Raw genomic sequence first — 144,179 nt, 5'->3', positions numbered from 1 at the left:
AGCGTTGGAGAGGAAAATAAAAATGTAATACTGTAGTTGTATATCTTGAAGACAAGGGTAAATATTCACTCTTAACCGATACATTCTTACCTCGCTAACTGGCCTTGCAGGCCCGGCAAGTTTTCATACAAGTCACTGAAAATAGAACATGATCAGGTTACATTTCTCATGATGAGTCTGCAGTAGTCAACAATGAGCAGCAAATATGCAGTATAACAATCTAATGTACTCTAATCACCACACAAGCACACTTATGCAAACGTACAGACCAATGGTGACTTTGACTTACCCATCATCCGTGAAGGAGAGGGATGGAGGAGCAGCCAGTACTGGGGGAGCAGGGGTAGAGGTTGAGGGCATGGAGGTGGGTCTTTGAGCTGCGGAAGGTGTGTGCTGAGGGATGGCGAAAGGCTGTTGTCCTGGGGCGGAGAGAGCCCTGGTGCGGGGTGTGGGGGTGGGTTTAGATCTGATGGTAGGTGTCAGTGTGATGGCTGGTATGGTAGTTGGGGTTGTAGGTGCGGGTAGAGTAGTGGCACCTGTTGGAGTGACTGTGGGGCCAGGTGTTTGAGTCATAGACATATATAGGTCTACATCATTGGTTGGGGCAGGAGGAGTGATGGTAGGTAGGGTGGCAGGTGGGGTGGCAGGTGGGCTGGTAGGTGCAGTAGTGCCAGCTGTTGGAATGACTGTGGGGGCAGGTCTACGAGTCATAGACATATATAGGTCTACATCATTGGTTGGAGCAGGAGGAGTGATGGAGGAAGAGAGTGGTCTGTGGAGGGGTCTTGGGGCGGGAGGGGGAGGGGCTGTGGTGACAGCTGGGGTCTGATTGGCCAGGCTCCTTCCTTCTGTCATTGAGGCTATTTGCAGCAGTCTGATATAGCTAAAAAAGAAACATTAAGTATTCAATTGGTCAACCTTTAGGTCATTATTGAGACTGTCAATGCATGAATTGTAAACCTCTGAATTTAATGCTAAAATACGTCATGCACACCCAGGGTCTCGATGTGGTTCTGTTGTACTTGGCTGTGTTTGGCTGTGTGTGTTTGGCTGTATCTGGACCAGTAAGTCATTCACCTCTGGACGTCACCTGCCACAGATCTTGTTGCTGGGGTGGAAAGCCCTGACAAGCCTGGTAGAGGTTGACCCAACCTGATGACCATGACCCTCGTCTTGACTCTGACAGGCCTGATGTCATCAACCCGCGCCTCAGCTCTGCACACAGGGCAGTGGGGTAACCACATTAGAGAACGGGTCAGACATTGGCGGCAGAACCTGGAACACACACAACAGAAGATTGAGTTTTACAGTGCATCATTCAATGAAATGCATAAGCAACATGCACAACTATGGTTATTGACCATTGATAAAGTGGCACATTCTTCAGTCATGAAGTAAACACTTACAGGAAGAATTAAACCTGTTCTGTGAGAAGCTGCGATTGACTAACACTGCAGCTATGTCATAAATCCAGACTACACTGATCGTAAGTGTGGAAGGGAAAGGTTAAAGAACTCTCATCCACATTCTAATAGGCTACTTCTGATTGCTATTAAGACAAGAGTTTAACATAGGGGTGAGTGTGGTAAGTTGAGCCACCTTTGTTTCTAGGAAACTATACTCAACATTTATAATTTGACCAAATATTTAGGAAGAGTTCATCATTTCATAAGTCTTAATATGAGGTCCTAAACCTAGCATGATAGTGCATCCTTGTAGCTGTGTGGGCTAATATAGTCTAAATGTTTGTCTTTGGTCAAGTTAAGCCAATGGTCTAGCCACAGGCAAGTTAGGCAAATTGAAGTGTAACATGTTGTTATGTTAAAAGTGTTTGTTAGGTGTTAAGCCTGTGCCAAAAGATGCTTAATATTATTAAAAGACAAAAAAATGATTGTGATTGTGTTGAATTCTGTTTGGGAAATAAAGATAGACATGGATTTAAAAAGGTAGTGGTAATATTTCATTCAGTACAGACATTTGTAGACGGCTTAACTTACCCTGTCCCGTGGCTCAACATACCTGGGGTAAGTTGTGCCTAGAGACCAGAAGCTATGTTTTCAAAACTGGAATGTTTACAGTTGAAGTCGGAAGTTTACATACACCTTAGCCAAATACATTTAAACTCTGTTTTTCACAATTCCTGACATTTAATCCTAGTAAAAATTCCCCGTCTTAGGTCAGTTTGGATCACCACTTTATTTTAAGAATGTGAAATGTCAGAATAATAGTAGAGAATTATTTATTTCAGCTTTTGTTTCTTTCATCACATTCTCAGTGGGTCAGAAGTTTACATACACTCAATTAGTATTTGGTAGCATTGCCTTTAAATTGTTTAACTTGGGTCAAACATTTCGGGTAGTCTTCCACAAGCTTCCCACAATAAGATGGGTGAATTTTGGCCCATTCCTCCTGACAGAGCTGGTGTAACTGAGTCAGGTTAGTAGGCCTCCTTGCTCGCACACGCTTTTTCAGTTCTGCCCACAAATGTTCTATAGGATTGAGGTCAGGGCTTTGTGGTGGCCACTCCAATACCTTGACTTTGTTGTCCTTAAGCCATTTTGCCACAACTTTGGAAGTATGCTTGGGGTCATTGTCCATTTGGAAGACCCATTTGCAACCAAGCTTTAACTTCCTGACTGATGTCTTGAGATGTTGCTTCAATATATCCACATAATTTTCCTTCCTCATGATGCCATCTATTTTGTAATGCAATAAAATGCAAATTAATTACTTAAAAATCATACAATGTGATTTTCTGGATTTTTGTTTTAGATTCCGTCTCTCACAGTTGAAGTGTACCTATGATAAGAATTACAGACCTCTACATGCTTTGTAAGTAGGAAAACCTGCAAAATCGGCAGTGTATCAAATACTTGTCTCCCCACTGTAGATACTTTTGTACCTGTTTCCTCCAGCATCTTCACAAGGTCCTTTGCTGTTGTTCTGGGATTGATTTGCACTTTTCGCACCAAAGTACGTTCATCTCTAGGAGACAGAACGCGTCTCCTTCCTGAGCGGTATGACGGCTGCGTGGTCCCATGGTGTTTATACTTGTGTACTATTGTTTGTACAGATGAACGTGGTACCTTCAGCCGTTTGGAAATTGCTCCCAAGGATGAACCAGACTTGGCTGATTTATTTTGATTTTCCCATGATATCAAGCAAAAAGGCACTGAGTTTGAAGGTAGGCCTTGAAATACATCCACAGGTACACCTCCAATTGACTCAAATGAAGTCAATTAGCCTATCAGAAGCTTCTAAAGCCATGATATCATTTTCTGGAATTTTCTAAGCTGTTTAAAGGCACAGTCAACTTAGTGTATGTAAACTTCTGACCCACTGGAATTGTGATACAGTGAATTATAAGTGAAATAATCTGTCTGTAAACAATTGTTGGAAAAATTACTTGTGTCATAAAGTAGATGTCCTAACCGACTTGCCAAAACTATAGTTTGTTAACAAGAAATTTGTGGAGTGGTTGAAAAATGAGTTTTAATGACTCCAACCTAAGTGTATGTAAACTTCCGACTTCAACTGTACATTCATTCTGATTATTCCCAGGTATACACAACATCCTGAAATATATGTAGATATCTTTGGTAGAAAGAATAGTACATTTCCCTTTACGGAGTGATGTAAATTGTTTTTAAAAAATCAAGTTATCCCACTCTCCCCTATAAGTATAGTATTTGGTATAGTCAGGTATTTTTTGTGAGGTGAGGAAAAATTCCCCTCAGTGTTATTTAACTGCAAGTGTGGAGGAAGTAAATAATCTGTTTATTACTTAGAGTATGAAGGCATTGGTCAAATCATAGCATATCATCTTTGACAATCTGACATGCCTAAACTATACTTTAGTCTACAATCTGAGCTCATCTCACTAGTTTATAATTTTACGCAAGTGATATTGAAAAGCGCTGTGAATGAGAAACATAAATGTTGAGTTTGTACAAAGAGGCTATTCTTTGCACTGTGCTGATGGTCTTTATTCATAGAAATAAAGAGAACTAATAGAAAATGTATTTGAGGGAGTTCCTTACACTGAAATAATTTCATTAGAGAGAATGACCTATTTGGAACTATTTGGGGTTAGAGACTGATATAACCCAACCATCAGCTCTGGGAGTTCACAGCTACAGAGTAGCTTCTGTGTAAACTTGAATCTACTTTACATTCACTCAATTTGAACAGAAAGACCTGGCTACAAATTAAGTTACAGATTAGGCTACAAACTGCAATATAACACCAGAGAATATGATAATAAAAAGAGGTTACTCACACATGAGAACAGGCATCAGGGTGATGTGGGTCCGTCAGGGTACTCCTACAGATGGGACACTCATCCTCAGATGGGGTCTGTAGGCTTACTGCAGAGTGGGCCATACTTGGGCTGGGACAGTTGTCTCTGTCAGACAACCCGGGACAGAATTCACTAGTGTTTCTTCTCCACTATGAATAATGATGTATGGAGCAATCGATAGAGCAGCGAGGGAAACTCCAAACACAGCTGACTGTGTTCTTTACGCTCAGCCCAGATACTTTTGGACTGGATTTACTTCCTTTACTGAATGCACTCACTTTCCGGGAGTGGGTGTGTGTGTTTGTGTGTCACACTCACAACCAGGTTCTAGGCTAGGGCATGGGAAGGGAGTCACACCACACAGTAATAAAAAAATATAACACATTTTATTAAACAATGAGTATAGAAATGTTACACAAGCTGACAAAACACAATAGTTATCTTGCTGGCTGTCTCCAAGTCCACACAGCCAAACATAAATTGTATTCAGGTTACGTACAGCTAACACATTAACACATACCCACAGAAACTGAATAGAAGAATTGTCAACTGTGAATAGGTGTACAGTGGGGATAAAAAAAGTATTTAGTCAGCCACCAATTGTGCAAGTTCTCCCACTTAAAAAGATGAGAGAGGCCTGTAATTTTCATCATAGGTACACGTCAACTATGACAGACAAAATGAGAAATTTTTTTCCAGAAAATCACATTGTAGGATTTTTTATGAATTTATTTGCAAATTATGGTGGAAAATAAGTATTTGGTCAATAACAAAAGTTTCTCAATACTTTGTTATATACCCTTTGTTGGCAATGACACAGGTCAAACGTTTTCTGTAAGTCTTCACAAGGTTTTCACACACTGTTGCTGGTATTTTGGCCCATTCCTCCATGCAGATCTCCTCTAGAGCAGTGATGTTTTGGGGCTGTCGCTGGGCAACACGGACTTTCAACTCCCTCCAAAGATTTTCTATGGGGTTGAGATCTGGAGACTGGCTAGGCCACTCCAGGACCTTGAAATGCTTCTTACGAAGCCACTCCGTTGCCCGGGCGGTGTGTTTGGGATCATTGTCATGCTGAAAGACCCAGCCACGTTTCATCTTCAATGCCCTTGCTGATGGAAGGAGGTTTTCACTCAAAATCTCACGATACATGGCCCCATTCATTCTTTCCTTTACACGGATCAGTCGTCCTGGTCCCTTTGCAGAAAAACAGCCCCAAAGCATGATGTTTCCACCCCCATGCTTCACAGTAGGTATGGTGTTCTTTGGATGCAACTCAGCATTCTTTGTCCTCCAAACACGACGAGTTGAGTTTTTACCAAAAAGTTCTATTTTGGTTTCATCTGACCATATGACATTCTCCCAATCCTCTTCTGGATCATCCAAATGCACTCTAGCAAACTTCAGACGGGCCTGGACACGTACTGGCTTAAGCAGGGGGACACGTCTGGCACTGCAGGATTTGAGTCCCTGGCGGCGTAGTGTGTTACTGATGGTAGGCTTTGTTACTTTGGTCCCAGCTCTCTGCAGGTCATTCACTAGGTCCCCCCGTGTGGTTCTGCGATTTTTGGGATGGGGATAGGGGAACGAGAAACAAGGGTTAGGGGAAAGACTGGGGAGCAGAGGCAAGTAGGCCAAACCCTTTATACAAAGAGGCGTGGCAAAATAATGTATGGGAAGTTGTGATACCTTGAGGAAGCTTCTGTCGTCCTTTTACACTCAACAATGTGTTTATGCATATACATGAAAGGCTTGTTGTGGTATTCATTTAATTACCTGATACTCGTCTGTCCACCAAGATACCACACCTGGAACTTCAGGTTCTTGTAAGTCACAGTCTCCATGTTGAAGCCGATTACTGTACAACACAATGACAGAGATAAAACACCTTGAGCTATGAGCACACGTCAAAGAAAGGAATGACCTTTAACCATCCACTCTATTTATGACATGTGGAAAGACCATTTATTTTTGTGGAGCACACAACAATCAATTCTCCCTGAATGTACCTGGAACTAGGCAACATAACGTGCGTGAAACACCTTTCCAAGTAGAAAGAAACGAAAAACAAAAGCGTTATGTATTGGGAATGGTGGTGGCCACCTCTCCAACCTGCAGGTGGTACAGGAGGATGGTAGTTATACCAGCTCCAGTATGCAGCGATAGAAGTTCAAGTAACGCTACTGTAGTGTAATGCTACTGTAGTGATTGAGGGAGAGAAGTTGGACCAGCGTAGGGTAAAAGCACACTGGCCAATAACTATATCACTAGTATCTTTGTGTAGACCTATCCTGTTCTTTCTGTGCCATAAAGGCCCAGACCTCTTGGTAGATGTCAAGCAAGCATACAGGGATGCTACAAAGGGTTACTACTGTGTGTGCCTCTGACATGCAGTGCCTTCGGAAAGTATTCAGACCCGTTGACTTTTTCCACATTTTGTTAGGTTACAGCCTTATTCTAAAATTGGGTAAAATGTTTTTTTTCCTCATCAATCTACACACAATACCCCATAATGACAAAGCAAAAACAGATTTCTATAAATGTTTGCTAATTTATTAAAAATTAAACCCTGAAATATCACATTTACATAAGTATTCAGACCATTTACTCTGTACATTGTTGAAGCATCTTTGGCAGCGATTACAGCCTCGAGTCTTCTTGGGTATGATGCTACAAGCTTGGTACACCTGTATTTGGGGAGTTTTTCCCATTAATCTTTGCAGATCCTCTCAAGCTCTGTCAGGTTTGATGGGGAGCGTTGCTGCACAGATACTTTCAGGTCTCTCCAGAGATGTTTCTGCGTTGTCTTGGCTGTGTGCTTAGGGTCGTTGTCCCGTTGTCCCCAGTCTGAGGTCCTGAGCGCTCTAGAGACGGTTTTCATCAAGGATCTCTCTGTACATTGCTCCGCTCATTTTTGCCTCAATCCTGACTGGTCTCCCTGCCACTGAAAAACATCCCCCACAGCATGATGCTGCCACCACCATGCTTCACCGTAGAGATGGTGCCAGGTTTCCTCCAGACGTGACGCTTGGCATTCAGGCCAAAGAGTTCAATCATGGTTTCATCAGACCAGAGAATCTTATTTCTCATGGTCTGAGAGTCTTAAATGTGGAGAATGATACATTTGCATCTGTTGGCCATCAATTAGCCTATTAATTGATATGCCTATGTATAGCGGGATCACAGGCAATTCAATACCTTCACGTTTGCAAATTAGGATAAAGAAGAGTTCGCGGAGGTACTAGATCAGTTTGATAAGAAGATCGAGACATATGAACGTTATGTTTCACTGTCGTATACAACAGCAAGGTGACAAGTTTGACGTCTTTCTTACAGATTTGAAATTAAAAGCACAGACGTAATTTTGTAGACCTAACCTCATCTATGCTTCGAGATCAGATTGTGTTTGGTATAAATTACTCCAGAGTTAGAGAGAGATTGCTGCGGGAAAGTGAGTTACATTTGGACACTGCAGTAAAAATATGTCAGGCGAATGAGCTGGCACAATTTCATATTAAAACCTTTAGCTCCACACCAGCAAACACTGCTATGGACATGGAAAGCGCAGCAGTGGATTTTGTAGACAAGGACACAAGGGGGCCTATGAACAAAGGAGCCACAAGCAATATGACTTTGACCAAAAATGTGTTTTGCAAATGACAGGTATGGGAGACAAAATGTTCACACCATTGAAATGGAGGAGAATGAACAAAGTGATTTGTTTGTGGGCACTGTGGATTGCATGGAGGACGGGCAAGAACCATCACAGGTCCATAATGTAGCTAGTGACCACTGCGTTGTACCGCTCGTGGTCAATGGTACAATTTTGACCTTAAAGCTGGCTAAAGCCAACCTGATCAATATGAGGGATTTTCATGAGCTAAAGCACAAACCAGCCATCATGCAAAAGGCTGTGGTTCTCAAAGCATACAATGGCCAAGCAATTTAGACTAAAGGTTTGTGTCGGCTAACTATAAAGGGGAAACCAAGAAGCCACACACTTATATTTGTGATTGTACCAGAGGGGCATGATTCTCTTTTGGGGGATACTGTTACGGAGTGGAACCCAAGAGCAGACTCAGACGAGGAAACTGGGATGAAGTAACCAAGGTATTTATTGAGACACAGAGGGGAGATGGTCAGGGGAAACTGCTGGAAACCAGGTGCGGAGGCTGCGGCTCCCTCTCTCTCTCTGTGTGTGTGTGTGTGAGATTGGAGCGAGGGGGGTTGAGACAGGGTGAGCAGGTCCGGAGGGGAATCCCAGGGAGTACTAGAGTGGGGAACCCAGGACACAGTAGCAGGATGACGAGACGTGGGACTGGAGACAGGGACCAGAGTGAGAGCGGGCAGAACTGTAGCGGAGAGAGAAAACAGCGTCAGGCAAGGAAAACAGGCACAACAGGATCTGAATCGTAACAAACGGCTAGAACCGTAGACTGACTGAGCAGAGATTACGATCTGGCAGTGTGGAAGTGGCAGGACTGAGTATTTGTAGAGGTCTTGATTATGGAACAGGTTGCAGCTGGTGGGGATCTGCTCTCACTCCAGCACACCTGTCTCCGCCCACACAATCACACACACACACACAGAGAGAGAGAGGGAGAGGGAGAGAGTACTGGGGAGTGGCGGCAGGTCAAGGAGACACAGGATGAGCAGTAGAGGGCGTTGCAGGAGCAGATGTGACAAATACAGCATGTGAGTCATTGGGACTGGTTGAGCGAGTGTACACCATTAATGACTTTGACTGGCTGCACAGTTTTCAACGGGTGACAAGTAATCAAAATGGTGTGGAGATTGCTCAAAGATATTCTGATGTGTTAACAGGATTTGGAGCATTGCCTCTCATTCATTCTATTACTCTCACAGAGAATGCCAAGCCAGTGAGTCATGCACCACGCAGAGTTCCGGTGGCACTACGGAAGGATCTAAAGAAGGAGTTGGGAAGAATGGTGAAACTCAATGTGCTTGTGAAAACAGAGGAGCCAACAGACTGGGTCAATTCCATGGTGCGTGTTCGGAAAAGGAATGGAGATCTGAGAGTCTGTATGGACCCCAAGGACCTTAATAAATGTATCAAAAGGGAGCATTTTCAGATTCCTAAGAGGGAGGAGATAGTGTGTGAAATGGCTGGCGCACACTATTTCTCCAAATTGGATGCTTCAAATGGATTCTGGCAGGTGAGGTTGGATGCAGCCAGCACCAAACTGTGTACAGTCAATACTCCCTTTGGAAGATATTCCTTTAAGAGGTTACCTTTTGGCATAAGTTCTGCCCCTGAGCTCTTTCACAAGGCCATTGAAAGTGTCATTGAGGGGTTAGAGGGAGTTCGAATGTATGTGTGTGATCTTGTGGTCTGGGGGTCCACTATTCAGGAACACATTGAGCGGCTAGAAAATCCTCTGCAGAGGGTTCAGAAGCATGGTTTGAAGCTAAATCGGGCTAAATGTCAGTTCTGTGTGAAGGAAATCACATTTCTTGGGGATAAGCTGTCCTCGGAGGGTGTGCAGCCTGATTATGCCAAGGTCAAAGCGGTGAGGGAGATGGTAAATCCCACAGATAGTAAAGGCATTCAGCTTGTTTTGAGTATGGTCAATTATTTGGGGAAGTTTGTACCAAACCTGTCATCTAAAACAGTGAACATAAGGACACTCCTTCAGGATAAGACAGAGTTCTCATGGAACAGAGAACATGAAAGAGAGTGGAACGATGTAAAGAACATTTTGGCTGAAGAGCCAGTGCTAACTTTTTTAGAACCTGACAGTCCTACTAAGGTGTCCATGGATGCCTCCAAAGATGGCATTGGAGCAGTGCTGCTTCAGCTCCGTCAGGTATATGATAGCCTTTGGCTTATGCTGCCCGTTCTTTGACTGATGCTGAGAAGCATTATGCTCAAATAGAAAAGGAGTGCCTACAGTCGTGATAAAAAGTTTTGAGAATGACACAAATATTAATTTTCACAAAGTCTGCTGCCTCAGTTTTTATGATGGCAATTTGCATATACTCCAGAATGTTATGAAGAGTGATCAGATGAATTGCAATTAATTGCAAAGTCCCTCTTTGCGATGAAAATGAACTTAATCCGCCAAAAACATTTCCACTGCATTTCAGCCCTGCCACAAAAGGACCAGCTGACATCATGTCAGTGATTCTCTCGTTAACACAGGTGAGAGTGTTGACGAGTACAAGGCTGGAGATCACTGTGTCATGCTGATTGAGTTAGAATAACAGACTGGAAGCTTTAAAAAGGAGGGGGGTGCTTGAAATCATTGTTCTTCCTCTGTTAACCATGGTTACCTGCAAGGAAACACGTGCCGTCATCATTGCTTTGCACAAAAAGGGCTTCACAGGCAAGGATATTGCTGCTAGTAAGATTGCACCTAAATCAACCATTTATCGGATCATCGAGAACTTCAAGGAGAGAGGTTCAATTGTTGTGAAGAAGGCTTCAGGGCACCCAAGAAAGTCCAGCAAGCGCTAGGACCGTCTCCTAAAGTTGATTCAGCTACGGGATCGGGGCACCACCACTGCAGAGCTTGCTCAGGAATGGCAGCAGGCAGGTGTGAGTGCATCTGCACGCACAGTGAGGTGAAGACTTTTGGAGGATAGCCTGGTGTCAAGAAGGGCAGCGAGGAAGCCACTACTCTCCAGGAAATACATCAGGGACAGGTTGGGGCATCCGGAAAAAAAGCTTGTCCGGAGAAGACAAGGTGAGCGCTACCATCAGTCCTGTGTCATGCCAACAGTAAAGCATCCTGAGACCATTCATGTGTGGGGTTGCTTCTCAGCCAAGGGAGTGGGCTCACTCACAATTTTGCCTAAGAACACAGCCATGAATAAAGAATGGTACCCACACATCCTCCGAGAGCAACTTCTCCCAACCATCCAAGAACAGTTTGGTGACGAACAATGCCTTTTCCAGCATGATGGAGCACCTTGCCATAAGGCAAAAGTGATAACTAACTAAGTGGCTCGGGGAACAAAACATCAAAATGTTGGGTCCATGGCCAGGAAACTCCCCAGACCTTAATCCCATTGAGAACTTGTGGTCGATCATCAAGAGGCGGGTGGACAAACAAAACCCCACAAATTCGGACAAACGCCAAGCATTGATTATGCAAGAATGGGCTGCCATCAGTCAGGATGTGGCCCAGAAGTTAATTGACAGCATGCCAGGGCGGATTGCAGAGGTATTGAAAAAGAAGGGTCAACACTGCAAATATTGACTCTTTGCATAAACCTAATGTAATTGTCAATAAAAGCCTTTGACACTTATGGAATGTGATGTGGAAAATAATCACTATACTTTATTAAGTATTAAGACTCCCGAGTGGCGCAGTGGTCTAAGGCACTGCATCGCAGTGCTAGCTGTGCCACTAGAGATCCTGGTTCGAATCCAGGCTCTGTCGTAGCCGGCCGTGACCGGGAGACCCATGGGGCGGCGCACAATTGGCCCAGCGTTGTCCAGGGTAGGGGAGGGAATGGCCGGCAGGGTTGTGGGTTTGTTTCCCACGGGGGGCCAGTATGAAAAAAATAAAAAAATGTATGCACTCACTAACTGTAAGTCGCTCTGGATAAGAGTGTCTGCTAAATGACGTAAATGTAATTAAAAATGAAAGTTCTTCCAGAGTTTTTGTAGAATCAAGATTGACTTTATTACAATTCAACAAAGCTGGGCTGGTCTGCAGAGTAGCCTCCCCTCTATCCCCCAGCTCCCCGTTTATATAGTCACATTCACACACATCCTAGTTTAGAGCCCCTCCTTCTGGGTTCCCCACCATTATCTTCAGTTTCCCGCTCTCTACCGCTCCGCCCACTCCCTTCGTCTATGATAGCGGCTCAATTGGACTTTTATTCAGTTCAGAATCAATAATAATACAATCAATCACGCCCTTGTCATGCAAAAACACTCATGTTCAGTTTAAACTCTGTTCAACCCCGGCTCTCCCGGGCTTGACCTGAAGATTGATTGTTGGACATGACAGGTCCATACTTAATCTTTCAAACATACACAAACCCACTCCTCTTCTTCCCTCCCGTCATGCCGTAATTACTCATGACTAGTCTAAACTCTGTTCAACTATGGCACCGCTCTTTCCACTTTGTTTGAGGAGAGAGGCAAAAGGCCACAGTCTGGTTTCAGTGTCTGATAAGGTAGGATAGCCATGGATTAGGTAAGAGCGAGCAATTTGACCCTAGGTCAGATCCCCACTTCACACACACAGTGAAATGAACCAATTAAGTTCTTGGCTAGCAACAGAGAATTCTAACTATATGTTCGTGATTAACTCCGTTTTATCTCATAGTCCACTAAAAAATCCACCTCAAATGCTTGTAATTATACTTCATTATACCATAGTAACATCTGACAAAAATATCTAAAAACACTGAAGCAGCAAACTTTGTGAAGACCAATACTTGTGTCATTCTCAAAACTTTTGACCACGACTGTAGGGTTGGTCGTTGGTTATGAGAAGTTTCACTGTTACATTTATGGCTTACCAAAGGTGATTCTAGAAACAGACCATAAACCCCTTATTCCAATCTCTCTAAAAAATCTGAATGACATGCCTCCTCGTCTTCAAAGGATGATGATGAGGTTGCAACGCTATGATTTTGTTCTAACCTATGTGCCTGGGTCAACTTTAGTGGTAGCAGATGCCCTCTCAAGGGCTCCACCAGTGGTGGCCCAAATCAGCCTCAGTCAGGAGTCTATGGAGGAGGAGGTTGCCTTGCATGTGGATATGGTCATGGATTCACTTCCTGTTTCTGAGCAGCAACTAAGGAGAATAGCTGAAGAGACCACAATAGATCCCATTCTTTGCAAGGTGATCCAGAATCTGGAAAATGGCTGGCAAAAAGGCTCTTGTAAGCAGTACTTCCCACTAAGCACAGAGCTGTCAGTGGTCAATTGTGTGCTAACTAACAGAATGGTGATACCTACTTCAATGCGTCAGGAGATGCTACAGAGAGTGCATGAAGGACATCTGGGAGCTGAGATATGTAAGAGAAGGGCCAGAGGGTCCCTTTATTGGCCAAATATAAATTCTGACATTGAGCAAATGGTGAGAAATTGTGACACGTCTCAAATTTCATTATAGACAGCCCAAGGGGCCCATGGTTATAGGAGAGGTACCCACCACAGCCTGGGAGAAGGTTGGAGTCGACTTGTTTCACTGCAATGGTAAGGACTATTTGTTGACTATCGACTACTTGTCAAATTACCCTGAAATTGCAATCTTGTCCAGCACAACAGCAAAGACTGTCATTTTGCATTTTAAATCATTTTTTGCTAGGCATTAGCATTTCTGATCATGCACCTCAGTTTGCTTGCAGTGAGTTTAAGATGTTTGCAGAGCATTATGAGTTCAGACATGTAACCTCTAGTCCACTATATCCTACAAGTAACGGAAAGGCTGAAAATGGTGTGCAAATCGTGAAGAGACTCTTAAAAAAGGCAGCACACAGTGGGACTGATCCACACTTGGCTTTATTGTCTTAGACAAAATATCTACTATGACAAAACTGCTAGAGTGTTGTCACCGTTGGCAGCTCAGGATGTGGTTTGAATTCGGGGTCCGGATTCATGGAATAGAAAGGCTACTGTATTGGAGGAGGTTGTGCCTCGGTCATATACAGTCAGGACAGAAGATGGGGCTGTGTATCGGCGCAATAGACAAAGCCTTCTGAGAACACAGGAGACGTTTGACGACACTCAGGACACAGGCATACTGCCACTGGACACACAGGAAAAAGAAAGGAGAACAAGTGGGGATGTTTCTGTGACACCAGGTACTGGGAGTGTGACAGTAGTGGGGATGTTTCTGTGACACCAGGTACTGGGAGTGTGACAGTAGTGGCGATGTTTCTGTGACACCAGGTACTGGGAGTGAGACAGTAGTGGGGATGTTTCTGTGAGACCAGGTCTGAGAGGGCCAGCAGGCCTCCAGAAAGACTGACTATTCAGTGGTGATGTTTAATGGACCAAAGACTGAGAGGCTGACTCATTGAGTTGTTGGGGTTTGTTTTGATATTTTCACTATTTACTATTTTGAAACACAGATTAATTGGTATTTGTGAATTGACATTGCTTGTTGATGAAATGTGTATGTTTGTAAAAAAAAAAGAAAGAAAGAAAGAAAGGATTCAAAAAAAGGAAGATGTATTGATGTGGTTCTGAGTGATTGTTTACTAAACTCTTTCACGACACCTGTGGTATATGTGTGGCAATGGCGGAATAACATTAAAAACGTGTTAACTATTATTGATGGTGATGGTCGTCTTTGGTCGCTGTAACCAACAAAGTAATACAGCTATGACATTCGGTTTGTATTGCTAGTACTCTATGGGTTGGGATTATGGTTCATTGTTTAGTTAGCTACATGTCTAAACAAAAGACTCTACTTTGCCAGATGATTACATGACCCATCAAGGTAGCCAGGTGTCTGGCGGCGATTACGGCCATATATTGTATAATAATGCTCAAATATTTGTATCTGGAATTTGTCTTTCAGCATCAGTAGAACACGCCTGACTCTCCTCCACCAGCCATACAAGGAGAATGGTCTAATGCCTCCCATCAAAAAGAGAGCCGGGCCAAGCAAGCACAGGTTACACCTGAAGCATGAAGACTTGTAGCGAGTTGTGAACTTCTGGTTGGACTGGAGAATGGTACGGTGCTGATGGAAAGCTATGGCTGGCAACAACACTTGACTCCGTATTTCAGGCCGCTGCCACAGATCAAGCAGTACCAGCACTTCAGGTGAGTATCATTTTCATTGCATTGTATGAGGTTATTCTTATCTAAACTTGGGAGGTGAATTGATGTTATGCAAGGTTGTAATGTCTTCTCTATTGTTTTGTCTATTTTCCTGTTTTACAGCTTCGATGCTCTGGAGCCTGGTGTTGTTGTGGCCAAAGAGCGTTCGTATTGCCGGGCAAGGTTTCAGCTGCTGCGCAACGCTGACGTCCTTCCTCCCATAGATGGTCTGCCTGTACAAGCATCACCTAGACTGGACACAACTAGACAAACGTATCTTATAGTTTTGCGACGAAGAGGCCATGGACATCACATGCCCTGCACCAAAGTCAAGGGCAGGACAAAAACAGGCACTCTGAATATACAGTGGGGAAAAAAAGTATTTAGTCAAATCAAATCAAATCAAATTTTATTGGCCACATGCGCCGAATACAACAGGTGCAGACATTACAGTGAAATGCTTACTTACAGCCCTTAACCAACAGTGCATTTATTTTTAACAAAAAAGTAAAAATAAAACAACAACAAAAAAAGTGTTGAGAAAAAAAGAGCAGAAGTAAAATAAAATAACAGTAGGGAGGCTATATATACATGGGGGTACCGGTGCAGAGTCAATGTGCGGGGGCACCGGCTAGTTGAGGTAGTTGAAGTAATATGTACATGTGGGTAGAGTTAAAGTGACTATGCATAAATAATTAACAGGGTAGCAGCAGCCTAAAATGATGGGATGGGGGGGGCAGTGCAAATAGTCCGGATAGCCATGATTAGCTGTTCAGGAGTCTTATGGCTTGGGGGTAGAAGCTGTTGAGAAGTCTTTTGGACCTAGACTTGGCACTCCGGTACCGCTTGCCGTGCGGTAGCAGAGAGAACAGTCTATGACTAGGGTGGCTGGAGTCTTTGACAATTTTGAGGGCCTTCCTCTGACACCGCCTGGTATAGAGGTCCTGGATGGCAGGAAGCTTGGCCCCAGTGATGTACTGGGCCGTACGCACTACCCTCTGTAGTGCCTTGCGGTCGGAGGCCAAGCAGTTGCCATACCAGGCGGTGATGCAACCAGTCAAGATGCTCTCGATGTGCAGCTGTAGAATTTTTTGAGGATCTGAGGACCCATGCCAAATCTTTTGAGTCTCCTGAGGGGGAATAGGCTTTGTCGTGCCCTCTTCACGACTGTCTTGGTGTGTTTGGACCATGATAGTTCGTTGGTGATGTGGACACCAAGGAACTTGAAGCTCTCAACCTGTTCCACTACAGCCCCGTCGATGAGAATGGGGGCGTGCTCAGTCCTCTTTTTTTTCCTGTAGTCCACAATCATCTCCTTTGTCTTGGTCACGTTGAGGGAGAGGTTGTTGTCCTGGCACCACACGGCCAGGTCTCTGACCTCCTCCCTATAGGCTGTCTCATCGTTGTCGGTGATCAGGCCTACCACTGTTGTGTCGTCGGCAAACTTAATGATGGTGTTGGAGTCGTGCCTGGCCATGCAGTCATGGGTGAACAGGGAGTACAGGAGGGGACTGAGCACGCACCCCTGAGGGGCCCCCGTGTTGAGGATCAGTGTGGCAGATGTGTTGTTACCTACCCTTACCACCTGGGGGCGGCCCGTCAGGAAGTCCAGGATCGAGTTGCAGAGGGAGGTGTTTAGTCCCAGGATCCTTAGCTTAGTGATGAGCTTTGAGGGCACTATGGTCAGCCACCAATTGTGCAAGTTCTCCCACTTAAAAAGATGAGAAGGGCCTGTAATTTTCATCATAGGTACACGTCAACTATGACAGACAAAATGAGAAAATGTTTTCCAGAAAATCACATTGTAGGATTTTTAATGAATTTATTTGCAAATTATGGTGGAAAATAAGTATTTGGTCAATAACAAAAGTTTCTCAATACTTTGTTATATACCCTTTGTTGGCAATGACACAGGTCAAACGTTTTCTGTAAGTCTTCACAAGGTTTTCACACACTGTTGCTGGTATTTTTGCCCATTCCTCCATGCAGATCTCCTCTAGATCAGTGATGTTTTGGGGCTGTCGCTGGGCAACACGGACTTTCAACTCCCTCCAAAGATTTTCTATGGGGTTGAGATCTGGAGACTGGCTAGGCCACTCCAGGACCTTGAAATGCTTCTTACGAAGCCACTCCTTCGTTGCCCGGGCGGTGTGTTTGGGATCATTGTCATGCTGAAAGACCCAGCCACGTTTCATCTTCAATGCCCTTGCTGATAGGAGGAGGTTTTCACTCAAAATCTCACGATACATGGCCCCATTCATTCTTTCCTTTACACGGATCAGTCGTCCTGGTCCCTTTGCAGAAAAACAGCCCCAAAGCATGATGTTTCCACCCCCATGCTTCACGGTAGGTATGGTGTTCTTTGGATGCAACTCAGCATTCTTTGTCCTCCAAAGACGACGAGTTGAGTTTTTACCAAAAAGTTATATTTTGGTTTCATCTGACCATATGACATTCTCCCAATCCTCTTCTGGATCATCCAAATGCACTCTAGCAAACTTCAGACGGGCCTGGACATGTACTGGCTTAAGCAGGGGGACACGTCTGGCACTGCAGGATTTGAGTCCCTGGCGGCGTAGTGTGTTACTGATGGTAGGCTTTGTTACTTTGGTCCCAGCTCTCTGCAGGTCATTCACTAGGTCCCCCCGTGTGGTTCTGGGATTTTTGCTCACCGTTCTTGTGATCATTTTGACCCCACGGGGTGAGATCTTGCGTGGAGCCCCAGATCGAGGGAGATTATCAGTGGTCTTGTATGTCTTCCATTTCCTAATAATTGCTCCCACAGTTGATTTCTTCAAACCAAGCTGCTTACCTATTGCAGATTCAGTCTTCCCAGCCTGGTGCAGGTCTACAATTTTGTTTCTGGTGTCCTTTGACAGCTCTTTGGTCTTGGCCATAGTGGAGTTTGGAGTGTGACTGTTTGAGGTTGTGGACAGGTGTCTTTTATACTGATAACAAGTTCAAACAGGTGCCATTAATATAGGTAACGAGTGGAGGACAGAGGAGCCTCTTAAAGAAGAAGTTACAGGTCTGTGAGAGCCAGAAATCTTGCTTGTTTGTAGGTGACCAAATACTTATTTTCCACCATAATTTGCAAATAAATTCATTAAAAATCCTACAATGTGATTTTCTGGATTTCTTTTTCTCAATTTGTCTGTCATAGTTGACGTGTTCTCTCATCTTTTTAAGTGGGAGAACTTGCACAATTGGTGGCTGACTAAATACTGTTTTTCCCCACTGTAGATTCCCTTGTTCATGCGTGGTGCGGATGGACCAGTTCATCACTGGGCGCGAGTTCCCAGTCATCCGGAGAATCTGCAGCGCATTCACATGACTCTCTCCTAACACACACTCACACACACACGCCATATGTTGCTGCTACTATTTTTTAAATCCTGCTGCTCAGCCACTTTACCCCTGATTGTATGCATATAACTACTTCATCTATCACCAGTATCACTGATATCGTTATTGATATTGTTTTTGTACATACTGTATATTATTTTGTTCTTTCTCTACTGGCATTGATACTTTTTGTTATTTTTTTAAATTTTATTGACACTTTCTATTTTGAATATTGCAAATATGCAAGTAACCATTTCACTGTACCGTTTACACCTTCTGTATCCTGTGCATGTGACAAGTAAACTTTGATTTTATTTGATATAGTGTGTGTTTACCAGAGACGGTAATGTTAAGAACAACATGACCTGCACAAAAGTCAGATTAGGATATAGGCCAAGGACTACATTAAGTGTATTTTTACCTGGAATTTTTCTATTACTTTTACCACTTTTAGTCTTGAAATCTTTACTAAACTAGTCACTCTGTTTAGCACATGGCCTCACATGTGAATCCTTAAAGAGATGGGTGGGGCTAAGGCTTAAGAGGGTGTGAACCATGCTGAATGGGTGTAGACAAAGAAGACCAAAACATTCAAGGAGTATTTTCTCAAAAGTGGGGTTACAAGTTTATCAACTTTCAAAGCAGAATTACTTCCCCATTGTTCCTCAAATGCAGTGTATGATATACCATTTGCTAGCTCTGAGTCTCTACTTTTATCCAATGTAAAAAACACAATTTAAAATGTTGCTACCTAAGACCTAATCAAGGCGTTAAGTCACAATTTTGGGCTAGTTTTCAGGGCTTGTGGGCAGGTTTTGTGTAGTCATTGGCCTAGAAATGTAAGCTAGACCTGGCAACCATGCTGGAGGATGTGCACATGTGAAGAACTGAGTGAAATATTCATTTTTAGAAACGCTGTGCACAGGCATAAAAGTTGGTCTAATTTACTTTAAACTAAAGTCTTTGAAGTGAGACTTTGTCCTTGTGTTTCTTTGCTATTTACATTGTTTTGTTCACAAGCTAGGTTGTTTTTCTATGTTTGAGTTCCAACTGCTAGGGAAGAGAAGACAACCCTTCTACTAGTCAGACTCAATCTCACAGGCACAAACAAGACTCTAGTCACGCTACCGTGGTAACCTCCCACCCTTAAAGGGGCAGGTAAAATTTTTTGTCTGTGATATTTTGGCTAAAAGTAATTTAACAATATACCACATTAGTTACTTCTTACTAGTAGTACATTTATTGTTTAAGAAACATTACAAAGCATGTTCATCTGTTTTTTTGTGTTTTGTTGGTGTAATTTTAGCTGCAAAATAATACTTTGGCTGGTAAAAAATCTGAGTGGTTGGTAGATTTTCAAACATACCTGCCACAGAGGCTGGTGGACCAAAAAGTTAATTTTATGCCCTGGTGAGCACTAACACGCATAATAAACCATGCTGCTGCTAAAAACTCTGGCTCTAACATTTTAGCCTAATAATATATTGGATTTGATAAATAATTGTAGCCTAGTAACACTAGAATGCTCATTGACCCTCCTCTTTTAACAGTGGCCACCAAAACTGCTTTCAAAAGTGTGTTTTCCCGCAACTGCATTATGAATGTTGTACAATGATTGGGCATGCATAGGCCTATTTCTCTCCCTGTGCAGCACTCACAATTTGAATGCGCCTCTGTAGCTCAGCTGGTAGAGCACGGCACTTGTAATACCAGGGTAGTGGGTTCGATCCCCGGGACCACCCATACACAAAAATGTATGCACGCATGACTGTAAGTTGTTTTGAATAAAAGCGTCTGCTAAATGGCATATTATTATTATTTTCTCGCACAGGCTGAACAATTGAATAGGTAAACTATTCTACTAGGACTGACCCCAATTATTAGACTGGTCGATTGTTTGGTCTATAGGCTGTTGGTCGACCAAGATTTATTTTAGTCGAGCAGTAGCACATTTTTTTATGGCACATAAGACACCTGTCTTATTCGCGCCACTCTCAGTGAACTAATCCATTGCGGAGGCCGCGGGGATAGCCCAGTCCAAGAAGAAGGGGAGTGTGGCTGCACAATGCACATCTCTCTCTAGAATGCGCTCTCTCCCGCCAATTTGTGCACATTCATTGTTTCATTACTTTATTGTGTGAATTGTTTGCGTTAGTGTCTATCAATTCCCCATTACATATTTCACCAGTAGTACATTTACGATTAATTCCTATAATTTCTCATCTATAATGTTAGTTTGGTTATGGTCATGTCTGTTAATGCATTCAATATATTATTGTTCCAGTCTTTCACCGTTCTCATTGTCAGAGTGGACACATTGTTTGGAGAGCGCAAAACCTATGCTGCACTTGTGAGAAACAGGTTTTGGTTTATTTCATTCCATTTATGAGTTTTGTCTATTTAGTCATTGTTTTTTGTTTGGAGTGCTCCTGTCAATGTTGAGTAAGGACGTGCACCTGATTACACATAGAAGTAGGCCTATAGGCTACCTGGCCTGCATGCAAATATATGCATATAAATGTTATATATGATAGCATTTCTGTTTGGCTTAATGCATCACTACTAATGAGCTGTGGAGCTTCTCAAAGTAATGTTTTCTTCACAGCAAGCAAACTAAGTCTGTTTTTACATCCATTGAGAATGGAAATGTATTTGAAAAATCTTTCCAGCTCTCTCCCTTTCGATAACCACTCTGTGTGAAAAGGGAAAAATGTCATGCTCTGATCCAGTGCAAACGTCATAAAATAGGCCTACCTGATTACTTCTTATCCCTTGCGCAAATAGCCTACAGCTGTGTCTGTCCTGAGCTCACTGGCTCGGGAAACTCTGAGGGCTCAGAATATTTTATACAATGTTGCAAGGCGCTTCAGGTCTGACCCAAGTTAATAGTTGATACAATGTTTCAAGTTCGTTGCAGACAAGCCATGCGTAGCCAATGAGATTTATAGCATATTTATTTTTATCAGTATATTTTTCTACCTGCAGGCTGCAATGTTTTTATTTGTTGGCTTTATAGGCTATTTTTACATAGTTGGCAATGGCAATATAAGTTACTTTTTTGTTTTGTTTTATTTAGATTTGGATAGAATTTTGATTAACCACATGACAATAATTTTGAGATAGGAAGACATTATTATACATTAAATGAAATTGTCACGGATCCCCCGGGTACTGCTGCTCATTCTGTTCACCAGTTCCGGAGGTCTACTTCACTGGCTTTCTTGGCGTCACTGACATGAATCATTACCACCAACCCCGGACTGTCTTGTCTCATTACGCACACCTGGTTCCCATTCCCCCTGATTAGTATGTGTATATACAGTGGGGAAAAAAAGTATTTAGTCAGCCACCAATTGTGCAAGTTCTCCCACTTAAAAAGATGAGAGAGGCCTGTAATTTTCATCATAGGTACACGTCAACTATGACAGACAAATTGAGGAAAGAAAATCCAGAAAATCACATTGTAGGATTTTTTATGAATTTATTTGCAAATTATGGTGGAAAATAAGTATTTGGTCACCTACAAACAAGCAAGATTTCTGGCTCTCACAGACCTGTAACTTCTTCTTTAAGAGGCTCCTCTGTCCTCCACTCGTTACCTGTATTAATGGCACCTGTTTGAACTTGTTATCAGTATAAAAGACACCTGTCCACAACCTCAAACAGTCACACTCCAAACTCCACTATGGCCAAGACCAAAGAGCTGTCAAAGGACACCAGAAACAAAATTGTAGACCTGCACCAGGCTGGGAAGACTGAATCTGCAATAGGTAAGCAGCTTGGTTTGAAGAAATCAACTGTGGGAGCAATTATTAGGAAATGGAAGACATACAAGACCACTGATAATCTCCCTCGATCTCACCCTGTGGGGTCAAAATGATCACAAGAACGGTGAGCAAAAATCCCAGAACCACACGGGGGGACCTAGTGAATGACCTGCAGAGAGCTGGGACCAAAGTAATAAAGCCTACCATCAGTAACACATTACGCCGCCAGGGACTCAAATCCTGCAGTGCTAGACGTGTCCCCCTGCTTAAGCCAGTACATGTCCAGGCCCGTCTGAAGTTTGCTAGAGTGCATCCAGAAGAGGATTGGGAAAATGTCATATGGTCAGATGAAACCAAAATAGAACTTTTTGGTAAAAACTCAACTCGTCGTGTTTGGAGGACAAAGAATGCTGAGTTGCATCCAAAGAACACCATACCTACTGTGAAGCATGGGGGTGAAAACATCATGCTTTGGGGCTGTTTTTCTGCAAAGGGACCAGGACGACTGATCCGTGTAAAGGAAAGAATGAATGGGGCCATGTATCGTGAGATTTTGAGTGAAAACCTCCTTCCATCAGCAAGGGCATTGAAGATGAAACGTGGCTGGGTCTTTCAGCATGACAATGATCCCAAACACACCGCCCGGGCAACGAAGGAGTGGCTTCGTAAGAAGCATTTCAAGGTCCTGGAGTGGCCTAGCCAGTCTCCAGATCTCAACCCCATAGAAAATCTTTGGAGGGAGTTGAAAGTCTGTGTTGCCCAGCGACAGCCCCAAAACATCACTGCTCTAGAGGAGATCAGCATGGAGGAATGGGCCAAAATACCAGCAACAGTGTGTTAAAACCTTGTGAAGACTTACAGAAAACGTTTGAACTGTGTCATTGCCAACAAAGGGTATATAACAAAGTATTGAGAAACTTTTGTTATTGACCAAATACTTATTTTCCACCATAATTTGCAAATAAATTCATTAAAAATCCTACAATGTGATTTTCTGGATTTTTTTCTCTCATTTTGTCTGTCATAGTTGACGTGTACCTATGATGAAAATTACAGGCCTCTCTCATCTTTTTAAGTGGGAGAACTTGCACAATTGGTGGCTGACTAAATACTTTTTTTCCCCACTGTATGTGCCCTCTGTTCCCCATTGTCTTTGTCCCATGTCTGTTGGTCTCGTGAGTACCATGTATTGTGCTCTTGTTGTTTAGGGGTCTTGTCCTGTGTATTGTGTAGAGCTTACACCTCACTCTTTGTTTGGGTTACATCCCTTTTGTGTATATATACGTGTTTGTGTTGGGTGGAGTAATAAAACCCCTAATACGTATTCCTGCGATTGTCTTCTAATCATTATAAAACGTGACAAAAATGTGCATATGAAAACCATAACTGGCACACAGATCGGTAGAAATGGTAAGATAAATTGGCATTCCACATGAGAAAGTTTTCTGTCTCCTGGTGTAGCCTATTACCGGCAACTTCAGGAGTGGTTATCTTGATCTCTGGTTCCCTCTTGAGTCATTTGTATCTTATTTCATCAAACAGTGAGCTTAAAGCATCAGACAAGATCAATGCTTATATAGTTGATTGTATTAAAACTCAAAGGGTGTGTCTATATAGCCTATGTAAAATACACGTTTTAAAATTTCGACCAATCAATTTGTCTTTGGTACCTCATACATTCAGGGTCTGGCAAACGTGTACACTTTTCTACAAATGAATCCCAGGGTAGCAGAGCTGAGCGCCAGAATGTTGCATTAAACAGATATCTTTGAGACACAAATGTTTTGTTTTGTTTGCAAATGCTGCCAGGCAAATGCCAATTGCCTTGTAAAACAGTTAATCCACTGTTTTTTTCTAGGGAAATCTCTGCATTTAAAGTGTGGTCAGGTTGGTTGTTCACATGTATTTGGCACTTTTTCTGGATTTAGAAAGCATCTTAACAAAGCATATGAAGAGCGTACCGAAGCAGTTTCTGATAATGATGGTGGAGGTCCCTCTACTGCTGCTAACAGTTTTGCAGCAAACGATTTTGGTGATGTGCCAGCACCAAACTCACATTGTGATTGAGCTCTGTATAATAAGAGTATTGTGGATAATTGTGCCGCAACAATAACACAACTCAAAGCAGCAGGAGTTGGTGAAACAACAGTGAACACTTTAGTCAGTTCCATGGAAGCGCTAGTTGATGATATCCAAAGTTAAGCTAAACAGTCAGTAAAGAAGTGTCTGTCTTTACGGCGCTTTGGGCAAATTGAAAATCCTTTCAGTGTATTGAATTCTGAAACCAAAAGGTTGAAATATTTCTCAGAGAAGTGGGGAACTGTACAGTCGTGGTCAAACGTTTTGAGAATGACACAAATACTAATTTTCACAAAGTCTGCTGCCTCAGTTTTGATGATGGCAATTTGCATATACTCCAGAATGTCATGAAGAGTGATCAGATGAATTGCAATTAATTGCAAAATCCCTCTTTGCCATGAAAATGAACTTAATCCCAAAAAAAACATTTCCACTGCATTTCAGTCCTGCCACAAAACGACCAGCTGCCATCATGTCAGTGATTCTCTCGTTAACACAGGTGAGAGTGTTGTTCCAGTCTTTCACCGTTCTCATTGTCAGAGTGGACACATAGCTTGAAAACTATTACAGACTACAAAGGGAAGCACAGCCGCGAGCTGCCCAGTGACACAAGACTTCCAGACGAGCTAAACAACTTCTATGCTCGCTTCGAGGCAAGCAACACTGAAGCATGCATGAGAGCACCAGCTGTTCCGGATGACTATGTGATCACGCTCTCCGTAGCCGATGTGAGTAAGACTTTTAAGCAGGTCAACATTCACAAGGCTGCAGGGCCAGACGGATTACCAGGACGTGTACTCCGAGCATGTGCTGACCAACTGGCAAGTGTCTTCACTGACATTTTCAACATGTCCCTGACTGAGTCTGTAATACCAACATGTTTCAAGCAGACCACCATAGTCCCCGTGCCCAAGGACTCTAAGATAACCTGCCTAAATGACTACCGACCTGTAGCACTGACGTCTGTAGCCATGAAGTGCTTTGAAAGGCTGGTCATGGCTCACATCAACACCATTATCCCAGAAACCCTAGACCCATTCCAATTTGCATACCGCCCCAACAGATCCACAGATTATGCAATCTCTATTGCACTCCACACTGCCCTTTCCCACCTGGACAAGAGGAACACCTACGTGAGAATGCTATTCATTGACTACAACTCAGTATTCAACATCATAGTGCCCTCAAAGCTCATCACTAAGCTAAGGATCCTGGGACTAAACACCTCCCTCTGCAACTGGATCCTGGACTTCCTGACGGGCCGCCCCCAGGTAGTAAGGGTAGGTAACAACACATCTGCCACACTGATCCTCAACACGGGGGCCCCTCAGGGGTGCGTGCTCAGTCCCCTCCTGTACTCCCTGTTCACCCATGACTGCATGGCCAGGCACGACTCCAACACCATCATTAAGATTGCCGACGACACAACAGTGGTAGGCCTGATCACCGACAACGATGAGACAGCCTATAGGGAGGAGGTCAGAGAACTGGCCGTGTGGTGCCAGGATAACAACCTCTCCCTCAACGTGACCAAGACAAAGGAGATGATTGTGGACTACAGGAAAAAAAAGAGGACTGAGCACGCCCCCATTCTCATCGACGGGGCTGTAGTGGAACAGGTTGAGAGCTTCAAATTCCTTGGTGTCCACATCACCAACGAACTATCATGGTCCAAACACACCAAGACAGTCGTGAAGAGGGCACGACAAAGCCTATTCCCCCTCAGGAGACTGAAAAGATTTGGCATGGGTCCTCAGATCCTCAAGAAATTCTACAGCTGCACCATCGAGAGCATCCTGACTGGTTGCATCACCACCTGGTATGGCAACTACTTGGCCTCCGACCGCAAGGCACTACAGAGGGTAGTGCGTACGGCCCAGTACATCACTGGGGCCAAGCTTCCTGCCATCCAGGACCTCTATACCAGGCGGTGTCAGAGGAAGGCCCTCAAAATTGTCAAAGACTCCAGCCACCCTAGTCATAGACTGTTGTCTCTGCTACCGCACGGCAAGCGGTACTGGAGTGCCAAGTCTAGGTCCAAAAGACTTCTCAACAGCTTCTATCCCCAAGCCATAAGACTCCTGAATAGCTAATCATGGCTACCCGGACTATTTGCACTGCCCCCCCACCCCATCTTTTTACGCTGCTGCTACTCTGTTAATTGTTTATGCATAGTCACTTTAACTCTACCCACATGTACATATTACTTCAACTACCTCAACTAGCCGGTGCCCCCGCACATTGACTCTGCACCGGTACCCCCCTGTATATATAGCCTCCCTACTGTTATTTTATTTTACTTCTGCTCTTTTTTTCTCAACACTTTTTTGTTATTGTTATATTCTACTTTTTTATTAAAAATAAATGCACTGTTGGTTAAGGGCTGTAAGTAAGCATTTCACTGTAATGTCTGCACCTGTTGTATTCAGCGCATGTGGCCAATAAGATTTGATTTGATTTGATTTGAGTGTTGACGAGGACAAGACTGGAGATCACTCTGTCATGCTGATTGAGTTAGACTAACAGACTGGAAGCTTTAAAAGGAGGGTGGTGCTTGAAATCATTGTTCTTCCTCTGTTAACCATGGTTACCTGCAAGAAAACACGTGCCATCATCATTGCTTTGCACAAAAAGGGCTTCACAGGCAAGGATATTGCTGCTAGTAAGATTGTAACTAAATCAACCATTTATCGGATCATCAAGCACTTCAAGGAGAGAGGTTCAATTGTTGTGAAGAAGGCGTCAGGGAGCCCAAGAAAGTCCAGCAAGCGCCAGGACCGTCTCCTAAAGTTGATTCAGCTGCGGGATCGGGGCACCACCAGTGCAGAGCTTGCTCAGGAATGGCAGCAGGCAGGTGTGAGTGCATCTGCACGCACAGTGAGGCAAAGACTTTTGGAGGATGGCCTGGTGTAAAGAAGGGCAGCAAAGAAGCCACTTCTTTCCAGGAAAAACATCAGGGACAGACTGATATTCTGCAAAAGGTACAGGGATTGGACTGCTGAGGACTGGGGTAAAGTCATTTTCAGGAGTGTAACGACAGAATCCCCTTTCCGATTGTTTGGGGCATCCGGAAAACACCTTGTCCGGAGAAGACAAGGTGAGCGCTACCATCAGTCCTGTGTCATGCCAACAGTAAAGCATCCTGAGACCATTCATGTGTGGGGTTGCTTCTCAGCCAAGGGAGTGGGCTCACTCACAATTTTGCCTAAGAACACTGCCATGAATAAAGAATGGTACCAACACATCCTCCGAGAGCAACTTCTCCCAACCAACCAAGAACAGTTTGGTGACGACCAATGCCTTTTCCAGCATGATGGAGCACCTTGCCATAAGGCAAAAGTGATAACTAAGTGGCTTGGGGAACAAAACATCGAAATGTTGGGTCCATGGCCAGGAAACTCCCCAGACCTTAATCCCATTGAGAACTTGTGGTCGATCCTCAAGAGGCGGGTGGACAAACAAAACCCCACAAATTCTGACAAACTCCAAGCATTGATTATGCAAGAATGGGCTGCCATCAGTCATAATGTGGCCCAGAAGTTAATTGACAGCATGCCAGGGCGGATTGCAGATGTCTTGAAAAAGAAGGGTCAGCACTGCAAATATTGACTGTAATTGTCAATAAAAGCCTTTGACACTTATGGAATGCTTGTAACTATACTTCAGTATACCATAGTAACATCTGACCAAAATATCTCATAACACTGAAGCAGCAAACTTTGTGAAGACCAATAGTTGTGTCATTCTCAAAACGTTTTACCTTGACTGTAGATCCAGTTGAATATGTTCTTGGCACAATATTTGACACACAATGCAATAGAACCACTGGAACACATGACCAGGTTATTGTTACAGATACATTTATTTACATTACCATTTTGCAGTCTATTTCCAAAAATGCACACACAAATGAAATGTTGCAGCCTGTTGATGGTCCCAAAGAAAGTCTACTACATTACTTGCGTGATGGATCTTTCTTTAAGAATCATGCTCTATTCTCAAAAGAGAAACATGCGATACAAATTCAGATCTTCTATGACGACTTTGAAACCGCTAATCCTCTTGAATAGAAGCGTGGCATACATAAATTGGGTGCCATTTACTTTACTTTAAGAAATGTCTCTCCAGTGGAATTCCTCCCTGCTCAATTTTCGCCTGGTTTCTCTATTTCATGCTCAAGATATAAAAACCTATGGGTTTCTACTTGACACTACTTGACCCAATTGTATGAGATGTAAACATTTTGTAAAGTGATGGAATTAAGGTTCCCTTGTACGATCACCAAATTAATGGAACTATTGTCCAAGTAACAGGTGACAATCTTGGTATTCATGGTTTATTTGGTTTTGTGGAATCTTTTAGTGTAAGATATTGCTACTGTTTGTCTTGCTGAGAAAAATGACTTTCAGACAGAGTTTATTTGAAGACAGTCCCAAGATAGTATTGCAAACTAAAGAGGTGCATGTGGAACACTGCCAAACAATGGAGAGAAATCCCACTCTGCCCTATGTGATGGGTGTAAAAAAATGTTGCCTGTTAAATTGTTACGCTTCGAACATCGACTGTGTCGTTGCGTTTTGGTACACCAGAAGTAGATTAATTTCCAATGGAACGCTGTGTTTGCCTTGCAGCATTGCGTTGCAGAGGCAGTTGCAGTGCGTTCTGTGTGGTGCATACGTTGGATTTATCGAACGTATGCGTCAAACTGTATGCATAAACGGGTTGACAGAAATGTAGCTCAGCTGGTAGAGCACGGTGCTTGTAACGCCAGGGTAGTGGGTTCGATCCCCGGGACCACCCATACACAAAAATGTATGCACGCATGACTGTAAGTCGCTTTGGATAAAAGCATCTGCTAAATGGCTTCTTATTATTATTATAAATGGTAGCAGAAGGTGAATGTTGAACTTTTGTTGCAAACATATCTAGATGATGCTGCATACTAAACTCAGCAAAAAAAGAAACGTCCCTTTTTCAGGACCCTGTCTTTCAATGATAATTCGTAAAAATCAAAACAGATCTTCATTGTAAAGGGTTTAAACACTGTTTCCCATGCTTGTTCAATGAACCATAAACAATTAATGAACATGCACCTGTGGAACGGTCGTTAAGACAGTAACAGCTTACAGACGGTAGGTAATTAAGGTCACAGTTATGAAAACTTAGGACACTAAAGAGGCCTTTCTACTGACTCGGAAAAACACCAAAAGAAAGATGCCCAGGGTCCCTGCTCATCTGCCTGAACGTGCCTTAGGCATGCTGCAAGGAGGCATGAGGACTGCAGATATGGCCAGGGCAATAAACTGCAATGCCCGTACTGTGAGACGCCTAAGACAGCGCTACAGGGAGACAGGACGGACAGCTGATCGTCCTCGCAGTGGCAGACCACGTGTAACAACACCTGCACAGGATCGGTACATCCAAACATCACACCTGCGGGACAGGTACAGGATGGCAACAACAACTGCCCAAGTTACACCAGGAATGCACAATCCCTCCATCAGTGCTCAGACTGTCCGCAATAGGCTGAGAGAGGCTGGACTGAGGGCTTGTAGGCCTGTTGTAAGGCAGGTCCTCACCAGACATCACCGGCAACAAAGTTGCCTATGGGCACAAACCCACCGTCGCTGGACCAGACAGGACTGGCAAAAAGTGCTCTTCACTGACGAATCGCGGTTTTGTCTCACCAGGGGTGATGGTCGGATTCGCGTTTATCGTCGAAGGAATGAGCGTTACACCGAGGCCTGTACTCTGGAGCGGGATCGAGGTGGAGGGTCCGTCATGGTCTGGGGCGGTGTGTCACAGCATCATCGGACTGAACTTGTTGTCATTGCAGGCAATCTCAACGCTGTGCGTTACAGGGAAGACATCCTCCTCACTCATGTGGTACCCTTCCTGCAGGCTCATCCTGACATGACCCTCCAGCATGACAATGCCACCAGCCATACTGCTCGTTCTGTGCGTGATTTCCTACAAGACAGGAATGTCAGTGTTCTGCCATGGCCAGCAAAGAGCCCGGATCTCAATCCCATTGAGCACGTCTGGGACCTGTTGGATCGGAGGGTGAGGGCTAGGGCCATTCCCCCCGAAATGTCCGGGAACTTGCAGGTTCCTTGGTGGAAGAGTTGGGTAACATCTCACAGCAAGAACTGGCAAATCTGGTGCAGTCCATGAGGAGGAGATGCACTGCAGTACTTAATGCAGCTGGTGGCCACACCAGATACTGACTGTTACTTTTGATTTTGACCCCCCTTTGTTCAGGGACACATTATTCCACTTCTGTTAGTCACCTGTCTGTGGAACTTGTTCAGTTTATGTCTCAGTAGTTGAATCTTGTTATGTTCATACAAATATTTACACATGTTAAGTTTTCTGAAAATAAACGCAGTTGACAGTGAGAGGACGTTTCTTTTTTGCTTAGTTTATTTTGCGCAATGACGCAAAAGTGATGCTGCATACTATTTTGCGCAATGACGCAAAAGTTCAACATTTCTTCTGCTACCATTTCTGTCAACCCGTTTATGCATACAGTTTGACGCATACGTTCGATAAATCCAACGTATGCACCACACAGAACACACTGCAACTGCCCCTGCAATGCAATTCTGCAAGACAAATGCTGCATTCCATTGGAAATGAATGTACTTCTGGTGTACCAAAACGCAATGACGCTGTCGGTGTGTTCGAAGCGTTCACTAAGGTTACGCATAAGAACGCAACTGCACTGAAATTAACGCTTTGAACACACAGACTGCATTGTTGCGCAAAATAGAACGCAGCATCATCTAGATATGTGTGCAACAAAAGTTCAACATTCACCTTCTGCTACCATTTCTGTCAACCCGTTTACGCTTTGAACACAACAACTGCGTCATTGCGCAAAATAGTATGCAGCATCATCTAGATATGTGTGCAACAAAAGTTCAACATTCACCTTCTGCTACCATTTCTGTCAACCCGTTTACGCTTTGAACACACCAACTGCGTCATTGCGCAAAATAGCATGCAGCATCATCTAGATATGTGTGCAACAAAAGTTCAACATTCACCTTCTGCTACCATTGCTGTCAACCCATTTACGCATACGTTCGATAAATCCAAAGTATGCACCACACAGAACGCACTGCAACTGCCTCTGCAACGCAATGCTGCAAGGCAAACGCAGCGTTCAATTGGAAATGAATGTACATACCATTTCTATCAATATGGTATTTTGCTATAGGCATAGCCTTCCTCTAATATTCTAAATTGCAGAGCATTTAAAACAACCATATTTTCCGTGGGATAATGACACTTGCTATACATTTAAAAGTGAATGTTTTCATAAGCCTATAGGCCTACCAGGAACCCATGTTGAGGCTGAGCAAGACCTTTCGATAGACTATGCAAAAATAATCACGGAGATAATCATTCTTATAGCCTAGATCGCTTTATATAGGCTAATCTGGACCGTTGTTTTTTCTAAGGCTAAGCAAACAAGGGGTAGCCTATGCTTTTTGTCAGTCTCTATAACAAGGGTTAGGCCTATATCCTCACATGCCCTCTCAATTCAAGCCCTGCTTTTAACCATAAGACATCTCCATAGAAATTGATAGCCTAAGGATTGCATGGTGACAGTGATTGTGTTGGTTAAACAGGTAAATGTGTGGTAAACCTGGAACTCTGGGGGAAAAACATTTACATTACATTTACATTTACGTCATTTAGCAGACGCTCTTATCCAGAGCGACTTACAAATTGGTGCATTCACCTTATAGCCAGTGGGATAACCACTTTACAATGTTTTTTTTTCTTTCTTTGGGGTGGGGTAAGGGGGGGTAGAAGGATTACTTTATCCTATCCCAGGTATTCCTTAAAGAGGTGGGGTTTCAAGTGTCTCCGGAAGGTGGCGAGTGACTCCGCTGTCCTGGCGTCGTGAGGGAGCTTGTTCCACCATTGGGGTGCCAGAGCAGTGAACAGTTTTGACTGGGCTGAGCGGGAACTGTGCTTCTGCAGAGGTAGGGGGGCCAGCAGGCCAGAGGTGGATGAACGCAATGCCCTCGTTTGGGTGTAGGGACTGATCAGAGCCTGAAGGTACGGAGGTGCCGTTCCCCTCACAGCTCCGTAGGCAAGCACCATGGTCTTGTAGCAGATGCGAGCTTCAACTGGAAGCCAGTGGAGTGTGCGGAGGAGCGGGGTGACCCGAGAGAACTTGGGAAGGTTGAACACCAGACGGGCTGCGGCATTCTGGATGAGTTGTAGGGGTTTAATGGCACAGGCAGGGAGCCCAGCCAACAGCGAGTTGCAGTAATCCAGACGGGAGATGACAAGTGCCTGGATTAGGACCTGTGCCGCTTCCTGTGTAAGGCAGGGTCGTACTCTCCGAATGTTGTAGAGCATGAACCTACAGGATTGGGTCACCACCTTGATGTTAGCGGAGAACGACAGGGTGTTGTCCAGGGTCACGCCAAGGCTCTTAACACTCTGGGAGGAGGACACAACGGAGTTGTCAACCTTGATGGCGAGATCATGGAACGGGCAGTCCTTCCCCGGGAGGAAGAGCAGCTCCGTCTTGCCGAGGTTCAGCTTGAGGTGGTGATCCGTCATCCACACTGATATGTCTGCCAGACATGCAGAGATGCGATTCGCCACCTGGTTATCAGAATGGGGAAAGGAGAAGATTAGTTGTGTGTCGTCTGCGTAGCAATGATAGGAGAGGCCATGTGAGGATATGACAGAGCCAAGTGACTTGGTGTATAGCGAGAATAGGAGAGGGCCTAGACCTGAGCCCTGGGTGACACCAGTGGTGAGAGCACGTGGTGCGGAGACAGATTCTCGCCACGCCACTTGGTAGGAGCGACCGGTCAGGTAGGACGCAATCCAAGAGTGAGCCGCGCCGGAGATGCCCAACTCGGAGAGGGTGGAGAGGAGGATCTAATGGTTCACAGTATCAAAGGCAGCAGACAGGTCTAGAAGGACAAGAGCAGAGGAGAGAGAGTTAGCTTTAGCAGTGCGGAGAGCCTCCGTGACACAGAGAACAGCAGTCTCAGTTGAATGACCAGTCTTGAAACCTGACTGGTTTGGATCAAGAAGGTCATTCTGAGAGAGATAGCAAGAGAGTTGGCTAAAGACGGCACACTCAAGAGTTTTGAAGAGAAAAGAAAGAAGGGATACTGGTCTGTAGTTGTTGACATCGGAGGGATCGAGTGTTGGTTTTTTGAGAAGGGGTGCAACTCTCGCTCTCTTGAAGACGGAAGGGACATAGCCAGCGGTCAAGGATGAGTTGATGAGCGAGGTGAGGTAAGGGAGAAGGTCACCGGAGATGGTCTGGAGAAGAGAGGAGGGGATAGGGTCAAGCGGGCAGGTTGTTGGGCGGCCGGCCGTCACAAGTCGCAAGATTTCATCTGGAGAGAGAGGGGAGAAAGAAGTCAAAGCATAGGGTAGGGCAGTGTGAGCAGGACCAGCAGTGTCATTTGACTTAACAAACAAGGATCGGATGTCATCAACCTTCTTTTCAAAATGGTTGATGAAGTCATCCACAGAGAGGGAGGAGGGGGGGAGGGGGAGGAGGATTCAGCAGGGAGGAGAAGGTGGCAAAGAGCTTCCTAGGGTTAGAGTGGTAGAAAGTGGCTTTAGCAGCAGAAACAGATTAAGAAAATGTAGAGAGGAGGGAGTGAAAAGATGCCAGGTCCGCAGGGAGTCTAGTTTTCCTTCATTTCCGCTTGGCTGCCCGGAGCCCTGTTCTGTGAGCTCGCAATGAGTCGTCAAGCCACGGAGCAGGAGGGGAGGACCGAGCCGGCCGGGAGGATAGGGGACATAGAGAGTCAAAGGATGCAGAAAGGGAGGAGAGGAGGATTGAGGAGGCAGAATCAGGAGATTGGAGGGAGAAGGATTGAGCAGAGGGAAGAGATGATAGGATGGAAGAGGAGAGAGTAGCGGGAGAGAGAGAGCGAAGGTTGCGACGGCGCATTACCATCTGAGTAGGGGTAGAGTGAGTAGTGTTGGAGGAGAGCGAGAGAGAAAAGGATACAAAGTAGTGGTCGGAGACATGGAGGGGAGTTGCAGTGAGATTAGTAGAAGAACAGCATCTAGTAAAGATGAGGTCAAGCGTATTGCCTGCCTTGTGAGTAGGGGGGGACGGTGAGAGGGTGAGGTCAAAAGAGGAGAGGAGTGGAAAGAAGGCGGCAGAGAGAAATGAGTCAAAGTTAGACGTAGGGAGGTTGAAGTCACCCAGAACTGTGAGGGGTCAAATCATGACTACAGTGCTTTTCAGGTCGGAAATTCTGAGAAAGATGCCCGAGTTTTTCGAATTGTAATTCCGAGTTGGATGACCCTTAAACTATTTTTCCCAGTCGGAATTCGTTTTTTCCGAGTTCCCAGTTGTCTTGAATTTACTGAAGGCAGAAGTCAGAGATTGCCGAGTTCCGAGTTGTTTTGAACGCGGCACTAGAGACCTAGACTACCTCTTATTTCTGAATAGGGTTCCAACAAAGAAGCCCTTGTGTCCATATTGATTTGTGAAATAGGAATGCCTAAACAGTAGTGATGGCTGACTTCAAATCAACTAGCCTAATATACATGTTTCAATCGACAAATTAAATTGATTAGATTACTCTGCCAAAGAAAAAAATATATAAAAAAACATAATGTAGGCCTACATGTAGGCTAGACATGTAGACGTTTGTAAAGCGTTCATGGTAAGATATTTAATATTAAACTAAATTTACACTTAAACTAACACGTGACGAGTAAGTGTGGCGTGTACACGACGTGAAAGCATGACGTAGGCTACGACAATGATGTAGTATGTCTCGAGTCCGGTCTCGAGACCAAATTTTGAGTGTCTCAGTCTTGTCTCGGTGTCGGATACATTTGTACTCGGTCTTGGACAGTGAGGACTCGTAATCTCTGCCCGAGACCAGTGTAGTAAAAAACTCACAATTATCACACTCATGTAGGAGTGCACTTTTTGTAAAACACGAAGGGCCAGTTGTGTAGTGGAGGCTATAAGCAGGTATATGCCAAATATCCACTTTTTTTCACTCACTCACTTCTTAATCCCCACTGATGCATATTAAAGTAGTATAGTGGCGGTATACGATTTCACAATTATGTAGTACAATAGAGAAATCATGCACAAAGTAGCTTACAATTACTTAATTTTAAGACGTTTTTAAATCAATCCACGATTGTGCACCCCAATACATGTCAGACATGCTTTTAAATGTTGTACCCAGTCGGTCCCTCAGGTCCTCTGGCACTGGCCTTTTAACTATCCCAAAGCCTAGGACCAAGAGGCATTAGAGGCAGCCTTTAGTTATTATGCCCCCAGCCTCTGGAATAGCCTGTCAGAGAATATGACGGGGGCCGAAACTGTGGACATATTTAAAAGAGATCTTAAACCATATTTTTAGCTTTGCTTTTCCTTAGGGTGCTTTTTAGATTGTTTGTCATTCTATAGTTTTTTATTTTATGTTGTGTAATAAATATTTTAGCTTTTATTTTCATTGTTTTTTATTCGTTTTTCCCGCTGTAAAGCACATTGCGTTGCATGTATTGTCTTAATGTGCTGTATAAATAAAGCTTGATTTGATTTGATTTCCACAATCGCAAAGCAGGTAAAATATATTCACATGCGCGCCGCACACACAGCCTAGTTTCCGCGGAATGTCAACTGCAGGCAGCAAGAGCGCGCAGCTCTCAACAGGTTTTGGCATGGAGCAGCACACAGAAGAATGTCATCCGTAGCCGGTAGGGTAGGTAGGAAAGACGTTTCAATTCATGATATCTACCAGTAAACGCTAACTAAGGCAACAATGGGTATGCAAACCAGGTATTGAAAAAGTTTGGTCCAAAGTCTTGGTTAGTATAGATGATTTTCAAGTACATATGTTGTAGAATTAAACACCTATATGCCTTAAATGTTTATGGATTGAGAACCAGTTGAAGGGTTAATACAGAGCAGAGACATTTATGTGTTTTTCATAACTCCCTGCAGCTGGTCTGGGTATGTCAATGACATGTGATGGAGATACAACTCCTCGTGATGGCTGTGTGGAGATTGGAGTAACAATGGAACTAGTGTTATCATTTGTTTGTGCATATGACCTGACACATAGCCACATGCACATAATCTCAAGGGCCAGGGAGGATGGTAAATGATAAATGCTTAAATGTATGTGGTTGAGAATGGGTTATGGATGACATGTTTAAACCATGTTTAAGTATTAATTGATATGTTTTATAATGTGTTATGAAATGATAAAGGTAAAACAGAATGAACATGATTGATACTTTGTACTCCAGATGCATGCCTGGATAGTGAATATAGTCAATACAGAGTGTGATGGTTCTTTAACGTACGTATGTACATCATTTTTTGAGTCATGCCACTAATAAGATACAGAGGCCCCATTTAGAGAAGCGCAAGTAGCCCCTGTGAGTAGCCAACATGTGATACTGAAAGATGTTATTCATTCATATAGGGAGGAGTAACTATGTATGTTGTATCAGTATGACTATGCATTTGTGTCTGTATAAAAGGAGCGCTCCGGTTCAGGGCAAGCAGTTGTTCCATGGAGCAAGCTCGGCTTTGTTATGCAAATAATACAAGTCTAATTTTTGGATTCACAAGTTCCAGTCTCTTGAGAAATATTTTTGAGTTGACTACTTTTGAGTCAAATATTTCTACGACATTAGTAGGCTGTTTGTGATGGCCAATTCAGTCATCATGTGCTGTTCGCATCAGGGGCATAGGTATGAGTGGGCCTAGGTGGACACATGCCCAACCACTGGGGAGCCGGGCCCTGCCAGGCCCACCCAATCAGATTGAGCAAAACCAAAAAAATATACATTCTTATTTAAAAAATGCTCCTCAGACCTCCAAAATGGTCTCCTGGTGTGGTTTAAGCATAATTGTGAACTTAGAACATCACATTTTTTTCGTTTTTTTATTTTAAAAAGTGTGATTTTGAGAGTGAAAATCTGAAAAAGATATAGGAAAACTAATTTAAAAAACATAGGAAAACATAGGATTTTTCACACAGCGTGCCTTTCTTTCACTGGGCAGGTCGTTTGGGACATCTTTGGCAAAATTAGAGTATACCCACTTCTCCAGGCACCACTTGTCATGCCCTGGCTCTGGGGACTCTTAAATGTTGAGCCAGGGTGTTTAGTTTCTATGTTTAGTTTTCTATGTTTGAGTTTCTAGATCATGTAGATCTATGTTGGCCAGGGTGGTTCCCAATCAGAGGCAGCTGTAGTTCGTTGTCTCTGATTGGGAACCATACTTAGGCAGCCGTTTGGCACCAGTCTGGGTGGGATCTTGATCCGTTAAGGTTTGTGTGTTATAACCTCAGGACTTCACGTATCGTTTTGTTGTTTTGTTCGGGTGTTAAGTACTAAATAAAGTATGTACGCTTATCACGCTGCGCCTTGGTCTGCTTCATCAATTAACGATCGTGACAGAAGATCCCACCACAAGAGGACCAAGCAGCGTGCCCAGGAGGAGAAGAGGGCGATGTCTCAGGTGGGTGAATGGTGGTCATGGGAGGAGATATTCGCGGGCAGAGGGCCATGGGCAAAGGTAAATGCCCAGGCAGGAGAGGAGAAACGGCGCCAACCGTGCCGACGACGGACACGCGAGAGGCAACCCCAATAAAAAAAAATTGGGGGGCACACGGCGTGGACGACGGGGCTGCTGGAGGCAGCTACAGGGCGAATCTGCGGACTAGGAGAGGAGGCCACCAGGTTACGGGGGCCATTGGTCATGAGGGAGAAGGAGAGTGTAGAGGCACGGCGAGAGGTACTGGTTAGGCAGCAGAGGGAGCGGAGTTTTATAAGGAAACCCAGTCCCGCTCCTCGCACCAAGCAAGTGGTGTGTGTCACCAGTCCGGTCCGGCCCGTTCCTGATCCCCGCACAAGGCCAGTGGTGTGTGTTCCCAGTACGGTCCGGCCTGTTCCTGTCTCTCGCACCAAGCCTGTGGTGCGCGTCGCCAGCCCGGTCCGGCCTGTTCCTGCTCCCCACACCAAGCCTGTGGTGCGCGTCGCCAGCCCGGTCCGGCCTGTTCCTGCTCCCCGCACCAAGCCAGTGGTGCGCGTCGCCAGCCCGGTCCGGCCTGTTCCTGCTCCCCGCACCAAGCCAGTGGTGCGCGTCGTCAGCCCGGTCCGGCCCGTTTCTGTTCCCCGCACCAAGCCAGTGGTGCGCGTCGTCAGTCCGGCACGGCCCGTACCTGTTCCACCGGTGCCTGGTCCGGCACCGGTCAGCTGCTCCACTCCGGAGCAAGAGCAATCCGTTCCACCGGTGTCCAGTCCAGCTCCGGCCAGCGGGGCCAGACCAGACCAAGGGCGCAACGGGGGGGTGGAGAGAGAGTGGTGGTCACGCCCGGAGCCGGATCCGCCTCCGAGGCGGAATGCCCACCCGGCCCCTACACTCTTGTGTTTGTGTGGCGCGGTCGCAGTCCGCGCCTTTGGGGGGGGGTACTGTCACGCCCTGTCTCTGGGGACTCTTAAATGTTGAGCCAGGGTGTTTAGTTTCTATGTTTAGTTTTCTATGTTTGAGTTTCTAGATCATGTAGATCTATGTTGGCCAGGGTGGTTCCCAATCAGAGGCAGCTGTAGTTCGTTGTCTCTGATTGGGAACCATACTTAGGCAGCAGTTTGGCACCAGTCTGGGTGGGATCTTGATCCGTTAAGGTTTGTGTGTTATAACCTCAGGACTTCACGTATCGTTTTGTTGTTTTGTTCGGGTGTTAAGTACTAAATAAAGTATGTACGCTTATCACGCTGCGCCTTGGTCCGCTTCATCAATTAACGATCGTGACACCACTACACCACTGCATAGGGCCGATGGAAAGACAGTAGCCACACACAGCATGATGTTAAAGGATAAGCAGTCCATTCACTCAGACATAATAATCAATCATAAGCGTAGAAAAACACAATAATTAGTCTAAGCATTTCCCAATCAAAATGATTACTTCCCATTGCAAAAAACATTTCACGTTAAGCACACAAAGTAACTGGTGACCTGAAGTTCAAACACAACAATATTTCACATACAAGTGATTTTCGAAGCGAGCTCCAATAAAAAACACAGTTCCACTCACCAGATGATGATAATTTGAAACTTAACTTCATGTTGAAAGTTATTCTTGAAAAGGGAGAAGCTAACAAATTAGCAACAACATCCTCTTCCATAACACCTGCTGCAGCCGCTGCAAACTAGCCTTCAACAAAAGACAGCTTGCTAAACTGTGGGAAAACTACTGCTCTGCTATTGTACCTGTTGGCCTTTGAGAAGGCAGAAGTTTCCATATGTTTTTTTTGTCAAAATGTGATTGGTTCCACAAATTCCACTAATACAGTTGAATGGCAGATGCCTTCTATCTAGCTTCTGACGGCCTAGCCAATGTCTGATTTAGCTAGCTAGATTTAACTCCTCAGAGACCACCAAAGGAAAATCCTTATTGGATCTGTATTTTCTCTCTTCAGTGTTAACCCTTTCCTTTCCAACAAAAACTGAAGAGATTAAATCAGAACATAATTGAAAAGAATATCATTAGAATTATTATTATTATTATTATTATTAATATTTTATAAATCCTTAGCCCTTCTCTGAAGGTGTAGAAGGTCCTCATTGTTACCCACTGTGTTTGGGTTAGTGATTATTTGTAGAGTGGCTCTATTTGCCCTCAGCATAAATTTTTTCACCATTCTGAATGTCTAAAGGATCCAGATGTTCTTCTGAAATGTTTAACTCTTATTACGGTGGCGATTTGACAAAATTATAATCATGGTCTTGAATTGGACTCGCATTTTTCTGGTCTAGGTCTTGACTCGGTATCGCACAGCTTGTCCCCCTCCCGGTCTTGGTCTTGACTTTGACTCGATTTGCTCCGGTCTTTTGCTTGAATCTGTCTCGCTTTAGGTGGTCTCATACAAAACACTGATGTACGCATAGATGTCTTATAGAAGTTTTTAAGGCATTCATGGTGAGATCTTTCATAATAAACGTACACGCAAACTGATATGTCAGTGTCACGTGTACACTACATCTACATGATGTGTACGTCACAGGAGGTTGGTGGCACCTTAATTGGGGAGGACGGGCTCACGGTAATGGCTGGAGCGGAATGGTATCAAATACGTGGTTTCCATTTCCTTGATGCCATTCCATTTGCTCCGTTCCAGCCATTATTATTAGCCTTCCTCCCCTCAGCAGCCTCCACTGGTGTACGTGTCATGTGACATGAACGTGAAGTTAACACGTTGGCAGTTTGATTTACAGTTTACATTAAATTTTAGTCATTTAGCAGACACTCTTATCCAGAGTGACTTTACAGTTAGTGAGTGCATACATTTTCATACTGGCCCCCCGTGGGAAACGAACCCACAACCCTGGCGTTGCAAGCGCCATGCTCTACCAAATGAGCTACAGGGGACTTGATGTGTTTGAAATAACTTGTCTGCATTGACAGTCCGTTAATTTATGGCGGTATCTTATGGGCTATGGAGACGTTAGTGGACTTGGTGAGAGGTATCAGTAGCTTCACTAGGCTTAATTCTGGCATGAATTAGTCCCCATAGGCATGAATCAGAATCACTCCCATTAAAATAGTGCCGGACAGGCTGGGTAAAGGACACTGTCTACTGTTGTAGCCCTAGCCTCTTCTTCTTCTGTGGGGTTTATCGGCGGTTGGCATCCAACGGGTACTACAGTACTGGAGCGCCCCTACCTTCCGCCTATTTTAGTTTAAACATATACCAATAATTTTAAAGAGCGGTTCCTGAGAACGCCCCGAATTGCGGGCTGCAATTGCACCCTTCTCGGAAGCGAATGGTTTCCACTAAATAGCATAGCCACAAAGTCAGATTTGGCTATATCGTAAACATGCATGAAAACCAAAATGTGCTTTTTTGTCTTAATTTAAGGTTAGAGTTAGCCATAATGTTAGCAGTGTGGTTAAGGTTAGGTTTTAAATAACATTTTAAGAATATACATTTTAGAAATAGGCGGGGTTTATGACTTTGTGGCTGTTGTAACTAGTGACGACCGAAGAGAATCGATCAGTAGGCAACTGTAGAATTCAACATGGCTGCCTTGCACTGTCAGTAAGGGAGTTGTTTTCAACTCAGAAGCGGATAGCTTTTCGCTATCTAAATCCAGAGAGAAATACATTTTCGTAGCCTGGACCTCTCAAGCAGACCGCAATGGCTCAGTGCGTACAGTCTGTGCAGGAGTTCATCCAGGACTCGTTTGTCCCGATGGTGGCCGTCCTGTGCAGCGAAGATGCGGAAAAAGTGACTCGTAAAAACAACCTGAATTTCTCGGAGCTGTTAAGGCCCTTCTGCCGGTTAACCTCCGAAGGTAAGGGCTTTGACACACAACAACTGTTCGTTTTCATGCTAGAGACTTCCACATTACACAAGGGACATCTAAAATCAAGCTATTGCGACATTTTTGTGTGTGCATGTTATCCTAGCCAGCTAACTAACGTTAGCTAAGCTAACTAACGTTAGCTAGCTACACTTCACCACTGCCGTCACTGGCAGTGAAGTGAAGTGACAGGAATGGTTAACCAGTAGCAGATGTGGTGCTGAAACAGGGGCCTTGTCTTGTTTCTTCAATGTGTCACCTGATAGGACCCGAGATGTCTGCCATTGTCTTACGTCTGCAACCGTCTTGGGTGTCTTTGCAGCTAATGACGTTAGCAAAGAAGGCTTTTTGGTGTCAACGCGCGGGGAAGAGGCCCAACTAGATTAGGTGGGGGTGGTGCTGGCAGCGACGTGGGAGCTAAGCTTCGCCTGTCATACTATCACTAAATTGTTTAGCTGCAACTTCAAGGTAGACTGCCTGCTTGTTATAATAGCCAATTTCAGAGGTGCTTAGCCAACTAACAGCCAGTCATCTTGTGTGACACTGTTATTGACTGAACAACGGCCGACCATATTTGACAGACCATAAGCTAAAAAGCTGGCTAACTGGAGTAAGGAAGATGGATTCTGAGATAGGGATGGCCATTCAGTTGAACCTGGATTAAGCAGCCACTTGTATTAGTAATTCGGCTTAATGCTAGTTTACCACTGGCATTTAAAATGCAAGGTTACTCATGGTCAGACAGTCTGACAATGCGATGTCCTGGCTACCTCACTCATTATGTAATCTAGCTTGCTAGTTAGCTACATACTTACCAACCCATATCCATAGCTAACGTATAGTCGTACTACAAAGGCCTAGCAACCACATCCATAGCTACCATGTTTCTTTTTGCTATGGCTCATGTGAAATTGGAAAACTGTCATGTTTTGGAATAAACAAGACTGGGTTTTAATCATCAGGCTATGATAAAATCACATTCATAATAGTCACTGCCCTGTAATAACCCTGGTTGTCTTATAATTGCCCCCCGAGTGGCGCAGCGGTCTAAGGCACTGCCCATAGGGCGGCGCAGCGTCGTCCGGGTTAGGGGAGGGTTTGGCTCACTACTTGGCTCACCGCACTCTAGCGATTCCTTGTGGCGGGCAGGGCGCCTGCAGGCTGACCTCGGTTGTCAGTTGAACAGTGTTTCCTCCGACACATTGGTGCGGCTGGCGTCCGGGTTAAGCGGGCGGGTGTTAAGAAGCGTGGTTTAGCGGGTCATGTTTCAGAGGACGCATGACTCGACCTTCGCCTCCCAAGCCCATTGGAGAGTTGCAGCGATGAGACAAGATTGAAATTGGGGAGAAAAAGGGGGTTAAATCAAAAAAGCAAAAATCAAAACCTCTCATAGACACATAAGAAGACTTACATTTTCTACCCAAGAGAAGAAGAGGAGTTGGACTAGGGGTTTCCTATTGTCCTCCTGCACCTGTCTCCCCAGAGGGTCAGTCAGCGCTACATTACACCACGGTTGTCACAGCTACCTGTAGAACAACAATAGACTAACTAACAATTTAGTAGCTGCTGAGCTGGTGTTGATATACTGTGCCAGAAGCATAGTGTGCATTCTGGGGGAAATTCCTTGAATTAGAGATGTTACTCCTGCAAACAAGTTGTGGCATTCTCACAAAAATTGCTTACAGAGAATTTGCTCTTCAGTGGTGTGTATGTGTGTGCATGCTTTTCAGTCACATTTAATCTAATTTCTATAGGAATGTCTCCAAATTGTTGACAGGCCAGACAGACTTAGAGGAGGAGACACAACACTTTTCTTCACTATGGAGAAGTGCCATAAAAGTTAGGGTACATGGCCATTTGAATGTGATTGAATGCTTAGGTGTCCGGCTGTCCACACATGCTGCCTCATGATAATGTTCTTACTGCATGAAGTTGTATGGACGCTGTTTCTGTGGATCCTTCATACAGGAGTCAAAAGTAGTTGGGTGTAGCATACCACCTTAGTCTCAGATCCACATGTCTTTTCACACGTTAAGCATAATCTTCCCCCTCTTTTGTTAAAATCTCTAATTATTTTCTTCCTTTGACTGACTGTCTGTGTATCTGATAGAGAAAAGGAGATGCACATTGCAATCAATGCTCTCATGTGTTTTTTTGGAGACAACTGAATAGCCTATATTTTCTGATGTCCAGCTCAGACATTGGATGTGTGATTGTGCGTATGTAGCCTAATCTTTTCCCATACGGGTCTCTCATAGGTCACACGAGGGACCCTAACAACCAGGTGCAGGTGGTGAAGAACCTTCGCATCAGTGTCAACAACGTGGTGGCACGCCCCTCTGTCCCCACCTCCGGCGTCCCTGGCCCCGCCCAGCGACGGCTGCTCAGCGAGGTGGTGTCGGCATGCCAACCAGCCGAGGGGGGTGTGGCCAATGTCATCACCGCTGGAGACTATGACCTTAATATTAGTGGTGAGTAAATTGGACAGAGAAAGAAGGGGATGAGCGTGAAATGGGTAAGGGATGGAGTGAGGAAGAAAGAAGTCAAGAGTAGAAGAAATAGTGGGAGAGATGCGGGGAAAGGGTGAGAAGATATGTGGAGAAAAGGCAGGCTCTGAAGGACAAGAGCTTTGTTTCTGTCAAATAGCAGGATGACAGTCAAGACAACTTTTATAGTGCAGTAAAAGTAAAATTGAGAAGTTGGGCTATGGCAGCCACAAGCCACAGCTGACTCCATTTAATAGTACATCATCCTTCACGTGTACATTTCCGGACAAAGACTGATATGAGAAAAGTGAACTCTGGCAACAAGCTTAGTAATAGTGAAACTAAGACGGAACAGAGTCCTGGAATGTAGTGTTTATTGATGAGGAATGTGACACTTGTCCTGTAGTTTCATAGATTGTCCTGCAGATGGCAGCAGACACTCGGGAGAGGCATGACGGGAGGGATTTCTTAAAAAATATATTGTTTTGCAGACAGACAATAACAGCAAACATATTGCAATATGGGAGTGATTTCCATGTTGTTAATTTCTTTTGTTAATTCCGTAATTTATTAACTTTATAACTTTATTTTCTCTTTTACTGACCTGGACGACCCTTGGGTAAGAGCCTACCTCAACCTCTGACCTCTAACCTACAACGTTACAGTTACAGGTCAAGCCATTTGACAGTGGAACAGAAATATCCATAAACACTTTTAGTTCCCTGAAATTTAGCTCAGAGAAATGCTTTTTGCAGGACATATTCTTTTTCAGTGTATATAGCTAGTTTTCCATCCAATTGGCGACAGATTTTCATGCGGCTATTCAATAATCTGCATTAAAATAATATGCGCATTTTCCCACCAGATATGTGTTTCCATCAAATTGACTTGTTGCAGATAAAAGGCTGTGTGTGATGACGTAGTGGACATAAACATAACTTTTGTGGTTAAATTTCCATGTACCAAATAAAAAATACAAGTTAAATGGGTTTCCATCGCTTTTTCAACTCTAGTGATGGTTTTAACACAAATATGCCAACTCTGGTATTGGCACGTGCGCTCTAGCCAACAGATCGTAGATACAGTGCGGGTATAGCCTACATGATGACATTATTATGGACAAAAGAGTGAAATTATATTTATTTGTCAAACGGCAGCCAAGCATCATATCACCAGAATAAGACCCTTGATATTTATTGGAAAGGAGCATTGAGTTCATCACCTTGCACTTTCACCACCCTGTGAAGTTCATCATAATTTATTTAATCTGTAGCCTAATAAACTGCATGCTTTCCGGAGTCATAGTGGGAGAGCCACACAACATGTCATTGCGTGACTCCGTTAACTTCGATATTTAATGTAATTTTTAGTCATTTAGCAGACGCTCTTATCCAGAGCGACTTACAGGAGCAATTAGGGTTAAGTGCCTTGCTCAAGGACACATCAACAGGTTTTTCACCTAGTCTGCTCGGGGATTAGAACCAGCGACCTTTTGGTTACTGGCACAACGCTCTTAACCACTAAGCTACCTGCATTTAAGTTTTTCCAACTCCATTTCTCGCGTAATTAATTTTACCGGCAAGAAAAGATCCCACCTTACCTAGCGTGTTTTGTTTTTTGGACATTTGGAAAGTTTAACAACAAATTAGCTGTTTCCATCAGGCCTGTCGTGAATTTGATTTATCCAACATGTACACTACCGTTCAAAAGTTTGGGGTCACTTAGAAATGTCCTTGTTTTCTAAAGAAAAGCAATTTATTTGTCCATTAAAATAACAAATGAATTGATCAGAAATACAGTGTAGACATTGTTAATGTTGTAAATGTCTATTGTAGCTGGAAACGGCTGATTTTTAATGGAATATTACATTTTACATTTGCGTACAGAGGCCCATTATCAGCAACCATCAGTCCTGTGTTCCAATGGCACGTTGTGTTTGCTAATCCAAGTTTATCATTTTAAAAGGCTAATTGATCATTAGAAAACCCTTGTGCTGATTAAAGGGACTAGTTGAGTATCTGGAGCATCAGCAATTGTGGGTTCGATTACAGGCTTAAAATGTCCAGAAACAAAGAATTTACTTCTGAAACTCGTCAGTCTATTCTTGTTCTGAGAAATGAAGGCTATTCCATGCGAGAAATTGCCAAGAAACTGAAGATCTCATACAATGCTGTGTACTACTCCCTTCACAGAACAGCGCAAACTGGCTCTAACCAGAATAGAAAGAGGAGTGGGAGGCCCTGGTGCACAACTGAGCAAGAGGACAAATACATTAGTTTCTAGTTTGAGAAACAGACGCCTCACAGGTCCTCAACTGGCATCTTCATTAAATAGTACCCACAAAACACCAGTCTCAACGTCAACAGTGAAGAGGCAACTCCGGGATGCTGACCTTCTAGGCAGAGTTGCAAAGAAAAAGCCATATCTCAGACTGGCCAATAAAAAGAAAAGATTAAGATGGGCAGTCTGAGATATGGATTTTTCTTTGCAACTCTGCCGAGAAGGTCAGCATCCCGGAGTTGCCTCTTCACTGTTGACGTTCAGACTGGTGTTTTGCGGGTACTATTTAATGAAGAGTTCCCTCTTAATTGTTTTCAGCTGTGCTAACATAATTGCAAAAGGGTTTTCTAATGATCAATTAGCCTTTTAAAATGATACACTTGGATTAGCAAACACAACGTGCCATTGGAACACAGGACTGATGGTTGCTGATAATGGGCCTATGTAGATATTCCATTAAAAATCAGCCGTTTCCAGCTACAATAGACATTTACAACATTAACAATGTCTACACTGTATTTCTGATCAATTTGATGTTATTTTAATGGACAAAAAAATAGCTTTTCTTTCCAAAACAATGACATTTCTAAGTGACCCAAACTTTTGAACGGTAGTGTACTTTGCTCACATAAAAATGTTGGATGGAAACCTGGGTTATGATATGAATATAGCCTAGAGAAATGTCAGGAAAGTTAATGGAGATTCTTGTTCCATTTTCACAAGGAATGACCTTTGGGTAACATTGCAGCAACTTTGTGGTGACTCTATCAAAGCGTGTGTTTCCCCCTGCTGGTCCACATCCACTAACCTCTCCTATCCACTCTATTGCTCCCATACTGTTAGTGGACCTTGCTTGGATCAAACAGTCTCCTCTAACCCTAACCTAGAGTTAAGTCAACCCAACTCTGGCCCTCCTATGTCTCCCTTTGACCTATAAATGGAGCATAGAAATGCTGTGTTCTGTCTTCACTGTTTTGTTGGAAGCTAAGCTTATGATTTGGGCTAACCTTTTTTCCAAGCTATCTATAGGGCACATTTGTAGGTCAAAGTGGAAGCCATGGTGGTGAGAATGACCCTCTCCAGCAGCTCAGTCTCCTATAATGCTGATCTTCCCTGGTTTTCCCTACAGTGGTCAACTATCTACAATGTGGTATCTACTATGTGATGTATGCTATCTATGATATTGGTACTGTAGATGAGCTATGAGTGGTAAATATCAGTGGGAGATCCTGTACAGATAATGGGATGTTGCTAACACTAGTCCCTGACTCTCTCCCCCCGTCAGATCGCTCTGTTAAAGCTAGCGTCCCCTGGTACAGTGACTGGAGGGACACACTAACGGAACTCAGCACCTCCAAGCATTATACAGGTACCTGTACTCTCACCTCACCTGGCCTCACCTGATCTGACCTCACAATATATAGTGGCCCTACCTCTCCCCCCTCTCTCTTCTCTCCCTTTACAGCTATCCCTCCCTCCGTTCTTCTCTCTCTCCGTAGCATAACTGTGTAGCAGACTGTCCTTCTCTCCTCTCTTGAGTCTTTTCATAGCTGACACTTGTAGCGGACGCTCTCTCTCGCAAGGTGGTGGCGGCTCTGTAGTAGCTTTAGATTTCCATATCAGGGATGTGATTTCTCCTGATCAAAGGCTTTTCTGACATTATCCTCCATTTTTATAATTGAAACTGGCCTATCCTCTAGCCAGAATCCAGAATTTCCTAATTTACTGTCTTGTCCTGATCACATCCCTGCATGTATTTGTGTACTTTACCCTGTACTGTTTGTGTCATAAATGTTCTTGTTATGTGGGTTCAGAAGTTGACTCAAGGCATTAAAGCTAATTTTGATATAATCTTGGTAATGGAACTATCATTTCCCTCGTCCTACACCGAAGAGCACTAAGAACATTAGACTCACAAAATAGCCTCATCATATGTAAAGGATGGCTGTAAAGTTGGGTAATTTAGTCAGTGCTCCTCCGTCTCCCATTTATACACTGAGTGTATAAAACATTAAGAAAACCTGCTCTTTCCATGACAGACTGACCAGGTGAATCCAGGTGAAAGCGATGATCCCTTATTGATCTCACTTTTAAATCCAATTAAATCAGTGTAGATGAAGGGGAGGAGACAGGTTATAGAAGGATTTTAAGCCTTGAGACAATTGAGACATGGATTGTGTGTGTGTGCCATTGACAGGGTGAATGGGCAAGACAAAAGATTGAAGTGCCTTTGAACAGGCGCACCAATTTGTGTCAGGAACTGCAACTCGGCTGAGTTTTTCACGCTCAACAGTTTCCCGTGTGTATCAAGAATGGTCCACCACCCAAAGGACATCCAGCCAACTTGACACAACTGTGGGAAGCATTGGAGTCAACATGGGTCAGCATCCATGTGGATTGTTTTCGCCCCCCTTGTGGAGTCCATGCCCTGACGAATTGAGGCTGTTCTGAGGGCAAAAGGGGGGGGTGCAACTCTATATTAGGAAGGTGTTCCTAATGTTTGGTATACTCAGTGTATATAATTCGCCTATGTCTAAGTCTCAGGATATTAGATATGGTGTCTTTTGTAAGATATCCGCACTTCTGAAACTGCCATAGAGAGGGTTCTCTTGGGGTAGCCAGTGGAAATGGAAGCTACGCTTCCTATCTCAGGGTGGGGAATTGTTTTGAGGGTGAACACACTATGTAATCAGACCAATCATAAGTAATGACCTTTGTGACCGCACTCCTCTTGTAAATCAATCAGTCAATCAACATTTTGTTATGTCAAAGTGCCTTACATTTTTTCAAAAAATTACAACTAAATAAAAATGGTGCCTTAGTCATGCATATACCCCTAATTTGCTATGGTCAACACTCCTGAATCACTCACTCAAGGTTTCCCCTGTAGCCTGTGGCTTTAGTTAGTAGCATACAGACATGGGGTCACATACTATTTGAAATAATTTCTACTACTATTTGAAATACTATTCTTATACTACCAGGAAGAGGAGCTGCTGCCAATGGGGATCCTTAATAAATACAAATAAAAAATACTATTTTAAATAATTTCAAATACTTTGAGCGTTTGCTTTAGTATGCCTGGAGTGCCAGGTGGGCGGGGTTTGCACATTTGGGACTGCTATATTGGTTCCATTGTGCCAGGCAAGCTCAATCAAGCACAGCTAATGTATTTGAAATGGTTTCAAATACTATTTAAACCCATGTATGAGCATTAGGTGCATATAACTCCTGTGTCCTTCTGTTCTCTCTTAATCAGCTTTAACCTGTGGTCCTCTCTGAAAAGTAAGGAATAGGAAATGAGTATGGGTGACACATGGCGTGCTTGTTTGTAAACAAGGTACAACCCACGCTATTAAAAATAACAACCGATCATTCAATGACTAAATTCAGGGTTGGCTAATTTGGCTTAGTACATACACTCCCGTTCAAAAGTTTGGGGTCACTTAGAAATGTCCTTGTTTTTGAAAGAAAAGCAATTTTTTTCCGGGATGCCTACCTTCTAGGCAGAGTTGCAAAGAAAAAGCCATAACTCAGACTGGCCAATAAAAAGAAAAGATTAAGATGGGCAGTCTGAGATATGGCTTTTTCTTTGCAACTCTGCCTAGAAGGTAAGCATCCCGGAGTCGCCTCTTCACTGTTGACGTTGAGACTGGTGTTTGATCTTCATTTTCTTGGCAATTTCTCGCATAGAATAGCCTTCAGTTCTCAGAACAAGAATAGACTGACGAGTTTCAGAAGAAAGTTCTTTGTTTCTAGCCATTTTGAGCCTGTAATCGAACCCACAAATGCTGATGCTCCAGATACTCAACTAGTCTCAAGAAGGCCAGTTTTATTGCTTCTTTAATCAGCACAACAGTTTTCAGCTGTGCTAACATAATTGCAAAAGGGTTTTCTAATGATCAATTAGCCTTTTAAAATGATAAACTTGGATTAGCAAACAGAACGTGCCATTGGAACACAGGACTGATGGTTGCTGATAATGGGCCTATGTAGATATTCCATAAAAAATCAGCCGTTTCCAGCTACAATAGCCATTTACAACATTAACAATGTCTACACTGTATTTCTGATCAATTTGATATTTTAATGGACAAAAAAATTGCTTTTCTTTCGAAAACAATGACATTTCTAAGTGACCCCCAACTTTTGAATGGTAGTGTATATGGCACTAAATGAATTGTGCAGGACAGTGGACACTTAACAATTAAGTGTGAGTTATGCTTGTTTTGACTTGTCAAATTAATGTTTATTCAGGCCTTTGTCTCTACATTTTTCAAAAACGGACCTAGTGTTGTCACGATATCCTGATTTTTATACATCGATACCAGGTTTAGTATCATAATACTCAATACCAAAACGATACAAGATACCGGAACGATACCATGGCAAAAAATAACGAAAGCATATTAGCTAAAGTCACAGAATAATAACTGGGCTTTATTTTTTTTAAACATTGAACAATATGTTGATAACTAGTAGAACAAATATAATATATTCAGTTTCTTGCAAAAAATAAAACACCATATGAAATAACAGAAGAATATCTCAAATGTTCCTTATGCAAAACCATATACAGTGGGGAAAGAAGTATGTAGTCAGCCACCAATTGTGCAAGTTCTCCCACTTAAAAAGATGAGAGGCCTGTAATTTTCATCATAGGTACACGTCAACTATGACAGACAAAATGAGAAAAAGAAAATCCAGAAAATCACATTGTAGGATTTTTAATGAATTTATTTGCAAATTATGGTGGAAAATAAGTATTTGGTCAATAACAAAAGTTTCTCAATACTTTGTTATATACCCTTTGTTGGCAATGACACAGGTCAAACGTTTTCACACACTGTTGCTGGTATTTTGACCCATTCCTCCATGCAGATCTCCTCTAGAGCAGTGATGTTTTGGGGCTGTCGCTGGGCAACACGGACTTTCAACTCCCTCCAAAGATTTTCTATGGGGTTGAGATCTGGAGACTGGCTAGGCCACTCCAGGACCTTGAAATGCTTCTTACGAAGCCACTCCTTCGTTGCCCGGGCGGTGTGTTTGGGATCATTGTCATGCTGAAAGACCCAGCCACGTTTCATCTTCAATGCCCTTGCTGATGGAAGGAGGTTTTCACTCAAAATCTCACGATACATGGCCCCATTCATTCTTTCCTTTACATGGATCAGTCGTCCTGGTCCCTTTGCAGAAAAACAGCCCCAAAGCATGATGTTTCCACCCCCATGCTTCACAGTAGGTATGGTGTTCTTTGGATGCAACTCAGCATTCTTTGTCCTCCAAACACGACGAGTTGAGTTTTTACCAAAAAGTTATATTTTGGTTTCATCTGACCATATGACATTCTCCCAATCCTCTTCTGGATCATCCAAATGCACTCTAGCAAACTTCAGACGGGCCTGGACATGTACTGGCTTAAGCAGGGGGACACGTCTGGCACTGCAGGATTTGAGTCCCTGGCGGCGTAGTGTGTTACTGATGGTAGGCTTTGTTACTTTGGTCCCAGCTCTCTGCAGGTCATTCACTAGGTCCCCCCGTGTGGTTCTGGGATTTTTGCTCACCGTTCTTGTGATCATTTTGACCCCACGGGGTGAGATCTTGCGTGGAGCCCCAGATCGAGGGAGATTATCAGTGGTCTTGTATGTCTTCCATTTCCTAATAATTGCTCCCACAGTTCATTTCTTCAAACCAAGCTGCTTACCTATTGCAGATTCAGTCTTCCCAGCCTGGTGCAGGTCTACAATTTTGTTTCTGGTGTCCTTTGACAGCTCTTTGGTCTTGGCCAGAGTGGAGTTTGGAGTGTGACTGTTTGAGGTTGTGGACAGGTGTCTTTTATACTGATAACAAGTTCAAACAGGTGCCATTAATACAGGTAACGAGTGGAGGACAGAGGAGCCTCTTAAAGAAGAAGTTATAGGTCTGTGAGAGCCAGAAATCTTGCTTGTTTGTAGGTGACCAAATACTTATTTTCCACCATAATTTGCAAATAAATTCATTAAAAATCCTACAATGTGATTTTCTGGAAATAAAATTCTCAATTTGTCTGTCATAGTTGATGTGTACCTATGATGAAAATTACAGGCCTCTCTCATCTTTTTAAGTGGGAGAACTTGCACAATTGGTGGCTGACTAAATACTTTTTTCCCCACTGTATGAGACTGAGCATACGAAATAATTTTACAATGACATCTAAACTGTTTTAAAATATGATTTGATACATATCAGGGTTTATTTGCTCATATGGCCACAATATTTGGTCAAATGACATTCATTACAGCTAAATATTTTAATGTATTAAATGAATAGTTCCAAAACAACATAAAAAAAAACACTTTGAAGCTACTTTCTGAAGCTTCTATATTGCAATAGTCTACACGCAATAGAAATACAATGGAATTTACACAACAAAGTACGATTCCCAGAGTGCATTTCACTTCCCAGGGTGCAATTCTCCACCCAGGGCTGCTGGCTGGCTAGTGGCTACTGCTAGCAAGCCCAGACAAACACGAAGTCTAAATATATTGCTGTCAAGTTATGAGTGCATTTCACATTACTTTAGGGTTGTGTAATCATATAATTCTCACATGAATGTCATGCTGAATATATGTTAATGTCATTGTCACTCAAAAATAATTCAAATGTAGTAGAATAATGACAAAGTTACAATGCAAATGTCATTGTAAAGTAGTTTTTTGTCATTTTGGAACTATGATGTATGATGTTTTTGTTAGAAGAAGCCATGCTGTCGGCATTTTCTCTCTCCTCTCGCTTGCTTCTCAAAAGTTGCTGCCGCTGTGTCAGCTGCATGCACAAGGGCAGCCTGGCTAGCTACTGCCCCCTTGAAATTATTCAGACAAATTACTAGACAGATTTGATCCTCTCAATCAGTATATGACGTGAGACACATTTGGCAGAAGTACCGAAAGTAACACAAATTCTAGTACTGAACCGTTTTTCATGTTCTAGTATCGAAAAAGTACCGATGTTTCGGTATATACCGTGCAACACTAGACTGACCTCATGATTTCTCTGCCATACATTGATTAATGTAAATGTATTACTGCCTAATCTTTTGGAAAATGGACTGGAGCCGAGCCCAGAGGTTTATAGGTTCATCTTCCTCATACTGCTGTTGTGCCTGTGTTCTGCTATAGTAAATGTACTGCTATATAACCAAATTATTGTTTTACTGTCAGTCTTGGTTTAAAGTTTCTCCATCCATAGTCCGATTGAATCTGGGATTCAATGGTCTGTCTTTTGATTTTATTGTCGCTCCTTGCTGTGTAATTTAGGCCTATATTTTAGTTTCTGCCTACGGCATAAGAAATTCTATCAGCGCTGACGAGGAGAGCTGTCCTCTGTCCAGAAACATCTGTGGGTCGTAACAAGGTGTTGGAGTGGGTTGTTGGTTTTAGCGTCCACGCGTAGAGCGAGACACCGGCAGCTCTGTACAGTTCACTTATCAATTGATCTAGTCCAAACACACAGCCTGCTGTGTTTGTGTTGTGATGAATTTGAAGAGCAAGAGAACCAGAGATGATGGAGATGATGGAATTACCGGGATGTGTTCATTAGGTCACACTTTTTTTTAAAGATCACAAGCTTCTTATTGGACAAGTTCCGATAGTACCGGAGTCAGTATGCAGACAACACTATTTCCTCACACTCGCACACATACAGGTGTTACGTTACGTAGTTGATGTCTACACTTGCTTTGATCCTCATTGTCATGTCAACATTACTGACTGCCGCTGGTTGTTCTTCTGAAAATACTGGGTGTATCTCTTGATGACAAATCTAGTCTACAATAAGCAGCATGATGCTCTCTGCATCTCAATGGGGTTTAGGATAAAAGAAGAATCGAGTGCTGGTACAATCCTAACTATCTTTCATCTGGTTAATCATTCATTTATTTCTCTCCCTGAGTATCATTTGTTGTAGCTACGCAATCAGACCCTTCAGCAATCAGTGTGTGTGTGTGTGTGTGTGTCTTGTGTGTCACTTCCCAGCCTCTCCTGGCTGGTTGAGCTGGGTGTGTCTAGACCTCTCTGCAGCTCCCCTGGCTGTAGGCTACAGGTGGGCTCTGTGCAGCTCCACTCTCTCAGGGTTGTGTTGCATGGAGGTGAGGTCTGATTAGAGTGATGTTCTCTCTCTCATCTTGTTGTTGACCTCTCTCCAGCCACGACTCCCTGGTTTGAGGCATACAGAGAGAGCTTCCTCCAGTCGATGCCTGCCTCCGACCATGAGTTCCTCAACCACTACCTCGCCTGTATCCTTCTCTGCTTCAACATACTACAATAAACACTATGATTATGAAAATCAAATCTCAAAATCAAATCATTTCTAGGTAACAATTAAGTACCTTACTGTTTACTTTTTATTACAACAAATTATATATTACCAGTGTGATCATATACAGTGCATTCGGAAAGTATTCAGACCCCTTCGATTTTTCCACATTTTGTTACGTTACAGCCTTATTCTAAAATGGATTAAATAAATAATATTCCTCATCAATCTACACACAGTACCCCATACTGACAAAGCGAAAACAGGTTTTTAGAAATTTTTGCAAATGAATAAAAAAAAAACGGATGCCTTATTTACATAAGTATTCAGACCCTTTGTTATGAGACTCAAAATTGACCTCAGGTGCATCCTGTTTCCATTGATCATCCTTGAGATGTTTCTACAACTTGATTGGAGTCCACCTGTGGTACATTTTAATTGATTGGACATGATTTGGAAAGGCACATACCTGTCTATGTAAGGTCCCACAGTTGACAGTGCATGTCAGAGCAAAAAGCAAGTCATGAGGTCAAAGGAATTGTCCGTAGAGCTCCAAGATAGGATTGTGTCGAGGGACAGAACTGGGGAAGGGTACCAAAAAATGTATGCAGCATTGAAGGTCCCCAAGAACACAATGGCCTCCATCATTCTTAAATGGAAGAAGTTTGGAATCACCAAGACTCTTCCTAGAGCTGGCCAAACTGGGCAATCGGGGGAGAAGGGCCTTGGTCAGGGAGGTGACCAAGAACCCGATGGTCACTCTGACAGAACTCTAGAGTTCCTCTGTGAATATGGGAGAGTCTTCCAGAAGGACAACCATCTCTGCATCACTCCACCAATCAGACCTTTGCTCTGTTCATCTTTCCCTCGATCCTGACTAGTCTCCTAGTCAGTCCCTGCCTCTGAAAAACATCCCCAAAGCATGATGCTGCCACCACCATGCTTCACCGTAGGGATGGTGCCAGGTTTCCTCTAGACGTAAAAGGCACACGAAAGCCCGCTTGGAGTTTGCCAAAAAGTACCTAAAGGACTCTCAGACCATGAGAAACAAGATGATCTGGTCTGATGAAACCAACATTGAACTCTTTGGCCTGAATGCCAAGCGTCATGTCTGGAGGAAACCTGGCACCATCCCTACGGTGAAGCATGGTGGTGGTGGCAGCATCATGCTGTGGGGATGTTTTCCAGAGGCAGGGACTGGGAGACTAGTAAGGATCGAGGGAAAGATGAACGTTACAAAGTACAGAGGGATCCTTGATGAAAACCTGCTCCAGAGCACTCAGAACCTCAGACTGGGGTGAAGGTTCACCTTCCAACAGGACAATGACCCTAAGCACACAGCCAAGACAACGCAGGAGTGGCTTCCGGACAAGTCTCTGAATGTCCTTGAGTGGCCCAGCCAGAGTCCGGACTTGAACCCAATCGAACATCTCCGGAGAGACCTGAAAATAGCTGTTCCGCGATGCTCCCCATCCAACCTGACCGAGCTTGAGATAATCTGCAGAGAAGAATGGGAGAATCTCCCCAAATACATTTACATTTTAGTCATTTAGCAGACGCTCTTATCCAGAGCGACTTACAGGTACACAAATACAGGTGTGCCAAGCGTGTAGCGTCATACACAAGAACACTCAAGGCTGTAATCGCTGCCTAAGGTGCTTCAACAAAGTACTGAGGAAAGGGTCTGAATACTTATGTAAATAAGGTATTTCTGTTTTTAATTCTTTATAAATGTGCAAACATTTCTAAAAACATGTTTTTGCTTTATCATTTAGGGCTATTGTGTGTAGCTTGATGTGGGGGAAAAAAACGATTTAATCCATTTTAGAATAAGGTTGTAATGTAACAATGTGGAAAAAGTAAAGGGGTCTGAATACTTTCCGAATGCACTGTAGCTCACGTTTTTAAATATAATTTTCAAATGATCTGAGAAGAACAACATTGGCAGGGCAATTCAAGAATAGCCAATGTAGCCAATATGCAGTGATAATGTGTTGAGCCTATAACCTACTGCACAAATCTCCGAACTGTTTTTAAAGGTCCAATGCAGCCGTTTGTATCTCAAAATCAAGTCAAAAGACTGTATTTTTGAACAGCTCTTACACTAAAAGGGCATTATCATTTTTCAGTTCATCCCTCTGTCACTCGCCACCTCTTTCCCTTTCTCCTCTATTTTCATCCTTCTCTCTCCCCACCCTTCCTACTCCTCTCATTCTCCTTTCCTTTTGCTGCTCTCTCTCTCTGGTTGTGGTTCCTTGACTGGTGCTCCTGCAGGTCTGTTGGTGGTGTCGTCCAGTGAGGCTGTACCAGTGGAGCAGTTCCTCAAGCTGTCTCAGGAGCAGCACAGGATCCAGCACAATGGAGAGTACACAAACCCCAAGTGGTTCATCCCCAACACACTCAAATACTACGTCCTACTGCACGACATGAGCCAGGGGGATGAACAGAGGTGGGCAATAGACACAAACACACACACATTCACATGCACACACAGACACACACTCACTCACTCACTCACTCTCTCACACACACAAACACACTCTCAGACACACACTCTGACACACACACTCTCAGACAGCCAGGTCTATTACCTCAGCTCTCCTTCTCTTTAATCCATTGATCTCGGCTAACTCTGTGTGTGTGTGTGTGTGACCCTCTGCATAATTAGACAGAAGCAGTAATGAGAAGGTTGTTGACTCTGCTCCCCACCGGCAGTTATGGATTCCAAAATGTTTTTACCAGTACACAACCTTGAATTGAAACCTCACTATTAGCATAACCTTGATGCGTGGATTGAGAATGTATTTTTGACTATGGATCCGTCTCCGTCCGTTCGTACGTACATAAAAAAAAAAAAAAGAGGAATAATCACATTTATTGTCCCCCACAATGAAATCGGGGCGGGGGGGGGGGACGACGACTATGGATCTGTCTCTGTACGTACAGTACAAAAGTTTGGTCACACCTACTCATTCAAGGGTTTTCTTTATTTTTTTGCTATTTTCTACATTGTAGAATAATAAGGAAGACATCAAAACTATGAAATAACACATATGGAATCATGTAGTAACCAAAAAAGTGTTAAACAAATCAAAATATATTTTATATTTGAGATTCTTCAAATAGCCACCCTTTGCCTTTAGGACAGCTTTGAACACTCTCAACCAGCTTCACCTGGAATGCTTTTCCAACAGTCTTGAAGGAGTTCCCACATATGCTGAGCACTTGTTGGCTGCTTTTCCTTCACTCTGCCGTCCGACTCATCCAAAACCATCTCAATTGGGTTGAGATCGGGGGATTGTGGAGGCCTGGTCATCTGATGCAGCACTCCATCACTCTCCTTCTTGATAAAATAGCCCTTACAAAGACTAGAGGTGTGTTCGGTCATTGTCCTGTTTAAAAACAAATGATAGTCCCACTAAGCCCAAACCAGATGGGATGGTGTATCGCTGCAGAATGCTGTGGTAGGCATGCTGGTTAAGTGTGCTTTGAATTCTAAATAAATCACCGACAGTGTCACCAGCAAAGCACCCCCACACCATAACACCACCTCCACCATGCTTTACGGTGGGAACTACACATGCGGAGATCATCCGTTCACCCACACCGCGGTTGGAACCAAAAATCTCAAATTTGGACTCCAGACCAAAGGACACATTTCCAGCGGTCTAATGTCCATTGCTCGTGTTTCTTGGCCCAAGCACGTCTCTTCTTATTATTGGTGACCTTTAGTACATTATTATTTTTTAAAAAACATTTTTAGTCATTTAGCAGACGCTCTTATCCAGAGCGACTTACAGGAGCAATTAGGGTTATGTGCCTTGCTCAAGGGCACATCGATAGATTTTTCACCTAGTCGGCTCGGGGATTAGAACCAGCGACCTTTCGATTACTGGCACAACGCTCTTAACCACTAAGATACCTAGTGGTTTCTTTGCAGCAATTCGACCATGAAGGCCTGATTCACACAGTCCCCTCTGAACAGTTGATGTTGAGATGTGTCTGTGACTTGAACTCTGTGAAGCATTTATTTGGGCTGCAATTTCTGAGGCTGGTAACTCTAATGAACTTATCCTCTGCAGCAGAGGTAACTCTGGTTCTGCCATTCCTGTGGCGGTCCTCATGAGAGCCAGTTTCATCATAGCGCTTGATGGTTTTTGCGACTGCACTTGAAGAAACTTTAAAAGTTCTTGAAATGTTCCGTATTGACTGACCTTTATCTATCAATCAATCAATCAATTTTATTTTATATAGCCCTTCTTACATCAGCTAATATCTCGAAGTGCTGTACAGAAACCCAGCCTAAAACCCCAAACAGCTAGTAATGCAGGTGTAGAAGCACGGTGGCTAGGAAAAACTCCCTAGAAAGGCGAAAACCTAGGAAGAAACCTAGAGAGGAACCAGGCTATGAGGGGTGGCCAGTCCTCTTCTGGCTGTGCCGGGTGGAGATTATAACAGAACCATGCCAAGATGTTCAAAAATGTTCATAAGTGACAAGCATGGTCAAATAATAATCAGGAATAAATCTCAGTTGGCTTTTCATATCCGATCATTAAGAGTTGAAAACAACAGGTCTGGGACAGGTAGGGGTTCCATAACCGCAGGCAGAACAGTTTAAACTGGAATAGCAGCAAGGCCAGGCGGACTGGGGACAGCAAGGAGTCACCACGGCCGGTAGTCCCGACGTATGGTCCTAGGGCTCAGGTCTCTCAGTTGGCTTTTCATAGCCGATCATTAAGAGTTGAAAACAGCAGGTCTGGGACAGGTAGGGGTTTCGTAGCCGCAGGCAGAACAGTTGAAACTGGAATAGCAGCAAGGCCAGGCGGACTGGGGACAGCAAGGTGTCATCATGCCCGGTAGTCCTGACGTATGGTCCTAGGGCTCAGGTTCTCAGAGAGAAAGAGAGAACGAGAGAATTAGAGAGAGCATACTTAAATTCACACAGGACACTGGATAAGACAGGAGAAGTACTCCAGGTATAACCAACTAACCCCAGCCCCCCGACACATAAACTACTGCAGCATAAATACTGGAGGCTGAGACAGGAGCGGTCCGGAGACACTGTGGCCCCATCCGAAGAAACCCCCGGACAGGGCCAAACAGGAAGGATATAACCCCACCCACTCCGCCAAAGCACAGCCCCCGCACCACTAGAGGGATATCCCCAACCACCAACTTACAATCCTGAGACAAGGCCGAGTATAGCCCACAGAGGTCTCCACCACAGCACAAACCAAGGGGGGGGGCGCCAACCCAGACAGGAAGATCACGTCAGTAACTCAACCCACTCAAGTGACGCACCCCTCCCAGGGACGGCATGAAAGAGCACCAGCAAGCCAGTGACTCAGCCCCTGCAACAGGGTTAGAGGCAGAGAACCCCAGTGGAGAGGGGAACCGGCCCGGCAGAGACAGCAAGGGCTGTTCGTTGCTCCAGCCTTTCCGTTCACCTTCACACTCCTGGGCCAGACTACACTCAATCATATGACCTACTGAAGAGATAAGTCTTCAGTAAAGACTTAAAGGTTGAGACCGAGTCTGCGTCTCTCACATGGGTAGGCAGACTGTTCCATAAAAATGGAGATCTATAGGAGAAAGCCCTGCCTCCCGCTGTTTGCTTAGAAATTCTAGGGACAATTAGGAGGCCTGCGTCTTGTGACCGTAGCGTACGTATTGGTATGTACGGCAGGACCAACTCGGAAAGATAGGTAGGAGCAAGCCCATGTAACGCTTTATAGGTTAACAGTAAAACCTTGAAATCAGCCCTTGCCTTAACAGGAAGCCAGTGTAGGGAAGCTAGCACTGGAGTAATATGATCAAATTTCTTGGTTCTAGTCAGGATTCTAGCAGCCGTATTTAGCACTAACTGAAGTTTATTTAGTGCTTTATCCGGGTAGCCGGAAAATAGAGCATTGCAGTAGTCTAACCTAGAAGTAACAAATGCATGGATTAATTTTTCTGCATCATTTTTGGACAGAAAATTTCTGATTTTTGCAATGTTACGTAGATGGAAAAAAGCTGTCCTTGAAACAGTCTTGATATGTTCGTCAAAAGAGAGATCAGGGTCAAGAGTAACGCCTAGGTCCTTCACAGTTTTATTTGAGACGACTTTACAACCATCAAGATGAATTGTCAGATTTAACAGAAGATCTCTTTGTTTCTTGGGACCTAGAACAAGCATCTCTGTTTTGTCCGAGTTTAAAAGTAAAAAGTTTTCAGCCATCCACTTCCTTATGTCTGAAACACAGGCTTCTAGCGAGGGCAATTTTGGGGCTTCACCATGCTTCATTGAAATGTACAGCTGTGTGTCATCCGCATAGCAGTGAAAGTTAACATTATGTTTTCGAATAACATCCCCAAGAGGTAAAATATATAGTGAAAACAATAGTGGTCCTAAAACGGAACCTTGAGGAACACCGAAATGTACAGTTGATTTGTCGGAGGACAGACCATTCACAGAGACAAACTGATATCTTTCCGACAGGTAGGATCTAAACCAGGCCAGAACTTGTCCGTGTAGACCAATTTGGGTTTCCAGTCTTGAAGTAATGATGGGCTGTCGTTTCTCTTTGCTTATTTGAGCTGTTCTTGCCATAATATGGACTTGGTCATTTACCAAATAGGGCTATCTTCTGTATACCACCCCTACCTTGTCACAACACAACCGATTGGCTCAAACGCATTAAGAAGGAAATAAATTCCACAAATTAACTTTTAAGAAGGCACACCTGATAATTAAAATGCATTCCAGGTGACTACCTCTTGAAGCTGGTTGAGAGAATGCCAAGTGTGTGCAAAGCTGTCATCAATGCAAAGGGTGGCTACTTTGAAGAATCTCAAATATAAAATAAATTTTGATTTGTTTAACACTTTCTTGGTTACTACATGGTTCCATATGTGTTATTTCATAGTTTTGATGTCTTCACTATCATTATACAATGTAGAAAGTAGTAAAAATAAAGAAAAACCCTTGAATGAGTAGGTGTGTCCAAACTTTTGCTGGTAGTGTTCGTTAGTCACACACGATATCTCAGACACCGCTGGCCTGATTTTGACAAATTCTTGGGTGAATGATGGGTCTTGCCATGGACAGCTAACATTTACAAAATTACACTGATTGGCCCAAGGGGGGCGTTATAGTAATCAACTGAACTTTTGCTAAGTATATCTCCTGTCCCGTTTGAGCTACAGTCATGAAATTGTGTACATATATGCAGCCCTTCATGACAAACAAGTTTCCCCATAAGGACCTATAAGCTCCGCCCATTGATTTCCAGCGAGAGGGATTTTTATTTTAAAAAATTATTCTCGTTAATCCATGCAACATAAATTTGAATAATTGTCACTAATTGGCCCAAGGGGGGGTGCTGCATCATTTGTGGGGGATTACATTTTTACTGTTGCCTTATTTTTCATTGTGTTTTTCAAGTTTTCACCTCACTGTAAACCAGTTGTCACCAACCGAGCGACTGGCCGATCTCCAAGGCTTTCCTAGTCTATCCCCAAACATTCCTGTAAAAAGCCCAATGATAAAGCTTTACGTTCCAATTTTTTTTATTCGGTCCAGGCTGTTTGTGGTAGGTGTACTTGATTCAGCGGCTCTGCGCGCTGGGTAATTGAAGTGTTCCCATTTTGAACCATTTAATGTGTCTGAAGGTACAAACTCCACCTACCCGGCGCGCCCTGGAGAGCAAATCATGTGCACCTATAGGCCTACACCTGGCCAATTGGATAGTTCGGATCACCGTGTCTGCACTCCGCATCTTCCACGAGCCCTTAGCGAAGTTGATAGTCGACTCTACTGTGTAAGATTTCAAAACGTTAAAAAAAAAACATGACTAGAGAGAGACTGCCTCAAGTAATACAACAAATATATATATTACCAGTGTGATCATATACCTCACGTTTTGAAATATAATTTTTAAATGGTCTAAGAATAACAACATTGGCAAGGCAATTCATGAATAATGTGATTATGTGTTGAGCCTATAGCCTACTGCACAAACCTCATTGGTACAAAACTGTTTTTAAAAGGTCCAATGCAGCCGTTTTTGATCTAAAAATCAAATCATTTCTGGGTAACAATTAAATACCTTACTGTTTATTTTATTATTTTATTAAAACTGGAAAAAATTAACAAAAACAGCTTCTTAGCAAAGAGCAATTTCTCAAGCAAGAATTTTATTAGGACTGTCTGGGAGTGGTTTGTGTGGGGAGGGGAAAACAATCTGTTATTGGCAGAGGTTTGGAATTTATTGGTCTATTAACTCATTTACTGTGGCAGACCAAAACTCCATCCCACCAAAACAGGCTGAAATTTCAGACTGTCTTTTCAAACAGCTCTTACACTAAAAGGTTATTATCATCATTTTCACAATTTCACAGTATTATTCCAACCTCCTAGTGTGGAAATACAGTGCCATCAAAGTATTCACGCCCTTTGAATTTTTCAGATATTTTTTTTGTGTTACTAGGTGAGATTAAAATGTATTAAATTGTCATTTTTTGTCAACGATCTACACAAAATTAATGCCGAAGTGGAATTTTTTTCTGAACATTTGTAAAACAAAAAACACACAATAAAACCACTATCTTCATTACATACAGTGGGGAGAACAAGTATTTGATACACTGCCGATTTTGCAGGTTTTCCTACTTACAAAGCATGTAGAGGTCTGTAATTTTTATCATAGGTACACTTCAACTGTGAGAGACGGAATCTAAAACAAAAATCCAGAAAATCACATTGTATGATTTTTAAGTAATTAATTTGCATTTTATTGCATGACATAAGTATTTGATACATCAGAAAAGCAGAACTTAATATTTGGTACAGAAACCTTTGTTTGCAATTACAGAGATCATACGTTTCCTGTAGGTCTTGACCAGGTTTGCACACACTGCAGCAGGGATTTTGGCCCACTCCTCCATACAGACCTTCTCCAGATCCTTCAGGTTTCGGGGCTGTCGCTGGGCAATACGGACTTTCAGCTCCCTCCAAAGATGTTCTATTGGGTTCAGGTCTGGAGACTGGCTAGGCCACTCCAGGACCTTGAGATGCTTCTTACGGAGCCACTCCTTAGTTGCGCTGGCTGTGTGTTTCGGGTCATTGTCATGCTGGAAGACCCAGCCACGACCCATCTTCAATGCTCTTACTGAGGGAAGGAGGTTGTTGGCCAAGATCTCGCCATACATGGCCCCATCCATCCTCCCCTCAATACGGTGCAGTCGTCCTGTCCCCTTTGCAGAAAAGCATCCCCAAAGAATGATGTTTCCACCTCCATGCTTCACGGTTGGGATGGTGTTCTTGGGGTTGTACTCATCCTTCTTCTTCCTCCAAACACGGCGAGTGGAGTTTAGACCAAAAAGCTCTATTTTTGTCTCATCAGACCACATGACCTTCTCCCATTCCTCCTCTGGATCATCCAGATGGTCATTGGCAAACTTCAGACGGGCCTGGACATGCGCTGGCTTGAGCAGGGGGACCTTGCGTGCGCTGGAGGATTTTAATCCATGACGGCGTAGTGTGTTACTAATGGTTTTCTTTGAGACTGTGGTCCCAGCTCTCTTCAGGTCATTGACCAGGTCCTGCCGTGTAGTTCTGGGCTGATCCCTCACCTTCCTCATGATCATTGATGCCCCACAAGGTGAGATCTTGCATGGAGCCCCAGACCGAGGGTGATTGACCGTCATCTTGAACTTCTTCCATTTTCTAATAATTGCGCCAACAGTTGTTGCCTTCTCACCAAGCTGGTTGCCTATTGTCCTGTAGCCCATCCCAGCCTTGTGCAGGTCTACAATTTGATCCCTGATGTCCTTACACAGCGCTCTGGTCTTGGCCATTGTGGAGAGGTTGGAGTCTGTTTGATTGAGTGTGTGGACAGGTGTCTTTTATACAGGTAACGAGTTCAAACAGGTGCAGTTAATACAGGTAATGAGTGGAGAACTGGAGGTCTTCTTAAATAAAAATAAATAAAATGCAAATTAATTACTTAAAAATCATACAATGTGATTTTCTGGATTTTTATTGTAGATTCCGTCTCTCACAGTTGAAGTGTACCTATGATAAAAATTACAGACCTCTACATGCTTTGTAAGTAGGAAAACCTGCAAAATCGGCAGTGTATCAAATACTTGTTCTTCCCACTGTAAGTATTCAACCCCCTAAGTCAATACATGTTAGAGTCACCTTTGGCAGCTATATCAAGTTGAGTTGTGGATCACTGCTAGATAGCCAATTTCAGGTCTTGCCATAGATTTTCAAGCTGGTTTTTAAGTCAACTGTAACTAGGTTACTTAGGAACATTCAATGTCATTTTGGTAAGCAACTCCAGTGCATAGTTGGCCTTGTGTTTTAGGTTATTGTCCTGCTGAAAGGTGAATTTGTCTCCCAGTGTCTGTTGGAAAGCAGACTGAAACAGGTTTTACTCAATGATTTTGCCTGTGCTTAGCTCTATTACATTTCTTTTTATCCTTAAAAACTCTGTAGTCCTTGCCAATGACAAGCATACCCATAACATGATGCAGCCACCACCATGCTTGAAAATATGAGGAGTGGTACTCAGTGATGTTGGATTTGCCCCAAACACAATGCTTTGTATTCAGGACATACAGTGCTTTCGGAAAGTATTCAGACCCCTTGACTGTTTCCACATTTTGTTACGTTAGAGCCTTATTCTGAAATTGATTAAATAAATGCAAATCCTCATCAATCTACACACAATACCCCATAATGACAAAGTGAAAACAAGTTTAGACATTTTTGCAAATGTATTAAAAATAGGAAACAGAATTACCTCATTTACGTAAATATTCAGACCCTTTGCTATGAGACTCAAAATTGATTTCAGGGCCTTGGTCAGGGAGGTGACCAAGAACCCGATGGTCACTCTGAAAGAGCTCCAGAGTTCCTCTGTGGAGATGGGAGAACCTTCCAGAAGGACAACCATCTCTACAGCACTCCACCAATCAGGCCAGATGGAAGCCACTCCTCAGTAAAAGGCACATGACATCCTGCTTGGAGTTTGCCAAAAGGCACCTAAAGGACTCAGACCATGACAAACAAGATTCTCTGGTCTGATGAAACCATGATTGAACTCTTTGGCCTGAATACCAAGCGTCACGTCTGGAGGAAACCTGGCACCATGCCTACGGTGAAGCATTGTGGTGGCAGCATCATGCTGTGGGGATGGTTTTCAGCGGCAGAGACTGGGAGGCTAGTCAGGATCGAGGGAAAGATGAACGGAGCAAAGTACAGAGAGATCCTTGATGAAAACCTGCTCCAGAGCGCTCAGGACCTCAGACTGGGGTTAAGGTCCACCTTCCAACAGGACAACGACCCTAAGCACACAGCCAAGACAACACAGGAGTGGCTTTGGGACAACTCTCTGAATGTCCTTGAGTGGCCCAGCCAGAGCCCAGACTTGAACCCGATCGAACATCTCTGGAGAGACCTGAAAATAGCTGTGCAGCGACGCTCCCCATCCAACCTGACAGAGCTTGAGAGGAACTGCAGAGAAGAATGGGAGAAACTCTCCAAGTACAGGTGTGCCAAGCTTGTAGCATCATACCCAAGAAGACCCAAGGCTGTATTCGCTGCCAAAGGTGCTTCAACAAAGTACTGAGTAAAGGGTCTGAATACTAATGTAAATGTAACATTTAATTTTGCTAACATTTCTTAACCTCTTTTTGCTTTGTCATTATGGGGTGTTTTGTGTAGATTTATGAGGGGGAAAAAACAATTGAATCCCTTTTAGAATAAGGCTGTAATGTAACAAAATGGAAAAAGTCAATGGGTCTGAATACTTTCCGAATGCACTGTATATCAAACAAAGAAAAATCACGTTTTTTACTGCACTGGGCCTTTAAAAGTTTAATGTTGCATAGGCTTACGTTTTTTTTAATGGTTTTTTTTCGACCTGCATTTTGAATCAGAAGGTTGGTGACCACTGCTGTAAACTGTTAATGCGTCATTCTTTGCCTGTGATTGTATATATTTTTTCTCTCTTGTGCTCTCAGAGCTGACTCTGTGTATGAGGATATGAAGCAGAGGTATGGTGCTCAGGGTTGTTACCTGCTGAAGATCAACTCTCGTACAGCAGCAGTAGGAGCAGACGAACAGATACCGGACCCATGGAGCCAATACCTTAACAAGAGCAGCCTGCAAAGCCAGGTACAGTAGAGTCCAGAACATTTTCCAAGTATCTAATTGTCAGTTGCTAATATACAGTAGCAGATAACTGACCGTACCATTGTCGGGTTCATTAGGACACTTCGCAAAGGAAAAGGAGTGTTGCTTATTGGACAAGTTCAGCTAGTACCTTCACGTTTTACTCCGTTTCAGAGCACTTTCTTCTAGAGCCCGACCGATAAATGGATTGACTGATATTATCGGCCGATATTAGCCTTTCACATAAATATTTGTATCGGTCTTTATTACACAGATAAAGTGCCGATATTATATACATAGAATTAACAAATAAGTTTGCTAATTTGTGGTCATTCTTTGAATTGTTCAATGGTTGCCTGAAGAGGGCGCCCTACGAGCTGCTCACTGAACATCATTCAGCCCGTAAGTCACCAAGCAAGCAGCCCTGTCCTCGTCACATGCTCACTTGGTTAACATTAGCTGGCTAGCTAGCCAGCAATGTAGTTAGGGTATATCTAGCCAGCAAGGGGGTTAGCCTAGCTAGCTAGCAATCGGTGCTACTTATATACAAACATTGGACTGGCGCCAAAGTGAACACTGAATCCTTGATACAAAAACAACACTCTTACTGTCTAGGCGTATTATGTTCGCTAGTTGGCTTATTTAGTTATTTTCCTAAATTTGCATAATGCAAAAAGCACGACCGTTGGCGCAGATCTATCATTCAGGCCGTGTGCTTGCATTAATGATGAGATAAGATTGTTTGTTAACTAGCAGCGAAATTTGAACGTGTCTGACTAAAAACAATGCGGCAAGAATTTTCCTGCATGAACGTACTCGGCGCATGCCATTTTCAGTTGAAATATATAGCTAATATATTTTATATTGAGTAAGTGTAATTTACATTATGGTTTCAGTAAGAAAACATTTTCGTAATGAACTGCGAGTGTATGCTTGTTATAACAAGCTCTCATTGTGAGGTTGCCATAAAGTGTTTCTTTACATGTCCTTGTTGTAAAGCACTGTAGTGAATCTACTCAATACAAATGCTGATGCTCACATCTATTGGTGACATTACGAACTGCATCTTACTGCGTTTCACTGCATAGTTTGTGAACAGGGCAGTTTTAGATTTACTTTGAGACAAAGTTTAATTCATTCAGCCCTTCTTGTTTATTAGTGTGCTTGTGGGGCTTCAGTACGAACACTTCTACATTTTTATCCACTGCCATAGATAGACAAATCTTTACGTTTGACAGAAAGTAAACTGAACAAGTTTTTTGTATTTATAGAGGGTATACAGTGCATTCTGGAAGTATTCAGACCCCTTCACTTTTTCCCAAAAAATTTACATTACAGCCTTATTCTAAAATTGATTAAATACTTTTTTCCCCTCATCAAGCTACACGCAATACCATATAATGACAAAGCAAAAATAGTTTTTATAAATTTTTTCAAATATTACATTTACATATGTATTCAGAACCTTTACTCTGTACTTTGTTGAAGCACCTTTGGCAGCGATTACAGCCTTGAGTCTTCTTGGGTATGACGTTACAAGCTTGGCACACCTGTATTTGGGGAGTTTCTCCCAGTTTTCTCTGCAGATCCTCTCAAGCTCTGTCAGGTTGGATGGGGTGTGTCGCTGCACAGCTATTTTCAGTTCTCTCCAGAGATGGTCGATCGGGTTCAAGTCCGGGCTCTGGCTGGGCCACTCAAGGACATTCAGAGACTTGTCCCGAAGACGCACCTGCGTTGTCTTGGCTGTGTGCTTAAGGTCGTTGTCCTGTTGGAAGGTGAACCTTAACCCCAGTCTGAGGTCCTGAGCGCTCTGGAGCAGGTTTTCATCAAGGATCTTTCAGTACTTTTCTCCATTCATATTTCCCTCGATCCTGACTAGTCTCCCAGTCCCTGCCGCTGAAAAACATCCCCACAGCATGATGCTGCCACCACCATGCTTCACTGTCGGGATGGTGTCAAGTTTCCTCCAGACTTGACACTTGGCATTCAGGCCAAAGAGGTCAATCTTGGTTTCATCAGACCAGAGAATCTTGTTTCTTATGGTCTGAGAGTCCTTTCGGTGCCTTTTGGCAAACTACAAGCGGGATGTCATGGACCTTATACTAAGGAGTGGCTTCCGTCGGGCCACTCTACCATAAAGGCCTAATTGGTGGAGTGCTGCAGAGATGGTTGTCCTTCTGGAAGATTTTCCCATCTTCACAGAGGAACTCTGGAGCCATGTCAGAGTGACCATCAAGTTCTTGGTCACCTCCCTGACCAAGGCCCTTCTCCCCCGATTGCTCAGTTTGGCCAGGCGGCCAGCTCTAGGAAGAGTCTTGGTGGTTCCAAACTTCTTCCGTTTAAGAATGATGGAGGCCACTGTGTTCTTGGTGACCTTCAATGCTGCAGATTCTTTTTTGTTACCTTTCCCCAGATCTGTACCTCAACACAATCCTGTCTCGGAGCTGTACGGACAATTCCTTCGACCTCATGGCTTGGTTTTTGCTCTGACATGAGCTGTCAACTGTGGGACCTTACATAGACAGGTGTGTGCCTTTCCAAATCATGTCCAGTCAATTGAATTTACCACAGGTGGACACCAATGAAGTTGTAGAAACATCTCAAGGATGATCAATGGAGACAGGATGTACTTGAGCTCAGTTTTGAGTCTCATAGAAAAGGGTCTTAGTACTTATGTAAAAAATAATAATAATAATAATATTCTTTTTTATACATTTGCAAAAATGTCTAAACCTGTTTTCGCTTTGTCATTATGGGATATTGTGTGTAGATTAAGGAGGAACAAAATTAATGTTATACATTTTTTGAAATAAGGCTGGAATGTAAGAATGTGGAAAAAGTCAAGGGGTCTGAATATTTTCCAAATGCACTGAAGTTTATTTTTGGTGGTTATCAAGTAAACCACAAATACAATGTTCTTAATTATAATTTTAATATTTAGTTAAGGAATGATCATTTAGAGTATCTGTTAATCATTTTGAACACAATTTGTGATAAGGTCTGTTTTTCATTCCACCTCTAAAAAAACATACATAGGCAGGTATATCGGTAATCGGTGACTATTGCCTCCCTAAAATCGGTATCAGTATCGGACCCTAAAATCCCATATCGGTCAGGCTCTACTTTCTTCAGTTTCGTGCCTATTGAACATGACCCATATATTGTCATGTTTGCTCCTGGCTGTTCTAGGATCAGTCTGAGGAGCCAGCCCCAGCCCCTGTAGTGGTGAACAACACGGCTGTAGAGAACAATGTAGGAGGAACACCAGAGATGGACGGACATGACTCAGCAGAGAATGGTGAGCTTAGCCACTTAGCAATACTCAGAAGCTGAAGATTTCATATCATTAGCCATTCCTCAACTCTGACTGAACATACACATACTTGTGGTCCTGTGTGGCTCAGTTGAACAGAGCTTGGCGCTAGCAACTCCAAGGTTGTTGGTTCAGTGCGATTGCATATCAATAAAAAAACATTTCAAAGATGTGTAAAATACACATTTTGTATGTGTGAAACCTCTTCTCCACCTCTGTTGTTTGTCCGACTCATTCTCCCTTACTGAGAGATTGATGACAGATCAAGAAAGACACTGCTGTAGTTGAATTATTTAATCCAGTTGGAGAAACTATGCTCATTACTAATCCATCTGAAGCATGTATGGGTTGACAATGTATTGTTTATTCAGATGTAGTTTCCATGAAGTCTGGACACACACCCTCATTTCAAGTGTGCCTAGGTTCTTGACAATGTTTTGTTGTTTATCAGACGGAGTCTCGATCAACAGTCTGGACAACACCCACCCTCTCCAGCTGGACACGGCCAGTGACACGCCCGGTAGCCTGGACTCCCTCAGGGCCGTCGCCGTGGAAACCAAGACTACGACAGTCTACACGGGAGTGGCGGCGGGCACCAGCCATGGTGCGTGTCTAACGCTTAAAGACCATGACCGCCTCAGACTATTCATCCAGGAGTTTACCTTCAGGGGACTACTGCCTCACATAGAGAAGAACATCAGACAGCTCAATGACCAGGTAGACACACACACACACACACACACACACACACACACACACACAATGACCATGAGACCGCTTCGCGACCGCGTATACACAGGCTCAGGTAGTATAATATTACCACTGTGTTGTCTTGTATTGTCATATTTATTGGTAACTGTCCCCTGATTGATGCCATATCTAAGCAAATGTACTTTCTGTCAGATTGTGTATTGATTAATCAGTCAGGGTGTATTGACACAAAAACTGCAAAATCCTAGAGGGACTGATTAATGATAGATGGACACGATCAATTATATGGCCTTAGGCATTCTAATGATCGGATCGCATTCTTTCTCTCTCTCTCTCCCTCCTTCCCCTCCCTCTGTAGCTGGTCTCCAGGAAAGGCTTGAGTCGCTCTCTGTTCTCAGCCACTAAGAAGTGGTTTGGAGGAGGGAAAGTTCCAGAGAAGAGTATCGCTGAACTGAAGAACACTTCCGGCCTTCTGTAAGTACATCACCCTCCTTCTCCTCCTTTTCTCCGTTCCCTTCCTCCTCTTCATCTACATCAGGGATGGGCAACTGGTGGCCAGCGGATCTTTTTTTTTGGGAACTCAGTCGGTGTCTCAACTTACTTTTGAGAGTTAGAATAGTAGAATACACAATGTGCAATTTGGAAATTTAGTTTCACATCAGCAGTTTCTCCTGTTATGTCAGGGGGGCCCAACAAAATGTCACTTAGGGCCCCCAATAGGCTAGGGCCGGCTCTGTATGGATGTGGGTACGCAGACCCGCTAGGCACTGTGGCTCTTCATGATGAGTTCAGATTTTTTTGTTGCCCCCACTACATCAAAGTTGCCCATCCCTGTTCTACATCACCATTAGCAAGGAGGTTTTCCAGTTAGTAAGTGGCAATACTATAGCTATCACATTTCTCACTAACCAGTGCTTTGAAAGATTGCAATGTCCTCTCATTAAGAGATTACACCTTGGATCCTACTGTATGTCTGGTACATACGGTATGAACACAATCACACATTTACTGAGTTCAACCATCCATGTGTCCAATTAGAGGTGCAGGTGTCCAATCAGAGGTGCAGAATAGGAGGATAGAGAGAGAGAACTCCTCAAAGATTAGCTGTAGGCTTTCACCGAAGACAGTGTATATTCGGAAAGTATTCAGACCTCTTGACTTTTTCCACATTTTGTAACGTTACAGCCTTATTCTAAAATTGATTAAATCGTTTTTCCCCTCATCTACACACAAAAACCCATAATGATGAAGCAAAAATAGGTTTTTAGAAATTTTTGCAAATGTATAAAAAAAATTAAAACAGAAATACCTTATTTATGTAAGTATTCAGACCCTTTACTCAGTACTTTGTTGAAGCACCTTTGGCAGCGATTACAGCCTTGAGTCTTCTTGGGTATGACGCTACACGCTTGGCACACCTGTCTTAGGGGAGATTCTCCCATTCTCTCAAGCTGTGTCAGGTTGGAGGGGGGGCATCGCGGCACAGCTATTTTCAGGTCTCTCCAGAGATGTTAAATTGGGTTTAAGTCCATACTCTGGCTGGGCCACTCCTGTGTTGTCTTGGCTGTGTGCTTAAGGTCGTTGTCCTGTTGGAAGGTGAACCTTACCCCAGTCTGAGGTTCTGAGTGCTCTGGAGCAGGTTTTCGTCAAGGATCTCTCTGTACTTTGCTCCGTTCATCTTTCCCTCGATCCTTACTAGTCTCCCAGTCCCTGCCGCTGAAAAACATCCCCACAGCATGATGCTGCTCCCACCATGCTTCACTGTAGGGATGGTGCCAGGTTTCCTCAGGCCAAAGAGTTCAATCTTGGTTTCATTAAATTAGAGAATCTTGTTTTTCAAGGTCAGAGAGTCCTTTAGGTGCCTTTTGGCAAACTCCAAGCGGGCTGTCATGTGCCTTTTACTGAGGAGTGGCTTCCGTCAGGCCACTCTACCATAAAGGCCTGATTGGTAGAGTGCTGCAGAGATGTTTGTCCTTCTGGAAAGTTCTCCCATCTCCACAGAGGAACTCTGGAGCTCTGTCAGAGTGACCATTGGGTTCTTGGTCACCTCCCTGACCAAGGCCCTTCTCCCCCGATTACTCAGTTTGGCTGGGCGGCCAGCTCTAAGAAGAGTCTTGGTGGTTCCAAACTTCTTCAATTTAAGAATGATGGAGACCACGGTGTTCTTGGGGACCTTGAATGCTGCAGACATTTTTTGTTACCCTTCCCCAGATCTGTGCCTCAACACAATCCTGTCTCAGCGCTCTACGGACAATTCCTTTGACCTCACGGCTTGGTTTTTGCTCTGACATGCATTGTCAACTGTGGGACCTTATATAGTCAGGTGTGTGCCTTTCCAAATCATGTCCAATCGATTGAATTTACCACAGGTGGAAACCAATCAAGTTGTAGAAACAGCTCAAGGATGATCAATGGAAACAGGATGCACCTGAGCTCAATTTTGGGTCTCATAGCAAAGGGTTTGAATACTTATGTAAATAAGGTATTTCTGTTTTTTATTTTTGATACATTTACACACATTTCTAAAAACCTTTTTTCGCTTTGTCATTATTGGGTATTGTGTGTAGATTGAGTATTTTTATTTATTTAATCCATTTTAGAATAAGGCTGTAACATAACAAAATGTGGAAAAAGTCAAGGACTCTGAATACTTTCCGAATGCACTGTACAGTTTGCAGATTTTGCTGCGTCCCAAATGGCACCCTATTCACTATAGTGGACTACTTTTGACCAGAGCTCTATGGGCCCTGGTCAAACGTATTGCTGTAAATAGGGAATAGGGTGTTATTTGAGTCTCAGACTTGGAATGGTTCTGGATGGTGTTTTCTAACACCTCCACCTGTACCTCAGCTGAGTATGTGAACTCTGCCCTGTGTGATTTCATCAGTTATCCCCCAGAAGCCCCTGAGCTGCAGATCAGGAAGATGGCTGACCTGTGTTTCCTGGTTCAGCACTATGAGCTGGCCTACAGCTGCTACCACACGGCCAAGAAGGACTTCCTATCTGACCAGGCCATGCTCTACGCCGCTGGGGCACTGGTGAGAACACACACACAAAGGGAGAGAGAGAGATGACGAGCGTACGCGTGCACACACACACACACTCAGAGAACCTACACACATAAACACACATGTGCATACTGTACACACGCTCACACACGCAGTACATTGTCATGAAGGTAGTGAACAGTTTTGCAGAAAGGACACAGCAGGAGCTAAGGTTCAGGTGCCAGAAGGTTGGTGCTAAGCAGCAGTAGCACCCGCAGTACAATACTGAGGCTGAGGCTGAGCACACGCACACCAATCTAACCTGCACCTCTGAAGGATGTCAACAAAACAAGAGTCCTGAGTGTTTGTACTCTTGGAGCCCTGAGCAGTGGGGTATCTACCACAGCAGACTAGACAGAGGCAATGTGAAGTTTGTCCTAGCATCCCGCTGTGTTAGCCATGAGGCGTGGCCGCATCGTTATCTGGGTCACAGGAGTATTAACAGCAGACCTGTTTGTGTTTGAGACTTGTACAGGTGCGTGTGTTTGTTTGAGACTTGCGTGTGTGTAGCCAGAATGTTAATGACAGTGTGATGTGGTCTGGAGCCATGATGTGTTCCTACCTATCCTCCACACACCCACCAGATTACCACTTATGACACTCAACGCTAATGGTTATTTCGATATATGAGAAATGGATACATTTTAAATGATTATTCTCCTCATATTGCTACACCCTCTCTTTCTAATTATCTCTCTCTCTCTTTCTTTCTCTCGCGCTCTCTGTCGATCTGTCTGTAGGAGATGGCAGCAGTGTCTGCGTTTCTACAGGGTGGGGCTCCACGGCCGTATCCAGCACACTACATGGACACGGCAATTCAGACCTACAGAGATGTGTGCAAGTACGACATTAACACACACACACCTGCAAGTGTTGTCACAAAAACACACGTTGATTAACAATATACAGTAAGCTAAAATACCCAGCTTCCTAGCTGAACAGCCGCATACAAGTCACAAAACACACAACTACAATGCACAGGCTCTCCCACTCCTGTGGTAGTGTGTATGAATATGTTTTATAAATGTTCCACCCCTACAGGAACAAGGTCCTAGCTGAGCGTTGTGCTCTGCTCAGTGCTGAGGTACTGAAGAGTCAGGCCAAGTACTCTGATGCTGCTACCCTCCTCATCAAGATGACCAGTGAGGTGAGAAGTACACACTACTTCTGACTATGGCCTAATTGTGACCACAGGTTCTATGTTTTTATTCTGTAGATTGACCTCTGGCTCTGTGCAGCTCTGTAGAAGTCAGATTACTGAATGTTACGTGTGTCATATGTATGTGTGAAACTTTTGTAATGTTGCTGCCTGCTGATGTCTTGAACAGGTCTCTCTGTACAACTAAAGGTTAAATTAACGTGTGTGTGTGGTATGTCCATGGTATTAGCTAACCTGTCTATCTCTGTCACTATCTCCCTCCCAGGATTCTGATCTGTGTTCTGCCCTCCTATTGGAGCAGGCAGCCCACTGCTTCATTAACATGCGAAACCCCATGGTCAGGAAGTTTGCCTTCCACATGATCCTGGCAGGACACCGCTTCAGCAAGGCAGGACAGGTGAGTGGGACCATACCTGTGTTTGTGCATGCCTTTGTGTGTGTGTGTTAACCACAACCAGGCCTTTTAAAAACAGAACGAGGTTATTCATGTTTGCTGACATTTATTACTAATTAAAAAAACGTTTGATCACCAAATAAACAGAACAAGGTGATCTGAGACAGACCAGTGATTTACAGGTAACTAGGTGGGTCAGAGAGGTTTAATGGAATCCGTCCTTTTGAAGCCCAGTATGTTCAGAGCATCATAATGTGAATTAAGTTCTACAACCGTTAGAGCATTCCATTTAGAACTTTTGACTGATGGAGCTAGTTAATGAAGCTTTTCATCTGTTCACGTTTTCTGATTGTTCTCTCATTACTTTCTGTTCCGCTTTGCTCTCTTTCTTACTTTGTGTTCCACCTTCTTGCTCTCCCTCTCTATCTGTACCTCGTTCCCTCTTCCCCACTCTCTCTATCCCTCTCTCCCCCTCCCTGTCCCCCCCTCTCGCGCCACCTCTCTCTCGCTCTGTAGAAGCGCCATGCGTTGCGGTGTTACTGCCAGGCCATGCAGGTATATAAGGGTAAAGGCTGGTCCCTGGCTGAGGACCATATCAACTTCACTATCGGCCGCCAGTCCTTCACGCTGCGTCAACCAGAGAACGCTGTCTCAGCCTTCAGACACATCCTCACCAACGACAGCCAGCAGACCTCCACACAGCAGGGAGCCTTCCTCCGGGAGTACCTCTACGTCTACAGGGTAACACACTCACAACCCTATCACAACCTTAAAACAACCTTAATATAATGTTAGCACAACATTATTACAACCACACAGCAGGGAGCCTTCATCATAGTCACGAAAACAAGATGACAACACAACCTATACATAACCTCAATAAAACCTCAGGGAGCCTTCCTTAGAGAGTACCTCTATACCCCTGAACAAGGCCTTGGCGTGATAACTATGTTATGTCATGCTCAGTCCCACTGTTTCTGAAGAAACATTCACCTGAAATCTGACAATGCTTCCTCCACAAACCTGTTATATTAGTACTGCTCTCTGATTAATACATCAAAGAACTTGAAGCCTATGCGGCAACCCCAGAATCTCTATGTAATTTAACAGAGTTTGGTTATTAAAATAAATGACTTCTAGTAGACAGTGTGTGTGCTTTTAGGAATCGGAAATGAGCTGAGCTTGGTCTGGATGAGTCAGAAGTGCTTGTGCATTTGTGTGTGTGTTCTTACCCTCCACTACGGCCAGTGAGGAAGCTGTGTGTGTGTGTGCGCGCTGAACCCAAGTTGTGAGTCTTGATTATTATAGCACTTTATATCAGGATGCAGAGTCTGTTAATGAGTCTTGCACAAGGGGGCTATATTTGTGTGTGTGATGTTCGGTATCAGTGTGTCTTAACAGTATGTCCTTGCTCTACCTGTTCCTCTAGAATGTGCCAGGGGTGTGTGAGGTGGCACTACCCCAGCTGCCCCTACCCTGCATCAACAGCTCTGCTACCAGGGTCTACTTCGGCCACGAACGCCGCCTGGCAGAGGGTAAGACTGACACACACACACACACACACACACACACAAATTTCACCAGCAAGCATTGCTCCCAAATCACATATTTAAAGTCACAAAATGGCTGTGTGGGTGTGAGACGCTGGGTGGGTGTGGGACTGGGTGTGTGTGTGTATGTATATACAGTGCATTCGGAAAGTATTCAGACCCCTTGACTTTTTCCACATTTTGTTACATTACAGCCTTATTCTAAAATGGATTAAAGAAATCCTCATCAATCTACACACAATACCCCATAATGACAAAGCGAAAACAAGTTTTTTGACATTTTTGCAAATATCACATTACATAAGAATTCAGACCCTTTGCTATGATACTCGAAATTGAGCTCAGGTGCATCCTGTTCCCATTGATCATCCTTGAGATGTTTCTACAACTTCATTGGAGTCCACCTGTCGTAAATTCAATTGATTTGGAAAGGCACACACCTGTCTATATAAGGTTCCACAGTTGACATTGCATGTCAGCATCATGCTGTGGGAATGTTTTTCAGCGTCAGGGACTGGGAAACTAGTAAGGATCGAGGGAAAGATGAACGTTACAAAGTACAGCGAGATCCTTGATGAAAACCTGCTCCAGAGCACTCAGGACCTCAGACTGGGATGAAGGTTCACCTTCCAACAGGACAACGACCATAAGCACACAGCCAAGACAACGCCGGAGTGGCTTCGGGACAAGTCTCTGAATGTCCTTGAGTGGCCCAGCCAGAGCCCGGACTTGAACCCGATCGAACATCTTTGGAGAGACCTGAAAATAGCTGTGCGGAGACGCTCCCCATCCAACCTGACAGAGCTTGAGAGGATCTGCAGAGAAGAATGGGAGAAACTCCCCAAATACAGGTGTGCCAAGCTTGTAGCGTCATACCCAAGAAGACTCTAGGCTGTAATCGCTGCCAAAGGTGCTTCAACAAATTGCTGAGTAAAGGGTCTAAATACTTATGTAAATGTGATATTTCAGTTTATTTAATTTTATATATTAGCAAATATTTCTAAAAACCTGTTTTTGCTTTGTCATTATGTGGTATTGTGTGTAGATTGATGAGGGGAAAAAACGATTTAATCAATTTTAGAATAAGGTTGTATGAATACTTTCCGGATGCACTGTGTGTGTGTGTGTATACACTACCAGTAAAAAGTTTTGACACACCTACTCATTCAAGTGTTTTTCTTAATTTTTACTATTTTCTTACATTGTAGAATAATAGTAAAGACATCAAAACTATGAAATAACACATGAAATCATATAGTAACCAAAAAAGTGTTAAACAAATCAAAATATATTTGAGATTCTTCAAATAGCCACCCTTTGCATTGATGACAGCTTTGCACACTCTTGGCATTATCTCATCCAGCTTCATGAGGTAGTCACCTGGAATGCATTTCAATTAACAGGTGTGCCTTCTTAAAAGTTAATTTGTGGAATTTCTTTTTCTTAATGCGTTTGAGCCAATCAGTTGTGCTGTGACAAGGTAGGGGGGGGGGGGGGGGGGGGGGGGGGGGGGGTTACAGAAGATAGCCCTATTTGGTAAAAGACCAAATAGGGCTATGGCAAGAACAGTTCAAATAAGCAAAGAAAAACGACAGTCCATCATTATTTTAAGACATGAAGGTCAGTCAATACGGAACATTTCAAGCACTTTGAAAGTTTCTTACATTTTTACATTTTACATTTTAGTCATTTAGCAGACGCTCTTATCCAGAGCGACTTACAGTTAGTGAATACATATTTTTTTTATACTGGCCCCCCGTGGGAATCGAACCCACAACCCTGGCGTTGCAAACGCCATGCTCTATCAACTGAGCTACATCCCTGCCGGCCATTCCCTCCCCTACCCTGGACGACGCTGGGCCAATTGTGCGCCGCCCATGAGTCTCCCGGTCGCGGCCGGCTGCGACAGAGCCTGGATTCGAACCAGGATCTAGTGGCACTGCGATGCAGTGCCTTAGACCACTGCGCCACTCAGGAGTTCAGTTCTTCAAGTGCAGTCGCAAAAACCATCAAGCACTATGATGAAACTGGCTCTCATGAGGACCACCACAGGAAAGGAAGACCCAGAGTTACCTCTGCTGCTGCGGATAAATTCATTAGTTACCAACCTCAGAAATTGCAGCCCAAATAAATGCTTCAGAGTTCAAGTAACAGACACATATCAACATCAACTGTTCAGAGGAGACTGTGTGAATCAGGCCTGTGTGAATCAGGCCAGACTAAAGGACACCAAAAAGAAGAAGAGACTTGCTTGAGCCAAGAAACACGAGCAATGGACATTAGACCGGTGGAAATGTGTTCTTTGGTCTGGAGTCCAAAATTGAGATTTTTGGTTCCAACCGCTGTGTCTTTGTGAGACGCGGTGTGGGTGAACGGATGATGTCCGCAAGTGTGGTTCCCACCCTAAAGCATGGAGGAGGAGGTGTTATGGTGTGGGGGTGCTTTGCTGGTGACACTGTCTGTGATTTATTTAGAATTCAAGGCACACTTAACCAGCATTGCTACCATAGAATTCTGAAGCGATATGCCATCGCATCTGGTTTGGGCTTAGTGGGACTATCATTGGTTTTTCAACAGGACAATGACCCAACACACCTCCAGGCTGTGTAAGAGCTATTTTACCAAGAAGGAGGGTTATGGAGTGCTGCATCAGATGACCTGGCCTCCACAATCCCCCGACGTTAACCCAATTGAGATGGTTTGGGATGAGCTGAGTGAAGGAAAAGCAGCCAGCAAGTGCTCAGCATATGTGGGAACTCCTTCAAGACTGTTGGAAAATCATTCCAGATTAAGCTGGTTGAGAGAATGCCAAGAGTGTGCAAAGCTGTCATCAAGGCAAAGGGTGACTATTTGAAGAATCTCAAATATAAAATATATTTTGATTTGTTTAACACTTTTTTGGGTACTACATGATTCCATACAGTGCCATGCAAAAGTATTAATCCCCCTTGGCGTTTTTCCTATTTTGTTGCATTACAACCTGTAATTTAAATGGATTTTGATTTCATGTAATGGACATACACAAAATAGTCCAAATTGGTGAAGTGAAAGGAGAAAAATTACTTCTTTCAAAAAAATCTAAATAATAAATAACGGAAAAGTGGTGTGTGCAAATGTATTCACCCCCTTTGCTATGAAGCCCCTAAATAAGATCTGGTGCAACCAATTACCTTCAGAAGTCACATAATTAGTTAGATTGCACACAGGTGGACTTTATTTACGTGTCACATGATCTGTCACCTGATCTCAGTGTGTGTGTATATATACACCTGTTCTGAAAGGCCCCAGAGTCTGCAACACCACTAAGCAAGGGGCACCACCAAGCAAGCGGCACCATAAAGACCAAGGAGCTCTCCAAACAGGTCAGGGACAAAGTTGTGGAGAAGTACAGATCAGGGTTGGGTTATAACATTTTTTCCAGAACTTTGAACATCCCATGGAGAACCATTAAATCCATTATTTAAAAATGGGAAGAATATGGCACCACAACAAACCTGCCAAGAGAGGGCTGCCCACCAAAACTCACGGACCGGGCATTAATCAGAGAGGCAACAAAGACACCAAAGATAACCCTGAAGGAGCTGCAAAGCTCCACAGCGGAGATTGGAGTATCTGACCGTAGGACCACTTTAAGCCGTACACTCCACAGAGCTGGGCTTTATGGAAGAGTTGGGTGTTCGCCAAAAGGCATATGGGAGACTCCCCAAACATATGGATGAAGGTGCTCTGGTCAAATGGACTAAAAAGCTAAAATTGAGCTTTTTGGCCATCAAGGAAAAACGCTATGTCTGACGCAAACCCAACACCTCTCATCACCCCGAGAACACCATCCCCACAGTGAAGCATGGTGGTGGCAGCATCATGCTGTGGGGATGTTTTTCATCGGCAGGGACTGGGAAACAGGTCAGAATTGAAGGAATGATGGATGGCGCTAAATACAGGGAAATTCTTGAGGGAAACCTGTTTGTCTTCCAGAGATTTGAGACTGGGACGGAGGTTCATCTTCCAGCAGGTTCATCTTCCTAAGCATACTGCTAAAGCAACACTTGAGTGGTTAAAGGGGAAATGTCTTGGAAAGGCCTAGTCAAAGCCCAGACCTCAATCCAATTGAGAATCTGTGGTATGACTTAAAGATTGCTGTACACCAGCGGAACCCATCCAACTTGAAGGAGCTGGAGCAGTTTTGCCTTGAATGGGAAAAAATACCTGTGGCTAGATGTGCCAAGCTTATAGAGACATACCCCAAGAGACTTGCAGCTGTAATTGCTGCAAAAGGTGGCTCTACAAAGTATTGACTTTGAATAGTTATGCACGCTCAAGTTTTTCTTGTTTGTTTCACCCAAAAAATTATTTTGCATCTTCAAAGTGGTAGGGCATGTTGTGTAAATCAAATGATACAAACCCCCAAAAAATCAATTTTAACAAATTCATTAGTGTCTAGTTTGAGATACAGGCGCCTCACTGGTCCTCAACTGGCAGGTTCATTAAATAGTACCCGCATAACACCAGTCTCAACGTCAACAGTGAAGAGGCGACTCCGGGATGCTGACATTCTAGGCAGAGTTGCAAAGAAAAAGCCAAAACTCAGACTGCCCATCTTAACCTTTACTTTTTATTGGCCAGTCTGAGATATGGGTTTTTTCTTTGCAACTCTGCCTAGAAGGTCAGCATCCTGGAGTCGCCTCTTCACTGTTGACGTGACCCCAAACGGTTGGGTGTATATATATATACACACACACACACACACACACACACACACACACACACACACACACACACACACACACACACACATATATATATATATATATATATATATATATATATATATATATATATATATATATATATATATACAGTGGGGAGAACAAGTATTTGATACACTGCCGATTTTGCAGGTTTTCCTACTTACAAAGCATGTAGAGGTTTGTAATTTTTATCATAGGTACACTTCAACTGTGAGAGACGGAATCTAAAACAAAAATCCAGAAAATCACATTGTATGATTTTACAGTAATTAATTTGCATTTTATTGCATGACATGAAGTATTTGATACATCAGAAAAGCAGAACTTAATATTTGGTACAGAAACCTTTGTTTGCAATTACAGAGATCATACGTTTCCTGTAGGTCTTGACCAGGTTTGCACACACTGCAGCAGGGATTTTGGCCCACTCCTCCATATAGACCTTCTCCAGATCCTTCAGGTTTCGGGGCTGTCGCTAGGCAATACGGACTTTCAGCTCCCTCCAAAGATTTTCTATTGTGTTCAGGTCTGGAGACTGGCTAGGCCACTCCAGGACATTGAGATGCTTCTTACGGAGCCACTCCTTAGTTGCCCTGGCTGTGTGTTTCGGGTCGTTGTCATGCTGGAAGACCCAGCCACGACCCATCTTCAATGCTCTTACTGAGGGAAGGAGGTTGTTGGCCAAGATCTCGCGATACATGGCCCCATCCATCCTCCCCTCAATACAGTGCAGTCGTCCTGTCCCCTTTGCAGAATAGCATCCCCAAAGAATGATGTTTCCACCTCCATGCTTCACGGTTGGGATGGTGTTCTTTGGGTTGTACTCATCCTTCTTCCTCTAAACACGGCGAGTGGAGTTTAGACCAAAAAGCTTTATTTTTGTCTCATCAGACCACATGTCCTTCTTCCATTCCTCCTCTGGATCATCCAGATGGTCATTGCCAAACTTCAGACGGGCCTGGACATGCGCTGGCTTGAGCAGGGGGACCTTGCGTGCGCTGCAGGATTTTAATCCATGACGGCGTAGTGTGTTACTAATGGTTTTCTTTGAGACTGTGGTCCCAGCTCTCTTCAGGTCATTGACAGGTCCTGCCGTGTAGTTCTGGGCTGATCCCTCACCTTCCTCATGATCATTGATGCCCCACGAGGTGAGATCTTGCATGGAGCCCCAGACCGAGGGTGATTGACTGTCATCTTGAACTTCTTCCATTTTCTAATAATTGCGCCAACAGTTGTTGCCTTCTCACCAAGCTGCTTGCCTATTGTCCTGTAGCCCTTCCCAGCCTTGTGCAAGTCTGCAATTTTATCCCTGATGTCCTTACACAGCTCTCTGGTCTTGGCCATTGTGGGGAGGTTGGAGTCTGTTTGATTGAGTGTGTTGACAGGTGTCTTTTATACAGGTAACGAGTTCAAACAGGTGCAGTTAATACAGGTAATGAGTGGAGAACAGGAGGGCTTCTTAAAGAAAAACTAACAGGTCTGTGAGAGACGGAATTCTTACTGGTTGGTAGGTGATCAAATACTTATGTCGTGCAATAAAATGCAAATTAATTACTTAAAAATCATACAATGTGATTTTCTGGATTTTTGTTTTAGATTCCGTCTCTCACAGTTGAAGTGTACCTATGATAAAAATTACAGACCTCTACATGCTTTGTAAGTAGGAAAACCTGCAAAATCGGCAGGTTTTCCTCAACTACCTCAACTAGCCGGTGCCCCCGCACATTGACTCTGCAACGGTACCCCCCTGTATATATAGCCTCCCTACTGTCACTTTATTTTACTGTATATATAGCCTCCCTACTGTCACTTTATTTTACTTCTGCTCTTTTTTTCTCAACACTTTTTTTGTTGTTGTTTTATTCTTACTTTTTTTGTTTAAAATAAATGCACTGTTGGTTAAGGGCTGTAAGTAAGCATTTCACTGTAATGTCTGCACCTGTTGTATTCGGCGCATGTGACCAATAAAATTTGATTTGATTTGAAATACTTGTTCTCCCCACTGTGTATATATATAGTTTTATTTGAAAATCTGCAGGAGTGAGCTAAAAATAGGTTTAATTTAGGAAATCTGTTAAAGTATTCCCACAAATAAAAAAAATTATGTCATCTCAATTTAAACAAGGTATGAAATTATTATTTTCAAAAACAGTCTCTTTTTGGGCTTAGTTGTGATCAGTTTGCAAATTATTATAATTATGTTCCGGCCCCCCGACCAGCCTAACAACAAAAATTGCCCCTTGGTTGAATCTAGTTGCCTACCCCTGGTCTGGTGTTTGTGAGTCTAGTGTTAGGGAACTGCTGCTTGTGCACTGCTGGTTAGGGTTAGGGCACCGCTGGTTAGGGTTAGGGCACTGCTGCTGAGGGTTAGGGTGCCATTTTAGACAACGCCAAAGTGTGGAGGTGGCCTGGGCTAAACCACAGAATAAATTACATTTGTAAATCAGCCTCCCTGGAGAAAGCACTTACCTCCCCTCCACTGATTACAGCTGCTACATTTAAACAAGCCCTCCCAACGAACAGAACACAATCACAGTTTCCTACCGTACCGCCTCGACTGTCGCCTGTCCTGAGATATGTCCCTGTGACAGAGAGAGTTATAATTAAGGAGAAACACTCAGTCCTGAAGACAATTCAAATCAGAAACGCATTTTCAACACAGAGGGAGGTACAGTGAAGGGTAAAAAGTATTTGATCCCCTGCTGAGTTTGTAAGTTTGCCCACTGACAAAGAAATGATCAGTCTGTAATTTTAATGGTAGGTTTATTTGAATTGTGAGAGACAGAATAACAACAACAAAAATCCAGAAAAACGCATATCAAAAATGTTATAAATTGATTTGCATTTTAATGAGGGAAATAAGTATTTGACCCCTTCTCAATCAGAAAGATTTCTGGCTCCCAGGTTTCTTTAATACAGGTAACGAGCTGAGATTAGGAGCACTCCCTTTAAGAGTGTGCTCCTAATCTCAGTTTGTTACCTGTATAAAAGACACCTGTCCACAGAAGCAATCAATCAATCAGTTTCCAAACTCTCCACCATGGCCAAGACCAAAGAGCTCTCCAAGGATGTCAGGGACAAAATTGTAGACCTACACAAGGCTGGAATGGGCTACAAGACCATCGCCTAGCAGCTTGGTGAGAAGGTGACAACAGTTGGTGCGATTATTCGCAAATGGAAGAAACACAAAAGAACTGTCAATCTACCTCGGCCTGGGGCTCCATGCAAGATCTCACCTCGTGGAGTTGCAATGATCATGAGAACGGTGAGGAATCAGCCCAGAACTACACGGGAGGATCTTGTCAATGATCTCAAGGCAGCTGGGACCATAGTCACCAAGAAAACAATAGGTAACACACTACGCCATGAAGGACTGAAATCCTGCAGCGCCCGCAAGGTCCCCCTGCTCAAGAAAGCACATATACAGGCCCGTCTGAAGTTTGCCAATGAACATCTGAATGATTCAGAGGAGAACTGGGTGAAAGTGTTGTGGTCAGATGAGACCAAAATCGAGCTCTTTGGCATCAACTCAACTCGCCGTAGAAAATCTGTGAGGGAGCTGAAGGTTCGAGTTGCCAAACGTCATGCTCGAAACCTTAATGACTTGGAGAAGATCTGCAAAGAGGAGTGGGACAAAATCCCTCCTGAGATGTGTGCAAACCTGGTGGCCAACTACAAGAAACGTCTGACCTCTGTGATTGCCAACAAGGGTTTTGCCACCAAGTACTAAGTCACGTTTTGCAGAGGGGTCAAATACTTATTTCCCTCATTAAAATGCAAATCAATTTATAACATTTTTGACATGTGTTTTTCTGAATTTTTTTGTTGTTATTCTGTCTCACTTTTCAAATAAACCTACTATTAAAATTGTAGACTGATCATGTCTTTGTCAGTGGGCAAACGTACAAAATCAGCAGGGGATCAAATACTTTTTTTCCTCACTGTATTGTCCTGTGTGGGTTGAGACATGGTATACCGTTACATATGTACGTGTGTGTTGTTAGTGGTGTGTGTGGTATGCCATGTCTCAACCCCCAAAGTGTTGTTAGTGTGTGTGTGTGCGTGTTGTTTGTGTGTGCGTGTCGTTTTTTTACACCGGGGATATGGCCGATGAGTATTTTCATTTTCTTCTCTTTACAGCAATAACCATTTGCTTTCCAAACTATGTTTTCCCGCAATTTAATTTAGAAATATTGTGATATGCCTGGCTGGTTGGTCTTCTCTATATTTCACTGACAGTCGCAACTCAACAATCATCTATTTGGTATTTGCAGCACCAGCTGCCTTTCCTTCCGGCTAATTAGGCGAGTAGGCTAATTTGGCAATTTAATTCAATTTACTTAGGGAAGGCTTAGCTTCCCCTAGCCTTATAGAAACGCCGCCTATGAGCTTATGGCAATCTACTATCCCCTATAGTAGAAAAGTTGACCTATTCTATTGGTCAGCTTGTCGAGAAAGAAATAGCCCAAACAGACTCTGGGACAGTTGTGGGACGATAGATCCCAAATTCATACAACCAGTAGGCCTAGGCTACATAACAAAACGTTAAAAAGCAATGAATCTGATGCAACAGACCAGAACGTTAAGCTTAAAATGTTTATAAACTATTATTTCGTAACATTATTAACGCAGCAATACGCACAAGGCAGTAGGCTACACGTGAATGTTCATTTGGCTACCAGACAATGGAAAAAAAAGTTGAAAACCAGTAGAACATGAGAGAAATAGGCTACTGGTTTCAGTAATTGCTTCCATATGGTCGAGTTTTTGCTTAGGCTACTTTGAAGAAAGGTAAAATATGCCTCATAATATGTAGTAAAACATTCAGGTTTCAAACAATTAAGTAGCTATATGTTTTCAAAATCCGTACTGCCTCCAGTATTTACATCAATTGGTATTTCCATCAATGAACACGCTAAAAAGCATTATTTCGCAATGGGATTTTAGTTCTTCTCCCGGACAATTGGCCGGTGCCAATTCTATATATTGGCTTTTCAACAAAAAAATAATGCCTATTACCGGCTAAGTGAAACCCTGGTGTGTGTGTGTTGTTAGTATGTGTTGAGGACAGTAGGTCACATAAACAGGAAGCTAGATTAGCCATTATCCCCTGACCCTGTCTCCGTGACAAGAGCCACTTGTGTAGGAGGGTGTGTGTGTAGGACTGTGTTTGTGTAGGTGGGAGTGTGTGTGTAGGAGGGTGTGTGTAGGACACTGTGTAGGTGTGCGTAGGTTTGTCTGTATGTAGGCCTACACCTCCACTCTGTATGTAGTTGGAAAGTGAAGCTAACATTTTGAATTTGGCTCTACACTCCAGCATTTTGGATTTGAGTTCAAATGTTTCATATGAGGTGACAGTACAGAATGTCACAGGTTATTTTCATGCATATCCGTTCTCCCATTTAGAAATGAAAGCTCTTTATGTATCTAGTCCCCTCATTTGAAGAAGACGACATTATTTGGACAAATTCACTTACAGTGTAGTGTTTTAAAGTAGTCAAACATTTAGTATTTGGTCCCATATTACTAGCACGCAATGACTACATCAAGCTTGTGACTACACACTCATTGGATAGATTTGTTTTGGTTGTTATATTTTGCCCAATAGAAACAGAATGGTGAATGGTCTACTCTTTCTAAGTGAGCAGATAAGATATTTCTGAACACTTCTAAATTAATCCTGATAATGCCATTTAATAATGAAGATTACAGAGGCTACTACAAGACGATAACCTCTCACCATTACCAATAACAGTGGAGATTAGTGTTTGTTTACACAATACGTTATTCACCATTCATTTCCAAAATCCTGCAGTATAGAGCCAAATTGAATATCTTAGCTTCACTGTCCAAATCCCTTTTGCACCAACCTACTCACACAGTAATGGTTTTGATCCTAAATGTCCTTGTTAAGTTGTCTTATTGATAGATTTCTGCCTGGGAAGTTCAATATATGTTCTACTGCATTGTGCTTGTTTGATCCATAATGACCTGATTGATTGATCAATTGATTTGTTATGATATTGGTTATTGATCAGGTGAGAAGCAGGCTGCCACCCATGTGTCCTTGGACCAGGAGTTTGACCGGGACCTAGCTGCAATGTGGCAGGACCTCGAGGAACAGGTGGTTGCCGCCGCCAACCGTGGGGTCGTCCCGGCAACGTTCTACCCTACCCAGTGCTGCCTCAACAGTCAGACGGACAACCTCCGCTTCCCGCTGGCTGTAGTAGAAGGTAAACACACACAAGGACAGATTTTATTTGGGCTGTAATTTCTGAGGCAGGTAACTCTAATGAACTTATCCTCTGTAGCAGAGGTAACTCTGGGTCTTCCTTTCCTGTGGTGGTCCTCATGAGAGCCAGTTTCATCATAGCGCTTGATAGTGTTTGCGACTGCACGTTCAAAGTTCTTGAAATTTTCCGGGTTGACTGACCTTCATGTCTTAAAGTAATGATGGACTGTCGTTTCTCTTTGCTTATTTGAGCTGTTCTTGCCATAATATGCACTTGGTCTTTTATCAAATAGGGCTATCTTCTGTATACCACCCCCCAACAAATCTGATTGGCTCAAACGCATTAAGGAGGAAATAAATTCTACAAATTATCTTTTAACAAGGCACACCTGTTAATTGAAATGCATTCCAGGTGACTACCTCATGAAGCTGGTTGAGAGAATGCCAAGAGTGTGCAAAGCTGTCATCTAGGCAAAGGGTGGCTATTTGAAGAATCTCAAATATAAAATATATTTTGATTTGTTTAACACCTTTTTGGTTACTACATGATTCCATATGTGTTATTTCCTAGTTTTGATGTCTTCACTATTATTCTACAATGTAGAAAATAGTAAAAATAAAGAAAAACCCTTGAATGAGTAGGTGTGTCCAAACTTTTGACTGGTACTGTATAGCATATCATCACAACAATGAATTGGTTATAACAAACTCTGAACACCGTAACACATGAAAGAAAAATGGATGCAGAGGACGTGACAAATAAACTTGAAACAGGGGAATGTTTACTGGTTGCTCAGCAGGTAAAGGGAAAGTCAATATGTGGAATAAATTTGATTAGTTGTGGAAAATACTGGAGATCAAGAAAAAGAAGGTAAGAAGGCTGCGTGCATATAAGGCCTATGTGTGCAAAACAGGTGCTGTTAGATTACAATATAATTTTTCTGACCGTTTGGAACAATGTAAACAACACAAAATAAATGATAAGCGTACCATTGTCTGTGGGTTTTTTTTTGGGGGGGGGGCTTTATTACAGACTAAAAACAGTTGCATGCATTCGTGAATGCAATTGCCGACATGGAACGGTTTATTTAACAGTTAGGCTATTGATTATAGACCTAATTAAGTTGGTCTCTCCTCACTTTTCTTAGACAATTAAGGCAAGGGCTGTTTTCTTGTCTCCTAACTCCGCCCATTGTTCTGAACACCAATTTGCTGGGTAACTTTGCTGTTATGCACATAGCAACATGGTCTAGGAAAAGGCGCCAATTCAACAGCGCACTGATGTTTCAGAACCGTGGAAAAAGATCGCTATCCAATGCGGGAGAAAGACATTTGTTATAAAATAATATTATTTTGATTAGTGTTGCACCGTTGTTCTTACGTAATATAACCATATACTAATTCAGTAGCACATGTCTTAGAGTGATGGACTGTGCCATCCCCATGGCCTCCACAATGGATTAGTCCACTCAGACAGGTGTCTTGTACACTATGAAAAAAAAAAAAGGAATCTCGTCAACCTGTGTCTATCAAGAATGGTCCACCACCCAAAGGACATCCAGCCAACTTCACACAATTGTGGGAAGCAATGGAGTCAACATAGGCCAGCATCCCTGTAGAACACTTTCGACACTTTTGTATTCCATGCTTCTACAAATTGAGGCTGTTCTGAGGGCAAAAAGGGGTGTAACTTAATATTAGGAAGGTGTTCTTAATGTGTTGTGCACTCGGTGTATATTACATATGGTATTGAAGTCATTATACTTACATACCCGCACATTTCTTTGGTTGTGTTTGTCCTCATCCTGGTGTCTCTCTCTCTTTCCGCTCCTATGTAGAACCCATCATAGTTGAGGTGGCATTCCGGAACCCTCTAAAGGTTCCGCTGGTTCTCTCAGACCTCTCGCTACTTTGGAAATTCACGCTCAAAGACTTCTCTCGACCACAACCGCAGGACGTCATGGTCGGAGACGCTGTCACCATCAGCAACGAGAAGGAGGCCATCACTCCCAGGGTAAGGGCAACTGTGGGTGTGTTACCTTCGCTCTGTCAGGCTACAGTGCAGTAAGAGCAGCTACTTTTCATTCAACTCGTCACGTCTGTCTAGGCTCAGTGACCGTTTAACCTCTCCTTTTTACAACCCTTCTCGTTCCAGACGGCGCAGAAAGATGACATCATCGCCACAGAAGTCATCCCGGAGTTCTACCTGAGCCCCGAGGAGACAAGAGTGGTAAGTGGCTGCTGCCTTCTCTGATTTTCTGCAATTCTTGCTCTCGCTCTCTTACCATCTTTTCTCCCCCTTTCTTTCTCTCCCTCTTTCTTTCTCCGCCTCTCATTTTCTGTGACTTCTCTCTCACTCCATGTCCAACCTTTAATCTCTCTCTTTCTCTCCCCCTCTCTCATCATTATCATGTGATTCCGCTATATGACTCTTCTTTCTGATTGTCTTTTTCCTCCTCTCCTGTCAGGCTCGTCTGAAGCTGCTTCCTCGCCAGACTGGTCAGCTCAACATCCTGGGTCTGGTCTATAACCTGGCCTCCACCCCTTCTACTGGAGACTCTACTATCAACAGCAACGCAAGCCAAGGTAACATATACACATGGCCACGCACACACACACACTCTCCCCAACACACACAGTAAAACCAGTGCTATAAACCTGTTTTGGTCCTTCTCACATGACCATTGGTGTGGTTGCGGACCTCTCTACAGGTCCCTCAGCGACGGAGGGGACATCGGTTCGTGGTCGACAGGACCTAGAGATCCAGGGACCGCGGTTGAACCAGACCAAAGAGGAGAAGACCTCCGTCAGCCACGGTCCTGACCGACGTCTCGACCCCACCATCACCCCTCCCATGCCCTTGCTAGAGGTACTGACTCTCCACTACCCCTTTCCCAGAAATGAGCTTGTGTTTTTTTTATGTCGTTTTGGAACTAAACTATTCATTTAATACATTAAATTATTTTGCTATAATGAATCCAAGGTCTAATGAATGTCATTTGACCCAATATTATGGCCATAGATGAGCAAATTAACCCTGATAAGTATCAAATTACATTTTAAAACGGTTAAATGTAATTGTACAATTATTTCTATGCTCTGAGTCTCATATGGTTTTGCATAAGACAAATTTAAGATATTCTGTTATTTAACATGCTGTTTTATTTTTTGAAATACAGTGGGGGAAAAAAGTATTTTGTCAGCCACCAATTGTGCAAGTTCTCCCACTTAAAAAGATGAGAGAGGCCTGTAATTTTCATCATAGGTACACGTCAACTATGACAGACAAAATGAGAAAAAAAAATGCAGAAAATCACATTGTAGGATTTTTAATGAATTTATTTGCAAATTATGGTGGAAAATAAGTATTTGGTCAATAACAAAAGTTTCTCAATACTTTGTTATATACACTTTGTTGGCAATGACACAGTTCAAACGTTTTCTGTAAGTCTTCACAAGGTTTTCACACACTGTTGCTGGTATTTTGGCCCATTCCTCCATGCATATCTCCTCTAGAGCAGTGATGTTTTGGGGCTGTCGCTGGGCAACACGGACTTTCAACTCCCTCCAAAGATTTTCTATGGGGTTGAGACCTGGAGACTGGCTAGGCCACTCCAGGACCTTGAAATGCTTCTTACGAAGCCACTCCTTCGTTGCCCGGGCGGTGTGTTTGGGATCATTGTCATGCTGAAAGACCCAGCCACGTTTCATCTTCAATGCCCTTGCTGATGGAAGGAGGTTTTCACTCAAAATCTCACGATACATGGCCCCATTCATTCTTTCCTTTACACGGATCAGTCGTCCTGGTCCCTTTGCAGAAAAACTGCCCAAAGCATGATGTTTCCACCCCCATGCTTCACAGTAGTTATGGTGTTCTTTGGATGCAACTCGGCATTCTTTGTCCTCCAAACACGACGAGTTGAGTTTTTACCAAAAAGTTATATTTTGGTTTCATCTGACCATATGACATTCTCCCAATCCTCCTCTGGATCATCCAAATGCACTCTAGCAAACTTCAGACGGGCCTGGACATGTACTGGCTTAAGCGGGGGGACACGTCTGGCACTGCAGGATTTGAGTCCCTGGTGGCGTAGTGTGTTACTGATGGTAGGCTTTGTTACTTTGGTCCCAGCTCTCTGCAGGTCATTCACTAGGTCCCCCCGTGTGGTTCTGGGATTTTTGCTCACCGTTCTTGTGATCATTTTGACCCCACAGGGTGAGATCTTGCGTGGAGCCCCAGATCGAGGGAGATTATCAGCGGTCTTGTATGTCTTCCATTTCCTAATAATTGCTCCCACAGTTGATTTCTTCAAACCAAGCTGCTTACCTATTGCAGATTCAGTCTTCCCAGCCTGGTGCAGGTCTACAATTTTGTTTCTGGTGTCCTTTGACAGCTCTTTGGTCTTGGCCATAGTGGAGTTTGGAGTGTGACTGTTTGAGGTTGTGGACAGGTGTCTTTTATACTGATAACAAGTTCAAACAGGTGCCATTAATACAGGTAACGAGTGGAGGACAGAGGAGCCTCTTAAAGAAAAAGTTACAGGTCTGTGAGAGCCAGAAATCTTGCTTGTTTGTAGGTGACCAAAAACTTATTTTCAACCATAATTTGCAAATAAATTCATAAAAAATCCTACAATGTGATTTTCTGGAAAAAAAATTCTCAATTTGTCTGTCATAGTTGACGTGTACCTATGATGAAAATTACAGGCCTTTTCTCATCTTTTTAAGTGGGAGAACTTGCACAATTGGTGGCTGACTAAATACTTTTTTCCCCCACTGTAGATACTCCTGAGTGGCGCAGTGGTCTGTGCTAACTGTGCCACTAGAGATCCTGGTTCGAATCCAGGCTCTGTCGCAGCCGGCCGTGACCGGGAGACTCATGGGCGGCGCACAATTGGCCCAGCGTCGTCCAGGGTAGGGGAGGGAATGGCCGGCAGGGATGTAGCTCAGTTGATAGAGCATGGTGTTTGCAATGCCAGGGTTGTGGGTTCGATTCCCACGGGGGGCCAGTATAAAAAAATAAATATATATATATGTATTCACTAACTGTAAGTCACTCTGGATAAGAGCGTCTGCTAAATGACTAAAAAATGTAAAAAAAAAAAAAATTGAATATAGAATAGAAGATATTCTATTTAGGGGTTCAAGCAGCGAGGCTGGTGAAACCTTGTATTTCTTGGCGTTCATTATTATGTTCCTTCTGCCAATTTGGTGAAAAAAAATATAATTCCAGTGAGATGGTAAGGCCCAGGAGGGTGCAACTTCGCGTGATGGTAAAGGCCCATACACCACATCCTCTCATGCCATGCCAATTGGCCACATGGTGGCGCAATAACAAGCCATTAAAAATGCACATTTTGAAACGTCGTGCCCCTCACCCCATTGGACCTAGAGTCCTGAAATTTGGTACATAGGTCCCTCTCCTCACAAGAAACAAATTTGCCTCAAGAACCATGATGGATTTTCCGCCATTTAGAATTTTGTGAAAAACAACGCTACTCCTCTGGCACCGAATGAACAATCAGCACGAAACTTGATATATGACATCTCTGGACCAAGGTCTTGCAAAGCTATATCACAGATAGAACAATGAGCCAGATATTTCACCGGACGTATAAGTGTTAAGCATCCGGTTGGCGTTTTCACTCACTACCAAATATGATGATGAGAGGAAGCCCAGTGGCTGGCAATGGGAGAAAATGGAGCGAGATGGATTTTGGCTGACATTATGCTAATTTTCTCATCAATGAAATATTTTATCTCAATACAGTTTTCTGTTCCCACATTTAGGATCTGTTATGATAACAGTGGACTAAAAGTTTAGTAGATTTTACCCCAATGTTGTAAAAAATTATGTTGTTTAGGAGTGCAAGGGCCAATTCAGAGTAGGCGTTCCCAAACGGAAAAATGCAAATACATGCTCAAACACGCCAATAGGATTTCACTAGCTTGTGCTTGGCTCTGCCCCCCACCTTGCTTGTTCTTCCCACTATGACTCATCCCATTGGATCTTGGGTTAGTTATAAATATCTTTGGCTATATTTTCCAGACTAGTATGTCAAACAACTAACCAATAAACATTTAATGTGGCTGTGGTCTGGCACCTAAATGCATATAAATCAGACACGAATATTCGTATTGTAACAAAACTTGGTACACATGTTCCAAACAATGCCAAGACTCAACATTATGCAAGCACATTCAGATTGACCATAGGGTGGTGCTATAACTGGCACATATTTATATCTCTTGACCTGTTTGGCACACATGCTCAGGGATATGAGTCTAGCCCGAGAGGAAGAGGCGAAGCGAGAGGCCCAACTCGGCCAAAATCTGTCTTCTCCAGCAGGAGGCGTTCTTTCGTTTCATTCAATCAAGGAGTTTTTTTATGGAGGTCAAAGAGGAGAGCGTGTCGAATTTGTTCAACAAAATATTGAATGGCTTATTTGCTACGTGAGGTTTATTTGATCTAATAGAAGTTGTGTAATGCTTAGGTTGTTACGAGTACTGATATAAGTAGGACACAACATCCCGGCAAATGTGTAAAAAATTATAACTTTATATCGGAATTGTCTCGATGGCTATGCATATTCATAACATGAGGCTAGTAGCATAGCATTGCTCTCCATAGAATACAGGCGGTTGACGTCAACAACCCTAATCGAATATTCAAAAATGTATTAAAATAATTAGATGTCTCCATCAATCCAAAGTGAGGAATAGGCGGGAGCTTGACAGCCCTCCGTGCCGCTTTGTGGACAACGACTCCTATTGTTAGGGCGGAGAGACAAGTATCTTGTCAGTATAGCTGTAAACTATGGTTCAGTTTGGCCGCATGGTGGACAGGAAAAACCATTCACACAAGCTCATTGGCTCATAGCGGCCATATTGTTTGCGTTAGAGTCCTGGAAAATAGAAGACGGGTACATAGATGCTATATACCATATTTGGTGCCAATCGCACAGCAGTTCTGGAGAAGAAGACATTTGAAAGTAGTCAACATCATTGAAAATTGTCAAAAATACATCAAAAGCATATTGCATGATTTGTTTGAGGTTGAGTTCTGATATTTGTCAAGCGTGGTAAGGAGTACAAAAGTAGCTCATCCTAGGGTAATGTGTCCAATTTGTCCTGATGGTGGTGCTATGGGGCCAAAGCATGAACCCCAGGATTGCTTCTTGAAGCTAGCTATATTTGTTATTTTAGTTGTTCTACCAGTTATCAACATATTCAATGTTTTAAAAAATAAAGCCCAGTGGTTATTCTGTGACTTTAGCTAATACACTTTATTTTTTTTGCTGTGGTATCGAGTATTGTTTTGATATTGAGTTTCACTATCGATTATTGTGATACTAAACCTGGTAAACCCGGTATCGATGTCCAAATTCTGGTATCGTGACAACAACCCCTCTATTCTCTGCCCTCTGTGTCTGCCTGTATCACTATGACTGATCCATACCAAAGATGTGTGTGTGTGTGTGTATGTGTATGTGTATGTGTTTGTGTGTGTGTGTATATATATATATATATATATATATATATATATATATATATATATATACACAGTGGGGAAAAAAAGTATTTAGTCAGTCACCAATTGTGCAAGTTCTCCCACTTAAAAAGATGAGAGAGGCCTGTAATTTTCATCATAGGTACACGTCAACTATGACAGACAAAATGAGGAAAAAAAATCCAGAAAATCACATTGTAGAGTTTTTAATGAATTTATTTGCAAATTATGGTGGAAAATAAGTATTTGGTCAATAATAAAAGTTTCTCAATACTTTGTTATATACCCTTTGTTGGCAATGACACAGGTCAAACGTTTTCTGTAAGTCTTCACAAGGTTTTCACACACTGTTGCTGGTATTTTGGCCCATTCCTCCATGCAGATCTCCTCTAGAGCAGTGATGTTTTAGGGCTGTCGCTGGGCAACATGGACTTTCAACTCCCTCCAAAGATTTTCTATGGGGTTGAGATCTGGAGACTGGCTAGGCCACTCCAGGACCTTGAAATGCTTCGTACGAAGCCACTCCTTCGTTGCCCGGGCGGTGTGTTTGGGATCATTGTCATGCTGAAAGACCCAGCCACGTTTCATCTTCAATGCCCTTGCTGATGGAAGGAGGTTTTCACTCAAAATCTCACGATACATGGCCCCATTCATTCTTTCCTTTACACGGATCAGTTGTCCTGGTCCCTTTGCAGAAAAACAGCCCCACAGCATGATGTTTCCACCCCCATGCTTCACAGTAGGTATGGTGTTCTTTGGATGCAACTCAGCATTCTTTGTCCTCCAAACACGACGAGTTGAGTTTTTACCAAAAAGTTATATTTTGGTTTCATCTGACCATATGACATTCTCCCAATCCTCTTCTGGATCATCCAAATGCACTCTAGCAAACTTCAGACGGGCCTGGACATGTACTGGCTTAAGCAGGGGGACACGTCTTGCACTGCAGGATTTGAGTCCCTGGCGGCGTAGTGTGTTACTGATGGTAGGCTTTGTTACTTTGGTCCCAGCTCTCTGCAGGTCATTCACTAGGTCCCCCCGTGTGGTTCTGGGATTTTTGCTCACCGTTCTTGTGATCATTTTGACCCCACGGGGTGAGATCTTGCGTGGAGCCCCAGATCAAGGGAGATTATCAGTGGTCTTGTATGTCTTCCATTTCCTAATAATTTCTCCCACAGTTGATTTCTTCAAACCAAGCTGCTTACCTATTGCAGATTCAGTCTTCCCAGCCTGGTGCAGGTCTACAATTTTGTTTCTTGTGTCCTTTGACAGCTCTTTGGTCTTGGCCATAGTGGAGTTTGGAGTGTGACTGTTTGAGGTTGTGGACAGGTGTCTTTTATACTGATAACAAGTTCAAACAGGTGCCATTAATACAGGTAACGAGTGGAGGACAGAGGAGCCTCTTAAAGAAGAAGTTACAGGTCCGTGAGAGCCAGAAATCTTGCTTGTTTGTAGGTGACCAAATACTTATTTTCCACCATAATTTGCAAATAAATTCATTAAAAATCCTACAATGTGATTTTCTGGATTTTTTTTCTCTCAAATTGTCTGTCATAGTTGACGTGTACCTATGATGAAAATTACAGGCCTCTCTCATCTTTTTAAGTGGGAGAACTTGCACAATTGGTGGCTGACTAAATACTTTTTTTCCCCACTGTATATATATATTACACACAAACAGTTGAAGTCGGAAGTTTACATACACCTTAGCCAAATACATTTAAACACAGTTTTTCACAATTCCTGACATTTAATCCTAGTAGAAATTCCCTGTCTTAGGATCACCACTTTATTTTAAGAATGTGAAATGTCAGAATAATAGTAGAGAGAATGATTTATTTCAGCTTTTATTTATTTCATCACATTCCCAGTGGGTCAGAAGTTTACATACACTCAATTAGTATTTGGTAGCATTGCCTTTAAATTGTTTAACTTGGGTCAAACGTTTTGGGTAGCCTTCCACAAGCTTCCCACAATAAGTTGGGTGAATTTTGGCCCATTCCTCCTGACAGAGCTAGCGTAAATGAGTCAGGTTTGTAGGCCTCCTTGCTCGCACACGCTTTTTCAGTTCTGCCCACAAGGATTGAGGTCAGGGCTTTGTGACGGCCACTCCAATAACTTGACTTTGTTGTCCTTAAGCCATTTTGCCACAACTTTGGAAGTATGCTTGGGGTCATTGTCCATTTGGAAGACCCATTTGCGACCAAGCTTTAACTTCCTGACTGATGTCTTGAGATGTTGCTTCAATATATCCACATAATCTTCCTTCCTCATGACGCCATTTATTTTGTAAAGTGCACCAGTCCCTCCTGCAGCAAAGCACCCCCACAGCATGATGCTGCCACCCCCGTGCTTCATGGTTGGGATGGTGTTCTTCGGCTTGCAAGCAACCCCCTTTTTCCTCCAAACATAACGATGGTCATTATGGCCAAACAGTTCTATTTTTGTTTCATCAGACCAGAGGACATTTCTCCAAAAAGTACGATCTTTGTCCCCATGTGCAGTTGCAAACCGTAGTCTGGCTTTTTTATGGCGGTTTTGGAGCAGTGGCTTCTTCCTTGCTGAGCAGCCTTTCAGGTTATGTCGATATAGGACTCGTTTTACTGTGGATATAGATACTTTTGTACCTGTTTCCTCCAGCATCTTCAGAAAGTCCTTTGCTGTTGTTCTTGGATTCATTTGCACTTTTCGCACCAAAGTACGTTAATCTCTAGGAGACAGAACACGTCTCCTTCCTGAGTGGTACGATGGCTGCGTGGTCCCATTGTGTTTATACTTGCGTACCATTGTTTGTACAGATGAACGTGGTACCTTCAGGCGTTTGGAAATTGCTCCCAAGGATAAACCAGACTTGTGGAGGTCTACAATTTTTTTTCTGAAGTCTTGGCTGATTTCTTTTGATTTTCCCATGATGTCAAGCAAAGAGGCACTGAGTTTGAAGGTATGCCTTGAAATACATCAACAGGTACACCTGCAATTGACTCAAATGATGTCAATTAGCCTATCAGAAGCTTCTAAAGCCATGACATCATTTTCCGGAATTTTCCAAGCTGTTTAAAGGCACAGTCATCTTAGTGTATGTAAACTTCTGACCCACTGGAATTGTGATAAAGTGAATTATAAGTGAAATAATCTGTCTGTAAACAATTGTTGGAAAAATTACTTGTGTCATGCACAAAGTAGATGTCCTAACCGACTTGCCAAAACTGTAGTTTGTTAACAAGAAATTTGTGGAGTGGTTTAAAAACGAGTTTTAATGACTTCAACCTAAGTGTATGTAAACTTCTGACTTCACCTGTACACTACCAGTCAAAAGTTTGGACAAACCTACTCATTCAAGTGTTTTAATTTATTTTTACTATTTTTTGCATTTTAGAATAATAGTGAAGACATCAACTATGAAATAACACATATGGAATCATGTAGTAACCAAAAAAGTGTTAAACAAATCAAAATATATTTTATATTTGAGATTCTTCAAATAGCCACCCTTTGCCTAGATGACAGCTTTGCACACTCTTGGCATTCTCTCAACCAGCTTCATGAGGTAGTCACCTGGAATGCATTTCAATTAACAGGTGTGCCTTCTTAAAAGTTAATTTGTGGAATTTATTTCCTTAATGTGTTTGAGCCAATCAGTTGTGTTGTGACAAGGTTAGGGGGGTATACAGATGATAGCCCTATTTGGTAAAAGACCAAGTCCACATTATGGCAAGAACAGCTCAAATAAGCAAAGAGAAACAACAGTCCATCATTACTTTAAGACATGAAGGTCAGTCAATACGGAACATTTCAAGCACTTTGAACGTTTCTTTAAGTGCAGTCGCAAAAACCATCAAGCGTTATGATGAAACTGGCTCTCATGAGGACCGTCACAGGAATGGGAGACCCAGAGTTACCTCTGCTGCAGAGGATCAGTTCATTAGCGTTATCAGCGTCAGAAATTGCAGCCCAAATAAATGCTTCACGTTACAGACACATCTCAACATCAACGGTTCAGAGTAGATTGTGTGAATCAGGCCTTCATGGTCGAATTGCTGCAAAGAAACCACCACTAAAGGACACTAATAATAAGAAGAGACTTGCTTGGGCCAAGAAACACGAGCAATGCACATTAGACCGGTGGATATTTGTCCTTTTGTCTGGAGTCCAAATTGGAGATTTTTGGTTCCAACCGCCGTGGCTTTGTGAGACACGGTGTGGGTGAACGGATGATCTCCGCATGTGTATTTCCCACCGTAAAGCATGGAGGAGGAGGTGTTATGGTGTGGGGATGCTTTGCTGGTGGCACTGTCTGTGATCTATTTAGAATTCAAGGCACACTTAACCAGCGTGGCTACCACAGCAATCTGCAGCGATGCGCCTTCCCATCTGGTTTTTGCTTAGCGGGACTATAATTTGTTTTTCAACAGGACAATGACCCAACACACCTCCAGGTTGTGAAATGGCTATTTTACCAAGGAGAGTGATGGAGTGCTGCATCAGATGAATCCCCCGACCTCAACCAAATTGAGATGGTTTGGGATGAGTCGGACCATAGAGTGAAGGAAAAGCAGCCAACAAGTGCTCAGCATATGTGTGAACTCCTTCAAGACTGTTGGAAAAGCATTGGAGTGAATGCCAGGAGCCAGGAGTGTGCAAAGCAGTCATCAAGGCAAAGGGTGGATATTTGAACAATCTTTTTTTGGTTACTACATGATTCCATGTGTTATTTCATAGTTTTGATGTCTTCACTATTATTCTACAGTGTAGAAAATAGTACAAATAAAGAAAAACCCTTGAATGACTGTGTCCAAACATTTGATTGGTACTGTACATAAACTGTTCCATACATACTCGTGGAAATAAAATGGGGGTGGTTTCTAACTATTCCATCTATTGGGATTTCATCTACTTTTTCACATTTTATTTTTTTTTCATTTCTGAGGTGTATTACCATTTAGATTGAAATGGACAGTATGGGAATAATTATGGGATGGATTCAGACTAGTCTATATTCAAATGACTCGCAGCCAAGTCCCTCCCATTTTCTGCTTTATATCTGCCTGTCTGTCTCCTGAGGAAGACTTCTACACTGGAGCCGGTCGCACACTAACTAACCCCTCTATCTGTCCCCATGTCTCTATCACCATATCTCTCCCCTCCTCCCTCTCTCGCTCTGTCATCTTTTTCTACCCCCCCCCCCCCCCCCCCCCCCCCCAGGTATTCTTCCTCCAGTTCCCTACTGCCCTACTATGCGGTGAGATCAGGAAGGCCTACGTGGAATTCTGTAACGTGAGTCGTATTCCCCTGTGCGGCCTGCGGGTGGCGTCCACGCACCCAGACTTCTTTACCTTTGGAAGCTCCTCCCTAGCCACACCCCTCACCCCCCTCAGCCCCACCTCCTTCGAGAACTGCTCTGCCTACAAGACCCTGGCCACACCCTCAGGAGCCACGCCTGGGTCAGTCACCGCGGTGACGCTGGTGTCGGCGGCCGACTTTGGGTCGGGAGGAGGAGGAGTGACCGGTCCGGGTACGGGGGGTAAAAGGGTAGTAGAGATCCCCCTAGGAGAGGGAACGCTAACGCCTGGAGAATCTACACAGCTGCCCCTGTGGCTGAGAGGACCAGACCAGGAAGGAGTCCACGAGATTAACTTCCTTTTCTACTTCGAGAGCGCCGAGAAAGGAGGAAAGATCAGGTGGGGAGAGCAGTCTGGTATTCTCAATACACACTACGCAAGCCAAGATCAGGTAGGGGAGAGTTATTCAAGAGAGAACTCAGTACACACTACACAAGCCACGTTACGTCAGCCATTGAAGTAGGGTAGAGAGAGAGAGCACCCTGTTATAATCAGGTAGGGGAGAGAGAGAGCACCCTGTTATAATCAGGTAGGGGAGAGAGAGAGCACCCTGTTATAATCAGGTAGGGGAGAGGGAGAAAGAGCACCCTGTTATAATCAGTTAGGAGAGAAGGAGAAAGAGCACCCTGTTATAATCAGGTAGGGGAGAGGGAGAAAGAGCACCCTGTTATAATCAGGTAGGGGAGAGGGAGAGAGCACCCTGTTATAATCAGGTAGGGGAGAGGGAGAGAGCACCCTGTTATAATCAGGTAGGGGAGAGAGAGAGCACCCTGTTATAATCAGGTAGGGGAGAGGGAGAGAGCACCCTGTTATAATCAGGTAGGGGAGAGAGAGAGCACCCTGTTATAATCAGGTAGGGGAGAGAGAGAGCACCCTGTTATAATCAGGTAGGGGAGAGTTATTCAAGAGAGAAGCCTTTTACTCATTACACATTAGGCCTACACCAGCCGTTCAGGTAGGGGAGAGAGCAACCTGCTAATCAGGTAGGAAAGATGAACGGGAGGGGGGCTATTATATTCAGGTAGAGCCGTGGGAAAGCTGCCTGATGCAAGATATGGGTGATGCAAGAAGCTATCTCATTACGATAAAGAAAAAGAAACAAAAAAGAGCTGATATAGTAAAAAAAAAAATCAAGTCCACACACAAGTCAAGATCAGGTAGGGAGAGAGAGAGAGAGAGAAGACTGGTATTCACTCACTACACATTACACAAGCCAAGTAGTGTAACATGAAAGAGATGAGGGGAGCGAGAGCAACCTTTTATTCAAGTAGGGGAGAGGCATAAGGAGAGTTGGAAGTTATTCACTAGTACACAAATAAAAGAGTGAAACATGAAAGACATTCCTCATGTCTCTTCTTCAATGGGAATACTATGATTTAATTAAAGATACTTTACGCCATCCTGACTTTTTCAGTGGTACTTTTAAGTCTGCTTGAAGATGTGGAATAAAAAATGGTGCCGGTACTTATCGTAGGTGTCGGCACCCCAAGTTGCATTTACACAGGCAGCCCAATTCTGATCTTTTGACAAATTATTGGCAAAAGAGCTGATCTGATTGGTCAAAAGACCAATTAGTGGAAAAATATCAGAATTGGGCTGCCTGTGTAAACGCATCCTTAGTTATCCTGAATGTACCCCTGAATGTTCGTCAGTCTCGCTTTAAATCACGGTGCTCACTGCTCAGCTAATTGAGATAGAATGAGGCCAAATCGGGGCACTTTTGAGACTGTATCTTCACGCTACTTTAGAAGTTAATTTATTTTTCCCTTCATAGGGACCTTTCAAATCTCACAATGTCCCTGATCATTTCTGTTTAAATGAAATGGTTTAATTTTAATTCAGGTACATTTTGGAGATGTGGTTTCTATAGTTTAAATTATATAGAGCCTGTGGCATTACTTTAAGCACCACATTTATAAAAGTTATAAATGCATGACAAGAACATATTTAAATTACTCAATCTCTCTTTTCTCATCTCTCGTTACCTTCATCTGTTTCTTTCTCTACCCTCCCATCTCCAACCTGCTATCTTCTCTCTCGCTGTCTCCTCTCCCTCCATCTCCAACCTGCTTCTATCTCCTCTCGCTGTCTCCTTTCCCTCTCTCCCACTCTCCCTCCATCTCCAACCTGCTTCTATCTCCTCTATCTCTCTCTCGCTGTCTCCTTTCCCTCTCTCCCCACTCTCCCTCCATCTCCCCCTCCCTCAGTCACAGGGTGCTGCGTCACACAGTATTTATCTGTGCCAGTCGTTCTCTGTCGGTCCGGGCCACAGCCTGCCGTAGTAACACACTGCCCGAGGAGGAGAGAGAGGAGGAGGGGAAGAATGGCAGCATGCTGGTCTTTGTCGACATGGAGAACATCAACACAGTGAGCTCAACACACACGTGCCAATGCGTTACTCATATGCCAATTAATCACTCTCAGTCAAGCTGACATTTGATGGAACATTGTTATTCATGGTCACATGCACTAAGGTTGTCAGGAAATATACACATAGGGGAGTCTGGGGGCACCAAAAATTGTAAAGGCCCTCCTCTTGGCTCCAGAGAAATGTTGCTGTTTTAAAGCTAGTTTCTTGCAATTCTACACATTTTGTCATGGGGCTGAGGAAAGAATTGCATTTAAAGCTAATTTTCTGCAATTGTACACATTTTGCCATGGCTTATGCCGCGTTCTTATCAAATCACATTTTATTTGTCACATGCGTTGAAGACCACAGGTGTAGACCTTGCTGTGAAATGCTTACTTACAAGCCTTTAACCAACAATGAAGTTTTAAGAAAGAGTTAAGTTTTCTTTATCTTTACTATGTTCTACCTTGTAGAATAATAGTGAAGACATCAAAACTATGAAATAACACATACAGTTGAAGTTTACATACACCTTAGCCAAATACATTTAAACTCAGTTTTTCACAATTCCTGACATTTAATCCTAGTAAAAATTCCCTTTCTTAGGTCAGTTAGGATCACCACTTTATTTTAAGAATGTGAAATGTCAGAATAATAGTAGAGTGATTTATTTCAGCTTTTCTTTCTTTCTTCACATTCCCAGTGGGTCAGAAGTTGATACACTCAAATAGTATTTGGTAGCATTGCCTTTAAATTGTTTAACTTGGGTCAAACGTTTCGGGTAGCCTTCCACAAGCTTCCCACAATAAGTTGGGTGAATTTTGGCCCATTCCTCATGACAGAGCTGGTGTAACTGAGTCAGGTTTGTAGGCCTCCTTGCTCGCACACGCTTCAGTTCTGCCAACAAATGTTCTATAGGATTGAGGTCAGGGCTTTCTGATGGCCACTCCAATACCTTGACTTTGTTGTCCTTAAGCCATTTTGCCACAACTTTGGAAGTATGCTTGGGGTCATTGTCCATTTGGAAGACCCATTTGCGACCAAGCTTTAACTTCCTGACTGATGTCTTGAGATGTTGCTTCAATATATCCACATAATTTTCCTTCCTCATGATGCCATCTATTTTGTGAAGTGCACCAGTCCCTCCTGCAGCAAAGCATCCCCACAGCATGATGCTGCCACCCCCGTGCTTCACGGTTGGGATGGTGTTCTTCGGCTTGCAAGCGTCCCCCTTTTTCCTCCAAACATAACGATGGTCATTATGGCCAAACAGTTCTATTTTTGTTTCATCAGACCAGAGTACATTTCTCCAAAAAGTACGATCTTTGTCCCCATGTGCAGTTGCAAACCGTAGTCAGGCTTTTTTATGGCGGTTTTGGAGAAGTGGCTTCTTCCTTGCTGAGCGGCCTTTCAGGTTATGTCGATATAGGACTTGTTTTACTGTGGATATAGATACTTTTGTACCTGTTTACTCCAGCATCTTCACAAGGTCCTTTGCTGCTGTTCTGGGATTGATTTGCACTTTTCGCACCAAAGTACGTTCATCTCTAGGAGACAGAACACGTCTCCTTCCTGAGCGGTATGACGGCTGCGTGGTCCCATGGTGTTTATACTTGCATACTATTGTTTGTACAGATGAACGTGGTACCTTCAGGCGTTTGGAAATCGCTCCCAAGGATGAACCAGACTTGTGGAGGTCTACAAATATTTTTCTGAGGTCTTGGCTGATTTCTTTTGATTTTCCCATGATGTCAAGCAAAAAGGCACTGATTTTGAAGGTAGGCCTTGAAATACATCCACAGGTACACCTCCAATTGACTCAAATGATGTCAATTAGCCTATCAGAAGCTTCTAAAGCCATGACATAATTTTCTGGAATTTTCCAAGCTGTTTAAAGGCACAGTCATCTTAGTGTATGTAAACTTCTGACCCACTGGAATTGTGGTACAGTGAATTATAAGTGAAATAATCTCTGTAAACAATTGTTGGAAAAATGACTTGTGTCATGCACAAAGTAGATGTCCTAACCGACTTGCCAAAACTATAGTTCGTTAACAAGAAATTTGTGGAGTTGTTTAAAAATGAGTTTTAATGACTCCAACCTAAGTGTATGTAAACTTCCGACTTCAGCTGTATGGAATCATGTAGTAAACAAAGTGTTAAACAAATCAAAATATATTTTATATTTGAGATTCTTCAAAGTAGCCACCCTTTGCCTTGATGACAGCTTTGCACACTCTTGGCATTCTGTCAACCAGCTTCATGAGGTAGTCACCTGGAATGCATTTCAATTAATAGGTGTGCCTTGTTAAAAGTTAATTTCTGGAATTTATTTCCTCCTTAATGTGTTTGAGCCAATCAGATTTGTTGGGGGGTGGTATACAGAAGATAGCCCTATTTGATAAAAGACCAAGTCCATATTATGGCAAGAACAGCTCAAATAAGCAAAGAGAAACGACAGTCCATCATTACTTTAAGACATGAAGGTCAGTCAATCCGGAAAATGTCCTTCAAGTGCAGTCGCAAAAACCATCAAGCGCTATGATGAAACTGGCTCCCATGAGGACAGCCACAGGAAAGGAAGACCCAGTGTTACCTCTGCTGCAGAGGATAAGTTCATTAGAGTTAACTGCACCTCAGCCCAAGTAAATGCTTCACAGAGTTGAAGTAACAGACACAACTCAACATCAACTGTTCAGAGGAGACTGCGTGACTCAGGCCTTCATGGTCGAATTGCTGCAAAGAAACCACTATTAAAGGACACCAATAAGAAGAAGAGACTTGCTTGGGCCAAGCAATAGACATTAGACCGGTGGAAATCTGTCCTTTGGTCTAATAAGTCCAAATTTGAGGTTTTTGGTTCCAACCACCATGTCTTTGTGAGACGCAGAGTAGGTGAACGGATGATCTCCGCATGTGTGGTTCCCACCGCGAAGCATGTAGGAGGAGGTGTGATGGTGTGGGGGTGCTTTACTGGTGACATTATAGGGGATTTATTTAGAATTCAAGGCACTTAACCAGCACGGCTACCACAGCATTCTGCAGCGATACGCCCTCCCATCTAGTTTGCGCTTAGTGGGACTATAATTTGTTTTTCAACAGGACAATGACCCAACACACCTCCAGGCTTTGTAAGGGCTATTTGACCAAGGAGAGTAATGGAGTGCTGCATCAGATGACCTGGCCGCCACAATCACCCGACCTCAACCCAATTGAGATGGTTTGGGATGAGTTGGACCGCAGAGTGAAGGAAAAGCAGCCAACAAGTGCTCAGAATATGTGGAAACTCCTTCAAGACTGTTGGAAAAGCATTCCTCATGAAGCTGGTTGAGAGAGAGAATGCCAAGAGTGTGGAAAGCTGTTATCAAGGCAAAGGGTGGCTACTTTGAAGAATCTCAAATATAAAATATATTGTAATTTGTTTAACACTTTTTCCATATATGTTATTTCATAGTTTTGATGTCTTCACTATTATTCTACAATGTAGAAAATAGTAAAAATAAAGAAAACCCTGGAATGAGTAGGTGTGTCCAAACCTTTGACTGGTACTGTAGGTAAGGGTAAAGTGACTATGCATAGATAATAAACAGCGAGTAGCAGCAGTGTAAAAATAAAGGGGGGGGGGGGGGGGGGGGGTCTTATGGCTTGGGGGTAGAAGTTGTTAAGGATCCTTTTGGACCTTGACTTGGTGCTCCGGTACCGCTTGATGTGCAGTAGCATCGAGAACAGTCTATGACTTGGGTGACTGGAGTCTTTGAAATTTTTTTGGGTCTTCCTTTGACTCCGCCTAGTGTAGAGGGCCTCGATGGCAGGAAGCTTGGCCCCAGTGATGTACTGGGCCGTACGCACTACCCTCTGTAGCGCCTTAGTCGGATGCCAAGCAGTTGCCATACCAGGTGGTGATGCAACCGGTCAGTATGCTCTCGATGGTGCAGCTGTAGAACTTTTTGAGGATCTGGGGACCCATGCCAAATCTTTTCAGTCTCCTGAGGAGGAAAAGGTGTTGTCGTGCCCTCTTCACGACTGTCTTGGTGTGTTTGGACCATGATAGTTTGTTGGTGATGTGGACACCAAGGAACTTCAAACTCTCGACCTGCTCCACTACAGCCCCGTTGATGTGAATGGGGGCGTGTCCGGCCCTCCTTTTCCTGTAGTCCACGATCAGCTCCTTTGTCTTGCTCACGTTGAGGGAGAGGTTGTTGTCCTGGCACCACACTGCCTGGTCTCTGACCTCCCTATAGGCGGTCTCATCATTGTCGGTGATCAGGCTTACCTTCGTTGTGTCATCGCAAACTTAATGATGGTGTTGGAGTCGTGCCTGGCCACGCAGTCGTGGGTGAACAGGGAGTACAGGAGGGGACTAAGCATGCATCCCTGAGGGGCCCCCGTGTTGAGGATCAGTGTGGCAGATGTGTTGTTGCTTACCCTTACCACCTGGGGGCAGCCCGTCAGGAAGTCCAGGATCCAGTTGCAGAGGGAGGTGTTTAGTCCCAGGGTCCTTAGCTTAGTGATGAGCTTTGTGGACACTATGGTATTGAACGCTGAGCTGTAGTCAATGAATAGCATTCTCACATAGGTGTTCCTTTTGTTCAGTTGGGAAAGGGCAGTGTGGAGTGAAATTGAGATTGTCATCTGTGGATCTATTGGGGCGGTATGCGAATTGGAGTGGGTCTTGGGTTTCCAGGATGATGATGTTGATGTGAGCCATGACATTCTCTACATCTTATGCTATTTGAGTGACTCAAACATTTTAAAAAATCAGTGCCTTGACATTTTTAGATTTTTAGATTGTCCCTGACTGTCTAGTGTTTATTTGGGTGATTTGTTAGTTCTCAAAGATTATCTTATTATAAAATATATAGGTCCATTATCTTTTCTACATACTTTATATCTGGTTTTAGTCGTTTAAGTTTACGCTGAAAATGATTTACCATCCCGAAAGTTCTTTAAAAAAATAATAGATTTTGCCCGCCGCTGCTGAATGAATATAGGTCACAGCAGTATGTAGACTTTAAAAGCTGATCGTTGATGATACATAATAATATGTATGCTCACCCCTCTCTCTCCCACTCCCTCCTCTCTCTCTCTCTCTCTCTCTCTACACGCAGAGTGAGGCTGGGGTGCGCGAGTTCCACATTGTACAGGTCTCTAGCAGCAGTAAACAGTGGAGACTACACAAGTGTATAAATCCGGCGGAAGACAAAGGTTTGTCCCTCTGCTCTCCGTGGCCCTCTCAGATACCACTACAAATAGTCTTAAACTCATTTACTCTATGACTGTTTGACATTTCGGTGTCAGCTTTTGATTTGTACATTTCCATTGAAAGAGAGGCTTGACTAAATAGTTTTTTTTGTGTAATTTCACTTCATTTCTTTCTCTCAATTCTTTCTCCCTGTTTCTTTGTTTTATTTCATTTGGGAGGATTTTATGTAGCTTTTTTTATCACTAGGTGATATGCAATGTAGCAGTCCTGCGCAGAAGAATTGCCAGCCCTCGCAGAGGTGCACAAGATTTAATTTCACTCAAATGTACACTATCTTTCCTGGCTTTAAACAGATAAAATGTTCCCTCTACTATGGAAATTGGGATTGAATCAATGTAATAACAGTCCCTTTCAATGCAACAAACCAAATCTAAATCCAAGACTGAGTTGTTGGTGATTTTGTTGTAGGCTGAGGAGCGCATCAGAGAGGGAATGGCCGGCAGGGGATGTAGCTCAGTTGGTAGAGCATGGCGTTTGCAACGCCAGGGTTGTGGGTTTGATAAAATAATATATGTGCTAACTGTAAGTCGCTCTGGATAAGAGCGTCTGCTAAATGACTAAAAATGTAAATGTAGCCAATTTCACAAGCACAAGCGTTTTTTCCATCATCTGTGGTCAGAGAGAAGCCTAGATGTGCGTTTGAGATCACAGAGCATCGTCGCGTGTGCACATTTGTTGATATTCTTTACTAGTTAGAGTGATTGCTTCCTACAAGAGCACAAAACTTGTACATATTGAATTGTCTTTAAAAAGCGAGTCAGGTAAATAGCTTTTTTTGTCTTAAAGGGGCAGTGTCCTGTTTTGAGATGAGCATAAATTATTCAAATAAGCCAGTAGGCAGAGGGTAGCATACATTTTTGTATGATTTTCTGTAAGGTAATAATAATAACAATGAATTCAATTTTGTCTAGTGGTTTCATGCATCATATAACACAATAAAATGCAATTTTCAGTCACCTATTTGCTAATTGTGACTGTTATGAGCTTTCGGACAAGTAAAACATCAGTCCCAAAATGGTCAATGTCATAATGTGCATAATGTTTTTTAAAAGTCTCTGCTCACAACACCTGAAATTTACTCTGTGCTGAAAAATATTAGAGGGAACATTGGTTATTAGTATGAAAAAATGTATGCACTCACTAACTGTAAGTCGCTCTGGATAAGAGCGTCTGCTAATTGACTAAAAATGTAAATGTAAAATGTTATATGCTGTCTCTATGAAAACTAAGTAATTTCCTAGTTAGCTGTGTGGCATCTACTGGATTACTTTGGTGTGTTGGGCTGTTATGTTCATTAGATATATGCCTTTTGGTGGTTTGATCAGTGAGGATCACTTGTTTGGAGTGGTTACCTTGGTTATCTAGCCTAGTTCATTTGGTAGAGTAGGCTACTGAATTGTGTATGCTGCTAAGTCACAGTGCATTTGACATTAACATTTAAGTCAAATAGCAGATGCTTTTATCCAGAGCGGCTTGCAATTGGTGGCATTTCATGCTATACTATAGCAATGGGACCGCCCTTCGCAGTTCATACAGTGTTAAATGCTTGTTATTCAGCTTGTTATTCAGCTCTCTGCCAGGCTGGGTAGACGATCCCCGTGGGAACTAGCTTTGTGATTGAAGACCAGTGGTGTGGCTGGTGGCCAGGATACGTAGCCGAGGGCAGAGTGATATTTTAGCCGCTCCCTAGAACAGTGTGATTATATGGGTAGTTCCAGTAATCACACACACACACACCACCGGGGGGCACTTTTGCAAGTAGGTCACTTTGCTCATTTTCTCTCTGTCATCATATATGGAAATGTGGTGATATAGAGGTGGCAGTGACCAGGACAGAGTGGAAAAGAGACACCACACACGCCCACAGCCTTATATGCTATTTTATTCAATTCTGTCCTATTTGTCCTCTCCCTGTCACTCGCGTGTTGCTGCTGATTATAGCCTGTAGGGTTTAAACTGCACTGAGGACTGGCTGTGATAACATTACACATTCACATTAACATGAGTCAGAAGGGCTCTCTGTGAGGATTATTCTTCATCAGTTACGTGTGTGTGTTTGTCTGTGAGATGTACAGACTGCTGTCAGAACGTATGCTATGCTGCACCGCTAACACGCTAATTAGCCACTCAGCAGGATCACCTGATAACACACACACACTGGTAATATCCGCACTCCAGAGAGATGGTACTGTATGTATGCCAATACTGTCTCTTGTCCCTTTCTCCCTCTCTTTCCTCTTTCCATCTCTCTCTTCCTCTCTCTATGTTCCACTGATTGATCATACTAGTTCACAGCCTGAGGCTAGAGTGTTAGTTGCCTACAAACAGTTTTCCTTTTCCTGTAATAACAGTACATTAAGCTACATCAGGTTTTCCTTCTCCTGTAAACACACTCTCTCACTATCTCACTCACTCACTCACTCACACACTCACATACACACACACACACACACACACACACACACACTATCTGCTTAGAACACTGAGCTGCTGCTGGCCCATAGTAATAAGTGAGCTGAAAAGAATATCAAGGGTCTCACCAATGTGTTAGAACATCAGATGGCCTTTAGAGAAGTGGTGTGTTTGTACATGTTTTACTATACGTATAAGTACCAGAAGTCCTCACAAGAATAGTAAACCAACTACAATTCTGAGAAGTGAGGCCATTTTGCCAGTCCTCACTTGTAAAAAGGCTATTTTAGGCTTAGGGGTTAGAGTTGGGGCTTGGGGTTAGAGTTAGGGCTTAGGTTTAGACGGAGACAGGACATGGACATGTGTCTGTCTGTCTTTCTTTCTTTCACCCTCCTCTTGTCATTCCAGACTGCAAACTCACCAGCAGAGAGAGGGGCAAGCTGTGCTTCAGAGCAACACGATGCAAACCCCACGAAGGTACACACACAAACTCTTGTTACCAACAATATCAGACAATAAGGAGAATCTCTTTTCGCTCTCTTGACTGTTATTTTCTGTATCTTCTGTGTCTTAGCTACCTCGAAGGCACTAGAGAAGTACACCTTTGCAGACCTGAGCCTTGGAAATGAACAGGTATGTTAACCATTGTAAGAGGACAATAACAGTGTTATTATCTGTCATTGCTGGTCTGTTGTGCCTGAATGTATAAAAAAAATCTATACTATTACCCTCTCCACCCCAACCTTCTCTCCCTCCCTTCTTTCCTTCCTTTCCCACGTTTTCCTTCCTCTCCTCATCTCTTTTCCTCTCTCCCCTTTTTATCTGCTCTCTTGTCGCTCACCCTCTCCTTTCCTTTTCTCTCTCTGCTCTCTCCCTCTCCTTTCCTTTTCTCTCTGCTCTCTCCCTCCTTTCCTTTTCTCTCTCTGCTCTCACCCTCTCCTTCTTTCCTTTTCTCTCTCTGCTCTCTCCCTCTCCTCCTTTCCTCTCTCTGCTCTCTCCCTCTCCTCCTTTCCTCTCTCTGCTCTCTCCCTCTCCTCCTTTCCTCTCTGCTCTCTCCCTCTCCTTTCCTTATCTCTCTGCTCTCTCCCTCTCCTTTCCTTTTCTCTCTGCTCTCTCCCTCTCCTTTCCTTTTCTCTCTCTGCTCTCTCCCTCTCCTTCTTTCCTTTTCTCTCTCTTCTCTCCCTCTCCTTCTTTCCTTTTCTCTCTCTGCTCTCCCTCTCCTTCTTTCCTCTCTCTGCTCTCTCCCTCTCCTCCTTTCCTTTTCTCTCTCTGCTCTCTCCCTCTCCTTCCTCTTCTCCTACCTTGTTCTTATCCTCCTCTCCTCAGATCATCAGCTCCACCACTCCGTGTGCAGACTTCTTCTTCCGGAGGTGTCAGTCCTCAGCGTCTTGGAGACCGCCTATTGTGGTGGAGACACAGGGGAGACATTCCAGGAGTCAGGGGGCGGGTCCTGGGGGTGGGGCTGAGGATATAACAGGCGTGGTCAGGAAGTGCAATGAGGTGGACCTCGACATCATCGTCCTCTGGAAGGTAAAACCACATAATTAAAATACACCACTATTACTATTAGTAATTGTATTAGGATTAGTGCGACTACAGAATTTAAATAGACCTTTATTGCAATTACCGGTAAACACTTTACTTGACACCCAGCATCATAACACGTTATGACACGGTCATAACCATGTCATAATATGTCATACCACTGACATAACTTGTCATAACCTTTTATAATATGGTCATAACACTGGCATGACATATATTTAGACCTGTTGTGACATGTGGTCCTCTGTAGCTCAGCTGGTAGAGCACGGCGCTTGTAATGCCAAGGTAGTGGGTTCGATCCCCGGGACCACCCATACACACAAAAAAAAAATATGCACGCATGACTGTAAGTCGCTTTGGATAAAAGCGTCTGCTAAATGGCATATTATTATTATTATTATTATTATTATGTATTGCATTATTTTATGGCTGGTTATGACATCTACATAAGAGTGTCAAAACCCACAAAACCTACCACATAAGGCAAAACATTCCATTACACTATAGCCTACATGTCAACAGTATGTTTGTTATATATAAAAATATATATATTCACCATGCTAAGATATAATTGTAATTGTGCACACATTGATGTCAGATATGCACCTACCCCAATGCTCTGTTGCTGATGACTGGGTTGAATGTAGGACAAGACACCCTCTTTTTGACTGATGACTGATATAAGGGCATGTACAGTGAGGCAAAAAAGTATTTGATCCCCTGCTGATTTTGTACGTTTGCCCACTGACAAAGAAATGATCAGTCTATAATTTTAATGGTAGGTTTATTTGAACAGTGAGAGACAGAATAACAACAAAAGAATCCTGAAAAATGAATGTCAAAAATGTTATAAATTGATTTGCATTTTAATGAGGGAAATAAGTATTTGACCCCCTCTCAATCAGAAAGATTTCTGGCTCCCAGGTGTCTTTTTATACAGGTAACGAGCTGAGATTAGGAGCACACTCTTAAAGGGAGTGTTCTTAAACTCAGCTTGTTACCTGTATAAAAGACACCTGTCCACAGAAGCAATCAATCAGATTCCAAACTCTCCACCATGGCCAAGACCAAATAGCTCTCCAAGGATGTCAGGGACAAGATTGTAGACAAGGCTGGAATGGGCTACAAGACCATCGCCAAGCAGCTTGGTGAGAAGGTGACAACAGTTGGTACGATTATTCGCAAATGGAAGAAACACAAAATAACTGTCAATCTCCCTCGGCCTGGGGCTCCATGCAAGATCTCACCTCGTGGAGTTGCAATGATCATGAGAACAGTGAGGAATCAGCACAGAACTACACGGGATGATCTTATCAATGATCTCAAGGCAGCTGGGACCATAGTCACCAAGAAAACAATTGGTAACACACTAATTCCATAGACAATCTGTGGGGGGAGCTGAAGGTTCGAGTTGCCAAACGTCAGCCTCAAAACCTTAAAGACTTGGAGAAGATCTGCAAAGAGGAGTGGGTCAAAATCCCTCCTGAGATGTGTGCAAACCTGGTGTCCAACTACAAGAAACGTCTGACCTCTGTGATTGCCAACAAGGGTTTTGCCACCAAGGACTAAGTCATGTTTTGCAGAGGGGTCAAATACTTATTTCTCTCATTAAAATGCAAATACATTTATAACATTTTTGACATCCGTTTTTCTGGATTGTTTTGTTGTTCTGTCTCTCACTGTTCAAATAAACCTACCATTAAAATTATAGACTGATCATTTCTTTGTCAGTGGGCAAACGTACAAAATCAGCAGGGGTTCAGATACTTTTTTCCCTCACTGTACGTGATAGGCCTATCTGGCTTTATATAATTATGATGGTCATAATGTTTCTTGACAGTGTCATAAAGTGTATTTTCTTAGTCCAAGTAAAGTGACAAAGGATGGTCATAATGCTTCTTGACAGTATCATAATGTATTTTCTTAGTCCAAGTAAAGTGACAAAGGATGGTCATAATGCTTCTTGACAGTATCATAATGTATTTTCTTAGTCCAAGTAAAGTGACAAAGGATGGTCAGAATGCTTCTTGACAGTATCATAGTGTATTTTCTTAGTCTAAGTAAAGTGTAACAGGATGGTCATAATGCTTCATGACAGTGTCATAGTGTATTTTCTACAAGTTATTTAAATATGATGGGAAAAAAACATAACTAAATAATTTATTACAACAAAAACAAAGGATTTAAGAGACAAACGAAAATACACTTCTTGGCATGTAAAAAAACGACTTTGAATAAATCTTATGTAGGTATCATAACCAGCCCTAAAATACCGCAATATATGTCACAACAGGTGTAAATATATGGGTCATGACAGTGTTATGACATTGTTATCACCGTGTCATAACGTGTTATGGCACTGGGTGTCAAGTAAAGTGTTACCCAATTACTACTAGTATTGTACTAGCCATTACTAGACATACAGTATATAGGGTTCTGGTATTATATGATGACTCTATGGGTAAAACACTACATACATCCCATTCTTCCTGGGGTCCTGTTTGGACCCCAGGAAGAGTAAGCCACTGCCTTGGCAGAAGCTAATTGGGATCCTAATAAATACTAAAATCCCAAACCACTACAACTCGCTTAATACTGTTAGTTCTCCCACGCTATGCTAGGACTTCTACGGTGTTGCTGTTCCATTCTCCAATTATACATAGATTTAAATGTATATTTATCTCATGTCATTATTGAAGACGTTGCGGTCTAAGTGCTGAAGTTGTTTTTTCTGTTTTGCTCCATCATGTGTTTCATTGTTTTAATATGCATTGATAGTCCATTTTATGGCGATTTCAAAAAAATAATAATATGCCATTTAGCAGACGCTTTTATCCAAAGCGACTTACAGTCATGCGTGCATACATTTTAGTGTATGGGTGGTCCCGGGGATCGAACCCACTACCCTGGCGTTACAAGCGCCGTGCTCTACCAGTTGAGCTGATTGCTGAAGTAGTTTTTGCTGTTTTGCTTTTAACATTAGGCCAATGACTTTACTAATGTTTGTTTATTCTTTTTGACAGGCGTATGTTGTTGGTTGTTAATATTTGTTTCTTGTTGTTGACAGGCATATGTTGTTGGTTGCTAATATTTGTTTGTTCTTGTTGACAGGCGTATGTTGGTGGTTAATATTTGTTTGTTGACATGCGTATGTTGTTGGTCGCTAATGTTTGTTGTTGTTGACAGGCGTATGTTGTTGGTTGTTAATATTTGTTTGTTGTTGACAGGCGTTTGTTGTTGAAGACAACAAGCAGGTGATCCTGGAGGGACAGCTTCATGTGGCACTACAGACCATTGGCAAAGAGGCCTGCTCCCTCACACAGAAAGAGGTACTCACACACACACACACGTACGAACAGTGCCCTCTGTAATTATTGGGACTTTTTTCTTCTTTTGGCTGTATACTCCAAAAGTTTGGATTTGTAATCAAATAATGACTGAGGTTAAAGTGCAGACGGTCAGTTTTAATTTGAGGGTATTTTCATCCATTTTGGGTGAATAATGATGAGTGAGAAAGTTACAGACGCACGAATATCGTACCCCCCAAAAAAATGCTAACCTCCCCTGTTATTGTAATGGTGAGAGGTTTGCATGTCTTGGGGGTATGATATTTGTGCGTCTGTAACTTTCTCACTCATCATTATTCACGATTCATTCAGGATTATCCGTTATTTTGGTAGCATCCACATTCATGTAGAAGTTATTAAAAAAATATTATATTCTTATTTACAATAAAAGTGACTCTAAAATGACACTATATTATTTACCATTAATTTCTATTGGCCACAAAATAATCTGAAACACAATCAAAAGAAAGAGCACATGCATTCAGCATATTTGTAGTCAAAAGGTTGATTTTAGTCATTGCGTGCTATGAATATGGGACCAAATACTAAACTTTTTACTACTTTAATGAACATCTAAGTGTATTTGTACCAATACTTTTGGTACCCTAGAATTGGGGACTATGTACAAAGACTGCTGTAACTTATAAACGGTTCACCCGATATGGATGAAAATACCCTCAAATTAAAGCTGATAGTCATTGTATCATTTAAAATCCAAAGTGCTGGAGTACAGAGCCAAAACAACAAAAACATTGTCACTGTCCCAACACTTTTGGAGCTCACTGTACAGTGCTCTGGCTGTGGGTCTCTCTCTCTCGGATGACTCATCACACTGAATGAACGCTGGCCATTTAATGTGCAACAAGTTTAAACATTCAAATCACCATTGTGTTCTTACTGTGTAGTGTACACACAAGCTATTTAGTGTACACACAAGCTGAATAACTATACACTCTTCAGGACTGAGTTACCTGCATTGAGCCTGAAGCACAAACAAAACCACTCACACACACACACACAAAAGCCCCTATGTTCTCCCAGTGAAATCAGCTCCTGCTGAGTGTTTAGTGTACCCCCTCCCAAACACATATACACAGTCTGTGACCATGCTTTCAGTGGTGGCACTGAAAAGCTTGGTGTCTGGGGCCTGGTAGAGGTTTTTACAGGGTTAGGGTCTACACCGATAGCCGACGGTTACGCTTCCAGTGTAGCAGGTAAAGAAAACTACTGCTTTTGCGACGCCCCAGTGTAGCTCTTATGTAAAAGTTACGTTTTATACAGTTAAGTGGTTTCAAGGCAGGCCCAAGCTAGTTTACTAGTTCAAGGCTGAGTGAAGAAGTTGAATAATCTTTATTTATCCCCAGATGGAAAATTCCATTTGTCACCACTAGGGCTGTGGCGGTCATTACATTTTGTCAGCCGATTGTCATGCAAATGCAGGTCTCGCGGTAATTGACTGTTAATTAACATAAACACCTTTAGCATCTCCAGGCCTCCATGCATACAAGCCACTGATGCGCGCATTTGGAACATCTACATTTTAAAAAGTCTAATAAATCCATTTAATATACACCATCACAATAAATCCATTATTTATTTTGGGCAGGTCTAAAGAAACATGGTATGAAGAAAATGTATTTCAGAAGAACAGAATGAATTGGCCTACTTTATGTTATCTGGCTATACTCTAGGCTGTAGGCTAGTTCATTTAGCAGACAAGATATGCTTAAATCCTGTGCCATTAATTTTATGTTAAATGATTTTATATTAAGAAGAATGTAATTGAACTTAGCTGAATAAAATAGAAAGGATATTTTTCCCATTCCGGAGCGAGTGTGCATATGAAGTGGCTATGTTGAGCGTAAAAGTTATCATTTGAAACAGGTCCTATACACTATATTTAGAGTTATTTGGCAACTTTAGTTGTGAGTGATACAAACCTTAGAATGTCTTAGAAATCAAAACATATATGAGCTGCATGGCTATGATGATTTGAAAATGTTGCAAAAAAAGCTTGCACATCTGTTCCTTGCACAAGCTGGTCTCTCATCAAGTGATCATATTTTCACCCATCAGACTATTCTCAATTTAATCTAGTCTTTACTAATATGTAAAATTACTTTCAATTTATAGTGGCCTGTTATCAAATGGGCAGGAACAGGGATAGGGGTACAAATACATGTCATCCGTATGCACTCGAATAACCAATGGAGGCCTCTTTCCAGCAGTTCGTTTTTCAATCATGTCAGGTAGGCTACTCCGGTTTTATAGAACAGCTGAGAAATAAATATAGTAGCAGCTGGGATCCTCCTCTTTTTAGAGGCAACCATCAAAACTCTGCTTTCACACGGGATTGTATATAGCAATGTTTGGGCTAATAAGAATACTTATATGTATTTCTTAATTTCTTATTTTTTCTGGTTTGTGTGTTTATTTTCTATTGTTAGGTATTACTGCACTGTTGGAGCTAGAAACACAAGCATTTTACTGCACTTGCGATAACATCTGCAAATATGTTTTTTTTGCACTCCACGCATCAGCCACTGTTTGAGGAGATATTCCGCCCAAACTATGTATGCCATGGGCTCCCAACCTGTTTCTGCAGCTACCCATTTATAGTGAAACCAAGTTAAATCTGTTCGGGAACATTTATATTAACATGTTTTCACAATATTTCATTCAACTGTTGTCAGCCCCTCTCTCTATGCGCTCAAGAGGCATGAAGGAGTGAGAGGAGGAGATGGAAACGCATGGTGGTGAGATTCTGTAGATAAAAGTAATGTGTCAGCCTATTCATTATTAAAATATAAACAATTCCTTATTACTAGGCTATTCAAAATCAAATACAAATTCACTATAATTGTAGGCTAACTCTGTAAGCCACCCTGCACAATCAATGAACCAACAGCATCACCTAGGCCTATAAGTTCTCCCAGATGCATGGATAGAAAGTTTGGAGCGTAGCACAAGGTAACCAGTCCATCCAGTATGCATAATAATACAGTCCACACTCAAAGGCGATTTACTAGAATTTGTTTAATTTGAGTTTAGGCTAGACCATTTAGGCTAGACCAATTACAGTGGGGAAAAAAAGTATTTAGTCAGCCACCAATTGTGCAAGTTCTCCCACTTAAAAAGATGAGAGAGGCCTGTAATTTTCATCATAGGTACACGTCAACTATGACAGACTAATTGAGGAAAGAAAATCCAGAAAATCACATTGTAGGATTTTTTATGAATTTATTTGCAAATTATGGTGGAAAATAAGTATTTGGTCACCTACAAACAAGCAAGATTTCTGGCTCTCACAGACCTGTAACTTCTTCTTTAAGAGGCTCCTCTGTCCTCCACTCGTTACCTGTATTAATGGCACCTGTTTGAACTTGTTATCAGTATAAAAGACACCTGTCCACAACCTCAAACAGTCACACTCCAAACTCCACTATGGCCAAGACCAAAGAGCTGTCAAAGGACACCAGAAACACAATTGTAGACCTGCACCAGGCTGGGAAGACTGAATCTGCAATAGGTAAGCAGCTTGGTTTGAAGAAATCAACTGTGGGAGAAATTATTAGGAAATGGAAGACATACAAGACCACTGATAATCTCCCTCGACCTGGGGCTCCACGCAAGATCTCACCCCGTGGGGTCAAAATGATCACAAGAACGGTGAGCAAAAATCCCAGAACCACACGGGGGGACCTAGTGAATGACCTGCAGAGAGCTGGGACCAAAGTAACAAAGCCTACCATCAGTAACACACTACGCCGCCAGGGACTCAAATCCTGCAGTGCCAGACGTGTCCCCCTGCTTAAGCCAGTACATGTCCAGGCCCGTCTGAAGTTTGCTAGAGTGCATTTGGATGATCCAGAAGAGGATTGGGAGAATGTCATATGGTCAGATGAAACCAAAATAGAACTTCTTGGTAAAAACTCAACTCGTCGTGTTTGGAGGACAAAGAATGCTGAGTTGCATCCAAAGAACACCATACCTACTGTGAAGCATGGGGGTGGAAACATCATGCTTTGGGGCTGTTTTTCTGCAAAGGGACCAGGACGACTGATCCGTGTAAAGGAAAGAATGAATGGGGCCATGTATCGTGAGATTTTGAGTGAAAACCTCCTTCCATCAGCAAGGGCATTGAAGATGAAACGTGGCTGGGTCTTTCAGCATGACAATGATCCCAAACACACCGCCCGGGCAACGAAGGAGTGGCTTCGTAAGAAGCATTTCAAGGTCCTGGAGTGGCCTAGCCAGTCTCCAGATCTCAACCCCATAGAAAATCTTTGGAGGGAGTTGAAAGTCCGTGTTGCCCAGCGACAGCCCCAAAACATCACTGCTCTAGAGGAGATCTGCATGGAGGAATGGGCCAAAATACCAGCAACAGTGTGTGAAAACCTTGTGAAGACTTACAGAAAACGTTTGACCTGTGTCATTGCCAACAAAGGGTATATAACAAAGTATTGAGAAACTTTTGTTATTGACCAAATACTTATTTTCCACCATAATTTGCAAATAAATTCATAAAAAATCCTACAATGTGATTTTCTGGATTTTTTTTTCTCATTTTGTCTGTCATAGTTGACGTGTACCTATGATGAAAATTACCGGCCTCTCATCTTTTTAAGTGGGAGAACTTGCACAATTGGTGGCTGACTAAATACTTTTTTTCCCCACTGTATGTACCAAAGACATCTTAATTATTTTTAATTTTTTGGGGGGCCATGCGTAATATGCGATAGGCTATTAGGCTATGCATTGTATAACGGCACAATCATTATTTGAATAACGTTTTTTTTGTGGGGGGGGGGGGGGGCTTGGGCTCATATAGACCTATGCGTATTCATAAGCTCTAATATGCGTATTCATAAACTCTAATATGCTTATCACCTTAGAAAGCGCTGTCCATTTTGTTGTTTGGCTTTGAAACAAAATCTACAACGACAATGTTTTCCACTCAGTTTCAACCTGTTGTTGAACTTCTTTCTTCAAATGTATCGATGACAGTGAGGTGAGTTTTAAAAGCATGATACTGTTTTGATGGTAAGTGTTTGTGATTTTTCGATTGCATTTGCATTGTCAGAGTGGTTAGAAGGACAATAGAGCGCTGAGTACCATGACATTAGTGACCTGACAGTAGTTAGCGAGTTGGGTACTATCAGAGTAGGGCTGGGTGATCTCTATTAAATTCATTTGATTAATTTGAATTGATGTTTTTGCACGATAAATGCCTGTATCGCAATAATCGATTTACTATTTATTTTTATTTTTTTGCTTTTATGAGCGTTTGTCTGCTTGTTCGCTTTTTGGTCTAGTCTCCTTCGCTCCTTCTGTGCTGTGTGCACCTTCCCATTTACACCAGAGATCTGAATATGATGACGAGATGCTCATGTCTCCGCCCTAACAATGGGAGTCGTTGTCCCAAAGGCGTGAAGGCAGGCGACAAGCTTAGGTCCATAATAAACCCATAGAAACGCATTGGGCTTATTTTGGACATATTTTGGCGAGTGACCTCTCTGTTTACACACACACCCAAGCGCCTGCTCACAACAACAAAGATGAGAGATCACTTCTTCCGCTTTGACAAGCAGTTTCAACACGCTATTTGCATTTGAGATTTGGTCCAACAGAATTGGTCATATGGACACCGAAACACATTGAGACATTATTTTACTGTAATAGAGAAGCTGACCTTTCTAATGATACACTTTGTCTTAACTTTGTCGACACTACTAAAACGAGAGTATCAATGAACATTGATTCTGGAAAATTAATGCTCAGTTTCTCGCGCTACCAAGTACAGCGATCAGCATTTTAGCCAAAGATTGTAATGTTAGCTGTCTAGCCTGTGTTTTATAAATGTGCATAAAACACAATTATATAAGGAATTGGCAACTCGTTCTCATTCTGAGAAATAAGGTAGGCCACTTGATTTCAACATCTGAACAAAGAGGACAGGCTTGCACGCTGTTCAAACAGTTGGAAACGGACAGAAGGGTGTGTTAATAACAATTAAACTATTTTGCTTTGTTAGCTAGCAAATAAATCCAAGTTGGCTAAACTTGAAATATAAAGATTAGCTGGCTACTCACTAGCACTTGGGGTTGTGCTTGAGAGATTGTTTGAGACCTGTGTTAATTTTCTATAATGCCTGCTACAAAAAGTTTGACATTATTAGTGAATGTGCATTATGCATTGCTCTGGTTAAATTTGTAACAAAAAGGGCATATTCATAGACTGACTTGAAAGCCAGATCAGTGATTATTGCAAAAAAAAGCAGGTTAAACTACTTTGATGAAATATTTTAATTATTAGTGGGTCTTATGGTTGTGGAAGGTTTATATTTAGCCTAGTTATAATTTCACAAGCTCTGAATTCATTAGATTATTGCTGACTGTTTAAAATGCAGTGCATTTTACCTTTTTAATTGTATAACAAAGCTTATTTAGAGAACATTAAAAAAATCTAAATCTAGTATGTCGTGAATCGTCCATAAAAGAAAGAAGAAACAACAATTATTTTTAGGCCATATCGCACAGCCCTAGTCCAGAGTGCATAAAAGGAGATTACCGTGACCGGAATTTGACTGCGGTCATGACTCATGACTGCCGGTGTGGCGGTAATACGGTCACGCAACAGTCCTAGTCACCACTCAACAGTATAGAACACATAAGTGGACAGTACATCAACACATATACAGTGCTTTCAGAAAATAATCACACCCTTTACTTTTTCCACATTTTGTTGTTACAGCCTGAATTTAAAATTGATTAAATTGAGATTTTGTGTCACGAATCTACACGCAATATCCCATAATGTCAGTGGAATTATGTTTTCGAAATGTTTACAAATTAGTTACAAATGTAAAGCTGAAATGTCTAAAGCGTTATGTTTGGGGGCAAATCCAACACAACACATCACATCACTGAGTACCACTCTTCATATTTTCAAGCATGGTGGTGGCTGCATCATGTTATGGGTATGCTTGTCATCGGCAAGGACTAGGGAGTTTAAAATTAATTAATAAAAAAATGGAATAGAGCTAAGCACAGGCAAAATCCTAGAGGAAAACCTGGTTCAGTCTGCTTTCCAACAGACACTGGGAGACAAATTCATCTTTCAGCAGGACAATAACCTAAAACACAAGGTCAAACATGCACTGGAGTTGCTTACCAAGACTACATTGAATGTTCCTGAGTGGCCTAGTTACATTTTAGACTTAAATCGGCTTGAAAATCTATGGCAAGACTTGAAAATGGCTGTCTAGCAATGATCGACAACAAACTTGACAGAGCTTGAAGAATTAAAAAAATAATATACAAATATTGTACAATCCAGGTGTGCGCAAAGCTCTTAGAGACTTACCAAGAAAGACCCACAGCTGTAACATGTATTGACTCATTGGTGTGAATACTTATGTAAATGAGATTTCATTTTCAATAAATTTGCTAAAAATCCTTAACATGTTTTCATGTCATTGTGGGTTATTGTATGTAGATGGGTGAGCATTAAAAAAAATGTTTTTATCCATTTTGAATTCATGCTGTAACACAACAAGATGTGGAATAAGTCAAGGGGAATGAATACTTTCTGAAGGCACTGTACCAGAGCACGGATGGCTAGTGGAAGTACAATACATGAAGTCTATAGAAACCTATTCACTTCAATTCAAATAGGTTTTCATGGAACGTCATTTCTTCCCTCCATAAAAAAAAAAAAAGTGTTTTATGGAAGTAATGTATTGTACTTGTTCCACAAGCCATCAGTGCTCAGGTCTATGTGTTGATGTATGTCCATGTATATTGTCCACTTATTTGTCCTTTGCTTGTGAGTGGTGACAAATTGAATTTTCCATCTGGGGATCAATAAAGATTATTCAACTTCTTCACTCAGAGTTCTGTTGTTTCTGTATGTGACGAATTTCCGCCCTGAGGATCAATAAAGTTTGTTCACTTAAATTCAAATAGGTTTTATGTTATGTTTCATATCACCATTGTATTGAGTTGGAATTTTAAAAAAAAGTGTTGAGATTGTTGGAAAGACAGTTTTATTAACTAACCAACGCTGTCTGTATTCAGAATGTCTTTCTTTCAGCTATACAGCTCAGCAGTTTTAAGTATATCCAACTCACTGCCACATGTTCATGAACACACACACACACACACACGTCTTGCACGTTGCCAGGGTGTTGATGGACAGGGAGGACCCTTCAGGAGTGAATGCTGTAGAGACAGACCGTAGTGTATCCACCCACTCTGCCGAGAGTGGGTGAGAACGCGCTCTGGTGATGACATTTCATTTCCTTATGTTATAAAATACATTTTACCAAGACAAATGTGATTCTTTATGTTCTGAATTGTTCAGTGGGGTCTTTCGCTAACATATCAACATTATATCAAAAAAGTCAGACAGAGCGGTGCAACTTTTTCGCCGAAACTTTTTGAGGATTTGACATTTTGTGCTTGTCGTCTTCCAAGTTGTTTCCGCAGGTCGCAAATGGCAAACTTAGCATAACGCGAATTGAATTAAATGTAAAATGCTTCGAAAATAATACGCTTGCGGTACGCTCAGTGCTCCGTGGATATTTCAGAGAGACACTTGTTTTTATGAGAAGTCTAAGACAAAGAACAGGAACTTTGCATTAATATGAACAGCGTATACTGAAATATGAAAATACTACATGTCATACGTCAATCGATATCTCTTACTTCTATCATTTTATGTCCTCTGGATTTGAGAAGAAAGTTCAATGGTTAGCCTGTTGGGTAGCCTTAATTCTCGCACAGCATCCACCCTATCCAAAGCTATTTTCCAGATTTTTTTAAACACTTTTTTTTCCTCTGGCCCCTAATTTTGGCCATCCTACAAGGGTAATAACTACAATAACATTTGAATGGATTATGATAGAGAGGTGAGTTTTGGAACATTGGTTTTCTTTTGAGAATGATCTACACAATTACCCACTGGTGAAAATATGTGCTTTTGATTGGACACCCTACAGACAGTCACTCCCTCATCTGTCTTTTAGAGAGAGCGAGAGAGAGCATATTTTAAGAAAGATCCCATACATGTACTCTGTCGTTGCCGGCCGCGACCGGGAGACCCATGGGGCGGCGCACAATTGGCCCAGCATCGTCCAGGGTAGGGGAGGGAATGGCCGGCAGGGATGTAGCTCAGTTGGTAGAGCATGGCGTTTGCAACGCCAGGGTTGTGGGTTTGATTCCCACGGGGGGCCAGTATGAAAAATGTAAAAAAAAATAATGTATGCACTCACTAACTGTAAGTCGCTCTGGATAAGAGCGTCTGCTAAATGACGTAAATGTAAATGTAGGCCTGTACTGTACAGATGGATGGTTATATACAGTGCATTCTGAAAGTATTCAGACCCCTTTTTCCACATTTTGTTACGTTAGTGCCTTATTTTAAAATGGATTAAATTAAACATTTTCATTATCAATCTACACACAATACCCATAATGACAAAGCGAAAACAGGTTTTTTAGACATTTTTGCACATTAAAAAAAAAAATCAATACAAAAATACCTTATTTACATTAGTAATTCAGACCCTTTGCTATGAGACTCGAAATTGAGCTCAGGTGCATCCTGTTTCCATTGATTATCCTTGATGTTTCAACAACTTGATTAGAGTCCACCTGTGGTAAATTCAATTGTTTGGACATGATTTGGAAAGTCACAAACCTATCTATATAAGGTCCCACAGTTGACGATGCATGTCAGAGCAAAAACCAAGCCAATTGTCCGTAGAGCTCAGAGACATGATTGTGTTGAGGCACAGATCTGGGGAAGGGTACCAAAAAATGTATGCAGCATTGAAGGTCCCCAAGAACACAGTGGCCTCCATCATTCTTAAATGGAAGATGTTTGGAATCACTAAGACTCTTCTTAGAGTTGGCCGCCCGGCCAATCTGAGCAATCGGGGGAGAAGGGCCTTGGTCAGGGAGGTGACCAAGAACCAGATGGTCACTCTGACAGAACTCTAGAGTTCCTCTGTGGAGATGGGAGAACCTTCCAGAAGGACAACCATCTCTGCAGCATTCCACCAATCAGGCCTTTATGGTAGAGTGGCCAGACGGAAGCCACTCCTCAGTAAAAGGCACACAACATCTTGAGAAACAAGATTCTCTGGTCTGATGAAACCAAGATTGAACTCTTTGGCCTGAATGCCAAGTGTCACATCTGGAGGAAACCTGGCACCATCCCTACGGTGAAGCATGGTGGTGGCAGCATCATGCTGTGGGGATGTTTTTCAGCGACAGGGACTGGGAGACTAGTCAGGATCGAGGGAAAGATGAACGAAGCAAAGTACAGAGAGGTCCTTGATGAAAACCTGCTCCAGAGCGCTCAGGATCTCAGACTGGGGCGAAGGTTCGCCTTCCAACTGGACAACAACCCTAAGCACAATTCTCTGAATATCCTTGGGTGGCCCGGCCAGAGCCCTGACTTGAACCCGATCGAACATCTCTGGAGACAACTGAAAATAGCTGTGCAGCGATGCTCCCCATCCAACCTGACAGAGCTTGAGAGGATCTGCAGAGAAGAATGGGAGAAACTCCCCAAATACAGGTGTGCCAAGCTTGTAGCATCATACCCAAGAAGACTCAAGGCTGTAATTGCTGCCAAAGGTGCTTCAACGAGGTACTGAGTAAAGGGTCTGAATGTAAATGTGATATTTATTTATTTAATTTAATTTTTAACATTTCTAAAAACCTGTTTTTGCTTTGTCATTATGTGGTATTGTGTGTAGATTGTTTTTTTCCCTCATCAATGTAATCAATTTTAGAATAAGGCTGTAACCTAACAAAATGTTGATAAAGTCAAGGGGTCTGAATACTTTCTGAATGCACTGTAGCTGTCTCTTGGCTCCGGCCCCAGATTTATCTGCTTAAGCCTTTTTAAGTCTGACACACAGAGACACACACAATCTTATACTCATGCTCTCATTTTTTTTTTTGGGGGGGGGGGGGGGGGGGGGGGTCTATGAAGATATGAAGGCAAATGCATAGGAGAGTGATTAACCAAGCCGTTAGTGTGTGTGTGTCCGTGCGCATGTGTGAGAGAGAAAGTGACAGATGGCTCTAACCCTGTTAACCTTACTCTTGTTAGTCACCACTGTCTTGATTGATTGATCAGCACTTCTCAATGACTTAATTCATTATCTCTCTGAAACACTGTGTCACATTAGAAAAGCTGAGAGCGTCATGTGGACGCAAAACAAATTTTAAATGTTTTAATACTCTGCCTTTTTTAAAGTAATGTCCCCCCATCCTTGATTTTTACTAAATTAATCTATATAACACATCGTCATTGTTAGAATCTTAATATCACGAACATAATTTGTGTTATAAGCCATTTTAAGAGGACATAAGAATTCCGTTCAGCTTGGATGAATATTTTATCAGAAACATGTTGGGTAGTTTCCATAGCTTTCAATTTGTTGATGTAATTTGGAAATTTAGAATGGAAAATCTTTCCAGTTTTTTGTTTTTTTGTTATTGCATTTTCTCCACGGTCCCTAAACGTCTTTGCTACGGGAGAGAAGCAGAAATGAAAGAGAACTTTACCGATGTCAACTAGATTGAAGCATTCATTCTATCGATTTATGACATTCTGGTGAACAAGGGTTTATTTAGTATTCTAGGGTAACAAGTAATGACAGAAGAGAAGCTGCATGTATCTATAGAGTTAACTAACAAATAGCCTACCAAAATGTCTGAAATTATAAGCAGAAACATATGCCTATCTCTGACTGTACCACACATTTTTTTGTTGTTGCCATTTTTCATATTTGTGGGTTAGGATCTGGTGCGGGCCTCAGATTTTCACTTTACCACGCATAGTCGGGCGTTTGCGAATGGGTTATTAGCAATTGTGGGCAGGTCCGGGTGAACAAACCGCTGACCTGCGTATCGCTAGTGTGTGTCTGGCTGGCGTGTGACAAAGCGAGAAAGTGACAGATGGCTCTAACCCTGTTAACCTCTCTAGTTAGTCACCACTGTCTTGAATGATTGAGAAGCACTTCTCAATGACAATGACTTTATGCTCTCTGAAACACACTGTCACACTTTACAAAATACGTCACTGAAGTTTTTTACATTCACGTTTGCCATACACGGTCACATCACAGCGGTACACCTCCCTCCCACACACAGAAGTGTGATTTAATGACCGGATGAGTTTAGCAGTGTCTGTGCGCACGTGTGTGTACGTCTGTGAGGCACAGACTGTACCCACTGCACGATGCAAGCAGTTTCTCCATCTCCCTTATTCTGCCTACCTCCTGTGGAAGTAGTGTTTGAGTGGTTTAAGCATGATTGTGTGTGTGAGAGAGATTGCGATGGAGATATAAACTGCTATTATCGTCAGACCGCCTCATTTCCAGTCTAAAAATAACTCTCCAGTAACGACCACTGAGACAAAATGTGATATCTGCCACCACCTTCCTCCCTCGTTCCCTCGTTATCTCTCTCTTCCACCCACTCACGCGGCCAGACCACATCCACATTTAGTCAGACACTTTTTTTTTTTTTTTTTACTCCCCCTCAGACACACAACTTCCTCCAAGCCGAGCCATTGGCATAGCAACAGTGTCCGCGGCGCTCATTCATAACACTGGCGCACACAAGAGAACTTGTCTCATCCCTCTTTATCCCTGTGGCTTTTTATAGCTCTGCACGTAAGCCACCGAGACCACCTTTTTCCCCTACCTTCCTCCCTCCCGCCGTCACTCTTTAACTTTCTCTCCTCACAGAATAACTCACTGCTCCCACATAGAAATACCCTAATTTTCTAGAAGAATTGCCTCTATAGCAAAGGCATTGTTATGAATGACAGCTTCTATTTCTACCTACTTCAGCTTGAATATCAGAATGTCATACAGTATAAGGGAATGTCATTTATAGGGCTCATACAGTGAGGGAAAAAGGTATTTGATCCCCTGCTGATTTTGTACGTTTGCCCACTGACAAAGAAATTATCAGTCTATAATTTTAATGGTAGGTTTATTTGAACAGTGAGAGACAGAATAACAACAAGAAAATCCAGAAAAACCCATGTCAAAAATGTTATAAATTGATTTGCATTTTAATGAGGGAAATAAGTATTTGACCCCTTTGCAAAACATGACTTAGTACTTGGTGGCAAAACCCTTGTTGGCAATCAGAGGTCAGACGTTTCTTGTAGTTGGCCACCAGGTTTGCACACATCTCAGGAGAGATTTTGTCCCACTCCTCTTTGCAGATCTTCTCCAAGTCATTAAGGTTTCGAGCCTGACGTTTGGCAACTCGAACCTTCAGCTCCCTCCACAGATTTTCTATGGAATTAAGGTCTGGAGACTGGCTAGGCCACTCCAGGACCTTAATGTGCTTCTTCTTGAACCACTCCTTTATTGCCTTGGCCGTGTGTTTTGGGTCATTGTCATGCTGGAATACCCATCCACGACCCATTTTCAATGCCCTGGCTGAGGGAAGGAGGTTCTCACCCAAGATTTGATGGTACATGGCCCCGTCCATCGTCCCTTTGATGCGGTGAAGTTGTCCTGTCCCCTTAGCAGAAAAACACCCCCAAAGCATAATGTTTCCACCTCCATGTTTGACGGTGGGGATGGTGTTCTTGGGGTCATAGGCAGCATTCCTCCTCCTCCAAACACGGCGAGTTGAGTTGATGCCAAAGAGTTCGATTTTGGTCTCATCTGACCACAACACTTTCACCCAGTTCTCCTCTGAATCATTCAGATGTTCATTGGCAAACTTCAGACGGGCCTGTATATGTGCTTTCTTGAGCAGGGGGACCTTGCGGGCGCTGCAGGATTTCAGTCCTTCACGGCGTAGTGTGTTACCAATTGTTTTCTTGGTGACTATGGTCCCAGCTGCCTTGAGATCATTGACAAGATCCTCCCGTGTAGTTCTGGGCTGATTCCTCACCGTTCTCATGATCATTGAAACTCCACGAGGTGAGATCTTGCATGGAGCCCCAGGTCGAGGGAGATTGACAGCTCTTTTGTGTTTCTTCCATTTGCGGATAATCGCACCAACTGTTGTCACCTTCTCACCAAGCTGCTTGACGATGGTCTTGTAGCCCATTCCAGCCTTGTGTAGGTCTACAATCTTGTCCCTGACATCCTTGGAGAGCTCTTTGGTCTTGGCCATGGTGGAGAGTTTGGAATCTGATTGATTGATTGCTACTGTGGACAGGTGTCTTTTATAACATTTTTTACATGCGTTGTTCTGGATTTTATTGTTGTTATTCTGTCTCTCACTGTTCAAATAAACCTACCATTAAAATTATAGACTGATCATTTTTTTGTCAGTGGGCAAACGTACAAAATCAGCAGGGGATCAAATACTTTTTTCCCTCACTGTAAATGTTTTTAGATAAAAACATAAATGTATTGATATAGAATTCCCCCCCCACACACACACACACACCAACTGAAACGTTTTCTATTGTCAAAACGTTGAATTATAGTTCTCTGAATGTCTGCAAGGCATTTTTCCAGAGGCCATTCATTTATATTTTGTAACAGCAAATGTTCTGCACAGGGAAGACTGCACAATGGCGAACAAATTATACCACAACAAATTGTCTGTAACTACGTGTATATAAAAGCAGTGTGTGTTTGACACAATGGTCTTTGTTCCTCTGTTGTGTAGTAGGAGGCTTTGGAGATGTATAGGTGGTGTGTTGTAATGGGGTTGGTGTGTATTATGTTCCTCTGTCCTGTTGTAGGAGGCTGTATGTATAATGGTGTGGATTCTGTTCTGTTCCTCTAACCTGTGGTATTGTAGGAGGCTCAGGAGATGGTGCTGCTGAAGTTTAAACCAGAGCTTCCTCCTCCTATGACACGGCCCTCTATGGAACAGCTCTCCCACCTCATCAAGACCAACCTGCACTACCCCGAGAGCTACAGCCACCCCTTCATACAGAAGAGGTAACACGTCACGCACGCAGACATGTTCACACGCATGCATACATACATACACACACACACACAGAATTACAGCCATAGATTAATACATAGGTCCTATGGATATATTGCACCACACTCACACACCCAGAGCAACAGTCTATCAATCTATATGTGGTTACAGAATGTCTCACGTGGATACTGCACCACCAGTCTCTCTGACTGTGCTTTATAAACCCAGTCAAGAAAAGGGGAGATATCTCTTTGCTTCTCTCTTCCCATGGGTCTTGGTACCTGTCCTAGTTGTGTGGGTTAGGATGGCACTGCCCTATAGCAGAATCTATGCCTGGACTTCTTAACAAAGCCAACAAAAGGGAGACGTGTCTGCTCTTCTCCCTCCTCCCTGCCCAGTGGGTCTTGGTGTACCTGTCTTAGTTGTGTGGGTGTTGATGGCACTGCCAAGGGAGGCCAGGCTTAGAGAACTCTGGCACCTGGATCGATGTGACTAGACTCTGGGGACACCTTCACCCCCCAGCACTCTATTATCTCCATGGAGACTCACAGCGGCAGGGAAGAGGAGGAGGGGTGGTGGCGTGGGGTGGCAGAACAGAATGGCTCAGGGGCCAGGTGACACCTGGAGCACTGAAATACAGACAGAGGAAGAGACAGGAAGACAGAAATACTAGGGCCGTGATGATACCAGTATCACAATATTTTTTCCATGGAAAAATGAAAACACGAAGTAGACCAAACTCTTTGGTCCTTTAAAAACCTGCTGTTTGTAAAATACTGTGTGCTGTAGCTTGGAAAATGAATAAATGTGACTCTGGATGACAACATAATGATGTGTTTCAACATTAGGGCTGTTTTCCTAAAGAAGTTAAATCAGCTTTGTGTTTTGTTTCCTTGCCACGATACTAACGTGTATCGCAATACTGGTATCGTCCCGGCCCCAATAAATACATCCAGGGGTGCACAGGGACACAAGCACGTAGGGACACATACACACACTGGCACACCTGTCTCTCTCGCTCTCTCTTTCTCTCCTCTCTCCCCACAGGATATGGGAGTGCAGAATTACTTCTGAACAGGCACTATATAACAGGCACTATAATAATCTGTTTTAAACTGAAACAGTTCATGAGCCCGGCAGCCTGCCTGTCCGGAGGGTGGTTGTTTGTGTGACACATGTACTCTCGCATAATTCACTAGTCAGAACTGGACTAACACGATTATCTTTTGACATGACTTGGTTCTAAACTCCACTGTTAGTGCCATTTATTTCTAGGAAACCCAGAACTGCTGTAGCCAGCGGAAGAGAAGTGCTTTGAAGAGATAAAATTATAACTTAGTGCGGTCTGGAGACAGTGAGGAAAAACATTAGACTGATAGTCAGGGACCTTAAGTGCTGTGCTTTAGTTAATGTGACTTAGAATGAGTATAAATAACCATATCTCTCTTTCTCTCCATCTATCTCTATTTCACATTCTCTCTCTCGCTCGCTCCCTCTCTCTCCCTCCCTCCCTCCTCCCCACTCCCCTCCTCCCTCCCCTCCTCGCCTCCCTCTCCTCCCTCGCTCCCTCCCTCCCTCGCTCCCTCCCTCCCTCCGCTCCCTCCCTCCTCCCTCGCTCCTCCCTCCCTCTCCCTCCCCTCCTCCCGCACTCCCGCACTCCCTCTTCCTACCCCCCCCCCCCCCCCCCCCCCCCCCTCTGTCTATATGTAGTCTCTGTATGGTTCCAGTTACTTTGACTCTGTCTAACTGCTCCCTGGCTCACGTTGATGCCATCGTTGACCTACGACACAAAACTACCAGGTAAATATAATCACACACACAGCCACAGTAGGCCGTAGTCCAATGTTCTCCTATTACAATGCATTAGCTCCACACTGTACTGTTAAAGATGCAATATGTAACTTTTTGGGCAACCCAACCAAATTCACATAGAAATTGTTCTTATAGATCTGTCATTCTCATTGAAAGCAAGACTAAGAAGCTGTAGATCTGTTCTATGTGCACTATTTCTATGCTTCAAGTGCTTAATCTTCGTTTTTGCATATTTTACTTTTGGTGTTGTACACCAGCTTCAAAATACTATATTTTTGGTTATGGAAAATATATTTCACAGCCGTTTAGATGATGCAATGATTCTTTACACGATACTTGCTTGTTTTGTTACAAACTTAAATTAGGCGAACCATTATAATATTGCAACCAGGAAATGGCATGATGGCATGGAGTGATTTCTGCATAGTGCATCTTTTAAATCTGCCATCTGTTCCGCATGTCTCCCGAGTGGCGCAGTGGTCTAAGGCACTGCATCGCAGTGCTAGCTGTGCCACTAGAGATCCTGGTTCGAATCCAGGCTCTGTCGTAGCCGCCGCGACCGGGAGACCCATGGGGCGGCGCACAATTGGCTCAGCGTCGTCCAGGGTAGGGGAGGGAATGACCGGCAGGGATGTAGCTCAGTTGGTGGAGCATGGCGTTTGCAACGCCAGGGTTGTGGGTTCGATTCCCATGGGGGGCCAGTATAAAAAAATGATGTATGCACTCACTAACTGTAAGTCGCTCTGGATAAGAGCGTCTGCTAAATGACTAAAATGTAAAATATAATGTCCCTGAGCAAATGTTTCCTGATAACTACATCCTCTTCATCCTCCTGGTTTTAATTATCTTTCTGTTTTCCTCTCCTCCCCCCTCCTCTGTCATCATCCCTTTTTCTCTCTCTCTTTCCTCCTCCATCAGTCCTGAGTCTCTTGAGGTGCACGGTTCGTTTACATGGCTGGGCCAGACTCAATACAAGCTGCAGTTGAGGGCACAGGAAGTGATGCGGCTGCCGTTGAGAGCCGGCTTCCTGCATGCTGGCGTCTATAACCTGGGAACTCCACGGGTCTTCGCCAAGCTGGCGGACCAGGGAGCCATGTGTGAGACCAGCCAGCAGACGGCCACGCCCGCACTAATCATCATTAACAGCACCTGAACATTGTCCCGCCCCGTCTTCAATAACCAATTAACCACCATCTGTCAATCATCACTACCAAGACTCCCCATTGGTTGGCAACAACAGGGTTGAGAGCTCGGAGACCCACCCAGCAAGAAATATCTTCCAAATCCTAAATCACCTGCTCTTCACCATCAACAATGCTTGAACACTGGGCTGTCTTCATTAGGCAGAAAACGGTCTGAAACAGGGAGGGACTACTTGAAATGCTCTTTTTCATTTTCCGTTGCAAAAGGTTTTACTACGGTGTGTCCTAATGAATAGGATCCTAATTCTGTCTGCCCGCCCACCCATCAATAACCAATGAACAATTATCTGCAAATCATCACTACCAAGGCTCCCCATTGGTTAAGAAACTGTTGAGAGCTCTGAACCAGCTACCAAGCAGAAATATCTTTCCACCATGTCTCAAATCATCCACTCCACTCCCCGGCCTAAACATTTGACCCATTTTTCCAAACTAATATCCTCAATACTGGACTAAGGAAAGCAGTTGTTTAGTATTTCATAATAAAAATCTGGGGAATAAGATATATATTTAAAAAAAGAGATCAAATGTTTAAATGAAATTGTGCATCAGTTGAGCTTGTAACCACTGCGATGGTCAGACTGTTGTTGAATAAACCCCCCAGTAGCTATTTGATGTCCCAGCAACAAAGCAAAGCATAATGGACTTCCATGTGGAAGAAGGATCTATTTTCTCTCTCAGCATATTATTAATCCATCATCTCAGCTGAAGCGCTTTGGTTTTGACCTTTTCTATTTGATGAAATCAACCTGTGAAAGGGGAGGAGAACAGACAGACGTTCTAAACTCAGACGGCACTGGTGTCATCTGTCTGCCGCCAGAGATGTATTTTCTTTTTAGTGTTGAATAACTACTCACAGGTTGTTTTTGAGCGGTTGTCACCTTGGCGACAGACGTCATTTACTTCTTGGATTAACCTGGATGAGGAAGTAGGAAAAACTGCCTCTGCCTCAATGAGACTGACCATGACCACAGAGTGGTTTCTGTTGTGTGGTCACATGGACCAGACCATCAGAACATCACAAACACTTTAGAATATGACCCAGAGTTTAACCACTATACTATGTGACTGACAAACAAACTCTTTGACTGACAGGTCCCGATACAGATACTGCCTGCCCACCTGTCTGTGAGCCTGTCTGTTGTTGGTCTGTAGTCCATTTGGACTGACTGTGCTGTCAGTCCCCACGTGTACACATTTCATTTTCTACAAAACAAACACAAACAAACAAACTTATGAACCAATCAAATCAATATGATCCCTATACTTCTCCCTCATTGGACCTCCACCTTGTGCTCAAGCTGTTATTTAAATGTATGTATTTACTCAACTGCTTTTCAGATTATGTATTATATTTATAACAAATTTACTGTAAATAGAAATAAAACGTAACCAATGATGTGGGCTGTGAGATACAGTAACTGTCTCCCCGACGTTGTGATTTGTAGTTATACTTTTCAGACTGACTGAGTTTTAGGATGTGTCCCAAATGGCATCCTATTCTCTATATATTACACTACTTTTGACCAGAGCCCTATGGACACTATAAATGGAATGGGGTGCCATTTGAGAAGCAGACGTAGGCTGCGTTTACACAGGCAGCCCAATTTAGATTTTTTTCCCCTCACTAATTGGTCTTTTGACCAATCAGATCAGCTCTGAAAAAGATCTGATGTGAGTCGTCAAAAGACCAATTAGTGGAAAAGAAAGGTCAGAATTGGGCTGCCTGTGTAAATGCAGCCTTAGTGACGGTCTCTTTGATTATAGTTTAAGGAAGGGTTGATTGTAGATGCAATGAATGTAGTCTGACCCTCAATTAGCCTCTGTCCGTCTGCTTCGTCTCTCAATGCCATCTCTGTTGAATGGATTGCACTTATTATGCTTTTTATAATTGAAATTCATTAAGAGCGACGTCTTCATGTCATGCTGTCCTGTCACTCTTTCTCGCTGGCACACACACACTTGCACTTCCTTGGCGTTGCTTCAGGTTTGCTGATGTTTATCTATCTCTCAGTTTTGCTCAGTTATATGGATTCTCCCATTTCTGAAGACTGATCATTTCTGAAAAAGGTGGCATCCGAGAGATGCAATTTCAAGTGTTTGAAAATCACTTCTGTTGTAAAATGGAGTGTTTTAAAACGGATCCTTAGCCATGAGCTTTCACATTCAAGGATACACAGACAGAACTCAACTTACCATATCTGGGCAAAACGTTGATTTAGTCATGATGTTGCTATTCTGTAATTAAAGCATTAATAATCTTGTTGGTATCTAATGAGTTAACATAAGTAAAGTTGTAAAGTCAACCCTATGGGTCTCTACACTCTTGGGGGAAAGAAGGGTTCTTCAGGCTTGTCCCTGTAGAAGAACCCTTTATGGTTCTCGGTAGAACCCTTTCACCCACAAAGAAAATGAAAGTGAGTCATTTGGGTCTCTTGTCCTCACTCTCTCAACCCCCTCTGTCCTCGACTAAGCTTCTGTGGCCTTTGTCACAGGATCAAGGTATAGTCAATCAATCAAATGTATTTTATAAAGCACTTTTTACACCAGCCGTTGTCACAAACTGACAAAGCTACTTACATGGGGCAGCAGGTAGCCTAGTGGTTAAGAGTATTGTGGTCCTCTGTAGCTCAGCTGGTAGAGCACGGCGCTTGTAACGCCAAGGTAGTGGGTTCGATCCCCGGGACCACCCATACACAAAAATGTATGCACGCATGACTGTAAGTCGCTTTGGATAAAAGCATCTGCTAAATGGCTTATTATTATTATTATTATTATTATTATTATTATTATTATTATTATTGGGCCAGTAACTGAAAGGTCACTGGCTTGAATCCCAGAGCCGACTAGGTGAAAAATCTGTCGGTGCCATTGAGCAAGGCAATTAACCCTAATTGCTCCTGTAAATCGCTCTGGATTAAAGTACCTGCTAAATGACAAAAACATTTAAATATATACAGTACAAGTCAAAAGTTTGGACACACCTACTCATTCAAGGGTTTTTCTTTATTTGTACTATTTTTTCATTGTAGAATAATAGTGACGACATCAAAATTAATAATAGTGAAGACATCAAAACCAAATTGAGATGGTTTGGGATGAGTCGGTCCGCAGAGTGAAGGAAAAGCAGCCAACAAGTGCTCAGCATATGTGGGACCTCCTTCAAGACTGTTGGAAAAGCATTTCAGGTGAAGCTGGTTGAGAGAATGCCAAGAGTGTGCAAAGCTGTCATCAAGGCAAAGGGTGGCTATTTGAGGAATCTCACTTTTTTGGTTACTACATGATTCCATATGTGTTATTTCATAATTTTGAAGTCTTCAATTCTATATATATATATATATATATATATATATATATATATACACACACTACATGACCAAAAGTATGTGGACACCTGCTCGTCAAACGTCTCATTCCAAAATCATGGGCATTAATATGGAGTTTGTCCCCCCTTTGCTGCTATAACAGCCTCCACTCTTCTGGGAAGGCTTTCCACTAGATGTTGGAACATTGCTGTGGGGACTTGCTTCCATTCAGCCACTAGCATTAGTGAGGTAGGGCACTGATGTTGGGCGATTAGGCCTGGCTCGAAGTCAGCGTTCCAATTCATCCCAAAGGTGTTCGATGGGGTTGAGGTCAGGGCTCTGTGCAGGCCGGTCAAGTTCTTCCATACCGATCTCGACAAAACATTTCCGTATGGACCTCGCTTTGTGCACTGGGGCATTGTCATGCTGAAACAGGAAAAGGCCTTCCCCAAACTGTTGCCACAAAGTTTGAAGCACAGAATCATCTAGAATGTCATTGTATGCTGGAGCGTTAAGATTTCCCTTCACTGGAACTAAGGGGCCTAGCCCGAACCATGAAAAACAGCCCCAGACCATTATTCCTCCTTCACCAAACTTTACAGTTGGCACTATGCATTGGGGCAGGTAGCGTTCTCCTGGCATCCGCCAAACCCAGATTCGTCCGTCAGACTGCCAGATGGTGAAGCGTGATTCATCACTCCAGAGAAAGCGTTTCCACTGCTCCAGAGTCTAATGGCGGCGAGCTTTACAACACTCCAGCCGACGCTTGGCATTGCGCATGGTGATCTTAGGCTTGTGTGCGGCTGCTCGGCCATGGAAACCCATTTCATGAAGCTCCCAACAAACAGTTATTGTGCTGACGTTGCTTCCAGAGGCAGTTTGGAACTCGGTAGTGAATGTTGCAACCGAGGACAGACGATTTCTACACGCTTCAGCACTTGACAGTCCCGTTCTGTGAGCTTGTGTGGCCTACCACTTCGCGGCTGAGCTGTTGTTGCTCCTAGACGTTTCCACTTCACAATAACAGCACTTACAGTTGACCGGGGCAGCTCTAGCAGGGCAGAAATTGTTGAACTGACTTGTTGGAAAGGTGGCATCCTATGATGATGCCACGTTGAAAGTCGCTGAGCTCTTCAGTAAGGCCATTCTACTGCTAATGTTTGTCTATGGAGATTGCATGGTTGTGTGCTCGCTTTTATACACCTATCAGCAACAGGTGTGGCTGAAATAGCCAAATCCACAAATTTGAAGGGGTGTCCACATATTATTGTGTGTGTGTGTATACAGTTGAAGTCGGAAGTTTACATACACTTAGGTTGGAGTCATTAAAACTCGTTTTTCAACCACTCCACCAATTTCTTGTTAACAAACTATAGTTTTGGCAAGTCGGTTAGGATATCTACTTTGTGCATGACACAAGTCATTTTTCCAACAATTGTTTACAGACAGATTATTTCTTATTTCACTTATTTTTTATTTTCTTTATTTTTTTGTAACCTTTATTTAACCAGGTAAACCAGTTGAGAACAAGTTCTCATTTACAACTGTGACCTTTCCAAGATAAAGCAAAGCAGTGCGATTAAAAAAACAACAACACAGAGTTACATATGGGGTAAACAAAACAAAGTCAAAAATACAACAGAAAATATATATACAGTGTGTGCAAATGTAGCAAGTTATGGAGGTAAATAGGCCATAGTGCAAAATAATTACAATTTAGTATTAACACTGGAATGATAGATGTGCAAGAGATGATGTCCAAATAGAGATACTGGGGTGCAAATGAGCAAAATAACAATTTGGGGATGAGGTAGTTGGGTGGGCTAATTTCAGATGGGCTGTGTACAGGTGCAGTGATCGGTAAGGTGCTCTGACAACTGATGCTTAAAGTTAGTGAGGGAGATAAGAGTCTCCAGCTTCAGAGATTTTTGCAGTTCGTTCCAGTCATTGTCAGCAGAGAACTGGAAGGAATGGCGGCCAAAGGAGGTGTTGGCTTTGGAGATGACCAGTGAGATATACCTGCTGGAGCGCATACTACGGGTGGGTGTTGCTATGGTGACCAATGAGCTAAGATAAGGCGGGGATTTGCCTAGCAGTGATTTATAGATGACCTGGAGCCAGTGGGTTTGGCGACGAATATGTAGTGAGGACCAGCCAACAAGAGCATACAGGTCACAATGGTGGGTAGTATATGGGGCATTGGTGACAAAACAGATGGCACTGTGATAGACTACATCCAATTTGCTGAGTAGAGTGTTGGAGGCTATTTTGTAAATGACATCGCCGAAGTCAAGGATCGGTAGGATAGTCAGTTTTACGAGGGCATGTTTGGCAGCATGAGTGAAGGAGGCTTTGTTGCGAAATAGGAAGCAGATTCTAGATTTAACTTTGGATTGGAGATGCTTAATGTGAGTCTGGAAGGATAGTTTACAGTCTAACCAGACACCTAGGTATTTGTAGTTGTCCACATACTCTAGGTCAGACCCGCCGACAGTAGTGATTCTAGTCGGGTGGGCGGGTGCCAGCAGCGTTCGATTGAAGAGCATGCACTTAGTTTTACTAGTGTTTTAAGAGCAGTTGGAAGCTACGGAAGGAGTGTTGTATGGCATTGAAGCTCGTTTAGAAGTTTGTTAACAGTGTCCAATGAAGGGCCAGATGTATGCAAAATGGTGTCGTCTGCGTAGAGGTGGATCTGAGAGTCACCAGCAGCAAGAGCGACATCATTGATATACACAGAGAATAGAGTCGGCCCGAGAATTGAACCCTGTGGCACCCCCATAGAGACTGCCATAGGTCCAGACAACAGGCCCTCCGATTTGACACATTGAACTCTATCTGAGAAGTAGTTGGTGAACCAGGCGAGGCAGTCATTTGAGAAACCAAGGCTATTTAGTCTGCCAATAAGAATGCGGTGGTTGACAGAGTCGAAAGCCTTGGCCAGGTCGATGAAGACGGCTGCACAGTACTGTCTATTATCGATCACGGTTATAATATCGTTTAGGACCTTGAGCGTGGCTGAGGTGCACCCATGACCAGCTCGGAAACCGGATTGCATAGCGGAGAAGGTACAATGGGATTCGAAATGGTCGGTGATCTGTTTGTTAACTTGGCTTTCAAAAACTTTCGAAAGGCAGGGCAGGATGAATATAGGTCTGTAACAGTTTGGATCTAGAGTGTCACCCCCTTTGAAAAGGGGGATGACCGTGGCAGCTTTCCAATCTCTGGGGATCTCAGACGTTACGAAAGAGAGGTTGAACAGGCTAGTATTAGGGGTTGCGACAATTTCGGCTGCTAATTTTAGAACGAAAGGGTTCAGATTGTCTAGCCCAGATGATTTGTAGGGGTCCAGATTTTGCAGCTCTTTCAGAACATCAGCTGTCGGAATTTGTGTGAAGGAGAAGGGGGGGGGGGGGGGGGCATGGGCAAGTTGCAGCGGAGGGTGCAGAGCTGGTGGCCGGGGTAGTGGTGGCCAGGTGGAAAACATGGCCAGCCGTAGCAAAATGCTTGTTGAAATTCTCGATTATTGTAGATTTATCGGTGGTGATAGTGTTTCCTAGCCTCAGTGCAGTGGGTTATAATTCACTGTATCACAATTCCAGTGAGTCAGAAGTTTACATACACTAAGTTGACTGTGCCTTTAAACAGCTTGGAAAATTCCAGAAAATGATGTCATGGCTTTAGAAGCTTCTGATAGGCTAATTGACATCATTTGAGTCAATTGGAGGTGTACCTGTGGATGTATTTCAAGGCCTACCTTCAAACTCAGTGCCTCTTTGCTTGACATCATGGGAAAACCAAAAGAAATAAGCCAAGACCTCAGAAAATAAATTGTAGACCTCCACAAGTCTGGTTCATCCTTGGGAGCAATTTCCAAACACCTGAAGGTACCACGTTCATCTGTACAAACAATAGTACGCAAGTATAAACACCATGGGACCACGCAGCTATCATACCGCTCAGGAAGGAGACGCGTTCTGTCTCTTAGAGATGAACGTACTTTGGTGCGAAAAGTGAAAATCAATCCCAGAACAACAGCAAAGGACCTTGTGAAGATGCTGGAGGAAACAGGTACAAAAGTATCTATATCCACAGTAAAACAAGTCCTATATCGACATAACCTGAAAGGCCGCTCAGCAAGGAAGAAGCCACTGCTCCAAAATGCTATAAAAAAGCCAGACTACAGTTTGCAACTGCACATGGGGACAAAGATCGTACTTTTTGGAGAAATGTCCTCTGGACTGATGAAACAAAAATAGAACTGTTTGGCCATAATGACCATCGTTATGTTTGGAGGAAAAAGAGGGTCATGCAAGCCAAAGAACACCATCCCAACCGTGAAGCACAGGGGTGGCAGCATCATGCTGTGGGGGTACTTTGCTGCAGGAGGGGCTGGTGCACTTCACAAAATGGATGGCATCATCAGGAAGGAAAATTATGTGGATATATTGAAGCAACATCTCAAGACATAAGTCAAGAAGTTAAAGCTTGGTCGCAAATGGGTCTTCCAAATGGACAATGACCCCCAAGCATACTTCCAAAGTTGTGGTAAAATGGCTTAAGGACAACAAAGTCAAGGTATTGGAGTGGCCATCACAAAGCCCTGACCTCAATCCTATAGAAAATGTGTGGGCATAACTGAAAAAGTGTGTGCGAGCAAGGAGGCCTACAAACCTGACTCAGTTACACCAGCTCTGTCAGGAGGAATGGGCCAAAATTCACCCAACTTATTGTGGGAAGCTTGTGGAAGGCTACCCGAAACATTTGACCCAAGTTCAACAATTTAAAGGCAATGCTACCAAATACTAATTGAGTGTATGTAAACTTCTGACCCACTGGGAATGTGATTAAATAAATAAAAGCTAAAAAATAAATAAAATAAAGTGGTGATTCTAACTGACCTAAGACGGGGAATTTTTACTAGGATTAAATGTCAGGAATTGTGAAAAACTGAGTTTAAATATATTTGGCTAAGGTGTATGTAAACTTCCGACTTCAACTGTATATACTGTGTGTGTGTGTGTGTGTGTGTGTGTGTGTGTGTGTGTGTGTTCATACAGTACCAGTCAAACGTTTGGACACATCTACTCATTCCAGGGTTTTTCTTTATTTTTACTATTTTCTACATTGTAGAATAATAGTGAAGACATCAAAACTATGAAATAACACATATGGAATCATGTAGTAACCAAAAAAGTGTTAAAACAAATCAAAATATATTTTATATTTGAGATTCTTCAAATAGCCACCCTTTGCCTTGATGACAGCTCTAGTAGCCTTAGAGAATACTACCCGAGCATGCGCACCTTGGGGGTCCCTCTTGTCCCCTTGGTTTTGATTAATATACAACTAACTGGCCAGTCTCTCTCCTATAGGGGTTCAAGAAGCAGTTAGTGAATACATATTTTTTTATACTGCCCCCCCGTGGGAATCGAACCCACAACCCTGGCGTTGCAAACGCCATGCTCTATCAACTGAGCTACATCCCTGCCGGCCATTCCCTCCACTACCCTGGACGACGCTGGGCCAATTGTGCGCCGCCCATGAGTCTCCCGGTCGCGGCCGGCTGCGACAGAGCCTGGATACGAACCAGGATCTAGTGGCACAGTTAGCACTGCGATGCAGTGCCTTAGACCACTCAGGAGTACATTAAGAGTTATTCGAAGAACTTATAGGGGTTCCCCCACAGTTTCAATTTTAAGAACCCCTGAAGGATCCTCCAGGAACCTTTACTTTTTAGAGTGTATGGTTTATGAATGAGTGTTATGAAATTGCGTAGGCTATTTCTCAGAAACAGTATTTGGTTAGTTTATTAAAATATTATAGCCCCTTAAATATAAGTGACAGGCACCACGTTTTCAGGTTGGTTTATTATCCTTTTCTGAAATATAATTTGCTTAGAATTGTGTTGTCGAACCTGGAAGTGGCACTCAAAGCCCGCTCGGCTCAGCCGTATCTCCATTACCTGAGCTCAGCTGTGGAGTGGGAAAGTGACCTCATTCACAGAATCGTGCTTTCAGAAAAGAACTCAGTGGGCTCCTTAATTGGTCTGATACGCATGTGTATAAATCTGCCGATCAAAAAAGAGCCTAGCTGTTCCCCAGCGCAAGCTAGTAGCTTTAAGTCCGAACTTCTAGATCTATTAAAATAAATCCGCGGACACCGGCGGGAACGGGCATCTCGTGTAGTCAGTGACCAATCCCGCGTCATGCTAGGCTTTTTTAAATTGACTAAATGCGGAGAAGTCAGCCACTGCTGCCCCACTGCCATGCGCGTGAGCCGGAGGAACTTGGAATTAGGTACACACCTCTCCTCTCCCGTTCCTCACGTTTCGCGCTGCGCCTGCTTGGACTGCTATTCTGATTTAACATGATAGGATTTAACATGAGAGGAACTGCCCTTTATTCACGCGGCGTCATAAACGGCTTTGGAACGTGTGCAAAAGGTTCGGTTCTCACTCACAGGTGAAGTGTCAGCTGCGCACGGGCATCCTCGCACCATGACCGGAGGAGTTCCCTCGATTCTCAGGGAATTATACAGACTGAGACTGGCAGAGTCAGAGAACCACAGAGAGGTAAGACTCGATGCATTGGGAGAGGATTGTGGGTGTGTGATTTTAGTCAGAGGATGGATAGCCACAGGTGCCGCATGCATCAGACCGGACGAAGAGTTGTAGGCTATGTGGATGACAGCGCGGAGTGTTTTGTTTGCTGTAACAATTGGGAAGGTTGGTCAACCTTACGCTTTACCATGGCGCACGGCCACAGTTGAATTCTACAGTGACAGAGCTGTCAGGATACGCAACCCGAAACAGCGAGAATAAGGAGACTGACTCACTGACCATGGGGCAGTCCCCGCCACACGGCGCGCTCTCACTGGGCACAGCTGGACCTGCTGCTTTTTCACTCTGTGCGCTGTCATTGAGAGAATGGCACACATATCACTATGACACACACACGTTGAGGTGCACCTTTGAAAAGCACACATGATGATTTGCTTAACTGCTGTGGGTATTCAGTCAGAGTAGCCTACAGTATTAGCTGGAGGAACTAACAAGGATGGACATGGGTGGCTATTATGTACATATATTTTCAGCAGTTTTTGTCCACAAGGAAAGTTGAGCAGCATAAAATCAACACATTCCGTTTGTGTGTCTAGCAGCCAGTTTTTAGCCTCA

The 144,179-nt window shown here is 43.1% G+C and overlaps 2 protein-coding genes across 2 annotated transcripts in view; one reads left to right on the top strand and one right to left on the bottom strand.

Annotated features, from left to right (window-relative positions):
• LOC311130510 (E3 ubiquitin-protein ligase RNF138-like) overlaps nucleotides 1-4,383 on the bottom strand; it is a gene marked incomplete at both ends in the record, with an annotated part of 11,390 nt that extends 7,007 nt beyond the window's left edge. Inside the window, 2 exons of the mRNA XM_084163268.1 lie at nucleotides 1,078-1,275; nucleotides 4,280-4,383. Coding sequence (XP_084019394.1) covers nucleotides 1,078-1,275; nucleotides 4,280-4,383 — 302 coding nt within the window. The remainder of the gene's footprint in view (nucleotides 1-1,077; nucleotides 1,276-4,279) is intronic.
• Nucleotides 4,384-41,295: 36,912 nt separating this feature from the next.
• trappc8 (trafficking protein particle complex subunit 8) lies at nucleotides 41,296-135,117 on the top strand. Its single transcript, XM_084163255.1, has 30 exons — nucleotides 41,296-41,594; nucleotides 43,862-44,074; nucleotides 47,655-47,738; nucleotides 54,552-54,641; nucleotides 56,936-57,110; nucleotides 66,677-66,830; nucleotides 70,017-70,125; nucleotides 70,592-70,857; nucleotides 71,210-71,325; nucleotides 73,739-73,889; nucleotides 74,639-74,739; nucleotides 74,940-75,045; nucleotides 75,323-75,454; nucleotides 75,968-76,192; nucleotides 76,881-76,986; nucleotides 87,788-87,982; nucleotides 89,820-89,995; nucleotides 90,137-90,211; nucleotides 90,450-90,567; nucleotides 90,693-90,850; nucleotides 100,694-101,169; nucleotides 103,038-103,197; nucleotides 108,289-108,385; nucleotides 111,264-111,332; nucleotides 111,430-111,488; nucleotides 112,182-112,385; nucleotides 115,628-115,729; nucleotides 130,555-130,697; nucleotides 132,397-132,486; nucleotides 133,417-135,117. Exons 1-30 carry the CDS (start codon nucleotides 41,438-41,440, stop codon nucleotides 133,649-133,651), a joined length of 4,542 nt encoding a protein of 1,513 aa, XP_084019381.1. The 5' UTR covers nucleotides 41,296-41,437; the 3' UTR covers nucleotides 133,652-135,117.
• The last annotated feature ends 9,062 nt before the right edge of the window (nucleotides 135,118-144,179 follow it).

This window comes from Coregonus lavaretus (assembly GCF_964263955.1).
Source record: "Coregonus lavaretus genome assembly, chromosome: 6".
NCBI lineage: Eukaryota > Metazoa > Chordata > Actinopteri > Salmoniformes > Salmonidae > Coregonus > Coregonus lavaretus.
This window is presented reverse-complemented; position numbering and strand designations above follow the sequence as displayed.

What these genes read in the sequence shown, in the direction of transcription:
- trappc8 (XM_084163255.1), top strand. Translation starts at nt 41,438, where the DNA reads ATGGCTCAGTGCGTACAGTCTGTGCAGGAGTTCATCCAGGACTCGTTT. An exon ending in TCTACGCCGCTGGGGCACTG is followed by an intron (nt 73,890 to 74,638) that starts GTGAGAACACAC and finishes ATCTGTCTGTAG; the next exon opens with GAGATGGCAGCAGTGTCTGC. An exon ending in AGGAGGCCATCACTCCCAGG is followed by an intron (nt 89,996 to 90,136) that starts GTAAGGGCAACT and finishes TTCTCGTTCCAG; the next exon opens with ACGGCGCAGAAAGATGACAT.